General features: G+C 36.1%; 4 protein-coding genes across 11 annotated transcripts; 2 read left to right on the top strand and 2 right to left on the bottom strand.

Moving 5' to 3' along the window:
- The first annotated feature begins 812 nt into the window (after nucleotides 1–812).
- LOC138310600 (voltage-dependent L-type calcium channel subunit beta-1-like) lies at nucleotides 813–70021 on the top strand. Of its 8 annotated transcripts, none has more exons than XM_069251868.1 (12): nucleotides 813–1093; nucleotides 6507–6584; nucleotides 49288–49404; nucleotides 51590–51712; nucleotides 52007–52146; nucleotides 56154–56254; nucleotides 56717–56838; nucleotides 58612–58751; nucleotides 59528–59628; nucleotides 60338–60489; nucleotides 62319–62414; nucleotides 64494–70021. In XM_069251868.1, exons 1-12 carry the CDS (start codon nucleotides 1037–1039, stop codon nucleotides 65064–65066), a joined length of 1800 nt encoding a protein of 599 aa, XP_069107969.1. In that variant the 5' UTR covers nucleotides 813–1036; the 3' UTR covers nucleotides 65067–70021. The 8 variants fall into 8 exon arrangements, with proteins under 8 accessions (XP_069107969.1, XP_069107976.1, XP_069107975.1 ...); XM_069251874.1 differs by lacking the exons at nucleotides 813–1093; nucleotides 6507–6584 and adding exons at nucleotides 16751–16786; nucleotides 42316–42330; XM_069251875.1 differs by lacking the exons at nucleotides 813–1093; nucleotides 6507–6584 and adding an exon at nucleotides 16658–16786.
- A 954-nt stretch (nucleotides 70022–70975) lies between these two features.
- On the bottom strand, nucleotides 70976–80922 carry LOC138310466 (angio-associated migratory cell protein-like). The gene is made up of 11 exons (XM_069251695.1): nucleotides 80704–80922; nucleotides 79050–79172; nucleotides 78369–78488; nucleotides 77763–77902; nucleotides 76942–77086; nucleotides 76589–76672; nucleotides 76328–76443; nucleotides 75899–75972; nucleotides 74695–74785; nucleotides 71736–71890; nucleotides 70976–71333 (listed from the first exon to the last, which is right to left on the bottom strand). Exons 1-11 carry the CDS (start codon nucleotides 80822–80824, stop codon nucleotides 71258–71260), a joined length of 1245 nt encoding a protein of 414 aa, XP_069107796.1. The 5' UTR covers nucleotides 80825–80922; the 3' UTR covers nucleotides 70976–71257.
- On the top strand, nucleotides 80885–86139 carry LOC138310467 (elongation factor Ts, mitochondrial-like). Its single transcript, XM_069251696.1, has 6 exons — nucleotides 80885–81028; nucleotides 82190–82350; nucleotides 82709–82837; nucleotides 83505–83615; nucleotides 84117–84288; nucleotides 84995–86139. The coding sequence occupies exons 1-6, from the start codon at nucleotides 81019–81021 to the stop codon at nucleotides 85450–85452; spliced, it is 1041 nt and encodes a 346-aa protein (XP_069107797.1). The 5' UTR covers nucleotides 80885–81018; the 3' UTR covers nucleotides 85453–86139.
- Nucleotides 86140–91660: 5521 nt separating this feature from the next.
- LOC138310359 (guanylate kinase-like) lies at nucleotides 91661–104570 on the bottom strand. The gene is made up of 8 exons (XM_069251551.1): nucleotides 104430–104570; nucleotides 103210–103359; nucleotides 100654–100695; nucleotides 100321–100417; nucleotides 99069–99207; nucleotides 98404–98488; nucleotides 97686–97771; nucleotides 91661–95960 (listed from the first exon to the last, which is right to left on the bottom strand). The coding sequence occupies exons 1-8, from the start codon at nucleotides 104485–104487 to the stop codon at nucleotides 95931–95933; spliced, it is 687 nt and encodes a 228-aa protein (XP_069107652.1). The 5' UTR covers nucleotides 104488–104570; the 3' UTR covers nucleotides 91661–95930.
- Nucleotides 104571–118623: the final 14053 nt, after the last annotated feature.

Genomic DNA, 118623 nt, shown 5'->3' with positions numbered 1-118623 from the left:
ATAGTAGCCCGGGTACGTATATTCGTTCTAGGTAACTACCAGAGGACAGTATTCATGACCGTTTTCCCAATTTTAAGATAGAATCCTGGGCAAAAGAGGAAAACTATATAGAGTCAGAATCTTAGATAGCATGGTATCTATATTTTATTTCACCTGGTAAATTTTGTTGGCGGTGATACATGTATCTAAAAATAATAAAGAGTAATTTGTACACCATGAATTAAACTAAAAGTCTGTTTTAAAAATGGGAGAATTAAATGGTACAAACTAGCCTATGTGTCGAATACAATTTTAATTAATTAAGTTGTAAGCTAATAAATTGTTTTTTTTTTCTATAACGTTATACGTTTCTCAGATAATGCTTTCTCCTTTTTTGATTTTCCAGTTCGGTTTTGAGTGAATTTTAATTTATTGTAATCATTTCCGAATGATCGCAGATCTACACAAACATTTCCTAACTATCTTAAAATTTCTACCGTAAAGTTGGAACTTAACCAAATATTATTTCCTATTCGATTTTTTTTCGCACTGAAATTACCTTCGACATGCAATAATACCTCGACCAATCAGAAGTCCCGTAACATTTGTGCTTCATGTCGTCACGGCATCTCATGTAGGTTTGGGAAACGAAAGGGATTTTAAAAATGTTGGTACATTTTAACTTCATACAAGTTAAAAAAGTTTGGAGTATGTTAAACAAAATAATTAAATTTAAAATCCACATAAATATTCAATAATATACCCGGTAATTATGGCGGAAATCATTCAAATGAGAAAGCGGATATTGATTTTTTTATTTTCGGAATCGAGGCTTGGAGTCCCTTTCGTGCCCCGTCGAGATACCTTCATCCTGTTATGATATTCATTCATTTGAGATTCTCGTGAGGCAGAGGAGTTTGTTGTGTTCGTCTGGTGTCGTGCTAAACAAAAGGTTGACACCTGGGAAGGAGGATGACTCTGCGTTCTTGTTAAATGGACACAAACACATTCGTATGGCGCTGATTGGTGAAAAGCCCCGAGGAGCGGTGATGATGCTATGGCTGATCTCCCATCGCATTTTTCAGAGTTAACCGATATGCCGCCTGTTTCGCAGGTAAAACATAATGGGACATTTGTTTACGTTTATTTTGATGGATTTAACATATTATATACCCAAATGTATCCCCATATTTCCGGAACATACGCTTATTTCCATTGCTGTATCTCGGATGCTGACATTTGACAATCTGAGGGGCGCCGGTGGGGTCACTTGTCGGTTATCTAAAAATATGTTTGTTTATATTATTTTTGTTTTCGTTATACGTTTTAAGCATAGCTAACACCCGACTGATTTGAAGAAATATATCGTAATAATTTTATAACGTTATGTGGAATTGTAGGCACTGTCACTAACTTAAAATATTATGCCTATGTTTGTAATATAATGTGCTGGTCTGAATTAATATTTTGCAAGACATCATTGAGAATGCACGTCTGATTTAGATGCAAGTTTAAAGGATAATGAGCCATCTGGTTAGCACTAATGATATATTATCAAGTAACATACAAGCTTCGGCATCATATTTTAGTTTTATAATTGAAGAATTGGACCTGCGTATTGCATAATCATCTGCTGTACTCACTCTAACAATACGTAGCAGAGTTAACTGATATCTCCTGGCAATTATTGTTTACCCAACAAATTCCATATATGGGCAATGTAAGCCAATTCAGTGATAGAAAATATAAAATTTTACCATTGAATGCAATATTAACTAACTTTGGTGTATTGTAAAAAAATATGTAAGAGTACATGATGTTTACTAGTGATTTTCTAGCTGATTATCGAAAAACAATCGAAAATCGGTTGACTTAAGTGAAAATATTATAAGCGCTCGGTTGTGATTTCGCAAGCTCGATTAATCAAAATAAATGCATTTTAAACTGAACACAATGTAGGTTTGAAGAGTAATGTTGCATTTCATGTGTTCACATAGCCTGCAAGCTTTTGTTGTGTACAGGAACTGTGATCTCAATCTTACAGGCAATTGGAAGGTACACAATGCTATGGGTTTCATTTCGAATCCAGGCTTAAATATCAAAAGATCAGAGAAGACACATTTTCATTTGAAACTAAAATATATATAAATTATTGAATTAAAACACTTTTGAGAATGTGAAATTTTTTTTTAACTTTTTCCGGTGAAAGATACGAAACTTCGATTTATGAAACCATTAAAACAAAATGGTTGACACGGATGGTCTGGGTGACTATCCACAGAATCCAATTATTCAATTAATTGTTCAAACACATCAATTGTAATTTTTTACTTCCGATTCCCATCACTAATGTTTACCAATAATATAGAACTTCATAATCGGCTACCAGCCAGATCAACTGGTGCAATAGTGTCTGTAGATCCTGGGTTTGCACCAGGGCGGCTACATTTTCTCCTTTCCTGTTACAAATTTGGCGCCCAACTAAAATACCAACAGTGATGGTATATAAGGGTCTTTGAGGGCAGAAACTTTGAAAAAGGAGAGAGGAGTGTGCCAGGCCCATGCAGCTCGATACAAGAGTTTCCAGATCTATACAAACCGACGTGGGTAACGTACAATTTACTGGCGTTTGGTCCCAATATCCGGTGAATATGACGCCATCATTTGACGCGATTTTCGTGAAGTTTTGAACACCGAAAAATGTGACTAATCAGCGGTAAACCGTAGTTTATCCACATTGTTTTGATTCATCGAAACTGTCATATTGGTAGAGCTTCTAGTTTTATCGTATCAAATATATTCATAAAACAAGTCACATAAATGCTTCCCCATCCATTCATCAAAGCATGCGCAGTATGGGACAGGGTTGACAGAGCGGGACTGAACGAATAAATGGTAACTGCCCTATTTAAATTTTTGTCTCTGCAAGTCTTTTATTGTAAACGGTGAGAATATGTAACGTCCAGACTAGGGTTCGAACCCAGGACCCTCCTAATACTAGTCAGAAGCTTTAGAGCTACCAACATTCGAGTTTCTTATGTGGTCATATGTGACTTCAAACTGATAAGCAGGAATATGAAGATAGGAAATACTATGTGGACTTAAAGACAGAATGAAGAACTTTGACCAGAAGGACAGAATGAAGAACTTTGACCAGAAGGACAGAATGAAGAACTTTGACCAGAAGAATAATTTTAGGTCAGCTTTAAAGAAAGTATATATATGGCTGCAGTTATTATACTAATTAGCTAGGCATCAAAGACAGAAGAAAGTGGAACTAGGAGACAAACACTTTGGAAAAGGACTGAATGAGAAAGTGATATAAGTCCTCGTCAGTATTTGTCTTCATGTCTTTCCTTGCTACATCTAAACTTATTTTTAGCAAGGAATCTGGTTTTGCCTGGTGTCTGTGCAATGTTGATGTATACCTCAGATTATTTATCCAGCGTACAATGGAGTATATGTTATACAGTGTGGAGGAAAGGATGTGTTTGGACCGACAGGTGCTGTAGTACAGAGAAATATTAGACATTGTTATAGTGCTAGTTTATATGATACTGGCATTTAAGTTACTGAGATAAAGAAAAAAAATCCAAAGATATTAGCTGCATGCATTGGTCTCCAAATACAGCGAAACATATCTAAACTGATCATGATACAGGGTTCAAGCTCATGGATAGAACTAAATTCTGAAACAAAATGGTAAACACATGATCACTTAAAGACAAATTGTGGCAATTTATAATACTTATTTGGTAAATGTTACTTGATGCGAGACTGAATGGACTTTGTAAATGACAACACACATTGCAAAGACAAATATATGGAAGATGTTTCTTGAAGTAAGACTTAAGGAATCAGCAGAGAGTACAGAGACAAATACAGAACTGAAACAAAGCAGATATTGTGGCATCCTGTACATGTTAATCCAAATAAAAATTAAATGAATCATTATCAAAACAGTCAACATTTTCTTTCTATGTCTCGAGACATTTTGGAGAATTCACAAAACACTCCTAAAGTCTACTTGATGCCATAATATAGGTAATGGTATTAGAATCATTGATGATTATGATGCAATGATATACATATTATACAGTTGTTTCTGATATTAGCTGTATGTCGTATATAAAATGCCCTAAAAGTTATATGTCGCGAAAAAAAATGCCCTTTTTTTCCCAGTGCCCTGCCCTTTTCAAATCCTAGCTGGAACAGTACACTGCTGCATGGATATTATAGTTTATACATATCTAATATATATGTACACATATATATACTGGGGTGGTATAATACATGTGCTTTATCCTCTATCTATATAGCTAGTTGTATATCTTCTTGTCAGCAGCCAAGTACGAATCTAGATATCTATAACCTGTTTTAAAGATGAATAAGATTAGTACTGTGATTAAAAAAAGATGCTCCACCACTGACAAAGCATAAACAATACCCATCATTTGAACAATAACTGATGTTTTATGTCTAGTTATAGTGTTTATGTCCATTTTGTCCTGGAAATAAAAAATAATGTCATTTTCAAACTAAAATTGGAACGATATATATAAATGGTCAGAAATTCTTATTTTATGAATTATTTTGCATATATGTTTGTGTGGAAATTTATTTTTAATTTTGTGGAAGCATAACTGTATGAATTATTAATGATGTACATATTATTAATAATGTACATATTACCACTTATCGGCTGATGATCTATTATAAAGCTTATAGTCTTTAGATACTTTTTGTAACTTGTATTAAAATGTGTACATATCTCCCCTCATAAAAGATCCGGTTTCCACACCCAGTTTAATATCATTTCATATCCTTTTTACCGTATTCGACCCAATAAGCGCCCATGTTCCTATAAGCGCCCATCCCCCTTTTTGAGGCCTCAAATTCAATTGCCCAGGCATAAATAAGGACCAAAACTACACTCAACAATATAGATTTGCAATAATTTCGTCTTATTAGCACCTTTTCATATTTTTTAAATTTTTTAAGCGCCCAGGGCGCTTATTGGGTCGAAGACGGTATATCTTTTTCTTTGCAGTTGATGATATAATCCATATGCAATGTAAGAGTTGTTTCCCTTCAGAAAGACTTGTTTCTTGTTTCAGCACCAGTCTGAACGGAATCACTACTTGTATGCAATCTTTGTTCATGTCAAGATGATCATCCTCAGCAATAATTAATACAAGGTCTTTAAAATCATACAAATGTCAGTAATTACTCATATCTTCAAACAGAAAGGTCCATTGATTGTGATCAGAACTTGATACCAATTACCTTGATATTTTTCTTAGTGTGCATTAGACACATGTAATGCAGAATACATCTGACAGCAGGTAACAGCTGTTTTAGATTATTATTGATGTATGCGTCATTATAGAAAATACATTTTATGATTGATTTAGAAGTGAAACTAATTATAGCAAAATGACTATTTATAAACTTAAAATTTTTTATGCTTTTGGTTTTATTTTGAGCTTGAGGTTCAGCTCTTCAGCGCTGAATACTCTCACAGGGTACTGCCTGAATTTGGAATTCAGAATTTTTGGGAAATTATTATAATTAGGATATCAATCACAAGATCTAGGGCTCATGATCAGGTTTTTAATTAATCAATAAAGAAATGTAGAACTTTTATGATTGATATTATTTAACCTTAAAAACTTTTGAAAATGTTAATTTATGACTTGTTGTGAGTTTTATCTTACTTTTAAGTTATAATTTTAGGGAATCGGTTGATGTTTACAAGTATTAAAATCTTACACTTTAAATTGGTACCTTAAATTTTAATCCTGTATATATATTTTCATTGTCTGATCAGTTTTTCTGCTGATCCCCCATGCATACAGAGTCTTGTGTATGTATTCCGCCTTTGCATATTACAAAATTAACTCCCTTGTGGGTACGTATCGATTGTTAATAATGTTACATTATTATTTTGTAAGTGCAGTTCACATTGGTTTCATGGAAATCAAAAGTATGATATTACGCTTGAAAACACATGCATGGGTGTCACAATCTATCAATACCTACTCGCAAGGGAAGATAACTCTTTATTATAGGCAAAAACAGAATAATTACTGTTATAAAAACATGTGCATATATATTGATGCCCGAACCACCTGGATTGTAAACTTTCTAAACTGCATGGTTCTGTTTATTAAGTTTTGGCAATATTACATATGTAATCAAATTCGTTTTCTGATATTTCCTGTCGGATTGTGAGTGTTCCGGACTATCAGCATTTGGATTATCACCAACTGCTAATTAAAAAACTTAGCCCATTCTATACAGCCAATTATCTTCAGGCCTTGATATCTTGAAACAAAATTAACAACTTAAGTCAAAACTTTAGTTATTTCTATTATGTAATCTATGTTAATACTTTAAACTTAAGTTCTTTTTTCACTTAAGTTTGCTTCGGAAAACTGTGTCCTGGTCACAAGTGATTTAGATCTGCCTATGCAGATAAAGATGATTTTTATTTGTTTGCTGAAAAATCAAATATTTGTTTTTAGGGTAAAGGAAAAAAGAAGGGGAAAATCAAACGCTCTGATGGCAGCTTTTCCGACAGTTCTAATAGCTTCATAAGACAGGTAAGTCCCTATTTACCACCTACCTCTATAACAGATCCAGATTATAAAATTACACAGTCAATTTGTCATTTTTACCATTTTCAGGACAGACATGTTGTAAGATTTGACTGTTTGACACGATAAGTATGTTTAATATGAAGTGCCCCTGATGGAGACCCTACTGTTAACCAACTGATAGTTAGCATGTGTGATTGCATTTCGCATATTTCGCAAGTGATTAGAATTTTCAAGAATAAATCGCTGTGAAGGTGTCTCAGCTTTTGAAACTGTATTCTGTATTTGCATATTACAGAGTTATCTGTCCTTGTGGGTTGGTATTGATTGTTTTATGATGTTGTTTTTTTTGCAAGCGTAACATCATTTTCTCGGAGAAAACAATATGAATTTTGCCCAGAAAGTAATAACGTCACAATAATGGATACCTATCGGCAAGGGAGCTAACTCTGTATATGCAAAGACGGAATAGTATAAAATTAAATTGTTGTGAAGAAGTCATTATAGGTCTGCATGAAATGGATTTGCCATGAAAATAAAAATAAGCTAGTTGGTCATTAAGGTAGGTATACACAGGCACGGCTTGAAGAAAAGTCGTCATTTTAGTGGAAAAGCCTTGAAACAAATGGATAAGTCGTCATATAACTGGAAAATCCCCTCTCAGTATCTCTGATATGATGGATAAGAAGGAGTCTCTTTAATGAAGCCCGAAGGCTGGAGGGTTCAAATTGCACTATGTCAAGCTATAGGTGGGTAACACTGACGTTAAAAGACTAAAAATATACAACCAATCTTGGTAGCTGACCCTAGCTAGCCCGTGCTTGACCCTGGTCCTATAAAAAGTCTACCCGAAACATGCCACACACTTTTTTTTTGTAAAGGTAGGTATACAGTACAGGGGCGACAGGGAGAAAAGCAGTCATTTTAGAGGAAAAGCCTTTAAATAAATGGACAAGTGGTCATATAACTGAAAAATTGTAATTTTCATGACTTTTCCATTAAAAATATTACTTATTTTCTTATTTTATGACTTTGGACTTCACAGTGAAAGCTTATATGGACATATAACAATAATGAAGTCGTTGCGTTTGGCCCTAGGTGGAACACTGACGTAATTTGCATGATAGAATTAGCAGCAATTACTAAATTAATTTACCCCTAAATACACATTTTCATTCTTCCAACTATACAGCATGAATATATAGTTCATCATAAAATTTCAGGTGCAAGCAAGTAAAAGGTTTTATTTTATATCTATTTTGCACAGGTAAGTGACATCAAACTGCAGCTAATTCTTTGAATGGCTTTAATTTGCTTTTCAGAATCAGGAAGTCAACATACCCTTTATCCTAGTGTTATTGGCCTTAATTTGCTATTTTTGTCTGCTATAATAAGTATATATATTTATAATGATATTTATAAAATCAAATTATAACAGGTTTTTTTCCGTCTCATACAATGTTAACATTTAACAAATATAACATGTACTGCGTACATGGGTGTGTGTGGTTATTTTTATGTATAAAGAAAAAGCAGGAAAAGAAGATTTTGAAAAAAAGTCCATGAAATGTTGTGTCCACAAACAACATAAAATGGAAATAACACATACTGACAATTTGAGAAAAGAGAGAAGAAAAAAACCAGAAACAGACAAATTAGGTATGAATTTTACCCAAGTTCGTTCAGGCATTCTGAATGAGTATTTGTTTTTCATTCATCAAAGACACACCCAGTCCTATGATCATGATAATTGATATTGGTGAAGCAATATAGTCACATTAAACTGAACTAGTGGCATCAGAGCCACTATATGCCACATACAGAGCCTTGTTAAAACATTTGTAATATTAGCCAATTCATACTTTTTACAACCTGTCTTTAAAGAATTAACATCAAGGGATGAAGAAAAAAAAGCATTGCTTCACTGTAGTCTTGCTTGAATGGACTTGATGCACAGCTCAAAATGCATTGAGAATGACCAATCTATTGAATTCCACAGCAAGATGCCTTGCCGTTCTTTAGTAGAAGTGGTATTTTACCAGAATTGATATGGTATAATACACATGATTTTGATACAGTTTCTAACAGTTGATATTATTGAATATTATCTCTGATGCAGTATGTATTGCTCATCATGCACTGCAAATTGGAATGGAAGCAAAACCGCAGCGTTTCCCCAGGGTAGTTAACAACAGTTAGTAGTGGTGGCAGTGGTATGGATGTCTGTGAATATAGGGAGATCTGGTCGTTATAAACAAAGCTAGTACAGGTCTGACTACAGGGGGCAGTGTTTCCTCAGGGGTAGTTAGTTAGGGTTGGTGGTGGTCACAATATGGATGTCTGTGGGTAGGGATTCTGGTCGTTACAAACAAAGCTAGTACATGTCTAACTACCTAGTACAGGTCTGACTACAGGGGGCAGTGTTTCCTCAGGGGTAGTTAGTTAGGGTTGGTGGTGGTCACAATATGGATGTCTGTGGGTAGGGATTCTGGTCGTTATAAACAAAGCTAGTACAGGTCTGACTACAGGGGGCAGTGTTTCCTCAGGGGTAGTTACCGTAGTTAGGGTTGGTGGTGGTCACAATATGGATGTCTGTGGGTAGGGATTCTGGTTATTACAAACAAAGCTAGTACATGTCTAACTACAGGGTGCCGCTTTGTCAGGGTAGTTAGTAAGGTTGATGGTGGCCACAATATGGAGATTCTGATCGTAATAAACAAAGTTGGTACAGGTCTGACTTCAGGGGGCAGTGTTTCGTCAGGGTATCTATAGTTAGTAAGGTTGATGGTGGTCACAATATGGATGTCTGTGGATATAGGGAGATTCTGGTCGTTATAAACAAAGCTAGTACAGGTTATACTACAGGGTGCAGTGTTTCCTCAGGATATTTCACTAAGTAGGGTTGATGGTGTCTACAATGCAGTGATAGAGATTCCAGTATAGTTATAGATAAAGCTATAGTACAGGTCTGACTACAGGGTGCAGTGTTTCCACATGTACAGGATATTTAACTTAGTAGGGTTGATGGTGTCTACTGTGCAGTGATAGAGATTCCAGTATAGTTATAAATAAAGCTAGTACAGGTCTGACTATGAAGGTGCACCAAGTGGTGTGAAATGACATTGGTTTCTGTACAATGTGTGTTTAACATTAGTATGTGGTATATGGTCCCAGATAATTGACGAATAACTTGTACATGTATGTATAGCATTATGAAGTACTTTGGGTTTGGTTTTGCGCATTATGACATGTGTGTTGTATAGATGTATTTCCTCCCCTCTCTCACAAAAAATGGCAGTAAAGGAAAAACAGATATGTAAACATGCAGTTGAACCTGGTTTTCTCGTAAAGATTTGTTACTGTGAATTAAATATGAACTTATTTTTTGCAGCTGATAAAAATTGGCGAAAATTGAAAAGAAATTATTTGTAAACCACAAAATAGAATTGCTGTGAACATGTAATAGGCATGAAAAATGTAAAATTTTCGAAAGTCATTGCATCAGTAAGATGGTTTACATACAGTCAAACCTCGATGATTCAAACTTCGATGAATCAAATTTCTCGCTGTATCGAACTTTTTGTCTGGTCCCAAATTTCTTCACTATATAACATTACTAACTAACCCATGTATGAGTTGAAGTTTTATCAATCGAAGTTCACGATGTATCGAACTTTTTTCATGGACCATTTGTTATAGAATCATAGGTAAGTGACACTCGATGATTCGAAAAAAAAATTCCCTGTACAGATCATGATCAGGTGTTTGCCGATACCCCGCGGCATGCTGTCACACCTAGCTGTCTCGCAACGGCCTTTCGCCGGACAATAGGGATTATGACAGCTTGTGTTGCTTGATATCATAATATCACTGATCAGGCCGATACTCAGTGCTTTGTTTTTACAAGCCGCGTTATTAAATCATTAGTACGGCAAAGATACAGTAAGACGTTTTTGATGTTCGCCGCCGCCATTGGTTTGTAGAATTAACGGAACTGTAAATAGCTATAGCGAGCCGCATTATTAGTTACTCATACACAAAACTGTTACATTGCAAAACTTTGGCATAAACACTGGTGCAAATCGATCATTCTAAATCGAAGTATTTTATAGGTGTTGTAGCGCTTTCGGTTCAGGCTCCTTTTTAGTTTCGTTCTTACAACATGTTTTCATTTTTATATTCATTCCGCAATATTAACCATCGCTTAAATAGTCACCAAACGAACACATGTACATGGGTTAGGCCTAGTACATGTAAGTCTTGTTTATAATATGCATATGTATATAATGCTAACGAATAACGATAGCAATACATGTAATTAATTGCATACTTCGTTTTTATTTTGTTTTGCTTGTGGTAAATACAATGATTATAAAGTTTACGTAACGGAGACGACATGTACACAACTACCACAGTTGGTCATGGTAAAAAACATAGGTCTAATTTCAACCATGAATAATTCGAAGTCTCCATGTTTCGAAGTTTTTCCGATGGTCCCTTAAACTTCGATACATCGAGGTTTGACTGTATATCGGTATAATATAGTAAAACATAATGAACCTCCAGAAAATTACTTCTTTATAACCATAGTGATCATAAATTGTTTAACACCAGTGATTTTTCTCCTTATATAACTGGGGTCGGTAAACGACCCCATTTACCGACCCCATTTCCAATGCCAACCCCCCCCCTATTTTTTCCCAATTACGATGAAAGATTCCCTAATCAAATCTCTGAAAAACAAACAAAACTGAAAAGCTCTCCCCTCTTTGTTTTAATCTAAAACAAATTACTCTGAAACTGTAGTTATGGCCGTCACCTTTTGATAAAATGAAACAGTTTATATATAATTACTGTTTTACAATTTCTAATTACTTATTATACCATGTTCAGAAATGGGTAACTTTTTTCCAACACTGCTCTTTTTACGATTAAAAATTCCAGATTTGTTGCAAAAATTTTTTTCCCAAAATACCCTGAAAAATTACTGAACACACATTATAATCACCTTATATGAACATTGTTGGGGAATGAAAAGTACTATGTTTAACCACAGACGTTGTAAGCATGATTGTTAATTATAATTATGTTTTACTGTAATGCAAAGGTACCGTTTGATTAAAAATTGTTGATTTTTAGTTGATGAAGGAATCAAAAGATTGGATATGTAATTTATCCAAGACAGTTAACACAATTATAATCAATTTACTAAGTAAATATTAATCATTTAATTTAGTGTAAGCTAGATGTGAGCCATTGGGCTGTTCTGTTTAATATCTGTATCTTAAACTCAGCAATACATATACTGTTGTTAAAGTGGACAGTTGGAAAGACAAAATCGAAATGAGAAAGGTTTTATGGGAATAAAAAGTGAAGAAGTTGCATTGATTTTGGTAGGAGGTTTTGACAGACTGCCAGCCTTGATTAGCACATACTGCTCCATATATCCTGGCCGTCCAAACTCTGGCATTGAATCAAACATTGTACAGTAGGACAGACACATTAGGACAGACACATGTCCTCTCAGGGTACAACAGGACAGACACATGTCATCTTCGGATACAACAGGACGGACACATGCATCTCAGGGTACACTCCTCTCAGGGTACAACAGGACAGACACATGTCATCTCAGGGTACAACAGGACAGACACATGTCATCTCAGGGTACAACAGGACAGACACATGTCATCTCGGGGTACAACAGGACAGACACATGTCATCTCAGGGTACAACAGGACAGACACATGTCATCTCAGGGTACAACAGGACAGACACATGTCATCTCAGGGTACAACAGGACAGACACATGTCATCTCGGGGTACAACAGGACAGACACATGTCATCTCAGGGTACAACAGGACAGACACATGTCATCTCAGGGTACAACAGGACAGACACATGTCATCTCAGGGTACAACAGGACAGACACATGTCATCTCAGGGTACAACAGGACAGACACATGTCATCTCAGGGTACAACAGGACAGACACATGTCATCTCAGGGTACAACAGGACAGAGATGTGTCATCTCAGGGTACAACAGAAAATTGCTTGTTTGAGCCAGAACATTGAACATGGCCATCAGTGTTATTAGGACTATCGCATTTGGCAGTTTTCTGATTAAATGGCCAATTATTGTTTTTTTTAATGTTTTTATGGAAGATGTCACTCTTTTAATATATACCAGTGTTCCAAAGTTGATGATGTAAATGATAATTTGTTGTTTAAGTGACCCCAGATGTTATTGAAGGTTTTTCCATTTTCACGGTTCTTCTCTTGATATTCATGGGAGGTGTTATACATTAATGTAATGATATACAGTACAGATGGACAGTTTGTGTTTATCGCGGACAACTTTAACACATACTTTTCTCTGTGGTAAATCAGCAATAATTGGTTTTTATACGACTTCGCACATCTTAGTATTAAGACAAAGAAATAACTTACGTACATGGACATCGTATTGTCATTAGTTTTGGTAATCATTCAAATGTCCCCTTCATCTTTGGTACTTAGGTACATCATTTGGTGCATAATGTCTGTCTGCTAGTAGCTAGGTGCTTATAATGTAATGATTCTGAAACTGATCAAAATTCAAAATGTCCAATCATTAGACCGAATTTGATTTTGAAGCTGATCAAAATTCAAAATGTCCAATCATTGGACCAAATTTGATTTTGAAGCTGATCAAAATTCAAAATGTCCAATCATTAGACCAAATTTGATTTTGAAGCTGATCAAAATTCAAAATGTCCAATCATTGGACTGAATTTGATTTTGAAGCTGATCAAAATTCAAAATGTCCAATCATTAGACCAAATTTGATTTTGAAGCTGATCAAAATTCAAAACGTCCAATCATTAGACCAAGTTTTTCTGTTATTGATAACAACAGATACTGATCATGCATTGAATTCTTAATATGATCTATCCATGCTTGAGATGAGACTTACTGACAATCTGCAGGAGTAATTAACTTGGCCATACTGGGGAAGTCTTGACCGTTGACCATTGTGTTGGCTGACCGTTTGTTTAGCACAAATACCATATTGTCTGAAGAAGTCTGACCACTGTCCAGAAAGTTCTTGGCCACATAAACATTATTTTGCTTTTGGTCATTGTCCTATGCTGAAGGTCCTGTGCCCAATCTGACTGTAGTTACCTGGTTTTTGACCGTTGACTAAGACTGGAATGCTTGGACTGTTAATGACACTACCTCAGCTATCCTAATGGCTAAGTTGTATGTGGTGGCCTCTCTGGACAAATGCAAGACCCTGTCCTAGGACAGAATCTGTCTGCCCTCGGCCTCCTTGGCTGTGGTGTGTATGGTAGAGTCCCTGGACTGACACAAACCTTGTCCTAGGACAGAATCTGTCCTGCCTCTGCAGTCATCCTTGGCTGTGTTAACTGTTGTGTATGGTAGCGATATAGCTTTGTGGTGTATCAGAGATACTAATTATAAGTTATCTTTCTGGGGACATGTGTTTATTATTACATTGACATATATTTACTGTGTATAATGTTCCTCCCTATGTATATCACTATTGGGTCTTGGTTCTGGCTCAAACACCAATTCTTATATATATATTCTTGTTTATGTAACTTATACAATGTAACTGGTTATTTTGTAGGTAAGAAAATCCCAATTTTGACTTATTTCAAGAATAATTTTTGATTTGGAGAAATGTTATAACCATACTATTTTATGGAAGATCAGGTATTCGTAATTTCAATCAATAATGTTCGTTGAAATTCCAAAAATATTATCTCGGTAAATGTTATTAGCTTTTAATTAACTTATTAGTTTCAATCTGGGTCTTTGGACACAATGATTGACCGACTACTCCTCCTAAACTACTGGAAGGATTTTAAGAAAATCTGTTGTTAACCAACCTAAATTCTATATTAGAAGAAGATACATTCATGATCACCTTTTCTAGAGTTATTCCCCTTTCTGAGGGAAATTAGCAGGAGCTCAAAGGTTGGAGTATGAACTGGCCTTCTGGACACCAGTTCTAGTTTTCTTTGCCCTTCACTTAAGGAGAAAAAGGCAAAAGATCCAGATTCATTGGGCATACTACTAGTAGTTCATATTAATGTCAATATTGGTGACAAACTTAACTTTAACAATGTCGTTTAAGTTATGTTTAACAAATATTTTTGTCTAACTAAGTCTTCATTAGGTACTACAATAGGTATATGTAAGTATCTGTAGCTGTCTAAAACTGACCACTTCCACACCCTCGTCGGGTCTGCTGCCAAATTTCCTGCGTTACTGGGTAGCATATGTACCAGTCAGACATTTTTATGTTACTCTTTGGTATATAGAAATTCTGACCTACAATAATTTTTTCTCTGACGTTGTGTCTTCAACCTAAATAAATATATGTATTTTACCAAGCACATTTTTCCGTTTATAGTACATGAAACAAATACTATACAACCAAACTGGGACTCAAATAGTACAAGACAATTTGATTTGCAGTTTGAGTTCAGCAACACAATTTGTTTAATTGCCATTTTAATGCTATGAGTATATAGCATCTCTAAATGCTGACCTGTTAACTTTTTGTTTGGCATTTTCCCAGAGCATAATTGTTTCGTTTCTAGCATATACAGTTCCCTCACCTATATAAAGACGGCCCCTTGGTTGTCGTCAAACATCTCCTACATAGAAACGGCTAATTCCGTTACAAATCCACCCAAGGGAGATAATTAACTTTCTCTGTGGGTCAGCAATTCCACATACAAGGGTAATGAATACATATGTTACCATAAAAATGTTGAATATATTTAATTTTACCATCCATTTGCAGGATAAGTGATGGCATATACTTCATCCAATTGGGCAGGTATAACTTTATGACAGGTGGGCATTGGGTCATAAACCTGCTAGTCCATAGGTTATGCAGTATTTCCGTTTATTAATTAAGGAAGGAAAGCCAACATTTACGACTGCATCAGGCTCGTCAGCTCATTGTTAGGTTCTGTTTGCGCCAATTGTTCTCCTTCCATGTGTTTCGTTGTCATCATGTACGGTACGTTTATTTTTCCGTGACATTTATGTTCAGTGTAAACAAACATTTTGTGATTTATTTCGTGATTGGCTGTCAAGTCCTGGAATTTTTATTGAACTAAAAAAACAAAATGTCTTAGTCACTCGATTGTGTTGTAACTTCCTGTACAACAAAATAAAGTGTATTTTTGTGCTCTGCCTGGATATAAGCTTCAGAGTCGCTAAGATAAACTCTACAGGAGATTTTGTAACTTCTAGTACAACACAATATAGTGCACTTTTTTTGTGCTCCGCCTGGATACAAGCTTAGAGTCATTGAGGTTTTCAACTTCTAGTACAACACAATATAGTGTACTTTTTTTGTGCTCCGCCTGGATACAAGCTTAGAGTCATTGAGGTTTTCAACTTCTAGTACAACACAATATAGTGTACTTTTTTTGTGCTCCGCCTGGATATAAGCTCAGATTCGCTGAGATTTTTAACTTCAAGTACAACAAAATACAGTGATTTTTTTCCCCCGTGAAATGTCTTATTTAGTGTCCTTTTAGAACCACCTGGATACATAATACTCAAACTGTACATATTGAAATAACTGTATCCGATATTGTAACTGCTTATGTCCATGTATACCTTAACTCACGTTTTGTGTAATATGTCAGCCAATATGCTTAAAGCTTACTTACATCAAAGTGCTTGTTCAGGATTGAACTTTGTCATGAGTCTGTCTCCATAAGTTTGATTCAGATTGGTCAGTGTACAAGGAATTTCTATACCTTTGGTGAGTTACACATGGAGAAAACTACACTGGTCAATGAGTGACCAAACTTATATATATATATATATAGCCTGCAGTGAATAAGTATAAAGAAGAATAAAAGTCTATATAGAGCGATAGTAATAGGATGAAGCTTTCTTTGCTTCAGTGGTTTTTGTGGGCGGTACTTGCTTAGCAGCGATTTTGAGATCTTAACAGAGGAGTGATCACTTCAAACTATTTATATAACTAGTACTGGATGTTGATGTTTATTTTCAAAAGCGAACAAGGCGAACAAGTCGGAGTAAATTGGCAGTATTGTGAACAGCTGTACTCATTACGTGAACTTACTTTACGGAGTTAGTCAATAAACTTTCACCATTCTCAGCCCAGAGCAGCAGAAGTTCCTCCTGATGAAGCATCAGGCTAAACAGGTAAGGGTATAGATATACGGGACTGGAAAACTCTGTAGCTATATGCCATTTGTGGAAATTTCTTAAGGTATGAAAGTTTATAAACTGTTAGTATCTTTCTGTTAATTAAAAATTAAGTATTTATTGATTATATCTTCCGTGGAAAATCAGACATAAAATAACTGTTCGTATTTTTCTGTGAAAATTTTGAAAATAAAGTATGAACTGAAGTAACTTTTTCATTAATCTTCTGTGGAAATTTCTGAAAACCAAGTATTAAAGGAACATTTTTATAGATATATTATTATTTTTAAAACATTAAAAATTAACATCATGTACATGTGGAAGTGGTTGGAGCCAAGAATAGATGTCACTAATGATAAACACTGATCATTTGATTTACCATTGACTGGGAATAGGAATATTATTATATACAAAAATCCATATTAAGTCTTACCCTAAACCTGGAATGTCATATACCCTGGCTGTTAAACATATGCTCTTCTGGGCATGAATAACATTTACCTGTGGTATCATAATATACTTATCACAAGATATGTGATGATATAGTAAATACGTACAGAATATTCAAATTATCAATTAAGTTGCTTGATGACTTTTGTCTCATTCAACATGTGTAATTAAGATCCTTATAAGTTTCAATCTAGGGGGAGAGAATCTAGTATTAGAATTCACTGTATAAATTCTTATGAAAAACTAAGTGTATGTTTATACAAAATCATAGATTTCACCTTGTTACTGTTATTAGTTTTTAGATTGGTGTTGGGTGGGTGGAATTGAACATCTAAAAGTGGAATTGGAGTAAAGTAATTTACCCCTTATTCAGATGAGCCCCACAGCATATAATAAATCAGATGTGGAAGTTAGAACATGTAAATTACAAAAAATATTTATACGAGACTCTTCCAATTTACAAAGAAATATCTGTTCATGTACACTTAAAAAGTATATTAAATATATCCTAAATTACATACAAATGAAATCATAAAGGAACCTTTTTCTGTCACATTATGTCTTCTGCTTGGACATATTTATGGATCAAAGCGACTTTAGGGGTGTCAGATCTGAAAATGTAAAAGACTTTAAAAACCAACCATTAATGCTTTTGAATTTATATGAAGGAATGCCTTTGCATATGTTTTGAAGTTTCTATTGAGTTGTTATTTAGAGAAATAAATAATAACATATTTTAAACTATTTTTGGTAACATTTCATACATCAGAGAGACGTACTGAACAGTAAAATTTTATTAACTGAACATAGACCTGTTTTAAAAACTTATTTTGCTCTAAAATTTACATAAATGCGTCTAAAGCCTTTTAAGTGCTTTAACTTTTCAAATAAGTTTTCTCCATAAATTTCTGTATTCTTATTATGAAAAAGCTAGGTTTGTTGAAAGCAGTATACATCTTTCATCGGTCACATGAATTGGAATTCAGTAAAATCAGAGACGTGGAAAAAGGTATATTTGTTGGTAAAATAGCTTGTTTTTAACAAAGTAAGCAGTGTTGTTGCATTAATGTAGCTTACAGTGAATGTAGATAAATATGTGGGTTTTTTTTATGTGCAATTATATCAAAAGATATATCATACCTGATAATTCTAAAATGCTTAAATTATTTATCACTCTAATAATGGGCCGCAAAATGATCTGACAGTCTTGAGAAATTCTGCCTAATATGTCAGACGACCCACTTATAAGTCTCGATCATCTTATTGAGGTATCAAAGTACCTACTTTCACTTTCTAAATATAGCTTAACACTTATTCCCTCGACCTCAGGAGTTTGGTTTGTTTATTTTTACGTCCTATTAACAGCCAGGGTCATGTAAGGACGTGCCAGGTTTGTTGGTGGAGGAAAGCCGGAGTACCTGGAGAAAAACCACCGACCAGCGGTCAGTACCTGGCAACTGCCCCACATGGGATTCGAACCCGCATCCCAGAGGTAGAGGGCTTGTGGTAATATGTCGGGACATCTTAACCACTCGGCCACCGCGGCCCCTCGACCTCAGGAGGGATGCCCTTGACCTTAGGAGGGATACTATCTTTGACCTTGCTATGATCTAGCTTTCCATTTTATAATGGAAACCTTATTTTCACTTTACTTATTTTAATTTAAGATTTTTTGATAACTTTTATAATGCTTTCCTATGGGGAATTTTAAATTGAAATTCGATCCTTACAGTTCAGAGTTCATGTTGATGAAACTGGGCCCTTGTCATATATGTATTTTGCAAACAGAACCAATTTATGTTTTACAAGTTTGCTTTTTCTGTCACAAAGCTGAAGACTTGGTTCGATTCACATTAAAGGTGTCATTTTTACTTCATCACTCAATCATATGACTCTAAGGAATGTTTTTCCCTCCTGCTATGGTCATATGGAGTAAAAATGTTCCTTTTTTTCCCCATCAGTCTAACATGATTAGATGTCTATAATAAGCTATGGGTTATTGACCTTACTATGGCCATATAGTATATTTTGTGTTTTTCCCCCCATCAGTCTATCTGATGAACAACCAGAAGGCATATGTGCAGACACAATCTGCAGTAATTACCTTGATTAATGCTATTAGTTAATGATATCTAACATTACTTATGTATGACAGGGGTTGGTGTAGATTCAGGGAGACAACAAACCGACAGTCTGTTATTGTGTAGACTAGTTGGGATTCTCTATACTCTTACCTATAAACATGTGGCATCAATTATACCACAAGTAATGTTGTACACCGGTATATGTAACACTCTGTACATAGGACACAAACTGATGATGGGACACCAACTTATATTGTGTCGATTATCGTACCACTGAAATATTGGTGATTTCATATTTCGTTGTCCGGGCCAGACAAGCTGTATTTGAAATATCCCTTAAAATATTTCGCTTTGGAGAGAAGATATTTGATTGGTGCATATATATATGTTTTTTGGTGATCTGGAATATATCTGCCGTATTTGCTAATTCTGCATTGCTCTCCCAGCGGGAGAATTAAGTGTGTTGGTATATTTTATACAAGTGTTGGATCTGCCTATTGTTTACGGTGTGTACATGTGTGTGATGCTGGCGGAATAGTCGCCCGCCCCACCGTAACTGTCCTGTCCCGAGCTGCTGTAGGTGAACTGTTGGCATCTGGCCCTACCAATTAGTGAAGCATTAATTTGAGCCAACCTAAACAGTCTCAATGTGGGACTATGTCATTAGTTCAGGCATGGCGAACAGCAAGAAGCCAGGCAAGAAGTCCAAGCTCAAGAATTTTAAGACGGACTTAGTATTTGTAAGTGTTGTTTCTCAGTTACATTTTGTATGAAAAAACTTTTTAAGTTAAGAATTTTTTTTCACTTTTTGTAATTTTTTTAGGTGATAAATATGACTTTGTACATGGTAATGCCCAGGCATTGTTCAATAGGTACTGATACAAACTGATGTATATTTATAGCAGTTCGGGATCGAGGTCCATACCTGTCACGCTGTGAGCTGTGTATTATCAGTTTGTCTGTCATATGTGCACACCATCATTCTGTTTTTATCCCTTTGGGCGATTCTAGAGCCCATTTTTGATGAACCCATATATTTACCATATTGAATGATACATTTTTCCAGAAGTTCAGACTTTCAACTTTAAACCTGAACATTTCTTTATCAGTTTAATTTTCTATGTATCATAACAATAAAATTACTACCTGTCACAAGTCAAAAAAAGCAACATGAAAAAACAGTTTTGACAGTATTAGATTATTAATCTTTTTCATTTAAGTATTATCTTGTTAAATGTTATATAAGACTTCAAATGTATGAAAAATTCAGTCATGGTTTAAAATTTCACTGTTATTTACAATGATCAAGTATTTATGGTATCTAAGCTAATTAATTAAGCATTAATGATATCAAAGAAACACTAATGGCAACTTAGCAACATATATAATTTCAGATGTAACAAATATTTATATATAATACTCGCTCAGTGTCAACTTAGAATGTCAGAGTGACTTAATCAACTAGTCAGATGTTCTTCAGACATTTATCTGTCTTTGCATATTACAGAGTAATTTCCCTTATGGGAATGTATCTTTTATGAAGTCATTGTTTTGTGAGCGAGATTCACGTTTTTTCCTCTGAAAAATAGGATGTTGCACTTGTAAACACATGACATCACAATCCATAACGTGTAACCTGCTAGAGCTGATAACTCATATCAGTTTGTCTGTAGAAAAAAGTTTGTTCATACTCCTACACTACAATTTCAGTGATGTAGATATGCATAAAGGCTTTTGGTCAGTTGAATTTTTTTAGTTGCCATGACTAGGTTAATAATATGTATGCGTTTTGTAGAAAAAAAAAATGTCCAAGCAACTCCTCCTTAACTATTGGCAAATGGCAAAAATGGCACTTGGACACATGGATCAGGTAATGCCAAGTATTTTGTCGTCTATACAACAGTGGGGACGAGACTGCACATTTTCTGTTGTTTGTATACGACAACGGTTGGAAAGAGTTAAAATGGAATAGGTTATCACCCTTAGCTTACACCTGGTGCCCTCTACCAGTGAATTTTGTAATAATTAACTTTACTGCTAGGTCTCAAACTACTGCAGAAAGCTAACTTTATTTTGGTTTTTGTCCGTTTAACAGCCAGAATTTAAAAAATGTGCTAGGTTTAGGAGGTTGATCATAAGGAAAGCCAGAGTATTTAAAGAAAAACCACCGACCTGAAGTCATTACCTATAAATAATTAGGGCAGCACAAGTCTGTTTACAACTTTGTTTAGGTAAGAATGCTCCCTGCTGTACTTCATCTTATGGGGGATTTTATGTTTAAAGCGAGTGAGTGTACAGATAATGACTAATATACTGAAGCCATCAATGCCTATAGAACATATGACCCAAATTTTCCTCTTGGTACAGTACTGCACCCAAAATATGTGTAATATTGATACACAGGTTAGCCTATCCCAAACCTTTACTACCCATGAGACACATGTGGTTCAGTCCTGTTTCATGTAGAGGAGATTCCATTTACTGGTAGAAGGGGGACATTAACAGATGGAACCATAACATGTGGAATTCATTCATAGTGGCTCATCTTCTGTAAGGAATGTACTGACTGTTCACAGCCTGGGGCAGTAACTACAACAATTACTGTGTATTGATAGCCTGGGACAGTAACTCAACACAATGTGTGATCACAGCCTGGGACAGTATGTGTGATCACAGCCTGGGACAGTAACTACTACATAATACTCGCTCAATACTGTGTATTGATAGCCTGGGACAGTAATGGGACAGTAATTCAGCAGAATGTGTGATCACAGCCTGGGACAGTAGCTCAACAGAATGTGTGATCACAGCCTGGGACAGTATGTGTGATCACAGCCTGGGACAGTAACTCAGCAGAATGTGTGATCACAGGCTGGGACAGTATGTGTGATCACAGCCTGGGACAGTAACTCATCAGAATGTGTGATCACAGCCTGGGACAGTAACTCATCAGAATGTGTGATCACAGCCTGGGACAGTAACTCATCAGAATGTGTGATCACAGCCTGGGACAGTATGTTGATCACAGCTGGACAGTTAGAATGTTGATCACAGCCTGGGACAGTAGCTCAACAGAATGTGTGATCACAGCCTGGGACAGTACTCAGTAGAATGTGTGATCACAGCCTGGGACAGTAACTCAGCAGAATGTGTGATCACAGCCTGGAACAGTAGCTACAACAGAATGTGTGATCACAGGCTGGGACAGTATGTGTGATCACAGCCTGGGACAGTAGCTCAACAGAATGTGTGATCACAGCCTGGGACAGTAACTGTCCTACAGAATGTGTGATCACAGCCTGGACAGTATCACAGAATGTGTGATCACAGGCTGGGACAGTAACTGTCTACAGAATGTGTGATCACAGCCTGGGAACAGTAACTCAGCAGAATGTGTGATCACAGCTGGGACAGTAGCTACAACATAATGTGTGATCACAGCCTGGGACAGTAGCTCATCAGAATGTGTGATCACAGGCTGGGACAGTAACTCAGCAGAATGTGTGATTACAGCCTGGGACAGTTGCTACAACATAATGTGTGATCACAGTTTTGGACAGTAGCTTAGCAGAATATGTAATCACAGCTATGGACAGTTACTGTCCTACAGAATGTGTGATCACAGCCTGTAACAGTAACTGTCCTACAGAATGTGTGATCACAGCCCAGGACAGTAACTGTCCTACAGAATGTGAAATCACAGCCATGGACAGTAACTGTCATACCGAATGTGTAATCACAGCCCTGGGACAGTAACTGTCCTACAGAATGATATGTGTGACCACAGCCTGGGACAGTAGCTACAACAGAATGTGTGATCACAGCCTGGGACAGTAGCTACAACAGAATGTGTGATCACAGCCTGGGACAGTAACTGTCCTACAGAATGATATGTGTGATCACAGCATGGGATAGTAGCTATCCTACAGAATGTGTAATCACAGCCTGGGACAGTAACTGTCCGACAGAATGTATGATCACAGCAGGAGACAGTAACAGTCCTACAGTATGTGTCATCACATCCCAGAACAGTAACTGTCCTACAGAATTTGTGATCACAGCCTGGGACAGTAACTATCCAACAGGATGTATGATAACAGCCTGGGACAGTAACTGTCCTACAGAATGTATGATAACAGCCTGGGGCAATAACTGTCCTTCAGAATGTGTGTTCACAGCCCTGGACAGTAACTGTCCTACAGAATGTGTGATCACAGCCTGGGACAGTAACTGTTCTACAGAATGTGTGATCACAGCCTGTAACAGTAACTGTCCTACAGAATGTGTGATCACAGCCTAGGACAGTAACTGTCCTACAGAATGTGTGATCACAGCCTGGGACAGTAACTGTCCTACAGAATGTGTGATCACAGCCTGGGACAGTAACTGTCCTACAGAATGTGTGATCAATGCCTGGGATAGTAACTGTCCTACAGAATGTGTGATCACAGCCTGTAACAGTAACTGTCCTACAGAATGTGTGATCACAGCCATGGACAGTAACTGTCCTACAGAATGTGTGATCACAGCCTGGGACAGTAACTGTCCTACAGAATGTGTGATCACAGCCTGGGACAGTAACTGTCCTACAGAATGTGTGATCACAGCCTGGGACAGTAACAGTCCTACAGAATGTGTGATCACTGCCAGGGACAGTAACTGTCCTACAGAATGTGTGATCACAGCCTGGGACAGTAACTGTCCTACAGAATGTATGATCACAGCCTGGGACAGTAACTGTCCTACAGAATGTGTGATCACAGCCTGGGACAGTAACTGTCCTTCAGAATGTATGATAACAGCCCACTGGAACAGTAACTGTCCTTCGGAATGTGTGATCACAGCCTGGGACAGTAACTGTCCTACAGAATGTGTGATCACAGCCTGGGACAGTAACTGTCCTACAGAATGTGTGATCACAGCCTGGGACAGTAACTGTCCTACAGAATGTGTGATCACAGCCTGGGACAGTAACTGTCCTACAGAATGTGTGATCACAGCCTGGGACAGTAACTGTCCTACAGAATGTGTGATCACAGCCTGGGACAGTAACTGTCCTACAGAATGTGTGATCACAGCCTGGGACAGTAACTGTCCTACAGAATGTGTGATCACAGCCTGGGACAGTAACTGTCCTACAGAATGTGTGATCACAGCCTGGGACAGTAACTGTCCTACAGAATGTGTGATCACAGCCTGGGACAGTAACTGTCCTACAGAATGTGTGATCACAGCCATGGACAGTAACTGTCATACCGAATGTGTGATCAATGCCTTGGGACAGTAAACTGTCCTACAGAATGTGTGATCACAGCCTGGGACAGTAACTGTCCTACAGAATGTGTGATCACAGCCTGGGACAGTAACAGTCCTACAGAATGTGTGATCACAGCCTGGGACAGTAACTGTCCTACAGAATGTATGATCACAACAGGAGACAGTAACAGTCCTACAGTATGTGTCATCACATCCCAGAACAGTAACTGTCCTTCGGAATGTGTGATCACAGCCTGGGACAGAAACTGTCCTATAGAATGTGTTATCACAGCCTGGGACAGGAACTGTGTTACAGAATGTGTGATCACAGCCTGGGACAGTAACTGTCCTATATAATGTGTCATCACAGCCTGGAACAGTAACTGTCCTGCAGAATGTGTGATCACAGCCTGGAACAGGAACAGTCCTACATAATGTGTAATCACAGCCTGGGACAGTAACTGTCCTACAGAATGTGTGATCACAGCCTGGGACAGTAACTGTCCTATATAATGTGTGATCACAGCCTGGAACAGTAACTGTCCTGCAGAATGTGTGATCACAGCCTGGAACAGGAACAGTCCTACAGAATGTGTAATCACAGCCTGGGACAGTAGCTGTCCTACAGAATGTGTGATCACAGCCTGGGACATTAACTGTCCTACAGAATGTGTAATCACAGCCTGGGACAGTAACAATTTTACAGAATGTGTGATCACAGCCTGGGACAGTAACTGTCCTATATAATGTGTGATCACAGCCAGGATAGTAACTGTCCTACAGAATGTGTGATCACAGCCTGGGACATTAACAGTCCTACAGAATGTATGATAACAGCTTAAGGCAGTAACTGTCCTTCAGAATGTTTGATCACAGCCTGGGATAGTAACTGTCTTACAGAATGTGTGATCACAGCCAGGGACAGTAACTGTCCTACAGAATGTGTGATCACAGCCTGGGACAGTAACAATCTTACAGAATATGTGATCATAGCCCAGGATAGTAACAGTCCTACAGAATGTGTGATCATAGCCCGGGACAGAATGTGTGATCACATCCCGGGAGTAGTTTTGTCTAAATTGCTGTAAGATGCCAGGGCCAGAATCCGATAGTGTCATTTAGTAGTTGTCATTATTGTTACAATTATCAGTATAAGTAAGATGGTAGCAGTAGAACAGCAATTCTAGGAGCCATGGCAACCTCCCATGCACTGGTTGGTATATATTAAACATTACAAATAATATCTTTTGGATAGTTTGATGAACAGGCCAATTGAACCTTTAGTTGTTAATGTTAGACTTTTTGTATAACAATCAATTTCTACCAAATACTGAATGAAAATCCTTCACAAGGAAGAGAGCTTGTGAAAACAGCAGTCACTTATATCTGCTGGTCTAGATCTCTGACAGAGGAAGGGAGACAACTGCATGCCTTTATCCTGCTGTTCAGTTTGATATGCTTGGTGATGGTAAAATCAATACTTCTGGACTAGGTGGTGTATGTGTGTCAAAGATGGCCGACCTGAGAGAGGAGAAACAGGTTGTGTGTGTGTATGTGTGTGTACATGTGGACTGTATACATGTGCATAAACCTGTGTTTACACATGTGTATTGGGGTGGGCCAGTCAATTGATTACATTGTTTCAAGAGAACTAGAAATTCATTGCAGTCTTATTGAGATACCAACACGAAATATGTGCATATGTGAAGTATATATGCACTACAGTTTTGTATACATATATATTACTGACGGAGACTGGGCTTCATATTTCCATACAAAAAGTACAGTGATTGTGATTGCATCTATGGCAGTTATAGAATGATACGGCATTAGACCGGGGGATATCCTTGTCCACAGACGGTCTGGGCCAATACCAGCATGATGACAATAATTGTCTCGAACACAAGTCTAAATCTGGCTATGAATACAAAACAGTCCCAGGTTTCAAGTCACAGACTTGGGTCGGACATTCAGTCACAGATACTGTTCGATCAGATTGAGGTACTACATATTTAAGTGCTCTGAGCCAAATTTCCAGTTATTTTTTATATGTACCCCTATCAAAAAACATCTTCTTTAAGATTCAGCTGTTTTAAGACATGAATTAAATAACATAAAACATGAAAACTTTGTTGTTTTCTTACCAATTTCTTTTGCAAATTGATGTATGACTTACTTTGTAGAATAATTTTATGAAAGGCTAGTCCAAATTTGTTTCTATTAAGTGCCTCCTGATTTGCTTCGATTTAATACAGTATGTAGATAGATTATCTCATCTGAATTACAGCTTCGGATTCAACAAACCAGAAAGTAGATATAGAAAACCTAAGATTGGACTTTTTTTCAACGACAATCTTCAGAAGAAAACAAAAAAGCTATTTTAACTACTGCTGCATATTTTCATGTAGATTTAAACACGCATAAAAACACCCACAAAGTTTACAAATATGAATAATGATATTTACAAATAAGAATGAAAAATAAATAATCATATTGCAGTGCAGCTCTTATTTATATTTTAGATATTACTTGCATGTTTCTAGCACATTAGATAGCATCAGTGCTTTTCATAACATTTATTAATTGTGACACAGGTGCTTGATTAATTATCTATAACCTAATTAGCTGATCATAAGTAATTATAAAGAGGATTTATCAAATGCAAAATTATCCCAGAAACAATTTAGGCATTATCTTTGTACAAATGGTTCGCACAGTCAATCATGATCAAGTGAAAGACTCAAACCTACTTTTAGCAACAATAAAAAATATTTTGCTCTAAATTTGTTCATTACAGATATGCAAAGCTGCAGTCCATTTTTGTGAGTTTTCACACATGTTCTACATCTACTAATTGACAAGCCCGGGCTGTTTCATACATAATTCATACATTATTCACACAGCCAATATACATACAGGAAACTGAGCAGTTGGCTACACGACAGTGGGACTGTATTATAGGTTGTGCATATGAGGAGTATAGCTGCTGTTGTAGGCTCATTTCTCATTCAGTAGTAGTCTGTAGATCTTGTAATAAAAGCCAAAATACATTTACGATGTGATGACAGATTGCCCTCTCTGGGGCCCCCTGATCAATACATGGTTTATATTGTATTATTAAGAGTAGATTACAGTTATTGTAATTATGATATAAATCTGGCAGCGTGACCAGCCACGTGACTGCTCCATTTGATTGATGGAAAGAGTTGTAAACTACAATGACATAGATTTAAAAATATAGTATACGGTTATACCTTTGGTGACCTTCACCGGAAAATATCTTGGTAACAATATAAAAAATGTTCAGAGACTCACAAAATATTTTGTCATATTATATTATATGTAGTATCTTTTGTGTATTATATCCATATGATATTATTATCTTATTTGTGAGGTCCAGTTTAAGTGATGATAAATCATTTTCGTGAGGTCTTTTTCCAACAACTATCAAATGTTGTATTTGTGTGGCCTGCAATAAGCTGGTGTCATACAATATGAATATACACAGGTATCACAAAGTGTTAGCGGGGCAGCGTCAGAGTGAAATTGGGGCCGGGTGCGCGCCATGTCAGTGGTGCTGAGCGGCACCAGTGGTGATGTCGATGGTGTTCGCGGCATTGGTGGTGTTGGACCTGTGTCGGTAGTGTTCAGGAGCTACAGTGTTGGTGTTGAAGCCATACCGTCAGTGTTTAAATAGGTACTGGTGGCATCGGTGTTGGGGATGTCGGCTTTGAAATTCGTCACAAACTCCGAGTTCCAGTCCTATTAAAAATAAAACTTTATGTCTACTTTGTTACCAAAAGTGCTTACATCGGATTATTTTCCATATCCAAAGGTCAATGTCACTATTATTGAAAATAAAAAAGTAGTATTGATCGCAGCAATAAAAATTTCATCGGGTTATCATTTTCGTTCATTCTTTGGATTGCTTTGTGAGGTCATGATGGTCAAAGGTTGATGTCACAGTGACTAAAGATTTGTTTCTGCGGAATAACCAAAATTACATGAGACACGTCCCATTTGGAGTTCTTGTTGAAAATCTTCACTCTTGAAGACACACCAGCCCATTGTCACCATTGAGGGTAAAGTTGGGGCGAACGTACGTCCAGTTTCAGCTGTTAAAGACAGAAAACAAACAGGGACCCTCCAAAATTTAGACATACAGCTGGATCTACCTAATTATTATCTGCTTATAGTTACTGATGATCAACCCTGCCGTGTCCAATCCTTCGTAATCAAAGAAAATTGACAATTTCCGAAGAATTGCTGGTTCCTCATGAATATACATGGTCAAGTTATGACAATTAGTATCGTACATAATCAAATATAATATGTATATATATCATATTAACAGTCAGGGTCATGTAAGGACGTGCCAGGTTTGTTGGGTGGAGGAAAGCCGGAGTACCCGGAGAAAAACCACCGACCAGCGGTCAGTACCTGGCAACTGCCCCACTTGGGATTCGAACCCGCATCCCAGAGGTGGAGGGCTTGTGGTAATATGTCGGGACATCTTAACCACTCGGCCACCGCAATTAGTATCGTACATAATCAAATATAATATGTATATATATCATATTATATAACGATTAATGGACAGATGTCTCTGTAAGCCGATGATGTCAGAAGTATGATCAAATAATTAATGATTCATTATGTATAAATATGCCATACACTCGTCATCCCCTGTGTACAGTAAACCAATGTATTCTCCCAGCAACATAATTTTTGGGGGGGGGCTTTTTCATGCCCAAACTCTTTTTCCGGGTGACAAAAATTTCAAAATTTTAATTTTATGGATCTATTTTACACATTCTAGAGACTTGGTGATGTGAACAATTTTCGCGATTTCAGCTCCACCGTAAAATTCTGTATTTTTGTACATGTTCACATTTAAATGGTACATCCAGGTGTCTGTTATTTAGTCCATAGCCTTGTTTTGTTTATGTTTCCTATAGAACTAAATTCTGCCTGCTCCCTTCATGTTCACACCAGAGAATGGTATGAATAATTCACTGACTTTGTGTTGCAATGCAAAGCATGCAGCCCTTTCAAGTCTGGTGACAATTACCATATACAGTAGGCTGAACACAGGGAAACTATATAATATATAACAGTTTAAATTTGTAACCACGGCAATACCTACGAATATAACAGTCTACATATGTGACACAGTTTACATATGTATCCAACCTACATGTTATACATATCCTACACATGTTACAAAATACACATATATAACACGGTCTATATATCTAAAGAGCCTTTCTCTAGTTATAATTCATCATAATTTTTAATTTTAATAATTAATTATGCTAATTTTTACATAATTAATGCAGTCTAAGGTATACAGTCTAATTAATGTAAAGTGCTGGAATTTGGGGTCAGTGCTGGAAAAGTGCTTGAATTTTGGGTCAGTGCTGGAAAAGTGCTGAAATTTTTCTTTAAATCCTTGAAAAGTGCTGGAATTGAAACTTCATGCTTCCAGAACACTGACAAAAGCTCTGTTGTCAATCAATTTATCATAATTTCAGTAATTACTTGGGATGACTTTGTTGTTTGATAAGATTGTGTAATTGAATCTAATTACTCTGATAAAATTGTACTAACAAATTACTTGCAAATTGCAAAAAAAGGCATGTTTTCTGAAAATTCTGATTTCGAGTCCAATGTAGATGAAAAAAAGTAGTGCTTGAAAATCTAGAAAAAGTGCTTGAAAAGTGCTGGAATTTTGGTTTGAAAATCTGTAACGAACCATGAGTCTAACGTATACAGTCTAATTAATGTAGCACAGTACATGTATAGTAATCTACTTAAACAGCTAGTTTACATATAATATGCAGATTGTGTTTTCCATTATGTGATATGTAGACTAGTCTATTATGTAATATGTAGACTGATTATTTATGTAAATATGAATATTTGTCTATTATGTAATTAATATGAATATTTGTCTATTATGTAATATGAATATTTGTCTAGTATTAAATATGTAGACTTGTCTATTATGTAATATGTAGACTACTCTGTTATTCAATTTGTAGACTAGTCTTATTAGCTAAAATATAGACCTGTCCATTATGTAATATATAGACCTGTCCATTTTGTAATATGTAGACTAGTCTCATTAGCTAATATATAGACTTGTCTATTATGTAATATGTAGACTTGTCTAATGTAATATGTAGACTTGTCTTATTATGTAATATATAGACTTGTTAGTATTCAACATGTAGACTTGTCTATTATGTAATATGTAGACTTGTCTAATGTAATATGTAGATGACTTGTCTTATTATGTAATATATAGACTTGTCTAGTATTCAACATGTAGACTTGTCTATTATGTAATATGTAGACTTGTCTAATGTAATATGTAGACTTGTCTATTATGTAATATGTAGACTTGTCTAATGTAATATGTAGACTTGTCTAATGTAATATGTAGACTTGTCTAATGTAATATGTAGACTTGTCTAATGTAATATATAGACTTGTCTAATGTAATATGTAGACTTGTCTTATTATGTAATATATAGACTTGTCTAGTATTCAACATGTAGACTTGTCTAATGTAATATGTAGACTTGTCTAATGTAATATGTAGACTTGTCTTATTATGTAATATATAGACTTGTCTAGTATTCAACATGTAGACTTGTCTATTATGTAATATGTAGACTTGTCTAATGTAATATATAAACTTGTCTTATTATGTAATATATAGACTTGTCTTATTATGTAATATATAGACTTGTCTATTATGTTATATGTAGACTTGTCTATTATGTAACATGTAGACTTGTCTAATGTAATATGTAGACTTGTCTATTATGTAATATGTAGACTTGTCTAGTATTCAATATGTAGACTTGTCTAATGTAATATGTAGACTTGTCTAATGTAATATGTAGACTTGTCTAATGTAATATGTAGACTTGTCTAATGTAATATGTAGACTTGTCTAATGTAATATGTAGATTTGTCTATTATGCAACATGTAGACTTGTCTATTATGTAATATGTAGACTTGTCTATTATGTAATATGTAGATTTGTCTATTGTGTAATATGTAGACTGTACAGACTGTTATGTAAGGTTTAACAGAGCTGTTGGGGTGAGCCAGCACACTCTACCAGGCTGCTTGGTATTGATTTGTGTGGAATCCCACACACAATATATGTATTACATGGTGGGGAGCCAACACTTGCAGGCTCTCAAGCAGGCTGTGTTCACTGACTGGCACATAGGCTTTCCAACATGGAGACACAGACACACCTTCTAAAGCTACAACACCAACCCAACACGGATGTCTTTGTGGTGGAGTTGGTCTACCTTTGAACAGTCCAAGACAGATGCAAGCAGATTCTTCTTTTCCTCCGCGTAGTTTGACAACATCTCTGTGCTTTAGTTTGCAGGCATCATCAAAATGGAGCTACGCCCAGTGGCATCGAACGGTAGTGTTGTCACATTCCTAACATGTGGCTTATTGGAGTAATAGGCTGCACAAACTACACGATTCCATTGGACAGATGAGACAAAAATGTCACCAAAATAATGCTGAATTTCCTCTGATACAAACACCTTCCTGTAGGAATTTTTATCTGTAAATGAAGAACTGCAGCACATAATTGGTGTCTACGGTCGGCCTAGTGTTTCCAATTTCTCTGCCTCAGAGATGATAACTCGTGACAACACCGACTAGATATGTAATAATCGCAATGCAGTTTGGATGTGCGACGGTCTGAAGCTATCTTGTCGTATGTGACGGTCGAATGAAACCGTACAATATGGAGAGAGTACAATTCCATTGCTCCCACAATTAACATTTAAATCTACCTGTCTGAGTATATTGACAGTTATCTATAATAGCCTGCTGAAGGGGATGTCTTCTGTAGAATTACCTAGCTTTCCGGTTCATCAAAAATGTTACAATGATACTGTTTAGGGCATTTTAGTCAGCCAGGATTATTTCCGTATACTCTGGATCCGCTTGAGTGATTTTCAATTGTCAGAGAGTGACAACAGCACAAGGTTATTTACCTGGTGAAGGTCTCTATACATTTAAATAGAACTGTATAAATGACTGGTGTATATTGTCTCCATATATAACCCTGTGTGTCGGTACAAAAGACGTCAAGTCATATTCGATGTTTATTTGGAATGATATAGATATATTCATGCAAACCGTAAGTATTTTAGTGTTGGCAAAACATACAGGGACATCATGGTGTAAGATTCACCTTGGCTAGGGGCAGACGATGTCTGGGATAATAATGTAAAAGGCATCTTAAATTGACGATATACAAGGTGTATTTCATTATGTAGGCATTACACTTGACCTGTAGATTGGATAAACTATTTCTAATGTCTCAAAGATTTCTTCTATTCTACAGAACATTTTGTGGTCGTTTAATTTTCACTTCAACCATCAGAAAACACCTATTATATAACAGCTCCCACCATAAATTCACAGTGTATGGTGGAGTTCTACCGTCATGTGACCGTCACCAAGGGACATAACCAGAATGTTGTGAGATGCCAATATAATCGAATAAGTTCATTCAGCTGGATACTGTACAACTGCCATTTGTTAGTGAACTTAATAATTAATAAAGCTTACGTGTAGAGTTTATTCATCGGATGAGTTAATGGAAAACAGTTGACTGAATGTCTGACTCAGACTTTTCCTCTCATTTACACCCGGAGAGAGAGAGCCTTAATATCCTGTGATGCTTACATCGGAGATGATCTCTGAGACATAGATACTGAGTCTCATTGAATTGTATTTTCAATTTCTGGATTATATATCTTAACCTGCGTCTCTTGATGTCAAGCAGGTGTTTTAATACAAGGACAATCTTATAATTAAGCTTATCCTGAACTTAACAAATCATATATTTAACAAGTGCTACCTGGAGCTTGAGTTTTAATACAAGGGCTTGAGGCACTATCTGGAGCTTAAGTGCTTGTGACACTACTGGAAAACTGAGCTTTAAACAAGGGTTTGTCGGCCTACTTGACAACTGAGCCTAACAAGTGCTTGTTGTTCTAATTGATTGACAATTGAGCGCAATAAAGCTTGTGGCCCTACTTCATCATTGAGTCTAACAAGTGCTTGTTGCTCTACCTGACAACTGAGCCTAAGACTTGTGACATAGTCTGCTGAAGCTGCCGGATCTTTGAGAAGTAGCACTGGTGTGTTAGATGTAGTGAGATGGGTAGATTCCGATGTGTCGTCACCCCGGCCAGTGTTCTGTATAGTGTATGATGTCCAAGCACAGAGGATGGGACGACTTCGCAAAGTTCTATCAGGTCTCAGTGATATAGACTCTTTAGTGGTAATTGCTCTTTTTGTCACCAATCTGTTGTACGTACTGCAGTGTACACACCACATTAGTACAGGCGATCAGGTTGTGCTCTGAAATATGGGCAAAAGTTTCCACTTTCGCAAAAAGACACAACACAAATATACTGCAGCCTCGAACCAAAACATACAAATATTCACACACAATGCACATACTGCATACAGGCGAGGGTGTCCCTAAATGATGACCCTGATGACTGTTAATAGGATGTTAGACCAAGCCAGGAGAAATGATATTTTCGTGTGTCAACAGGTTAATTTTCGTGGTTCACTCATTCCAATATTTCTTGATATTGTTGTTCTTAGATTTGTCAATCAATTTCTTAATATTTCGCTGGTAGGTAAATTCTCTAATTTCAGTGAAAATAGCAAAATAACTGAAAGAATCCACAGGCAAAATTTAACAGTTATACAGATGGCAATTGTCTTTGGGTTGTGAGCACCACAACTTCCTCTTCTTTGAACTTGGAGCTTTTAAAACATAAAATAAGTTTATGAATGAACAGTCCACTATAGTCAATATTGCAGCATGAAATCTGTTATATTGTTTGATCTCCTGCTCAGTACATATTTTCCCTTGCCTATGATGAATGCACAAGTATTGAAAATGAAAACAAGTCCTATGGTGTTTTCAAATAGAGAAAATGAGACAATACCATTCTTTTTAGATATTTTACTTTTAAAGAATTGTGTTGAATTTAATTGTTACGCTTTGTTAAAAGAAGTTTTAGTTTAAACAATTGTTCATTGTTAAAAGAGGTCTGGACCTGGTTTCTTAAAACAAGCTTTAAGTAAAAAAAAATTCATAGAATTTACATAATGAGAAAATTATAACTTAAGTCTGCACTTCTATTTCCTGAAATCGAAGCTTAATTCAATACATAATATAGAGTGTTGTGTTAGGAAAGAATTGATGGTACATTTACCCAACTGATGTGATAGTAGTCTGTATGTATATGAGTCTGCTAGTCAAGACATATAGAAGAATAATTAATCCATTTCAGATAGGTTTTGACTAAACTAAAATCTTCAAACTTTGCCTAGAACATGTACACGATGAGTGATCCTCAGTGGTATCAGAATGTCTTTTTGTCTTGCAGCTGAACATGATTTTGCTAGAGCTGCAAAATTTTGAAGCAAAATTATTGAAAAAAAATGTTGAACAATCCAAAATCGATGCCGTAGTAAATATAGATATATTTTTATGAGTACATTTTTTCACACAAACAGCCTAAAACTGTTGTTGATATGATCATTTCTGAGCTGTTCTATAGTAATATTATACCTGGTATGTGATATTCTCACTTGGTCATATCAGTTCATGTATGGATATAGGTTTTGTGAAGATTTAATGAATGCCCAAAAAGACAAATTTCCACTCTATAATATAATCTAATGGCCAGAGCAAAACAGGTCGTTATTGCCATGACGTCTTTGTATTTATATGTTGATTTGTGTTGAAATTGGTTATTTTGGATCCTAGAATATTTAACTTATTAAACAGGTGGTCTTTATAAAGAGGTGGTCCCTAAAACTGGTGGTCTTTATAAAGAGGTGGTCCCTAAAACTGGTGGTCTTTATAAAGAGGTGGTCCCTAAAACTGGTGGTCTTTATAAAGAGGTGGTCCCTAAAACTGGTGGTCTTTATAAAGAGATGGTCCCTAAAACTGGTGGTCTTTATACAGAGGTGGTCTCTAAAACAGGTGGTCTTTATAAAGAAGTGGTCTCTAAAACTGGTGGTCTTTATACAAAGGTGGTTTTTATACAGATATGGTCTTTATACAGAGGTAGTCTTTATACAGAGGTGGTCTTTATACAGATGTGGTCTTTATACAGAGGTGATCCTTAAAACAGGTGGTCTGTATGAAGAGGTGGTTTTTATACAGAGATGGTCTGTATAAAGAGGTGGTCTTTATAAAGAGGTGGTCTCTAAAACAGGTGGTCTTTATAAAGAGGTGGTCTTTATACAGAGGTGGTCTCTAAAACAGGTTTTCTGTATACTGTATATATTATAAATATAATTTCTGATTTTTCAAAATTCCTTGTACACAAAAATGCATGTGCCTTTCATTTCCTTACCATGAAATCTCATAATGGACTGGTCTAGTCTTTGATTTAGAATAGTCTACATATGTCTTCAGGGATGAATGAGTTAACAAAATTGGGAAAAAGAAATCTTTCGCCCCTGAAATTACATAATGGACTGGTCTACTCTTTGATTTAGATTAGTCTACATGTGTCTTCAGAGATGAATGAGTAAATGACTGACCGCTGTTCCAGGCCCAACACCTGGATAGGATATGTATTAATATACATTTTGAAAATAAAAGGTTGATGCCTTGGATGTTGAGATGTGCAATAACAGTTGAAATGTTTCAAGTTAAATCATACTATATGGCAGCTGTAACCTATTTGATGGTCTCAAAACTTTAATTTGAAAAGCAGCTTCAATCAATGGTTTTTCAGCAAACTTCTTAATGAATTGATCAATAAGGAATCTCCACATTCCATATTAAAGTAATTCTATAAGGGGTCACCAGTTTGATGATCAGTCCTTGCCTCCTTATGTTTTCCTCAGCAGCTTCGTATTTTCTTTAACCACAGCTGTTAATAGGATGTAAAAGAATAGCAAACAAATCAACTCCAATTTAGTACTTGTGAGGTCTCCAGGTGGTACTACCTGTGTGTGGCCCTAATTTAGCACCTGTCTATATCCCCAATTAAGCACATGTGTGTCCCCAGAATTAAGCACCTGTCTGTGTCCCTTTAGCACATGTGTGTCCCCAAAATTAAGCACCTGCCTATATGTCCCTTCAGCACATGCGTGTCCCCTGAATTCCCAAATGAAGCAACCTGTATGTGTCTCAGATTAAGCAAATGTGTCTTTCATATGTCTACCCCAATTATCTCTTGTGTCTGTCCTCAACTTAAGGTAGCACTTGTATGTGTCACAAATTAAGCACATGTGTCTTTCATCTGTCTGCCTGAATTAAGCAACGGTGTCTGCCCAGCTGAGCACCTGTATGTGTCTCAAATTAAGCATATGTGTCTTTCATCTGTCTGCCTGAATTAAGCACATAGGTGTCTGCCCAGCTGAGCATCTGTATATGTCTCAAATTAAGCACATGTGTCTTTCATCTGTCTGCCTCAATTAAGCACCGGTGTCTGCCCAGCTGAGCACCTGTGAACACATGTAGTTGAAACAGGAAGTAACTGAACTGATATAAACCAAGCTAGCTGTGCAGTTCTAACTTTTTGGTGTAATTCACTAGGCCTTATTGATTTCTGGAAAATAATTAGAAATATATGAGTGTTGTCCCTGGGCACGTGTACAGTATTGATCTGAGCCAGCATAGCTTGCTAGTCCTGATGTTTAGCTGGCAGCCCAGTTAACTCGGCCTTCCACACAGCTCCCTCTGTCAGCACTGCAGATCCATATTCTGTATGGTGTTACACTAGGCAGTCACCACGGCCATGTTGGATCTGCTGTCTACCGCATAGATCTCCGTCCTCGGTGATGTCTGCTGTCTAGATCTGAGTCGTCTGTGATCTTTACAACAGTCTCTCCTTCTCCCGTGGAAATACAAAGCTGTGAGGACAGATTGTGTTTGGATTGTGTTTGGATTGCCTGCGTTTTGGTCTAGTTTCAGGGGAGTGTGTACTGGATTTGGGTTGGATTGACCCACCGTGTGTTTCACTATAGTCTGTTATGTTTCTGTGTATACAGCAAGCAGACAGCAGCCTAAAGCTATAGGATCATCACCTGAAGACGCCTGTAGACTCTGTGGTCAACTCAATGTTGTCTTACTGACTCTAATACTATACCAGAGATTTACACTTAAGTGTCAGAAAACACTGGGCAGCTGATTTGTCTAACTGGACAAAATCAAAGACACTGGTGAAGTCACTTTGGCCTTGCTTGGTCAGTTTTGGCTTTATCATAGCTAATTACTGGATATAAGGTGATATCTGATGCCCCAGGGTGTTAGATAGAGTCAGAGATTTCCTCAGAGATTTTGAGGAATATCTCGGGAGGGCTCTACCTGTTAGTTATTAACACTGATAAACCTTCGGGCTGTACTTAGTAGTACATGTAGACTGCTTAGTGTAGTTATAGCTTGAAATGAAGGAAACGTCAAGAACGTTTTAACCACATAAATAGGTAAAGTTTTGGTTGAATCGCTTCACAAATTGGTAAAGTCTCGGTCAAAGGATTGCTTCACAAATAGGTAAAATCTCGGTGGGTTTGCTGAATCAGCAGTGTTAATCTGTGCTGGGCGAGACAGCAGATTTGTAAACAGTGAGGATCGTGTCAGCCTGCTAACGGTGAAGCGTTGCAACTGAATGTCAACTAATGGACAATTGATTTTTACCTGGACACGAGTGTGAATGTCTGTGGGTTCATGACATATTGCAAAATCACCATTGGAATGTTAACTGCCTGTGAAAAGCATTAGAAAAGCACTCGATATTAATTATCAGCATTGTGGAAGGGTCTGATTCGAGATTGTCTATTTCCTGTAATTTCGATTTTAGGTTAGATTTACAAAAAACAGAAGAAGAAAAAGAAGACCATTAAAAAACAGACAGTTCTGTAAAACTTAAGTGTCAGATAAATGAACTGAATGATCAAGATCTGATACTTGAGTGTGTTCAAAGTTTACTGAGACATTTTAGAGAAGTAGTGTTTTCTGTCGTGTAACAACGTTTAGATGAGGTGTTGCTAGGGTGTAGAGGGTTTGGAGCGGGACTCATGTGTATACTATGGTAGCTGTGAAGATACAGTCACAGGACCAATACAATCTACTCGACAGCTCTTCATCTATTTCATTGGTAAGTTCTTCTTCTCTGATTTGAGGTATTCTACATCTGTATATTAGAGTTATCTGCCCTTGCGGGTAGGTATCGATTACGACATCATGTGTTTATGAGCATAACATCATTCATTCATGAGGACATGAGGTGAATTTTGCTCACAAACTAATGATGTCACGATGGATACCTAAGGCAAGGGAGATTACTCTATAATATGCAAAGACGGAATGAATAAGGATTGAGATAAGTTCAGTATGACAATCAGATTATGCATTAAGTTAGCCATTTACTCTGAAATATATTGTGACTGTGGCTTGACATTTATATAGAAACGTAATTGCAGAAATTGGTTCTATCATGTATAAGATCAAATATAAAAATTTAATTGTATTTGAACATTTAGTTTAAAGACCCTTTACCTTAGCAAAACAGAAATTAAAAGTTTCTTAAAAACAACAATGCTATGCGAAAATGTATATCAATTGCCTAAGAGGATGTAATAAAGCTGACCAAATGCAAGATTCCCTGCGTAAAGTATTAACAGTGAAGATTCATTTTGCTGTTTTGTCGCACAGTGATAATCAAACGACACGCGGTAATTAGAACGATGGCAGGAAACATAAAACGACGGGCGTTATGAAATTTAGCTTTTAATTTATTTAAATTAAATTGTTAGAAAGGTGATGGTAAGTGTACTTATAACGGTTAATTAATAATGTAATTATGACTCTTAAAAATTATCAATTTCATTTTACATTCCCAATTTAAAAATTAAAAGCCGTTTCGGAAAGGTAGTGGGCCTTTAATGGATATAAGTGTGTTGCTCGTTATATGTAAAGGGAGATAATCAACTGTCAAGGGAGACAATCCATTTTGAAGGAGGTGATTTAATTATTAGAGGAGATATATCACTGCATGTCATAATCTTTTAGATGATATCATCCAATAATTGGTCGATGTTAATCCTCATACAGAATTTTAATGATTCCACAGCCAGATTTTATTGACCAGAAAGAAAAATTTATTTCCTAAATGAAAACAAATTTGCTTTATTGAGTAGCAGATTTGGGAATAACTATTAATGCTATATGTTATTGAATCAATGACTGTTCTGTAAGTGGAGCTCCTGTTTATCATAGCTAGCTGATGGAGCTGTGTCAACAGATATACGCTATAGAACAAGTTGACTGGAAATCTCAAACAATATTTACAGACAACCACACCTCTGATATATAGATTTCTCTCAGTATGGTAAAATTAACTGCCAGGCTGTGTTTTACCACGCCTCGATCGTGCTCGCACATGCACTTGTAACCTATAATTCAATGTCGGAGCATTCACAATGCATGTACCCAGTGTGGTTTGATTGACAACTAGCTTATGCTAGGTTTACACTATGTTCCCGGCGGCCACGGCAGCCCCGTTTCGGGCCGTGGACAAAACGTGATAGACAAACGTGAGCGGTCGTGATTACCGTGGATGCCGTGCCAGATTTTTAAACTGTCAAAAAATTTGCCACGGCAGTCACGGTACAGATGGTAAACGCCACAGGATGTCATAAAACGGGATTGACGTAACAAAACGTAACAATGCGTGCGAGGCCGTAACAAAACTTCCAGACGGTCCGTGGTGGAACGGGCAGCAAGCACGTTTTCCGGAATCTAACGGTGATTTCAAGTTTTGTGACGTTCTGTTGCGTTTTTTTCCATGTTTTATCATGGTTGATGCAGATTGGCTGCACGTTTTGTGCCGTTTTGTTCAAGGTTTGTCAAGGTTTTGAGGGCAAGCCAAGGTGGATGATAACCGTTTCGATACGTTCTGTCAAGGCACATCACGGCTTGTAGCGATTGAAAGCCCGACATGATACGGCATGTTACGTCTTATTACGGTCTTACGTTGCAACCAATATCTGATAAAGTATCATTGCCTGGCCTGGTACATATTTGCTACTTCATGGATTATTTGTATTATTAAATAGAAATAGTCATTATCAAACACATTAAAACCATCAAATTATACAAAAGCTATTTTTGCATAAGACAGATTAAGTGATTAACCATTACAGAAAAAATTGGCGTAAAAACACTTGGCTATAATAATTATATATTCATACCAAATATAATTTGTAATTAAAATATGTTTGAAATGACATTTTCGGCAATAAATATTGTTTCATTTGCTTCAAAAAAAAATCCCGGTATCAGACTTTCATCCCTAGTAAGCCTTGGCGGACCATGAAAAACGTATCGTAGCTTGATCAAAAAGTGTAAAACGTGGCAGACCTCATCAGATCGTAACAGGCCTAGTGAGAACGTAGTGGTATTCTTGATAGACCGTGCTAAAGCCGTAGTGTACCTTTAACCTCCCGGAACAGCACTTTCCCGTATATCCACGGTCCATGACGTAATCCATAAAAGACGGTGGCAAAACTTCACAAGACCTAGCTCAACTTGAATACAGAGACAAAAATAGCCAAAACTCCACGGAGCACCACATTTCGGGCAAACGGGGCTACCGTGATCGCTGGGAACATAGTGTTAACCTAGCATAACCGTCTATTTTTCAAATATATTTATTCTGGTTATAGAAATGACTTAGAACTGCATATAGATGTATGAAATCGCCAAAAATAAAAAGAATTTCTTATAATGAGCTCTGGCTTATTTGATCCTCCTTCAGCAAAACCTGGTATGTCAATAATAAATGTACATGAATTTGATATAAGTAGGCTAGTGGTTTTTTCTCAGGGAACTTTGGCTTTCTTAATCTGGCAGAACCTGGTTTGTCCTTAATAACTGTACATGAATTTGATATAATTAGGATAGCGGTTTTTCTCAGGAGACTCTGGTTTTCCTCCTCTACCAATTCATGGTTTGTCCATGCCTTGTCCATGCCTTGTACTGCATGTTCAAGAATGTGATATAATTAAGATGAAGCTGAGTTGTGATAGATTGTGTCTGAGCTGTGTCACATCCCCCAAGTGCTAAGTATCTAGACAATGGCAGCTTATACTGATAATCAGGTCAAGTATGGATCGTCAGAGTTATGTCAGACTTTGTGTGGGATTCAATGTAACTGGAATGGCTAAGTGATACATAGAGTGATCTGTAGTGATAATTTGGCTGTAATTCTGCTATAAAGGGCACCTCTATATAAAGGACACCTATCTATAAAGGACAGATCCATCAACCCCATTTGGTGCATAAAGGGCACCTGTCTATAAAGGACATTTTTGCTGTGTTCCTTGGTGTCCTTTATAGACAGGTTTTGACTGTTTGAATCCTTAGATATAAACAGATAAAATTTAAAGTCTAATAGCTCATGATCAGTGTTTATTCTATTTGTGGCTCCATGTTTTCACTTCCACCTTTACATTTTAGGAATAACTTTATTTAAGCATTAATTATACAGTACTAGAATGGCTTTTGTCTAAATATATAATGCCTGATTTCTTTCTCCCAATTCAGAAGATTTAAAAACGCAAGTTATTCATATCTAATATAAGATGTTTTTTGTCAAACATATAAATGCTTTATTTCTTTTCTCCCAATTCAGAAGAAACCTTTAAAAGTAAGTTGATTGCTAATGATTTTGATATCTTTCACATAATAATTAACAAATAGCACCATTACAAAGTTTTTAACTCATCACTAACTGTGAGTGCATGGCATGCGCTCAGTTCACCGGCAGGACCTGTGGTAAAGTATCCTTCCAGAAGTCGTTAATTGTTAATATATCAAAGACATTTTAGTTGATGGTTCAATGAGCTCTCTGTTGGCCCAGGAGACTGGTTGTCTTCCTGTGGTACTCTGACTTCCCCCTCATCCAGAATCTGTCCATATTGTAACTTAGTTTACCCCAGTCCTAAATTCTGGTACTGTCTAAAAACCCACAAGATTAGTATTGAATGAAATACAAATTTACATATATATGTTCTCACTCTGTCCGTCATTTTCAAAGTCTTAATGTATTAATCAGTATCTTCTGAATTAGAAGTAATACAACCAAATATTGAGCAATATTTTACAAGATTTCTCATTAAGCTGAAGCAGCATCAAGTTGATTTTTAATTTGGATAATTCCAATGTGAGACCTGTAGCAGTGCAATTCTCCAGGGTTATAAAGGTCGTAAACAAATGTCAGCCCCCGCACTTGTACTGCAACACCAGGGAATGTGCCGCTGATGGAGTCTGTTGTGTAGATTCTCAGTCCCACAGGGATCTTCTGTCTAGTTATGTCACATTGTTAGGCAAAGATTGTGAACTTGTGACGTAATGGACAGTAATGGATGTGAAATGTTAAGTGTGAGAAGGATTATAGGAGTAGACAGTGTGAGGATGGTAGATTCCATCATATTGGTTCTGTCTTTATTGCTATATCTGAGCTTAATAGCTTAATTATAACCAGGGCTCAGGATCGCCCCACAAGACAATAGATGTTAACATGTCTTTTTGTAATTTGGTGGATGTGGTGTATAATGTGTCCTGTCAGATCACATACTGATTCCTAGCCCGATTTCATATCGAGAGAAATAGTCAAACCTGCTATGATTAGGGCACCTCTGTATAGAGGACTCCTGTCTATAAAGGACACCTGTACATAAAGGACCTCTATAAAAGGACACCTCTGTATAAAGGATACCTGTCTATAAAGGACACTTGTATAAAGGACCTCTATAAAGGTACACCTCTGTATAAAGGATACCTGTCTATAAAGGACCTCTATAAAAGTACACCTCTGTATAAAGGATACCTGTATGTCTATAAAGGACATACTCATAAACCTTATTTGGAACAATTTACAAGAATATTTACCATTACATAAAGATTGTCTCTGTATACTGGACACCTGTCTATAAAGGACATTTTTGTTGTGTCCCTTTTGATTGAACAGGTATTTAGGTCTTTCATGTTAATTCATTCTTTTGTTTGGTATCTTTCCTCATTCCATCCCCTCAAGTATGAGCGATTGGGGCATTGTATTGTCACTAGATCAGAAATGTTGTCAATTCAATACTTCTAGGACTTTATTTGTAAATGACAAATCATATCTGACCATCAAATAGTAATGCTTTGCCTGCTTCTTTACATGCCAATGTATATTATTTATGTTACTTTTCTATTACTGCTTATTGATAAACAGCATATCTATTTAAGCACTGGGTATATTTCAATCATACTTCCCTATAATTTCATAATGTACTGTTCCAGCCTTAGAATCAGCATAGTTCATACTTGTATTTAGGGGTGTTGGTGATGACTACCATTATATATCTATAGTATCCTGTGTCATGCACTTGACTCATTCATTCACTGTGTGTCTATTGATTTGTGTAACACACTTCCTATACAGTATTGTATAAGACTGTTTCTGATCCAATAAACACACCGGGCCGGCGCTGGTTTCATATATGCCGTATTCAACCCAATAAGCACTCTTTGGGAGATAACCAAGATGTGGCTGGCTTTATGTTTCAGTGACATATGATTGTATTTGGTCGGGAGTGATGTCTGATGTCCTGGACAGTTTGCTACAGTGACATAGCATTATGATTGTATTTGGTCGGGAGTGATGTCTGAAGTCCTGGAACTGTTTGCTGCTAGTGACATAAGCATTATGATTTGTATTTGGTCAGGGAGTGATAGTCTGATGTCCTGGACAGTTTGCTGCAGTGACGTAGCATTATGATTGTATTTGGTCAGGAGTGATGTCTGATGTCCTGGACAGTTTGCTGCAGTGACATAGCATTATGATTGTATTTGGTCAGGAGTGATGTCTGAAGTCCTTGACAGTTTGCTGCAGTGACATAGCATTATGATTGTATTTGGTCGGGAGTGATGTCTGAAGTCCTGGACAGTTTGCTGCAGTGACGTAGCATGCTGCAGTGACGTAGCATTATGATTGTATTTGGTCAGGAGTGATGTCTGTTGTCCTTGACAGTTTGCTGCAGTGACGTAGCATTATGATTGTATTTGGTCGGGAGTGATGTCTGATATCCTGGATAGTTTGCTGCAGTGACATAGCATTATGATTGTATTTGGTCAGGAGTGATGTCTGAAGTCCTGGACAGTTTAATTGCTGCAGTGACATAGCATGCTGCAGTGACGTAGCATTATGATTGTATTTGGTCGGGAGTGATGTCTGATATCCTGGATAGTTTGCTGCAGTGACGTAGCATTATGACTGTATTTGGTCAGGAGAGATGTCTGAAGTCTTGGACAGTTTGCTGCAGTGACGTAGCATTATGATTGTATTTAATCAGGAGTGATGTCTGAAGTCCTGGACAGTTTGCTGCAGTGATGTAGCATTATGATTGTATTTGGTCGGGAGTGATGTCTGAAGTCCTAGACAGTTTGCTGCAGTGAAGTAGCATTATGATTGTATTTGGTCGGGAGTGATGTCTGATGTCCTGGACAGTTTGCTGCAGTGACATAGCATTATGATTGTATTTGGTCGGAGTGATGTCTGAAGTCCTGGACAGTTTGCTTGCAGTGACGTAGCATTATGATTGTATTTGGTCGGGAGTGATGTCTGAAGTCCTGGACAATTTGCTGCAGTGACGTAGCATTATGATTGTATTTGGTCGGAGTGATGTCTGAAGTCCTGGACAGTTTGCTGCAGTGACTAGCATTATGATTGTATTTTGGTCAGGAGTGATGTTCTGATATCCTTGACAGTTTGCTGCAGTGACTTAGCATTATGATTGTATTTGGTCAGGAGTGATGTCTGAAGTCCTGGACAGTTTGCTGCTGCAGGGACGTAGCATTATGATTGTATTTGGTCAGGACGTGAAGTCTGATAATCCTTGACAGTTTGCTGCAGTGACGTAGCATTATGATTGTATTTGGTCAGAAAGTGATGTCTGAAGTCCTTGACAGTTTGCTGCAGTGATGTAGCATTATGATTGTATTTGGTCAGGAGTCTGATTGTCTGAATTCCTGGACAGTTTGCTGCAGTGACATAGCATTATGATTGTATTTGGTCAGGGAGTGATGTCTGAAGTCCTTGACAGTTTGCTGCTCAGTGACATAGCATTATGATTGTATTTGGTCAGGAGTGATGTTCTGAATGTCCTGGGACAGTTTGCTTGCAGTGATGTAGCATTATGATTGTATTTGGTCAGGAGTGATGTCTGATGTCCTGGACAGTTTGCTGCAGTGACATAGCATTATGATTGTATTTGGTCGGGAGTGATGTCTGAAGTCCTGGACAGTTTGCTGCAGTGACATAGCATTATGATTGTATTTGGTCGGGAGTGATGTCTGATGTCCTGGACAGTTTGCTGCAGTGACATAGCATTATGATTGTATTTGGTCGGGAGTGATGTCTGAAGTCCTGGACAGTTTGCTGCAGTGACATAGCATTATGATTGTATTTGGTCAGGAGTGTGATGTCTGAAGTCCTTGACAGTTTGCTGCAGTGACGTAGCATTATGATTGTATTTGGTCAGGAGTGATGTCTGAAGTCCTTGACAGTTTGCTGCAGTGACGTAGCATTATGATTGTATTTGGTCGGGAGTGATGTCTGAAGTCCTGGACAGTTTGCTGCAGTGACGTAGCATTATGATTGTATTTGGTCGGGAGTGATGTCTGAAGTCCTGGACAGTTTGCTGCAGTGACGTAGCATTATGATTGTATTTGGTCTGGAGTAGCATAGTGATTGTCTGATGTCCCTTGACAGTTTGCTGCAGTGACATAGCATTATGATTGTATTTGGTCAGGAGTGATGTCTGATGTCCTTGACAGTTTGCTGCAGTGACGTAGCATTATGATTTTATTTGGTCAGGAGTGATGTCTGAAGTCCTTGACAGTTTGCTGCAGTGACGTAGCATTATGATTGTATTTGGTCAGGAGTGATGTCTGAATGTCCTTGACAGTTTGCTGCAGTGATGTAGCATTATGATTGTATTTGGTCAGGAGTGATGTCTGTTGTCCTTGACAGTTTGCTGCAGTGATGTAGCATTATGATTGTATTTGGTCAGGAGTGATGTCTGAAGTCCTGGACAGTTTGCTGCAGTGACATAGCATTATGATTGTATTTGGTCAGGAGTGATGTCTGAAGTCCTGGACAGTTTGCTGCAGTGACATAGCATTATGATTTGTATTTGTCTTGATTACGGCAGATGACTTCAACAGTATGCTTCAGTGACGTAGCATTATGATTGTATTTGGTCAGGAGTGATGTCTGAAGTCCTTGACAGTTTGCTGTAGTGACGTAGCATTATGATTGTATTTGGTCGGGTCTGATACCGATGACTTCAAACAGTAATGCTTCAGTGACGTAGCATTATGACTGTATTTGGTCAGGAGTGATGTCTGATGTCCTTGACAGTTGCTGCTGCAGTGACATAGCATTATGATTGTATTTGGTCGGGTCTGATACCCGATGACTTCAACAGTATGCTTCAGTGACGTAGCATTATGACTGTATTTGGTCAGGAGTGATGTCTGATGTCCTTGACAGTTTGCTGCAGTGACGTAGCATTATGATTGTATTTGGTCGGGTCTGATACCCGATGACTTCAACAGTATGCTGCAGTGACGTAGCATTATGACTGTATTTGGTCAGGAGTGATGTCTGAAGTCCTTGACAGTTTGCTGCAGTGACGTAGCATTATGAATTGTATTTGGGTCGGGTCTGATACCCGATGACTTCAACAGTATGCTTCAGTGACGTAGTTGCTGATTGGACAGTATGATGTCTGAGTCCTTGACAGTTTGCTGCAGTGACATAGCATTATAATTGTATTTGGTCGGGAGTGATGTCTGATGTCCTTGACAGTTTGCTGCAGTGACATAGCATTATGATGTATTTGGTCAGGAGTATGTGATGTCTGAAGTCCTTGACAGTTATGCTGCAGTGACTGTAGCATTATGATTGTATTTGGTCAGGAGTGATGTCTGATGTCCTGGACAGTTTGCTGCAGTGACGTAGCATTATGATTGTATTTGGTCTGGGAGTGATGTCTGAATTCTTGGACAGTTTGGCTGCAGTGACGTAGCATTATGGATTGTATTTGGTCAGGAGTACTAGTGATGTCTGATGTCCTTGACAGTTTGCTGCAGTGACGTAGCATTATGATTGTATTTGGTCCAGGAGTGATGTCTGAAGTCCTTGACAGTTATGCTTGCAGTGACGTAGCTTTATGATTGTATTTGGTCAGGAGTGTTGTCTGACAGTCCAGCTTGGACAGTTTGCTGCATCGTGACATTATGACTTCAACAGTATTGGGTCGGGAAGATACCGATGACTTCAATCATAGATAGACACTGGAGACAACATATGTAATGTACACTATCACAAGGAAGGACACAACATTAATGTAATACAACAATCTCTCACCACACTATGCACAACAATGAGGATCTCACACCGACACTATAATGCAATCATTAGATACAACACCACACTATCACAAGGAGACAAAACATTAATGTAATACAACATTCTCTCATGATCAAAACATATTATCAGGTGATCCAAGCAGAAAGGGTGCACTGCTATACTACAAATGTTTAACAGAAAACCAAAAGCCAGCAGATACCACATGCATGTAATTCACATACAGGGGAGACCTCTCTGAAAAGATCTTCAAAAACAAAATTAGAAACACAAATTAAATTATAAAAATTTTTTATATTGTTTTAAAATTGTGATCTTTAACTGCACTTTTAATTACACTTTTTGATCCTCATTCTACTACTAGGTAATGGTCGACACTGATTGCACCGTCCTATATGTACAGGCTATATACTCAAAATGGGATGATGTGTTGAACTTGTGTACAAATTTCTTTTTCATTAATAAACAAGTCTTTTGTTAAAACTTTAAATTAATGGGGAAAAAACCCCATAGTATTTTATAATCATTAAATGAATTTTAAATGGACTAAAATTTATATTATACATTACTAAAACAAAAACACACAATTTCAAAGTTCTTCCTAACTGATTTTAACTTTATCACTTGACTACTGTATGAAAGCCGATTATTTTGATGGCTCAAATTTTTTTTCGATTTTGACTTAAAACAGTAAAATCAAAGTTTGGTGGATCAAAACCTGCAATATGGCTGTAAGAGTATATATGATTTATTTATTATTTGTATAAAATTTTCATGACAGCTTTAAGTCAAGAAAAATTACCCAATGAAAATTATCGGCTATATGGTACTTCCTGCTTTGATTATAAATAAATGCCTCTTATAAAAGTCAAGAAGCCAAACTGTTAATTATATTAGATTTCCAGTGACAATTTAATATCTTAAGAAACCATTCTTATGATGACCTTGACCTTGACCTTATTCAGTACTGATAATGATGTAACTGCCCTCTGACCTTGACATTTGCGTCAGTACTTATGATGATGAAACTGACCTTGACCTTTTACCTCTTTATCCGTACTAATGATGATGAAACTGTCCTCTGACCTTGATCTTTTTATTTGTACTTATGACGATGAAACTGTCTTTTGTTCTCTACCTCTTTGTCAGTACTGTCCTCTGACCTTGAACTCTTTGTCGTTACAGGGATCAGGAGAATCCAATATAAGTCAGCCTTCCTCCGACATTTCTCTAGACGAGGAACGAGAAGCCCTGCGGCGGGAGACGGTGCGGCAGGCATTGGATCAGCTGGAAAAGGCACGGGTATGTCATAAGATCTAACTCATTATATATCATATTTGTTACATTTCTCATATTCTTGGTACATAAGTGCACTTGGCCCCCTTCTATGCTTTTGCAGTCCATTAAAAATGAATTCTTTAATCGATGACTACCTAAACCTCTTCATATCTGACAATACTCCTCTGACATCTCTCCAATCCTTTTATCTTTGCAACTTACCGTATTCACTGTAATAATTGCTCTTCCCCTATAAGCACCACACGTTCACACCTCAGCTCTTCTGATAGAGAAGTTGTTATATTTTACACACACACACCCTCCCTCCCGCCACCAAAGAGCATGGATTTAACAATGTTTTTACAGCTGTGTGAATCTTACAACATTGGAATTGTATTCCATATTACATGATTTTGCAAGTCTTGTACATGTAAATCATGCTGTAATAATGCATCTTAAAGGAATGAAGGTATACCGAATGCATTCGAGTGTACTGTGACAGAGTGATATGCCATGGGTACAGAAGGATTTGGAATATGGCTGACTTCTTCTGGAGGTTTTTCCTCCACACCTTAATTTGGTTATCTGATAGGGTCCAAATTTGTTATAATTTTTTAAGTGCCCTGGGCGGTTATTACGATTTGAAAATAAAATCTCGAAATGTACGCTAAAAACTGTTTACATTAAGAAACTTCTGTACAATGATATTCTTACCTGACCAAAATTTTGATTTCACCATTTCTCGGGTCATACCTCCGTAAATACATGGGTATGTACCTACACTGTATAAAGACACGGTCTGTCTGTGGGTCAGACCTCACTAAATACATGGGTATGTACCTACACTGTATAAAGACACGGTCTGTGGGTCAGACCTCACTAAATACATGGGTATGTACCTACACTGTATAAAGACACGGTCTGTGGGTCAGACCTCACTAAATACATGGGTATGTACCTACACTGTATAAAGACACAGTCTGTGGGTCAGACCTCACTAAATACATGGGTATGTACCTACACTGTATAAAGACACAGTCTGTGGGTCAGACTCACTAAATACATGGGTATGTACCTACACTGTATAAAGACACAGTCTGTGGGTCAGACCTCACTAAATACATGGGTAATGTACCTACACTGTATAAAGACACAGTCTGTGGGTCAGACCTCACTAAATACATGGGTATGTACCTACACTGTATAAAGACACAGTCTGTGGGTCAGACCTCACTAAATACATGGGTATGTACCTACACTGTATAAAAAGAAAGCCTGTGGGTCAGACCTCACTAAATACATGGGTCAGTACCTACACTGTATAAAGACACGTCTGTGGGTCATACCTCACTAACATACATGGGTATGTACCTACACTGTATAAAAAGAAAGCCTGTGGGTCAGACCTGGGCAGACGTTGTAACAGCTAGCAGTCATTACATTGCTTTTACTGCATTGATTTTATGTAAATTCACAAGACTCTGTTGTCATGGTTACAGGTAGTCATCGGCATATATGATATTTGATTAACATCATTGTTAGTTTTTTCAGTTGGGCTGATGCCAAAAACTTTAGAAGCAAACATTGTAGGCTTCAGGTGCTGGCTGTCTAAGCTACATAAGCACCTACCGTATCTGGTTTACACAAAACTATGTATTTACCTCAAATCACCAGAATCTTCCACAAGTCATGGCTGATATACGTTATACTGTAACAGTAAAACATGTTGATAGCGCTAAACTAACATTAAATTCATGATTATTATGTAGTAATTTCTGTTTTCCCTTAAATTCCTATAAGATGTTTGCAGTATCTGTATAATGAATTATGCTTTATGTAAGTGATTCTGTTGGGCCGCGGAGGTTTATTATAGCTGTGTTTTACTGATAATGCAGCATGCTGGGATTGACTGCTATATTAGATACCATGGTTACATGAATGACTGACCTTGACCTTTAGTCCAGGAGCCAGATAGGGTCCTCGATCGCACCCCCTCCTACACACACATGCATATCTACCGAAGCAATATGGCTTGCATAGTTCATGGAAACCATCTTGTACCATTTGATATAAGATGTTTCACTATAGATGTTTTCTTTGTCCTGCAGTCCAAACCAGTAACCATCACAGTTAATAGAAACCAATATGCAATTTGATATATATACGGTACACGAAGGTGTTGTACTAAAGGTGTTTTCTCTGTCCACAGTCCAAACCAGTGGCCTTCGCAGTTCGTACCAATGTGGCTTATAAGGGTTCCCAGGATATGGAATGCCCAGCCCATGGGCATGCTGTATCCTTCGGTGTCAAAGATTTTCTCCATATAAAGGAGGTAAGATACTACGTATAAACACAACCATGTGAGATTGATTAACAGCATTACTGTTTAATTTGACTTCTCAAATTCATTTTGTCAGAAAGACATTTTATTTATCCAGATTAGAAGAAAAAAATATATATAACAAGTATATTTTATGTAAAATTTCTGGTGTCAACATAAAAAATATAGAGTTTGGGTTATTTTGAACTTCAGAAGAAAATGTTTGTTCTTGGTTCAGTGGAGTCATTTTAAACAATGATTATTTACTCCGATAACTGTCCAGATAAACCTGATTGTTTGTTTCAGAAATTCAATAATGAATGGTGGATAGGGCGACAAGTGAAGGAAGGCTGTGATGTGGGTTTTATACCCAGCCCTGCCAAGCTGGAAAACCTGAAAGTACAGCCAGGGAGTAGTGGAGGCCGGCCTGCCAAGGTCTACTCAAAGTAAGTATTGAATAGGGATGAGGGGGGCACATAGAATAGGGATAAGGGGGCCAATAGATTCAAGTAAGTATTGAATAGGGATGAGGGGGCCAAAGAAAAGGGATGAGGGGGCCAAAAGTCTTAAAGTGAGTATTAATTAGGGATAAGGGGGCAACTAGAATAGGGATGAGGAGCCCATAGACTCCAAATGAGTAATGAATAGAGATGAGGGGGCCCAGAGAATAGGATGAGGGGCCCATAGAATAGAGATGAGGGGCCCATAGGATAGGGATGAGGGGCCCATAGAATAGAGATGAGGGGGCCCATAGAATAGAGATGAGGGGGCCCAGAGAATAGGGATGAGGGGCCCATAGAATAGGGATGAGGGGGCCCATAGAATAGGGATGAGGGGGCCCATAGCATAGGGATGAGGGGGCCCATAGAATAGAGATGAGGGGGCCCAGAGGATAGGGATGAGGGGGCCCATAGAATAGAGATGAGGGTCCATTAGAATAGAGATGAGGGGCCCATAGCATATAGATGAGGGGGCCCATAGAATAGAGATGAGGGCCCATAGAAAATTAGATGAGGGGGCCCATAGAATAGAGATGAGGGGGCCCAGATGATAGGGATGAGGGGCCCATAGTATAGAGATGAGGGGGCCCATAGAATAGAGATGAGGGGGCATAAACTCATAGGGGTCCAGCATAGACACCTTTAATGTGTGTGTGTGTGTGTGTGTGTGTGTGTGTGTGTGTGTGTGTGTGTGTGTGGAGGGGAGAGTGGCGTTTTTATTGTGAGCCATGTCCATCCTGTATTGTCCCTCTTTGATCTATTGTTTGATAATCATAAATTGATAGATTTTTGCATCCTCTGCCCCAGGACTGTAAGTTGCACTGTCACTTACTCTATCCCTGTGGGTCACATTTGCTGTGGTATCATGAATGATTCACCTCTCAAACCCTCTTCATTAGAGGCAGACATCTTGACAAATCAAAATTAAAATGTAACATGTATTTACTATAACTTTTCACGTGGCAGCATGTGATGAAGACCGTTTAGATTCTAATCATACGAGTAAGTGACAGTGTGACTTTCACCTGGGTCCAAGGATGAGATTTTTGCTGATGAATAGACAGTCTGAAACTATAAAAATTGATAGTGTGCAAAATTTCTATTAGGAACAGAAAAAAAAAGAAAAAAGACAAACAAACAAAAGGGAAAGTGAAAAATAAAATTCAAAAAATTAAATTATGTTAATTATACCAAAGGAAAAGTGAAAATGGTTTGATTTAATTTCCTTTTTTCTTTTCAGTTGTCACAATTCTTCTGAACAAATGATTATTACATCAAAAGAATTGTAAAGAATGGAAAGAAAGAAAAAAAGAAATTATTGTCAGATATGGTCTGCCTTTATATGGCCATTTTTTATGAAAATATATATACACAGTCGCCTATGAAAATTCAATGTCAATGTGTCAGTGCTTCAGTAAGCTCTGATGTTAAGCCATCCATAAACCCTAAATTCTCCTAAAATTAGATCTACATATATATAGATCTAATATTGGTTTCCATAGGACACTGGAGACTTTTTTGTTCAAATGAACCTACAGATTTGGATATATGGAAACATGTATACCTCATATGCTGGTAGAAGACTGTCATTATTGACAATCATGTAATACAAAGACTTCCAAAATAGTAAGGTTTTATCGCCGGATTGGTCGTTTATGGCCTGTACTGTGTTAAGTGGTTATAAGTCGTTACCTTATATAGCCACACTGTAGAATATGGTAGGCCGAGGTGTCAGTGCAAGCTATTTACGGCCAATTACATGACTGTTTGCGTCACTGGCATTTGACAGCAACGCAGGAAATTAAGTTAAGGTATCATGCCCAGAAAAGGCAATTCAATGAAGGTGGACACAGTGTTTTGTCACTGTAGAAGTGAACATCTGTACTGTACGATTACATAATGATGTGTCAAACACAAACAGCCAGAGATCTTGTGGCGGCCGACAATAGGACCTCTACAGGGGCATTACTAGACTAGAGTTTGATTTGATTGGATTAGCTAGAGTCATTTAAGAATGTGGCAGGTTAACGATGTGGAGGAAAGCTGGAGTTCCCAGACAAAAATCTGTGGCCAACAATCAGTACATGGCTACTACCCCTCATTGGATTACCATCATATGCCACGTTAAGTTTTTGGAGGAAAACCGTAGTACCTAGAGATAAATCTCAGACCAATGGTCAGTCAATGGCTACTACCCATATTGGATTACTATATTGGATTAGCTAGTCATTTAAGAATGTGGCAGGTTTAGGCAGTGGAGGAAAGCTGGAGTGCCCAGAGAAAAATCTCTGACCAATGATCAGTATATGACTACTACCCATCATTGGATTACTATCCTATGCCACGTCTAGGTGTTGGAGGAAAGCTGGAGTGCCCAGAGAAAAATCACTGACCAGCAGTCAGTACCTGGCAACGGCCCCACATGTATTACTGTCCTACAACAGCCAGTGTCATTTAAGAATGTGATAGGTTTAGGTGATGGAGGAAAGCTGGAGTACCCAGAGAAAAACCACCGACCAGCAATCAGTACATGGCAACTGCCCAATATGAGATTTGAACTCATAACCCAGACTCGAGGTGAACCATGTTTGTAGTAATATGTTTGGACATCTTATACTTACCTAGACCAACCACTGCAGTATTTCTTAACCATGACTGACCACTGCAGTCATTCTTAACCATGACCACTTGACCAATGCAGTCATTCTTTGTAAAATGTTCACTTTTTAAAACCTGTATTTCTATTCTTTATAGGTATAGCAGTCTCTATGATTATTCCTCCATCGCCGACAGAGCATAAATGATATTCATTATTTGAATGATAATTGGTGTTTAATCGTGTATATATATGCCTAATTAACACAAAAAATAACAAATAATAATTTATTTCGCCTTTGATGAAAACGCAAGAATTACTTCATTCCATATTAGATATAGTGCCACTGAATTTTTTCGGGATGCAATTAATTCTATTTTGTAATTTTAATATGAAGTAAAATAAGAAGCTCAAACTTTGCAATGGTGGTAATGGTGTGAAGTAAGTAACTTTAGTAACTAAAGAAAAATATTAAATCGTCTCTGCTCCTGTTTTTGATAGTGAAAAAATACCATTTGTTAGCAGTGGAGCATCTTTAACAATTCCATTCGGCCAAATATTCAGTCTGTCTCTCAAAGGAATCCCTGTAACTTTTATGCAATAAGTGTTCAAAGATTGTAAATGTGTGGTTAAACTATTGATAACACTGTGCTGTGTTTGGTCTGAAGAAGCATGACATTTTGATGCCCTGGAACGGTTCCAGCAATCTGGTTAAGCTTCAAGGATAGATTTGGACCTTAGCCATTTATATCCATTCCAGTAGTATTATGACAGTTTTCCTGCTCTCACTTTGAAATGGGTGTATATGCTTATACTGTATAGTTACTAATATTTGTAGGGGTTTTATTTTCACAAATGCCAAAAATTCACCCAAAGTTGCGAAATTAATACCATATAAAATTTTTTATTAAAAGCAAAGTTTTACATGATTTCAACACACCCTTTTACGTGAAGTGCACTTCAAAAGGCTAAAGAGTGCAGTTTTAGAGAGGTATCTGAGTTTTCATAGTTTAATAATGTAATGAAGAAAGAAATAATAGAAGCATAAGCAGATACGAGCCTGGGTAAGGTGATATTTTGTTTGTTTAAATATTTTAACATCCTATTAACAGCCAGGGTCATGGAAGGGCGATAAGGTTATATACTGTACATTTCTGTTGAAATGGGATTGAATTGCTCTTTATTTATCATAATTTTGTTTGTTTCAGTAACAGGGATGAAAATGTTCAGCCAATTGGCTGATTTAAGCCTTTTTGACTTTCAGAAAATAGGTTCCTGGTACCTGTAATTCCATATAATTTTCCCCAAAAAAAGAAATTTCAGCTTTTTTCATAATTTTTCATTTTCATCTCTGCAGTAAACCACCCTCATCTTCCAATATAGAGAGTTTGTTGGGGACAGGCGGCACCGGTACAAACCCCTCCTCTAACTCCCGTGGCTCTACACCTCCCACACCAGGTAAGGTCAAGGTCATATTTATATCAGGTAAGGTCAAGGTCACATCCATTCCGGATAAGGTCTAGGTCAAATCCACTCCAGGTAAAGTCAAGGTCATGTTATATTACCCTCACCAGATAAGGTTAAGGTCATATCCTCTCCAGGTAAGGTCAAGGTCATTTCCACTCAAGGTAAAGTCAAGGTTATATCCACTCCAGGTAAGGTCAAGGTCATATCCACTCGAGGTAAAGTCAAGGTCATATCCACTCCAGGTAATGTCAAGGTCATATCCACTCCAAGTAAAGTCAAGGTCATATCCTCTCCAGGTAATTGGTGGAAAATATACTGTCTTTTCTGTCTCATTCTGAGTCCTGATAATTATGTCTTACAGACATTTCTAGGTTAAGGATGATCAGAGTTTACTGTTCTTCAATAGTGAACATGACTGGGGTTTGTTTCTACTTGTAATGGTGTTGGTTGTAGATGTGGAGAATGGTATTGAAAGTACGATGGGTGAAGACAGTGACAGTGTCGGCAACTCTAAGATGGGCAAGAGCAGTGTCACACCTCCGTCAAAGGAAAAGAAAAAACCTTTCTTTAAAAAGGTAGGTGAATCATATATTCCTTAGGGGTGGGGGTTATACTGGAATCAGGCTGTCGGTCTGTCTGTTTGTCTGTAGACACAACTTTGTCTGGCTCCTCCTATTATACTCAGAGTTTGATAAAATTTTGTACACAGAGCCTTGACATAAAGGGGAGTTGAGTAAATCATATATGGTTCTGAAATGTTCTCTATTAATAGAGTTATTACCAAATTTGTGCATGGGGGTTATACTCGTCCACTCTGATAACAGTTTTAGTCACGCCTAGACAGATATTGAATGTCCAGAGAAGATACATTGGCCTATGATCAGTACCTGTTAATAGCCCCACAGGAGGTTTGAACTCGGACCTAGAGTTAAAGGATTAGAGGTCATTTGCCACAAGAAATCGACTGATGCAGTATATCGACTGAGTACAATATTGGTAACAAAGAGTCGTCACAGTCATATAAAAATTAAATGTTATTTTAGCATAAAGACAAAAGGACTTAAGTGAATATCAATCCCTAAGCTTCAGCAGTATTTTGTTTACAACTACAAAATTCAATGGAGATAATTTCTTTAGGTCGTGTCAGTGTGGCTGCAGGTCATATTTTCCTTCTAACAGATGCTTATAAACAGTGTGTTCCTGTGTTCCCCAGACAATTGTTTTATATTCTAGGTTACCTTCATACAGTAGTAACTACTGCCCTATATACTACTGTATAAGTACACAATGGCTTAGGTAGTTTTTATGGTCATCATGTGTTTAATATCTGCAACTTTTCCTACCCTTCAGCAGAAGTGGGATAGTCCCGATCAATGAAACAGGCAGTCCATGTTGTAATCCCAGGGGGGAGCTAATTGTTACTGTTGATGAGCCATTGTATATGCTAAAATATCCCTTTGAATACTTCTGTGGTCCAGGGGAGACAACTTAGTACAATTATATGTGTGTTATGGGACCTTGTGCTCTGATCCTATTGTTGTAAATGTATTGATATTTGATTGCATACGAATAATAAGCCTAACTATCAGTAATTTAGCTATTCCCACAGTGGTCTCGACAAAGCAAAATTAGTTTACATACTTGTTGATAATTTCCTTGTGATTGTATAGACACAATTAATTTATGTGGTAGATATGCAATCTTGGTTTTCACTTGGTGAACAGGCTCTTGTGTCAAAGGTTGATGATATCTTAGATGATATGATACAATGTTACCATTTCAGTCTGAGAATATCTGTCCTTATTTCTTTAGTTTCAAACTTGAGAGTATCCCGCCTTATTTTATCTTTTCAGTCTGGGAGTATCCCACCCTATGATTTTACCATTTCAGTCTGGGAGTATCCCACCCTATGATTTTACCATTTCAGTCTGGGAGTATCCCACCCTATGATTTTACCATTTCAGTCTGGGAGTATCCCACCCTATGATTTTACCATTTCAGTCTGAGAGTATCCCACCCTATGATTTTACCATTTCAGTCTGGGAGTATCCCACCCTATGATTTTACCATTTCAGTCTGAGAGTATCCCGCCCTATGATTTTACCATTTCAGTCTGGGAGTATCCCACCCTATGATTTTACCATTTCAGTCTGGGAGTATCCCACCCTATGATTTTACCATTTCAGTCTGGGAGTATCCCACCCTATGATTTTACCATTTCAGTCTGGAGTATCCCACCCTATGATTTACCATTTAGTATGTATCCCCCCATTTTTATCCATTTAGTCTAGTAGACATTTCAGTGAGTATCTCACTTGAGTATTCACCCTATGATTTTCTCATTTCAGTCTGAGAGTATCCCGCCCTATGAAGTAGTGCCTTCCATGAGACCTGTGGTGTTGATAGGGCCCTCACTAAAAGGATATGAAGTAACTGATATGATGCAGAAAGCTCTTTTTGACTTCCTCAAACACCGATTTGAAGGGAGGTAAGTCTGAATTACCTGGTTTTCTAGTCCGCTGAATGTATAAATGATTTTTGTGAGAGAAAAAAAGATAAATACTGAGAATTGGGATATATTGGTGTCAGGATATTTTGGCGTTTTTGTACCTAAATGTGGTGTTAAATTTTGGTGTGTTTTAATTTTGGCACTTTCATGCCAATCACAAAATATGCCAAAGAATGACCACATCTGAAATGTATCAATTTATGGCACTAAAGGTCAACTTCATTTTCCAAACAAAAATTTAAAGTTTATTGATAACAATTAAAGTGTTGGAATATCTATATTCAGGATTTAAGAAGATGTTACAATATCAAATAATTTCCTTGTTTGGTATATAAATCTAATGTTACAAGAATATGAGGTTGTACTTATGACTAAGGGGAGGTAATCCATCTCTTTAGCCCATTCTGTCTTGTTAGCATTTTATTCTTCTTTTATGTCCATTTAGAAGTTAGAGAAAATCATTGTAAAATAAATAAATAAGCCAAAGGTTTTGAGAAAAACCCGATGTATCTCGGTGGGAAAAAATAACAAAAAAACGTCAAACCATGACAATTTAGATTCAAACTTGGAAGTGTTAGGTGAAGAGCTTGAGGTGAAACGTCACTTATTTAATTTCTTGGCTACAGTGGCTCTCGTAGAATAAAATAAACACACTTAAAGGGGAAAAAATCCGACAAATCTGATAGTGTTTTCATTCATATTTATGTATTTTGATTGTCAGTACATGACTAACATACATGTTCTGTTTGTTTCAGAATTATAATTACACAGGTTGCTGCAGATATATCATTAGCTAAGCGCCACCCTTATAATAAGCCAGGCAACCGGATGCTCTCACCAAAAACTCCTGGTATCAGTAAGTAAATTGTAGCTTTTGTCGTCCAAATTGAATGTTTATCTCGGGACTATAAGAAAATATTTAGTCCTGTCCCTTGGAAATCAAATTGACACCATCTTCATTATTTTCACAGCAACTTAATTTTGCATACTAATATGAATATACCGCAGTCTCCCAAAACAAGCACCACACAATTCATACCGCATACATGGGAGGTCATCCTTACATGGCTCTGGCTGTTCATAGGACATATAAATTCAATAAATAAAACATATACCTAAGAACTTTTTTGTGGCATTTAATGTCATGAATTAAAGATAAAATACTTATCTGTATATAGTTCTTGTTGAATTTTTTTGCAACTACTTATTTTCACGAATTCTAATCGCCCGCTTAAATAAGTTGAGTTACAGTATACACATTCTTGAAAATCCCTACGTGGCCAGTAAGAGGTCATTTTCAGATGACCTCAACAACTACCATACATTGGGATTTCTTAAGCCCATCTCTCTCATACTTTTTCATCACATTTAAACTGTGAATGTTGACACAGTAAAACAAAGCAGTATGACCTTCACACTACTGCTACAGTAAAACATATAACAAATTCATGGTCACTTGAGCTTTGCTTGAGAATAGATATACAGAAATCAATCCGCCTGGAAGGTCTTCTGTTGTGAAGTTGATATATAATTATACAATATGATTTCTTTTCCGTGAACTACAGGTGAGGTGCAGTTTCAAATAGAGCGGATATTTGACCTGGCGCGGTCACTTCAACTGGTTGTGCTGGACTGCGACACTATAAACCATCCTTCTCAACTCACCAAGACGTCTCTAGCTCCTGTTATTGTTTATGTCAAAATTGCATCACCAAAGGTAATAATCCAGACAATGTCAAACCCTGATTTACCTCCTTCACCCCCTGAGGACACATTTAGACTCTTCTAAATCAAAGACTAGATCAGTCCATTATGAAAGTTCAGGGGTGAATGAGTGAAATTGAAAGTACTTCATATATTATATACTACAAATTAAGCAGTTTTGGCCCCTATATCCATCAACTTTTAAAATCAATTGTTTTATATTAAGTTATTGCATTTGAATCTTTTTATCTCTTTCATGTCTGATTCAGTTGAAACTCTGATTCCCATTGTAGCAATCCAAAATGTACATAAACTTAGCATATTTGAAACTTTGACAACTTGGGAACTACTCAGTCAATTTTTATGAAACATGGCAGCAATGTTAGGGGCCATGTAAAGATATGCAAACCTCGATGTATCGAAGTTCAAGGGACCGTTAGAAAAACTTCGAAACATCGAGACTTCGAATTATTCGTGGTTGAAATTAGACCGATGTTGTTTTTTTTACCATGACCAACTGTGGTAGTTGTGTACATGTCATCTCCGTTCCGTAAACTTTATAATCATTGTATTTACCACAAGCAAAACAAAATAAAAACGAAGTATGCAATTAATCACATGTATTGCTATCGTTAGCAATACATATGTATATTATAAACAAGACTTACGTGTACTAGGCCTAACCCATGTACAAGTGTTCGTTTGGTGACTATTTAAGCGATGGTTAATATTACGGAATGAATATAAAAACGAAAACACGTTGTAAAAACGAAACTAAAAAGGAGGAACCGAAAGCGCTACAACACCTACAAAATACTTCGATTTAGAATGATCGATTTGCTCCAGTATTTATGCCAAAGTTTTGCAATGTAACAGTTTTTAGTATGAGTTACTAATAATGTGGCTCGCTATTTACCGTTCCGTAAATATTCTACAAACTGCTACCAATGGCGAAGGCGAACATCAAAAACGACTAACTTTTTCTTTGCTGTACTGATGATTTAATAACGCAGCTTGTAAACACAAAGCACCGGGTATCGCCTGATCAGTGATATTTATTATCTTGATGATATCAAGCAAGCAACACAAGCTGTCATAATCCCTATTGTCCGGCGAAGGCGTCGCGAGACAGCTAGGTGTGACAGCATGCCGCGGGGTATCGGCGAACACCTGATCTGTACAGGTAAATTTTTATTCGAATTATCGAGTGTCAGTTACCTATGGTTCTATAACAAATGGCCCATTAAAAAAGTTTGATATGTCGAGAACTTCGATTCATAAAAACTTCGATTCATACATGGTTAGTTAGTAATGTTATATAGTGAAGAAATTCGGGACCAGAAAAAAAAAGTTCGATACAGCGAGGAATTTGATTCATCGGAGTTCGAATCATCGAGGTTTGACTGTATATGCAGGCAAATTTTTTTCCCTAAAAATTATAGTTATCAGGTTTTGTAAGTCGGCCATTAACTAATTTTTGTATGGGTCAATTTTGTCCAAACTTGGACAATTGTTGTCACACATGAATGCCTTTCATTTGACACATCACATGCTTCAGTTACCATGGAAATATATTTTTGGAGAGTACTAGTTAGCCATTGGCTTACAGTTTTAGTTCTTTTAGAAACAAAAGAGTGCAATCTTGAACAAATTTTAATATCTACTGAGAATAAAAATTAGTATGGTATTACTAAAAGTGAATCTCTGTGGAAATATATAGTTTGTTCAAGGATGTGCACTAAAAAACTGTGGGGGTGGATTTTGTGGCCAAAAGGACAAAAGCAAAAAGTAAATACTTTTAATATCTTGAATGATGTATTATTTTTTCTGAATCTGTTGTAGGTACTACAGCGATTAATCAAATCTCGAGGGAAGTCCCAGAGCCGGAATATGAATGTTCAGCTTGTGGCAGCAGATAAACTGAACCAGTGTAGCCAGGTACAGAAATAATGGTTCTAATATGTCAGTTTCGAGACCACAAAACGACATGGGTTAAGTACAATTGACCGTCAAATAATCTTGACCTTACAGTAATTGTGATGTTACAAATTTGCAGAAAAAGATAACTTTGCAATCACTAGAGGGTGGAACTAATTGATGGTCAATTGTACTTTACCCACATCATTTTAGGATCTGAAAACCCATGTATTGCTACAGTTAGATTAATTTATTTCTTTAGGTTTATTTTTCATGGTTTTCGTTTTTTGACCCAAAGTAATTGAAATATATCCCCTCAGAATTTGAGCAATTTAAAGGACATACATGTACATGAACATACACTACAAAACTTTTTTACAGTATAGTATTAGATTAGATAGAAAACCAGACATATTTTTATATCGATCATAATTATTACAAAACATTTCTTAAAGGAACAATTCATTGAGGCAAATTTGTTACATAACCACAAAGCAAAATATGACATAAATGTATTGTTCTACATTCCTTATGAAACATATGACAAGAAAGATTGACAAAAACAACAACATTGTTAAGTATTTTGATTGATATCATTGAAATTCCAAATCGTTGATCAATACGATTAAGCAGGTGCAACATGTAGGCTGTACCCACACCCGAGTCAAAGTCATGCTCGTTAAACAAATGCAATACATAACCGCTGAGTAGTTGATGAAATTATTTTTAGACAAGAGCATGCATCTTATAATGTTAACACAACTGTGAGAGCAATTTGAGTAGTTCTAGATAAAAAAAATCCTTACTACACAGACAAGGGTCAGGGTTCGACATACAAGGCTATGTGTAATGGCGATAGAACATTTCACATATATTTGACTGCAGTGGGCTTTTCTGCCATATCACAGTAAAACCAACTAATCTAATTTCCATTAGAACTGGTTTGTTTCCGAAATATGTGCAAGTTTTAATGTACTCTGAATTGTCCCTTTAGCAGTATAGTATTAGCTTAGTTAGATAGAAGATTAGATATTTTCAAATTGTTCAAATAATGTTTTTAATCATGCTCAATATAATTGGCTGTTTTATCCAAGGTGATACATGAAGCTTTAAAATTGCAGTCACAGTGACAATGCGAAAAACATAAACGCTGTGTATATGTCTGCCTACGAAATCAAATCCCATCGAAAGTGTAAAATTTTGTCTCCCACAAAAATTACCTGATTAAACCATAACAAACATATCATCATCAACTTATCCATTGTCTGTGTCAATTCTATTGGTTTGGTCAATTTTGAGACTGAATAGAAGATAGTTACATAAGTGAGAGGTTGCTATCTTGATCACTGAGTAGGTCTTTCTCAAGTTTAAATTGAAAATATACATGGCAATTCACTGAAATGTTTGGCCAAATACACAGCAATTCACTGAAATGTTTGGCCACAATTCACTGAAATGTTTGGCCACAATTCACTGAAATGTTTGGCCAAATACACAGCGATTCACTGAAATGTTTGGCCTAATACACAGCAATTCACTGAAATGTTTGGCCAAATACACAGCAATTCACTGAAATGTTTGGCCAAATACACAGCAATTCACTGAAATGTTTGGCCAAATACACAGCAATTCACTGAAATGTTTGGGCAAATACAAAGCAATTCACTGAAATGTTTTGCCAAATACACAGCAGTTCACTGAAATGTTTGGCCACAATTCACCGAAATGTTTGGCGAAATACACAGCAATTCACTGAAATGTTTGGCCAAATACACAGCAATTCACTGAAATGTTTGGCCAAATACACAGCAATTCACTGAAATGTTTGGCCAAATACAAGCAATTCACTGAAATGTTTGGCCAAATACACAGCAATTCACTGAAATGTTTGGCCAAATACAAAGTAATTCACTGAAATGTTTGGCCAAATACAAAGCAATTCACTGAGATGTTTGGCCTTATACAAAATTTATAAAATTCTCAAGACATTTGTGTATGTTTTATCTTTTTAAATATTTTGCATTTCTTTGCCTAAAATTCTGAATATCTCCTCTATGTATCTCCCATCGTATTGATAACCAATGCTAACAACTGTTGTAGGAAATGTTTGATGTTGTATTGGATGAGAACCAACTAGAGGATGCCTGTGAACATTTGGCTGAATATCTAGAAGGTTATTGGAGGGCAACTCATCCTCCGAACAACACGCCTCAGTCGCCACGGCAACACGGACAGGGTCCTCCATCGCCCAACCCACTGTCACGTCACAACACACTGCCGGCTCACATGACTAACAGGCCACACAGTATGGACCGCAGGGATTCGCCAGACCGACACCCACGTGGAGGTCATCATGATTCGTATGATCACGGTGGAGGGCGTGATAGACATTCTCACGATCATGGTGTCAGCCCGTCACATGACAAGCTTCATCATGATCATGATCACGGATCTGCTGACTATGATCGCGATAGTGGTTATGAAAAGGCTGATAGACGAAGGGACTATGTAGGTCACGGTGACCGGGAGACACGTGGTTATGATCACCGACGAGGAGATCATGGGTCTCGTCCATACGGTCGGGAACGTGACACAATAGACAGTAAATATGGCTCTACTCCTAGAAACTCCAGTTATCCACAACAAATTAAACAAGCCAGTATTGATATATAGTTCAAACAGGGGTCAATAGTTCACATGGGGTCAAGCACTGTCAGTGGGATTGCGTTCAGCCACTACTAACAAATTGTGTGTTATTTTTGTTTTGTTTTTTCTTTTCGATTTACATCCCTGAATGTAGTATAATTATGAAACGATAAAATCAATTACAAAATACTAGTGCAATTGGTGATGACGATGAAAACAATTTTGTGAATCATGACTTACAATCTTTGACCCCTACAACTTTTTTCAGTTGAAAGTTTTTGTTTTCTAAAGTTGTCCAAACATTAAGGGTTTAACTGATGGAAAGATGTGATGTATGTCGTATGGATCATCATCATTTGTGTGACTGAAAAAATGAAAATCAAATGTTTTTCTTCTTTCTTTTTTTTTTATGGCTGAGGATTGTCTAAAATGTAGAGATAAACCCTCATGTCATTTTAGCAATTTTTTAATCCAACTGGATTAATTGCTAACCTATTACTGCCTTTATCAAATTACCAAATATACTGAAAAGTTTAAAATGGATTCTTCTCTATCGACAATATTCCTTATTTTTGATAAACTAATGGAACAAAACTCTACCCATAGAAAGCATTAGTGAACTATTAATCATTGTAGGGAGCATGCGAGTTTGCCTTCTGAGACTTTGGGTTGTGTACTCTGTTTACCGTGCGGTCCCGTGCATCATTCCCTTTGTATCAATGATTACCTGTGTAAATGTGCTACACGATTGTTCATACATGATGATTGACCTCTGTTGTGAAATGGCTGAGCCATTGTGCTATTGCTCAACATGATTGTTTGTTTTATCTCCTCGACGACCCCCTACAAGAACCTCTTAAAGCATTTGTCTTCTCCGAACACCACCCAAAATTATTATTCTGTTGACTTTTTTTTATCAATCTTCATTATAATATTAAATACCGACTTTTAATACCCTTCAGAATTCACCTCTATCAACGCCATTCTTACCTTTTTATTCTCGTGAATTATTAGACCACTAAACTTCTACAAAAATGAGACAATCTCTGAAATTGTTACCTTAAACATTCTAGGAAACTGTTTTCTAGCCTCTCCAGAAATCTCATTGAAATGCCACTCAAAACCATTACTTTTTGTTTGATGAATGTATGAATCACTCGTGAAATCTCTCTCTCCTAGGGCAGTCGGCCGCGGATCTTGTTGCTCATCTTGTCTGTCTTTAAGGATTAATACATATTTCTTTTTGTCCTTCGTTTTCTTTGTAAGTTTCATACATCATATGAAGTCTAACTGTTTCTAAATTATTGAACCCAGTCAAATCGCTATGGGATTGAATTGGTTGTCTTTATAAATATTTGACCTTATTACCTGTATTCAAGTTACCTTACCCAATGGATTTGTAGACGGATTGAATAGTTTGTTTCTAGAATGTTTGACAAAGCATTGATCCTGATTGGACCGCTTTATTGTCTTCAAACGACTAAACCCATTAATAATCCTCCAAGTGTTCAACAGACACTAGAATCTTAAGATGTTTCACCTTACATCAGATTATTGTGTTTCGATTCCTAAGTTTGTCGTTGAAGAAGCATTCAACGGAAGCAATATAGTATGAATTATTTTCATGGTCAATTTTCATAATTTCATGCTGGCATCTGAAAGCATTATTTTTACTTATCAATTGGGCATTCATTGACTTCTAAGATGTTATTGTCATCATTATACAAGATGTAATATTTTATAAGACTATAACCCAATCATCTCGCCCAGAACAATAAAGATACAAATCAAACGTGTCCTTTGTACAGTGTTGTTACCACGGTAATGTGCCTCTCCAAGTCAGTCTTATCGACAGATCTATATTCTAGTTCATCACACGTTCATTTTAGCTCTTTATTCCCCTTTTTCGAAAAGAAAAACCCACTTCATTTTTTAGTGTTATTGTCACTTTATGATTTAGCCAGGATATTTCACAGAATTATTACTTGAATTTAGTGATTCTTGCATTTTAAAGGAATTGATTTGTTTCTATCATACAATGTCCATATTTTCATAAATGCTTAGTCATCAAGGTTAGCTTTATTGTCAAAAGCATTTAGTCAAAATGTCAAATGCAATTCCCAATATATCATCTATGAAAGCAAAACAGGGATAGTTTAAAATAGACTTTTTCTCTTTTTTCCACGTAAGGTTTTGCTTTGAAATTAGCAAATGTAAATATGTCGGTATGAATGTGAATGTGCAGTACTATATTTGGTATAAAGCTATCATCCTTGTTTTACCAATATGAACTGGTTTTGTTAAGTCTTATCATTATTAACTCATCCACCCCTCAATCCATTTGAACTCTTCTTATTCAAAGTTGGGAACAGTTCAATATGAAATTTCAGGTGTGAATAAGTTGACATTTCTTATCTTTTCAAACTTGCGCACAATAATAACCCTAACCCCCTCCTTTCCAATGAATGTTATTCGAAGACACTTTTTTCATGTTATGATTAAATATTAAATGAGAGAATCAAAAATAAGTTGCATGTTTGCTCTGTCCAATAGGTGTTACGCCTGTGTATTTACTTCAATGATATACATTCATTTTCTAGACATTCACAGATCTTGTCACCAATCAACACATTTAAACTTTCTCTAGACTAGACTAGCAACCATTTCTGAACACGAACATCTCAATGGAACGTGTCTTCCGTTACAATTTTTTTTATACGGGCAGCCATTTTGTGCAAGTTGTAGTTTCTGCCCAAAGACTTTAAAGTAAGGTAGTAAAACATACAATATTTGTATTTCTTATATTGGACCCAATATTGACATCACTAGGACAAAATTATACATAAATGTTCAGAATGTTTCTGCCTGTTACACTTGTTATGGAATACCCGCTGGCAGATAATTATCTCCTGTTCCAAGGGGGTTGAAAATGCTCACGACTCTGGGGAAAGAATCTGTGATCACAGGCTGTCTCCCAGGGGCAGATAATCGGTGGGAAATCTCTACACCCTAGGACAAAACAAGATCAGTGTCTCTTGTAGACACTTTGGTGTTTGTAAATAAGACTCATGTCCACATGGTACAAATAATTTGCAAACATGACTTCTGTACCCAGGGGTATAGGTATAGGGTTTAGCAAAATATTAAATAGCTTTGAACAATAAGGTATTAATGTTACAATTTATTACCCGGTCCTAAAAAATATATTTGATTTTTAATGTCTGAAAAGTTAAGATGTTCAGTCTTTTACATTTTATTTAACTTTTCTTCCTTTCATCCCACCAAACGTCAATGCAAGCCATTGTGTGAAAATCAACTAAATATGATCGTCCCTTGTCCAAGAGCACCGGTTTGGCTGATCCATTTCCATTTTGCTCATGAGTATTTATGAATATAATGTAGATCTTCCATACTAGCCTCAAGTGTGTCAGTTCGATAGTTATTATGATGTGAATATCAAGTCCTTGTATGGTGATATTTACTGTACAGCGACAGAATCTCGTACTGTTTACCGAGAAACAGAATCTCGTACTCTTTGGCGACACGTTTTAGATTGTGTCGGATACAAAGAGGGCACCTATTTACGCAATTGGTTCACCTTTTTGAGATTTAATGCTACACATATTTGTTTTACTGGGAAATGGATACACATATTTATTATCATGATTTGAGATTTTTGTGTTATTTTCTATGATGATATGTTGAGATGAGAAGAGATTTGTGATTTTTATTATAATAATAAAAAATCTGTTAGTCTTTCGCAAATGATATAGCTATTATACGGTATACACTGTTTCGGTGAGGTCACCAGCAGAAATACCAATCAGTGATCAGACATCGCTGTGTGTATTTGTTTCCTGTTATCTGGTGTTACATCTATTATATGGATAGTAAGTTGTCGTAAGGAAAGTTGTGAATGGATTCAGATTGTACATGCATGCACAAAACACTTGTATTGATATGTTATTATTTTGCATGTACGAACTTTTAGCAGGAACATGTTTTGTTTCAAATCAATTTCTTAATGAAAAAAAAATTTGCTGAATAACCATGTGTTTTAGAAAAATGTTAATAAGTATAATTGGTTGGATTTGAAATTTCACAGTTTACTGTCAATACAGGTTGTTGTTTTTTTAATTCATGGGAAAGATGCAAAATTTTGGTTGTGTAATTGAAATATTTTACAGTTGACTCGACCTTTGTTCAGAACACTGGATAATTCTAATGTGAAATTTCTGACATGTATCTTGAGTTTTTTTGACAACAGATATTTTGTATAGGGTGGGAATTAGCCCTTCACTAATCTCTTGGTCAGAGTGATGTTTCAGTCTATGTACAAATGAATGAGTGAAATAGACGACCTTTTGTTTAAATACTGTTCGCATGTGATAAATCTTGATTCTGCACCCTGTGTTTCATTTTGAATTTGAGAGCCCTCCATTAACACTGCCTTGCTGGTGGTTACCAAAACTTTGTTATAAGGACCAATCTTGGTCCCTTCCTCACCGACGTCATCGATTTCACACACAATTCCTGCTTAATGGCACCAGCCAGTCAGGAATAGATATCTTAAACCTCCCTGGTTGACTTTTGGTGTTGTACCATTACATGGTATGACCATTCAGAACGGATCAGTATACCATCTAACCGTTGAACCGAGGCAGTGCTATACCAAAATAACCATCAATAGTGATCCGTTCTGACTGGCCATGCCACTTCATGGGAGGCATCATGGTAGCCTCGTACAGCTGTCGATGACCGTTTCCTAGTAGCCAGACCATCATGTGTCCACTACTACCTAGTGGACAAGTGGACAGTGGTCACTCCTATCTATTATACAAATTATTCATAACTGTGTTGTTTTGACAGAGGTGAAATTATCTGTCATTTTTTTTCCACTTGTACAATTTTCACTATAATTACAATAATAATCTACCTTGTTGGATTTGTAAATAAAACGGATTTTTATCTCCATTCGGAAATTGTTGTTGGTTTTTATTTTGTACTAAGAGAATAATTTTATGTTCGACATCTTCACTGGAGTTACAAGGAATAACTATATAGCTGTGGTGTTCTATGAAGTGATATAATTTCTGATAAGTTAAAGTTGTATGGTCTATAACTTTTGCTCTTTTTGTCATAGTTAAAACTGTAAGTGTTACACATATTTTTCTCCGTCTGTCTGTGGTTTAAATTTTCTAATTTTACCACTTTTTATAAAGTTGCAGCACTGGAAGTATTTTTAATTATGCAAGTAAAAAATCTTTTCAACATGTACACGTGAAAAATAGGCTCGAAAGATGCCGAATCATTCTGAACTCTTCCAAACATTGTCGCAACAATCTCGAAGTAACCCGAGAGTTGTGATCCCAAGAGAAAATGTCAAAAATATTTCATAAGTAAAACATGTGGTCGACCTCAGCAGACTAGATCTACAAAGAAAATAATGCTCGCACATTACAATATTTGATACACACAATATTTTACGGCAATATGTGAATAAGATGTTTGAAATACTCGCTCTGTGGACATATACCAGCATGATTTGCTCATATTAGCCAGAAGGAAAACGTAAACCAACACATATGTGCTTACGCTAGTTACCTGGCTCACCACATGCAGATAGTTTCGAAAGTCAGTCACGTGATGCGATTCTTTCAGAATCATACAAAACACGAAGTCACTGAATATGGCGGTGATTGAAGGCGCCCTATTTTAAACCAGGAATATATGATCCTGAGATTTCGGCTCTCTTATAGGCTGACATATGGTTTTGGAGAACTAAATCATCAAGTTAACTGTCAATGTTCAAATATCAAATGTTTAAGTGACATATCGTTACAGTGAAATTAGCATGCAATATAACATTAGACGAAAACTCATTTCATTTCATGGGCGCGTAATGTGATATAGAGAATAAAATGTAAAACTTTGATTGTGTATAATATATAATTTATTGTATTTTAGATAGGTCTTCAAGTTTTAATACCTAGAATTACAACCACCATTTTTCAAATTGATGTATTAGGATTGCTGTGCTCAGAGATCTTGAAAGTCAATCTCTCAAGTTTAAAATCATTTAAAAGTTATACCGCGTAGTCATTATGATACTAAACTGATAATGATTTTGTATCAAAGTATTAACAACATTATTGAATTGTTCATCAATAAAATCACTTTCTGTGTTGACAAAATTTCCACAAAATTCCATGATAGCTTCATCGGTCAGGAGTGTGAAGGGAGAAAACTCTAGCAGTTTTGTCATCGGAAACAGTAACCAGGGTTTCTCCATCCCTGTAAAAACAAAGAAAAAATATTTCAAGGATGCTTGAAGGATGTTTTAGATGTAGGAGACTTTATCATCAACCATGTCACCATTCAAACAAGAATGATGTAAGAAACAAGTTCCAATAAACCTTCGGAACTTAAAAGTACAGTAATATGTGACCTCTTTGAGCTTGAATAAAGGTCGAAGTTATTAAATTTGGCAGTCACCCCTGGGATCTTTACGTTTAATTTCTAGTCTATTGACCAAACTCTGAGCAAAGTTTGTCTACATGGAAAGTTAACACTAAAAAAAATTTAATTTTGCACACAAATACATAAGTATTAGTTCCTGTTTCACAAATCTACTAAAGCTGATTTCATACTTTTTTTTTACTGATTCTTTATGAGTACTGAGTTGATTTGACTTACTTGGACAGATCAAAGTCCAGTATGGAATCTGTGTGGCCAGACCACTGATTTACAAACTGACCATTCCGGCCGTCCCACAGGCGCACCACTCCGTCAAGACATGCAGTATAAATAAGTGGTGCTGTGGGATCCCACTTTAATCTAACAACGCCAGCCTAAAATACACAATAAGTATAATCTGACATCAGCAGCCTAAAATGCACAATAAGTTTAATCTGACAACGCCAGCCTAAAATACACAATAAGTTTAATATGACAACACCAGCCTAAAATACACAATAAGTTTAATCTGACAACGCCAGCCTAAAATACACAATAAGTTTAATCTGACAACACCAGCCTAAAATACACAATAAGTTTAATCTGACAACGCCAGCCTAAAATACACAATAAGTTTAATCTGACAACACCAGCCTAAAATACACAATAAGTTTAATCTGACAACGCCAGCCTAAAATACACAATAAGTTTAATCTGACAACACAGCCTAAAATTAATCACGCAGCCTAAAATACACAATAAGTTTAATCTGACAACACGCAGCCTAAAACACACAATAAGTTTAATCTGACAACCAGCAGCCTAAAATACACAATAAGTTTAATCTGACAACACCAGCCTAAAATACACAATAAGTTTAATTGACAACACCAGCCTAAAATACACAATAAGTTTAATCTGACAACACCAGCCTAAAATACACAATAAGTTTAATCTGACAACACGCCTAAAATACACAATAAGTTTAATCTGACAAACCAGCCTAAAATACACAATAAGTTTAATCTGACAACACCAGCCTAAAATACACAATAAGTTTAATCTGACAACACCAGCCTAAAATACACAATAAGTTTAATCTGACAACACCAGCCTAAAATACACAATAAGTTTAATATGACAACACCAGCCTAAAATACACAATAAGTTTAATCTGACAACGCCAGCCTAAAATACACAATAAGTTTAATCTGACAACACCAGCCTAAAATACACAATAAGTTTAATCTGACAACACCAGCCTAAAATACACAATAAGTTTAATCTGACAACACCAGCCTAAAATACACAATAAGTTTAATCTGACAACACCAGCCTAAAATACACAATAAGTTTAATCTGACAACGCGCAGCTAAATCACACAGCTAAAATACACAATAAGTTTAATCTGACAACACTGGCCTAAAATACACAATAAGTTTAATCTGACAACACGCCTAAAAACACAATAAGTTTAATCTGACTAAAATACACAATAAGTTTAATCTGACAACACAGCCTAAAATACACAATAAGTTTAATCTGACAACACCAGCCTAAAATACACAATAAGTTTAATCTGACAACACCAGCCTAAAATACACAATAAGTTTAATCTGACAACACCAGCCTAAAATACACAATAAGTTTAATCTGACAACACCGGCCTAAAATACACAATAAGTTTAATCTGACAACACCAGCCTAAAATACACAATAAGTTTAATCTGACAACACCAGCCTAAAATACACAATAAGTTTAATCTGACAACACCAGCCTAAAATACACAATAAGTTTAATCTGACAACACCAGCCTAAAATACACAATAAGTTTAATCTGACAACACCAGCCTAAAATACACAATAAGTTTAATCTGACAACACCAGCCTAAAATACACAATAAGTTTAATCTGACAACACCAGCCTAAAATATACACAATGCCTAAAATACACAATAAGTTTAATCTGACAACGCCAGCCTAAAATACACAATAAGTTTAATCTGACAACGCCAGCCTAAAATACACAATAAGTTTAATCTGACAACGCCAGCCTAAAATACACAATAAGTTTAATCTGACAACACCAGCCTAAAATACACAATAAGTTTAATCTGACAACACCAGCCTAAAATACACAATAAGTTTAATCTGACAACCCAGTCTAAAATACACAATAAGTTTAATCTGACAACACCAGCCTAAAATACACAATAAGTTTAATCTGAAAATGCTGGCCTAAGATACACAATAAGTTTGATATGACAACACCGGCCTAAAATACACAATAAGTTTAATCTGACAATGCCAGTCTAAATAACAATAAGTAAATCTGACATCAGCAGCCTAAAATACACTAAGTTTAATCTGACAACACAGCCTAAAATTCACAATAAGTTTAATCTGACATCAGCAGCCTAAAATACACAATAAGTTTAATCTGAAAATGCTGGACTAAGATACACAATAAGTTTGATATGACAACACCAGCCTAAAAATACACAATAAGTTTAATCTGACAAGCAGCCTAAAATACACAATAAGTTTAATCTGAAAATGCTGGCCTAAATACACAATAAGTTTAATCTGACAACACTAAAATCTGACACGCGCCTAAAATACACAATAAGTTTAATCTGACAACTGGCCTAAATACACAATAAGTTTGATATGACTAAAATACACAATAAGTTTAATCTGACAACACCAGCCTAAAATACACAATAAGTTTAATCTGACAACACCAGCCTAAACAATAAGTTAATCTGACACACCAACACAATAAGTTTAATCTGACAACACCAGCCTAAAATACACATAAGTTTAATCTGACAACACCAGTAACTAAAACAACCAATAAGTTTAATCTGACAACACCGGCCTAAAATATACAATAAGTTGAATCTGAGAACACTGGCTTAAAATACACAGTAAGTTTAATCTAAGAAAGAACTCAATACACAATAAGAACACACGAAAGTTTGTATCAGTATTTCCAGAATAACTGCATGTGCAATCAGTGCCATGGAAACCATTCCGTCACAGTGACCCCAGGCTGTCAGAATCCTATCTCAGCGAAAGATAGCTTTTGTGTTACAGAGTTTGAGTTTTAATTCTTGTTCTTAAGAGTAAAGTTTCACAATGTCTAATGATTTACGCCCAATTAAACATGGTTATAAGAGAATAATTTGTCATACCTCGTGTTGGCATTTGCTTCGTATGATCTGTGTCGGCATATCCCATACAGACAAGGTCCCCTGTAGTGTACCAGTGGCAGCTAACATTTGTCTGAAACACAGTATCATATCATGTCAGTTGTCTGAAACACAGTGTCATATCATGGCAGTTGTCTGAAAAACAGTGTCATATCATGTCAGTTGTCTGAAACACAGTGTCATATCATGTCAGTAGTCTGAAACACATTGTCACATCATGTCAGTTGTCTGAAACACAGTGTCATATCATGTCAGTAGTCTGAAACACAGTGTCATATCATGTCAGTTGTCTGAAACACAGTGTCATATCATGTCAGTTGTCTGAATCGCAAACACAGTGTCACATCATGTCAGTTGTCTGAAACACAGAGTCATATCATATCAGTTGTCTGAAACACAGTGTCATATCATGTCAGTAGCCTGAAACACTGTATCATATCATGTCAGTTGTCTGAAACACAGTGTCATATCATGTCAGTTGTCTGAATCACAAACACAGTGTCATATCATGTCAGTTGTCTGAAACACATTGTCACATCATGTCAGTTGTCTGAAACACAGTGTCATATCATGGCAGTTGTCTGAAACACAGTGTCATATCTTGTCAGTAGTCTGAAACACAGTGTCATATCATGTCAGTAGTCTGAAACACAGTGTCATATCATGTCAGTAGTCTGAAACACAGTGTCATATCATGTCAGTTGTCTGAAACACAGTGTCATATCATGTCAGTTGTCTGAAACACAGTGTCATATCATGTCAGTTGTCTGAAACACAGTGTCATATCATGTCAGTTGTCTGAAACACAGTGTCATATCATGTCAGTTGTCTTAAACACAGTGTCATATCATGTCAGTTGTCTGAAACACAGTGTCATATCATGTCAGTTGTCTGAAACACAGTGTCATATCATGCCAGTTGTCTGAAACACAGTGTCATATCATGTCAGTAGTCTGAAACACAGTGTCATATCATGGCAGTTGTCTGAAACACAGTGTCATATCATGTCAGTAGTCTGAAACACAGTGTCACATCACGTCAGTTGTCTGAAACACAGTGTCATATCATATGAGTTAAGTCTGTGGAATAACTCAAATACAGTTAGACTACTTGTCTAGTTGAGAAGATAGTGTTAACAGATTCTATCTTGTTTGACTCAAAAGTGATTGTCCTGATATATACTTACTGTTTGCAAAACCCACAAGCCTCTACAGAGTTATCTCCCTCTTTTACGGACTCGCATTTAAATGTTGACAGAACCTGCAAGAAGAAAGGAATGGAAACTGGTAATTCTAAAATCTTCAAGTACTAAATTCCACAGACTCAGTATGGAATATTCCAATAAAACATATTCCCCATCTCAGAACTACAGGGTCAGTTTTGTAACCAAATTTATATATAAAGCAATAATACTTATCATGAACGACAAAATTAAGTGCATTTGATACAAGGATACTTTATAAAGAATATGATCAAAATTTATGGAATTTGTAAAGAACATGTTATGACCAGATAAATCACGACTGTCAGAACCTCACCAAACCAAAGGTCTACTCGAGCATGGATATCTAATTAAGCTACAAAATTATAGAAGATATCCTGGGTGTCCTCTTACCTTTCCTGTACTTGTGTTGATGACCTTGGCTGTGACATCAGTTGACCCCGTCATCACCATGGAGTTGTCATGGTGACAGTCCATACACACAACAGTAGATCTATGGCCATCTCGACCTGCATAAACAAATATGTAAGAATTCTATCAGATTCATATTAATCGTTCAATTATTACCAAATTGATAAGCTAAGAACTGTGAGTCACTGCAGCTAGATACGGGTGCTTTCAGAAATAACTCTGTCCATTACTGTCAAGATTTACCTGAAATTGTCTTCACTACATCAGCTGTTTTCATATCCCACACCATGATTGCACCATCATCATAACCAACACACAGGCGCTTTCCTGAAACATAAAGTTGTATACTAGGTATATCTTGTGAACACATAAGCACCATGATGTTAGCACAAATAAAACAATGACACCAAACACCGACTTAGAGGTGGAAGGCTAGTGGTGCTAAGTTGGAACACCTTAACCACTAACCCATCATGATCTACAGTTACAAGAAGCCTACTGCTAGCTGAAATTGATGACATTACTGGCCAGGGTACAATATAAGGATCTGTATGTTAATTATATCAGTTATATCTATCAGATGTTTGTAGCGTTACCATCTGGAAGAATCCGTCCAACACCCGCCGTACAGCCGTGTCCTTGAAATGTTTTACAGTCTCCGTCTGGAATTTTCCACATCCATACTTCTCCATCAACAGTTCCGGACAACAACACTGGAGCCAACGGATGCCACTGCAGCCACTGGAGAAAAAACCAAGGCATGAATGTATACTGGTAAACAATCACCATGGTAACTACACAATAGTGTGAATCTCTTAAAACTTTCACAGATATTGGATAGATTTGATTTCAATTTCTCTCTACACATTCTGTATGAATAGTACCCATAGTAGCTATTAGACTTAGACATATAGAGTTTCATAATTTGAGGTATATTACTCAGAGACAAATAGTTGTTAGCCAAACTTAAAACTCAACAATTGAAATTACTGATATCGACCACAATATCATGTACTCTGTTTATTCAAACTTTTACCATGAACTGACCATTACAAGATAAGAATGTACCACAAATTACACCAAACTGACAAAGCTGTATAAAGAAAAGTCTAATTCTAAATGGAATCTGCACGAAATGATTCATGATTCAACTTGTCTATAATGATGACTACTTTCTGAAACTAAAACCTCTTCATTCGGCCATTGTAAGTGAACCCTTACAAATCGAGGATGTGGCAATTGAAGATTTTATTTATCTAGTCTATTTTATCCTTCATTGTGAAGAGTAGGCAATGTCTAACTCATTTACCCCTGAATTTTCATAATGGACTGGTCTAGTGTTTGATTTGGAAGAGTTTAAATGCCTTTTCAGGGGTGAATGAGTTTACTCACTTCTATATGTCGGACCACAACTCACCTCTATATCGGAGCACTCAAATGACCAGACTTGAGACTTGGTTTCCACCTTCCAGACCTTGACCAGTCCACTGAGGTCAGCGGTGGCAGCATACATCCCGTTAAAACTGAAGCCTACTGATGTCACAGAGTCTTTGTGGCCTGTAAAAAAAACCAACATGAATATACCCACTAAGTCCTTTGTAAGCTTTCCAGTAATGTGGAAAGTACACAACTAAGGGAAGTAATCAGTCGAGATATATGTAAATCAAAACATCATAAGAAAAATTGTATATTTCTGATTTTGGTAGGTGTATGCGTCTTGTGTGAGCATGCAGAATAGAGTAGAGAACTGTGAGTGCCAGTTTAGATATAGCCAAACAAATACAACATGCATAATTATCTTATTAAATCATATTGTGGCATGTTGATGGCAATAAAATGTTATGTAATACACATGTAATGATATAAAACAAAACTTGTTTTTATGTTCGTGTTTATCACAAAACAACAAAAGCCTATACAACTATATATTTCATGTATTACTGAATTGTTTTCAGATACTTATATTTATGACTATGGTAAGTGTATAATTCAGACCTATGTCTGCTAATGTCAGAAATCTTACCTCCACATTCCATGATGCTTTCCCCATTTGTAACAGACCAAATATGACCTTTATCATCCTGGCCGCCCGTCACCACCATCTTTCCTTCGTGTGGATCAATATTCACACTGAATACAGCATCTACAATAGTTATATAGTAAATACATACATGTATTACAGTCCAACCTGTCTTAGTGACCACCTCTGTATAAAGACCATCTGCTTAATGTGACCACTTTCTAAGGGTCCCAAAAGACCATTTATAACAAAACTTGACCTCTGTATAAAGACCACCTGCTTAATAAGACCACTTTCTTATGGATTCAAATGGCCATTTATTACATAGTTTTACCTGTGTATAAACACCGCCTGCTTAATAAAACTTCTTTCTTATGGATCCAAATGGCCATTTATAACATAATTTTACCTGTGCATATATAGACCAATTGGTTATAGAGAACACTTTTCCCTGTCTATTAGGGGTCTTTATAGACAGGTTTGACAGTATACATGTCATGATTTTAATTGTTTTTTTTTATAGAGCCTCAAATCAATTTGGGTACAAAAAAAAATCATGCACTATTCTATGAGGTTTAAAATCATTCAGCTCACAGAAATTGAAGAGTTCTAAGGCAGGTTATGAATTGTCAGGGGTTATTAATAAATTATTATTACTAGAAATAAATCTATTTAATTTCATACCAGAATGACGGGAGAACACAACACTGGCATCATCTTTGACTTGATCACTTCTCATAGCTTCTGATTCCTCATCATACTCTTCGTCATCTTGTAGATCCATATCATTAACATCATGAGAAATATCTGAAAGTTTCAATACCAATAGTAGATGAATGTGTTCATGTAAGCTAACTGTCTACCGTATCTGTACATAGCTTGCTTGCCTAGTCAATGTTATGCTAGCATTTGAATGAGCTGGACTGACAAATTCTGATGGTATAAAGTTGATAGATAAAAATGCATCTGTGTGCAGATCACACAAAGCCTAGTTAAGAGTAAAACTACAAAAGTATTCATATAGCAGTCTGTAACATTAACTTTTTTCATTGCTTGTCATTTGGATTAGTACACCCCAAAATCTTACTAGTCCGACTATTTAATCACTAGTCCAAATTAAATATATAGCTGTTTAATCGCTTACAGAATGCACTAAAAAGTGTTGAAAATGCAATTGACCACTGCAGATATAGTATTTTAAAACAATTATAATTGGGCAGGAAGCCACAAGTCCAACCAGACTAATTCATTACAATTAGCACTAGTACGGCCATAAAATTACTAGTTGTGGGTATTGGACTCGTGCTTTAAGTCGGAGACAGATAAAGTGTTTGGCAGCGACTCATAACATCTACAACAGGTCAGCACTTACACAGTAGTCAGCAGTGTACTGTAAATTTACAGCTACATTATGATTGTCCATAATATATAGGCCAGTAACCATGTGTATGTACATGGGGTTGGTTAGTAACTAGTAATCCTGGTAATTTGTATATCAATTGTCAAGAAAACACAAAGTCAGGACCGAGCTGACATGAAATGGATTACTGTAATGTTACATTAATTGACACAAAATTTTGCAGTCCAGAAAATTTGAAATGGGGATGGTTTAGGCAGGGATTGAAGGTGCCTTGATTTATATTGAGAGCTCATGATCACCATACAACGTAGTTGTTGGGTGTCAACGGCAAATAATACATATAAGTATATAATGGTCATACTGTAAATTTAAAAAGGTGCGGGTTGGTGTGGTTTGTACATAGTGTTAAACCCGGGTTTGATTCCATGTTGGGGCACTCGACAGGAATGTATATTTTCCGTTCTTCTACATAGGCGCCCAATATAACAGGGAAAGAGTAGTGTGTCGCCAGCCAGGCTCGAACCCATGACCCAAAACTTACAGGTCCCTGCATGCTCTACCAACTGAGCTAGAAGCTATAGTAGGCAAATACATAAAACATCGCATTAAATTATTTACATTAAATGTAGATCTATGTCGTAAGGTTTTAAAATTATTTGTTGGTCGGAATCACTCTGTGCTATCATGGACATACACCTACATGATCAATTGTTGCCAGTCGACTATCTATTCATTTACATGTAATCATTTCTCTATATTTTTTTTTTACCCTGACCAATATTTACATTAAACTTGACAGAAATGTATATAATATTTTATCATTTCTATGAACAACATATTCATTTATACTGTCATTAAATTGTATGCGAATCTAATCTGTTGTCGTTTGTCGCCACTTTTCGTCACGTGCGGTCGTTAATAAGTACTAAGTTTGGTTGATTGCACGTTCGACAGAAATCTCCAACTGACTAGGCTTACCTCCATCTTCATCTCCCAGCTCGATTACTTCGACGACGTCATCGGGATCAAGAGAAAACTCATTCTCATTATTTTCATCTGAATTTGTAAGATCATCGACAGGTGAATTACCCTCTTCCATACTAAAAATATATTACACTCAGTAAAAAAAACAGTAGATCGTTCCAAGAGGATGACAGCAAAACGTGGTTTGCCTCGGTGTCAGCGAAACGCTTTCACCACATTACCTTTAATTCAAGCGCTGATATTACCACGATATTTGCATCAGAAACCGGAAGCACGTTTTTCATAACAAGTCCACCGGTCGGCAAAGTCATGATTAGAAGTAAGTATTAGTTAGTGTCTGTGAGTATGTATCTATGAGTCAAAATGATTTGTCTGAATGTTTTTGGAGATCAATGGCACATGGTGAATATGTTAGACATTGCATTTCATATGAAAACTATGTCATATTCTAAGCTTATTCCTATCTTTCAACTGTCAATGGCAATAGTACTGGGTACTGTACACCGGATATTGCTACTATCGATTGACATGATGATACTTTGACAGCTTTGAATCTAATCTATTTCAAAACTTATGTTGCCCACGTAGATCTAAACAGTCTTGAATCAGATCGATCGCCGTTGTCATTACAATTTGACTGAAGGCAATGCCTTAAAGGGCGCAGCCAGATGTTTCAGTAAAACATTAATTATACAATGTTAAAAAGTTCAATTTATGGAAATAACTGAGCCGACGTTCGACCGAATTTTCTGTTTATTTTTTATTCATATATTCACACTCTGTCCTTGTCCACAAACCGCCCATTTAAGAAGGAAATCCACATTTTATTTCCGTAACAGATATTCTGTTTTTGGTTAGCTGATTATATTGAAAGTGGTCTATCACTTGAAGCTTGCAAACAAAGAACTATAGCACTGATCATAAGCTTCTGCCGGATGAAGATTATGTTCGTCGGATCATAAAAGCGTTTGAACCGCTTAGTTATATAATAAACTGACTTCAAAGCATCGCATCACGCTGATGGGATTTTTTACAGTGGGTAAAACAATGGCGGCTGCAAACTGAAGCTGTCAGTGTTTTGGATTGAATTTGAAAAGATTGGGTTTTTTCATCTTATATTTTCGTGTATGTGTTACCTTAGAAGTGCTGCGCACTCTGTGCCCTATGGAGTATGGGCACGAAGGGCTGCACACTTATAATCTGACCAGGTGGGGTGATTTGTCTTTAGCAGCATGTTTCAGTGATAAAACACTTTAAAAAGGGCAACATTTCCACTTTACTAGAAGACACAACACGAATATACTGCAGTCTCCCAAAAAACGCACCTGCAATTCATATACGCAACACACTGCGTGTATGGGGCTTTTTAAATAATATTTTTAAAGTATAAATTAATAGTTGATTTTGTTCAGGTTTGGGTCTCCTAGTAACTCTCTAGTAAAGAGTTGTGTGTTTATTGAACCTTTCTCTGTGTTTCCAGATATTCTGAGGCCTTGCTTTAGCCAGTCCATCCTGGGCACCATTAGGAGCTATGCTACTGTTGTGGACAAAGCCAGTCTAAGTAAACTCAGGAAGAAAACTGGCATTGGATTCATGAACTGTCGTAAAGCACTGGAACAGTTTGACAATGATATTGACAAGGTACCAATTGAATATAATCATGACCCAATAAGCGTCCATGGGGCTTCAAAGATTCAAACAAATAATTGGGTGTTTAATGGAACCAAATTTGAATTTGTCTTTCATAAAGTATTGCACAAATTTAGTCAGCCATAAATTAGGTAATTTAAGTTTTTCATATTTTCAGTCTGCATGTAATGAGAGGTCAGAGAAATCAAGGCTTCAGGATGGATGAGTGGCTCATATAGGTTATTGAGTCGAGTACTGTATATTCACTTGTAGATATTATACCCCATTTGACTGCAAAATATACTAATTTAGGTATGAAGGTAAACATGTTTTGTCTTTTTATTTTTGGAATCATTTTTACTTGATACAGGCAGAAAAGTGGTTGCTGGAACAAGCACAAAAAGAAGGATGGGCAAAGGCTACAAAGTTACAAGGTCGTCCAATGTCACAGGGATTAATAGGTGTCATGTCTGACAATCAGAGGGCCACAGTGGTCGAGGTTAGTATAAAGTTTACAAAGTTACAAGGTCGTCCAATGTCACAGGGATTAATAGGTGTCATGTCAGACAATCAGAGGGCCACAGTGGTCGAGGTCAGTATAAGGTTACAAAGTTACAAGGTCGTCCAATGTCACTGGGGTTAATAGGCGTCATGTCCAATGTCAGACTGTGTTGACTGAGTGTTTAAGATGTCGTATATCTATTAGCAGCTTGCCTGAACTTCTACCTTTTGGTTAAGAATTCAAATTACTGACAGTGCTTTGATACAAAAATTATTGAAAATCAAATCAAAGTTCTGAAAGTTATATGAACATGATTCAATGAAAAATTAAAAATCAAATCAAAGTACTGAAAGTACTGAAACAAAAAATGATTAAAAATAAAATCTAAGTACTGTTCTATTGACTAAATATGTTAACTACAGAAAAAGTGTTGCCTTTGTCACAATATATCTCTTCACCCATGATTACAGCTGAGTATATTTATATTTTACTGGTGGTTTGTATAGTCTATGTTGTCTCCCCTTGATGGATATATATTGGTTAATGTTTAGCATGCTTTTCGACATAATCAGTATCAAGCTAATGATTAAAATATGAGTCAGTGGTAAAATTATCATATTGGATATCGTAGTTCAATAATGTTTCGTTTGATTTTTGTCTACAGATCAACTGTGAAACGGACTTTGTTGCCAAAAATGAAAATTTCCAGGGTCTAGTATCTCAAGTAACATCAGGATGTCACAGGTACTTCATGGCTGCCCCTTCCAGTACACAGGTAAGCTAGCTGGCTTTCATCACGATTTAAAGAGTTCCAGAACGTTCCAGGAACTGGGAACTTCTAGAAAGCGCTTAGCGGGAACCAACAAAGTAATTTAAATTAAACAGGTTTAATTAAGTTTAACTTAAATGAACTTTACATGTATTCTTCCAACCATGTCTGGAATAAATCTTGAAAGGATAACTCTTTGAAATGCTAAGACAAATGAACAGTCAATGTTGTGAATAATTAGGTAGAAGTTCGCCATTTTCAGATATGGTAGGCTTTTCATTGTCTTTTTGTCCATCGGACATTTTGACAGAATTGCTTATTATTGCTATCAAAGGATTTAATTAAAATAACAGGGTAACTTAACTGATATAGATTAGTGGTAAGCACCAAAAATCTTTGTAAAACAAATATCCTACATCAAAGGTAATTGAAGGACAGCCTGCCTCGTATGCATTATTGTAAAATAAAGAAAACTTCTAATAAATGACTTCCGTTTGTGTTTTGTAGGTATCATTTGCTAAAGACAAATTAGATGCTGTGGATATTGGTGACAACCAGAATGTGTCTGATTTGGTAGCGATGATGGTTGGAAAGGTCGGAGAGAATTTGTCCGCTCGTCGTGTCACACATGTAGGTGTGGAACCCAACTCTTACCTGGAGACCTATATTCATGCTACAGGTAATTAAATTGATGATGTGTTTTTCAATCAATCGCCTCTTCTAAGATTTATAGGTCAAAGGTCAAAACTTCTCTGCAGCAGAATTTTGTAGCTTTAGTTTAAAATCTTCCTAAAGTAACCCTATTCTCATTATATATAGGTGACAAGGACTTTTTTGAAATCTTCTCAAAGGTATTATAATATCAATGTTGAATTCCATTTCAAAATGGGCCCTTCAAAATAATGATTCTTTATCCAGTAGTAACGCAGTGGAACCTGGGTATATTGAAGTCCTCAGGGAATGGAAATTATCTTCAAAATGTCCAGATCTAAATATATACAAGAAGAAACACTTAAGATATGTGTGAACAGGGATTAAAACTAATTTGAAATTAAACAGTATTTCAATATACACGATTTCAAATTAAGTGGGTTACACTTTATTGGTAAATGGAAAACAAGTTTAACAATGCATATATACTGTAATTTCTAGACAATAAATTGAACCTGTGTAAAAGTTGCAAGGGGATTTTTTATGATTTTTTCAATTTTCGTACACACATAAGTCGCACTGGTAAATAAGTTACACTTAAAAGTTAGGCCCATGTAGAATAACTAAAACTGTCTGTAAACTTGTACTGTAAATAAATAACAAATAACACTCAAAATGATGTAAATATCTTGGGTACTCTGATATATATAGTAACATGTTTGGTGTTTTTTTAGGTGCGGACATTGAAGTTGATGGCTGTAGGATGGGGAAGTATGCAGTTTTACTTGATGTGAGTCAAGATGTGGATGGGTCAGAGGTTAACTCCATACAAACTGTTTCTAAACAACTGTGTCAACACATTCTAGGACTGAAACCAAGTGTTGTAGGTGACTTTGAAAATGACAAGCCTGTCAGTAACACGGATGAGAACAAGTCTCCGGCTGACAGTGATCAAACGTCAGACGAATCAGATACCAGTGATAGTGATGATAGTGGTAATGAAAGTGACAGTGACAGTGATGATGAAGAAAAGCCAGTGAAACTGGAGGAAACTAGACTCGTGTTCCAGGAATTCCTTTTTGATCCTGAAATGGTAGTAGGAGAATACTTAAAAGAAAATGGAGTCACTGTAAATAAGTTTGTACGAATTGAATGTGGAGAAGTTATACCAGAGAGGAGAACCAGTAGTTGAAGTGTAGCTTCCTAGGAAAATTGACCATTATTAGAGTAAAACACATCCAATTTTTCTTACATATTCTTTGATACAGTTGTCAATGATAATCAGGACGCTGATAGTCAAGAAAAACTCGTAATCCAGATGGAAATTTCAGGAAACAAATTTTAATTATTGTAATGTCCATGTCCTGGGTACCATAATTTCAGACTTTTTTTTTTTTCTCGTGTATGATTTTACATAGACATAGAGTAAAAAAAAAGTTGTCTTGAGAAAGTTTTATGGTGCTGGGCCCAGATTACTGCATGTACATACCATTACATATCTACATACTTTTTATACATCTTCAAAATCAACTTCTTATAAATTACATGTAAAAATTTCATGAAGAATTACTTGCACTGATGTCTTCAGTTAGAAATATTTAAGCGATTCTTGACCTCATTACATCTTATAATTAACTAGACTGCGTTTCTTAATGTGAAGTAGTATTTAAGATATAGAATTAACTGCAAAAATGACTTTTTTGTATTTTTTTTTTTAATTTTCATAGTCATGTACATTCTTTGTACAAGAAGTGTGGTGTTTGAAATAGAGATTAATGGGACATTGATAGAAAAGAGTTGTTAAATGAAATATGAAAGATTATATGTTTGACTAAATTAAAATGCATTTTCTGTATGCTGTAAAAAGACTTTTTGTTCTTCATTTCTATAAGTGGTAGTTCAACACTATCCCATGTAGTCACTGACAACATACATTTGTGTCTTGGATATATACATTGTAGCTTGTCTGACATCTAAATAGGTGAAAAGGGATTAATGTTTACAGTCGGCCTGGCCTCTAATTATAACTGAGGAGAGAAATCACCATTGTCTCCAAAATTGGTTGTTATACTCAAGTACTATTGCATGTGTGACAGAGAATTCTCTTACCCTAGATTGTCTCCCCTTAGGCTCTGCTGAGAGGTCGACAGAGTGATCTCCAACCTGGTGGTTAGTAGTCTGGATTGTCTCCCCTGATGCTCATCTGAGGATTCAACAGTGATCATTAACCTGTGTGTAAGTAGTCTAGGTTGTCTCCCCTTAAACTCTCCTGAATGTTTGGCAGTGATCATCAACCTGGTAGTTTGTAGTCTAGGTTGTCTCCCCTTAGGCTCTGTCGAGGGTTCAACAGTGATCATCAACCTGGTGTTAATTTGTATATGTTGTCTCCCCTTGGTCTCTGCTGAGGGTTCAACAATTGTCATCAACCTGGTGGTTAGGAGTGCAGGTTGCCTCCCTATAGTATCTGCTGAGGGTTCAACAGTTGTAATCAACCTAGGCCCAGTTTCATGAACATTCCTTAACTTTAAAGAATTTCTCAACTACTTTCCTATGGAGAATTTTTAGTTAAGGGATTCCTTAAATTTAAGGAATGTTCATGAAACTGAGCCCTGGTGGTTAGTTGTGTAGGTTATCTCCCCTAGGCTTTGTTGAGGGTTTAACAGAGATCATCAACCTGGTGGTTGATAGTCTAGGTTGTTTCCCCTTAGGCTCTGTCAAGGGTTCAACAGTTGTCATCAACCAGGTGGTTAGTAGTTTAGGTTGTCTCCCCTTAGTCTCTGCTGAGGGTTCAACAATTGTCATCAACCAGGTGGTTAGTAGTCTAGGTTGTCTCCCCTAAGTCTCTGTCAAGGGTTCAACAGTTGTCATCAACCAGGTGGTTTAGTAGTCTTGGTTGTCTCCCCTTAGTCTCTGCTGAGGGTTCAACAATTGTCATCAACCAGGTGGTTACTAGTCTAGGTTGTCTCCCCTTAGATTCTTTCAAGGGTTCAACAGTTGTAATCAACCAGGTGGGTTAATAGTAGTCTAGGTTGTCTCCCCTTGGTCTCTGCTGAGGGTTCAACAATTTGTCATCAACCTGGTGGTTAGGAGTGCAGGTTGTCTCCCTATAGTCTCTGCTGAGGGTTCAACAGTTGTAATCAACCTAGGCCCAGTTTCATGAACATTCCTTAACTTAAAGAATTTCTCAATACTTTCCTATGAGAATTTTTAGTTAAGGGATTCCTTAAATTTAAGGAATGTTCATGAAACTGAGCCCTGGTGGTTAGTAGTTTAGGTTATCTCCCTAGGCTTTGTTGAGGGTTTAACAGAGATCATCAACCTGGTGGTTGATAGTCTAATTGTTTCCCCTTAGGAATCTGTCAAGGGTTCAACAGTTGTCATCAACCAGGATGGTTAGTAGTGCAGGTTGTCTCCCCTTAGTCTCTGCTGAGGGTTCAACAATTGTCATCAACCAGGTGGTTAGTAGTCTAGGTTGTCTCCCCTAAGTCTCTGTCAAGGGTTCAACAGTTGTCATCAACCAGGTGGTTAGTAGTCTTGGTTGTCTCCCCTTAGTCTCTGCTGAGGGTTCAACAATTGTCATCAACCAGGTGGTTACTAGTCTAGGTTGTCTCCCCTTAGTCTCTGTGAGGGTTCAACAATTGTCATCAACCAGGTGGTTAGTAGTCTAGGTTGTCTCCCCTTAGGTCTCTGCTGAGGGTTCAACAGTTTTCATCAACCAGGTGGTTAGTAGTCTAGGTTGTCTCCTTATAGTCTCTGTCAAGGGTTCAACAGTTGTAATCAACCAGGTGGTTAGTAGTCTAGGTTGTCTCCCCTTGGTCTCTGCTGAGGATTCAACATTTGTAATCAACCAGGTGGTTAGTAGTCTAGGTTGTCTCCCCTTAGTCTCTGCTGAGGGTTCAACAATTGTCATCAACCAGGTGGTTAGTAGTCTAGGTTGTCTCCCCTTAGTCTCTGCTGAGGGTTCAACAATTGTCATCAACCAGATGGTTGGTAGTCTAGGTTGTCTCCCTGTAGTCTCTGCTGAGGGTTCAACAGTTGTCATCAACCTGGGCCCAGTATCATGAACATTTCTCAACTACTTTCCTATGAAGAATCTTAAGTTAAGGGATTCCTTAAATTTAAGGAATGTTCATGAAACTGAGCCCTGATGGTTAGTAGTGCAGGTTATCTCCCCTTAGGCTTTGTTGAGGGTTCAACAGTGATCATCAACCAGGTGGTTAGTAGTCTAGGTTGTCTCCCCTTAGTCTGCTGAGGGGTCAACAATTGTCTTCAACCAGGTGGTTAGTAGTCTAGGTTGTCTCCCCTTTGTCTCTATCAAGGGTTCAACATTTGCAATCAACCAGGTGGTTAGTAGTCTAGGTTGTCTCCCCTTAGTCTCTGCTGAGGGTTCAACAATTGTCATCAACCAGGTGGTTAGTAGTCTAGGTTGTCTCCCCTTAGTCTCTGCTGAGGGTTCAACAGTTTTCATCAACCAGGTGGTTAGTAGTCTAGGTTGTCTCCTTATAGTCTCTGTCAAGGGTTCAACAGTTGTAATCAACCAGGTGGTTAGTAGTCTAGGTTGTCTCCCCTAGTCTCTGCTGAGGGTTCAACAATTGTCATCAACCAGGTGGTTAGTAGTCTAGGTTGTCTCATAGTCTCTATCATGGGTTGTACAAAATTATCATCAACCGTATGGTTATTAACTTAGTAGCCTTAGGCTCTGTCGAACTGGTGGTTAGAAGTGTAGGTTGTCTCCTCTAAGGCTCTGTCAAGTGTCATCAACCTGTTGGTTTGTATTGTCTAGGTTGTCTCCCTTTAGACTCTGTCGAGAGTTCAACAGGGTGATCATCAACCTGGTGGTTAGTAATGCAGGTTGTCTCCCTATAGCCTCTGCTGAGGGTTCAACAGTTTTCATCAACCTGGTCCCAGTTTCATGAACATTTCTCAACTACTTTCCTATGAAGAATTTTAAGTTAAGGGATTCCTTAAATTTAAAGAATGTTCATGAAACTGAGCCCTGGTGGTTAGTAGTGCAGGTTATCTCCCCTTAGGCTTTGTTGATGGTTCAACAGTGATCATCAACCAGGTGGTTAGTAGTCTAGGTTGTCTCCCCTTAGTCTGCTGAGGGGTCAACAATTGTCATCAACCAGGTGGTTAGTAGTCTAAGTTGTCTCCCCTTAGTCTCTGTCAAGGGTTGTACAAAATTATCATCAACCGTATGGTTATTAACTTAGTAGTCTTAGGCTCTGTCGAACTGGTGGTTAGAAGTGTAGGTTGTCTTCCCTTAGGCTCTGTCAAGTGTCATCAACCTGTTGGTTTGTATTGTCTAGGTTGTCTCCCTTAAGACTCTGTCGAGAGTTCAACAGGGTGATCATCAACCTGGTGGTTGGTAGTCTAGGTTGTCTCCCCTTAGACTCTGTCGAGGGTTCAACAGGGTGATCATCAACTTAGTTGTTAGTAGTCTAGGTTGTCTCCCCTTAGGCTCAGCTGAGGTTTCATCAGAATGATAATCAACCTCATGGTTAGTAGTTCAGGTGGTCTCCCCTAAGTCCTGTTGTGGCATTGATAGAGGTTATAAACATGGTGATTGACATTCTTAATTGTTTTCCCTTAAATTCTATCTTCGGTTTAACAGTCACTGTTTTATTCTTGCAGGCTCTAGAAAGGTTTGACCGATACAAGTAGGGCTATCTCATCTTGGATGAAAGATTATACCTGGCTTCAGAGCAATTGATGTCCTTTGTGTATAATATGGCTGAAATATTAGGAACAAGTAAAACAATGAAAAATGAAAACTTGATTATATATTGATTATCATTTAATAAACAAGAAAAGTGTTCATATAGTGAATAACTACGATAGATTTAAACAGCTACAAAGGCATAATAAGCATCTTATAATCATGAACATATAAATTTTAGATCGTTATACAAATAAACTAAAAATAAAGAAGTCAAAAGCAAAACTAACTGTTAGTGATTGGCCCCAGTAGATTGGATCTATTAATTTGTCATTTCAACAAAAATGTTATCTCCGGTTAAAATGTTTTTGTGACACTATTAATAACCTTTTAAACTTATAATACATTGTACAAATTTGAGACTAAAATTTGATTGAGGATACATTTGTATATGGCTATATAATAAATTTCGTACCAGGTTACTAAAACCACATCATTTTGATGATTAAAATTTCGTATAATTTGTTAGCCATTTTGAATAGGTTCGTAAAAAGATAAGTTGGTCACATTGCCATAAAATGAGTAAATCAGTACAGTAAAACCTGATTAATCGATCACCTGTATATAAAAATAACCTTTCTTCATAGGACCACTTTTTAAGATACCAAAAATTTCTAAACAACTTGTCCTTCATATAAAGACAACTTAACTATTTGTTAAGACCATTTTTCTTTGTCCCTCAGTTGGTCATTATAGACTTCAAAATCTTGTTATTTGCTCAGATGTGTACATGGGATACAGTCTGGCAATCAGATGATTACCAATAAATAGAAAATTTAGTGATATATAAAAATGTACCTCAACAACAATACAATATAATAAACCACAGATGGTGACCAGGCACGAAAATTTTAATCAACAGTATAAAATATATATATACCGTATATATTATAGTATACTATAAGATATAAATAATGCTGGTTAAAACATTCATGCCAGGTCCCTGTGTAATAAACAATCTAAAGCCAGGACTATCAGTTTCTCCATAATGTATGTTAACAATATAAATATGTGCAGAGAAACTGAAGGGGAAATCTAAAAAAGGATGAAGTCCTTACTTGGGTATGGAACTTGTAAAATCTACGTGAATGGTTAACAATTTGTGCTGGATAAGTCAGCATCATTCTACACCTCATAAATAAGCTAAATATCCTGTCTGGTGGAACGAGGCATAAAAATAATTCTACTCAATAAAAAAAAAGAGTAAAATTTACTGTCCGATATGGAATGATTGAAGCATTCTATACCATTTGACCAGGTAAGATAAGACTCTTCCATATGTGGATATGAAGGATAGGGATATTCTACCCGAGGGCCACAAAATGTAGTAAAACCCGAGGCTTGCCGAGGGTTTTGCAACATTTTGTGATCCCGAGGGTAGAATATCCCTATCCTTCATATCCACATATGAAAGAGTATTTTTCTTCCATACCTTGACGCTTTATTGCAATTTTACATCTATAATATCCTGCCATTTTGAAATAAATTTAAAGAAAACCTCAACTGCAAGTCAATTTTCCATGCATGAAGAATAACGTGATATTTTCATCACAAATTGCGTTGTTTGCATCTTCTTTAACACAACCAGGCATGTTTGTGAAAAAAATTGCAAGGCTTTATTGCATTGGTAGCATAGACCAATTTTTTGTTTGTGAAAAAAATTGCAAAAAAAATTGGGCTTTATTGCATTGGTAGCATAGACCAGCCAGTATTACACCCATAGGTATGAAAAAAGAAAAGTATATATGGATCATGTCCTAGTGGAGCATAAATTACTCGGGCACAATTTTTCACACACATTTGAGGTTTCCAATTGTACATACAAAGAGTGTATACCCTGGTATGTTTGCTAAACACAGCTAGTGATTCAAATATTTTATGCATTGTCTTGCATGTAAGAGACATCGGTTTGATAAAGTTCATGTGTAAATAACATGTTGTAAAATTTTTACTTTTTTCCTCTTACAGTTAATGTAGCTCTAAAGATGGCGCACTTTTTGGCCTAGAAGTCTATAAATCTACATTATTGCAGCGAGCCAGACAATGTTTCATGTACTTAACAAATGTACAGATACACATGAAACATTCGTTGTGAAGAAACTCTTGCGAAATAACCATTACTTGAATAAATGGTCCTAAGACAAATATTATATTTTTACCCAAGAAATCATCTGAATGCTCTAAAAAACTAATAACATTTCAGGTCATACAGTTAACTTAGTCACCCCTAAAGACACATTTAGACTCTTCTAAATCAGAGACTAGATTTGTCCATTATAAAAATTCAGGGGTGAATAAATTAATAAATTTGTATATGTAACCAAGGAAGTAAATCTACGTCCTTGATGTAAAGTAAGAGGGAATATGTACCCGGAAATCAAAAATCGAACATGGGACCTTTTTCTTCTAAACAGATGATCTAAGCATTGGAGCGACGTGCACATGGCCAATATAGCATTTAACCCAGAACAGATTCACTAGATTTAAACATGCTATAAATATCTTTCATGGAGATGCACACCGAGTAAAAAAATACACATTTGAACAGATGACTACATACATACAGCAATAAGCAAGTAAATTTAAACCTAAAACTCCCATAAACAATGCATTAAATCACCTAACAAATTCAATTATTATTAAAATAGCATAAAATATTCTTGTGTTAAGTTTCTATCTTGGTTTGAAGCTTTAATATTCTGTCTTTGCATATAAGAGTTATCTGCCCTTGTGGGTTGGTATTGATTGTAACGTCATACTTAATAGAGAAAATGATGTGAATTTTGCTCATAAAATAATGATGTCGCCATCGATACCTACCAGCAAGGGAGGTAACTCGGTAAAGACGGAATAATTTTGTGGATAGTGTGGTTAGCTGATGAGCAATATAGTGACTACAAAATACAAATTTCGTTGTTTTTGTGGTTCCACAGCTTTGATGACAACACCGAAAGGTTTTACACAAAAAAAAAAAATTCATGATAAATAGTATTTAACAGTTAGTAGAATTCAACACACCGAGAATTAAGTCTACAATCTATCATTTTCAAAATCCTGAAAATCTCAAGTAATATTATAAAGAAACAGGAGGCTGTCACAAAAATACACAGAAACTTTTCTCTAATATGTTCATAAGACATCCCCCTTGTGGTATCAGCCCAATTATTGGACCCAGTTTCACGAATGTTCCTTAACTTAATGGAATTTTTTATGTATGATAGTAACTTAAAATTTTCCATAGGAAGGCACAACACATTTTAAGGAAGGCTCCTTAACTTAAGATCTTTTTCTTAACTTCTGTAATGCATTCCTATGGTGAATTTTAAGTTAAGGAATTCCTTAAAGTTAAGGAATGTTCATGAAACTGGACCGGGCACCCTATTGTCATACCATCAGAGAATAAAATATTCTGAAATGAAATGAAGGTATAGGACAAAGATACAGAGGAATTCTCTGAGGACAGAGACATTTTACCTAATACAATATCAAAATAGCGATATTTCAAACAAATAAAAAATCTTAAGAATCCTATGATTAATAAAATATTGCAATTTTCATGTAATCAATATTGTCATGTCACAACAGTTAGGTAAAATTACACACACAAAAAAAAAGAAGAGTTTGTCGATTGCGATAAAATAAGAATAACGCAAATTACTGAGTAAACGCAGAGAAATAATATTTTCTCATTAAATCTATACATGTTCATCCCTTTCAAAGCATATTGAGTACTTTTTCAAAACCATGAAGTTTTATTTCAATACAAAAAAAAATTTTAATTATATTGGTTTATACAAGAAACAGAATCTTTCACTTGACAATTTTTTTATCCCATATGTGATTTTAGTAAAAAATTAACTTGATGTAGCTTAGAAAAATATTTTAAAACATTTAAAAAACCATTAAACCTTCACTTGACAATATCGTCACCTCAATTCGGTTTTTAGTTAATTGACAACAGTTAGCTTCAGTTTTCAAATAGGAAAATAGATTATTCAATATCAGAATATATGTTTACTCATCCCCCCCCCTGAAATTTCATAATGGACTGTCTAGTCTTTGATTTAGAAAAGTCTAAATGTGTCTTCAGGGGTGTATGAGTTAACAATATTGGGGGAAAATAATTCATTCACCCCTGAAATCTCATAATGGACTGGTCTAGTCTTTGATTTAGAAGAGTCTAATTGTGTCTTCAGGGATGAATAAGTTAACTTTTAACTTTTCAGGTTTATAAAGAAGCACTTGTTCTTATATAAATTACTGCACTAAATTATAAATTTACACATAACTGATTTATACTACACAAACATACTATGTTCAACTAGATACAGTTAAAATTTAAATACAATGTAACAGTATAACTAACAATACATACCCATATATATATATATAGTATAATATAAATTCAAAAATGACCATCCTACTATACAATAACAAAGAGTAATTTCCAAATCATTCCCTGGGTGCATGAAAATGTCACATAGATTATTTATAGTTGTTTAATATAAATTCAAAAATGACCATCCTACTATACAACAACAAAAAGTAATTTCCAAATCAAATAAATTCAAAAATCACCCTCCTTTTAAAATTTTATAGGGACACCATACAGTGGTAACAAGAAGTAATGTCCAAATCATTCTCTAGGTGCATTTAAATTTCATATACACTCCAGTGGTTTAATTTCGAGAAGAAATTTTCGTGACCTCCTATTTGATAAAAATTCAGGAGGAGAAATCTTCGCACATTTATCAATATCTTACATAAAGGTTACTCATCTAAAACAATAATCACAAAATTATCTATTCATGAATAAGTGTAATAGGAAAGTTCTTGAAATTAAATACCCCCAATATATATATTGACATACAGTATCTTACTATCATGTATCTTCTTATACCGGTACTATTCTGTATATCCATATTACAGAGTTACCTGCCCTTGTGGGTAGGTATTGATTGTGACGTCACATGTTTGCAAGCATGACATCATACTTTTCCAAGAAAATAAGTGAATTGCACTCACAAAATAATGACGTCAGAATGGATACCTACCTACCAGGGAGCTAATTAGGTAATATGCAACAACAGAATAATGGGACTAATTCATGTACCATGTGATACCAGATAATGTTTGTGCAGGACAAGTATCTCCAGTAGTAATGGAACGTTATTCTTTGTAATCTTCCATCGAAATGACGTTAGAATGGGATATCATCTTTTGACGTCATTCCATCACCAATAGAAACAATAGTCCTGCACAAACGTTATCGGGTATCACTTGGTACATGAATGAGTCCCATTATTCATGGATATCTAAGAAAATGTGACTTTAGAATTATCGAGTAAAAGTTACCATACAGTTCGACAATGTTGAGTCAGACTCTTCCTCTTCAATTGCTGATATTCAAGATAAACAACAAATTTTGCTTCAACATTCCGGCAAATGAACACTGATGGCGATTTATAACTTTGAAAGATGAATTTGAAAATACATGTATTCTGTATTATGTATTCATAAATGCTACATTTTAATTTGTGTAGAGAATGTATGTCAAACTACCAGAACCATGACTCTAAAATCATTTTTTCATGGCATTTTTGTGATTGGATTTCTAAAGAGAGATTCCGTTGATTCAAAATAAGGCACACCCTTCCTGGTTGCCAAATAAATAATGAGGTATTGCAAACCAGCCCTGTATGATTGTGACCTTAATGTACATGTTTTCCTAAAACAATCAGTGAGCAATAATACACAACAAACAGTTGAATATAGATAAGGACTAATTAGCGTTCATCAAGCATTTTAGATGAATCCTTTGTACATGTACATTTGGTTTTTTTGTTTGTTTTTTTGTTTTGTTTTACAGTATAACACATTTTGTTATTTAATTCCTCATTAATATAAATAGATATTTATTTCATATATATAAATTCTAACAAGATGATTACTTATTTTCCCTCTTTCATCTTCTTTATATCCTGTAAATAAAACCAAATTTTTATAATTAAGAATTCAATTTTTGAGAAAAAAAAACACATTTATTTCAAGAAAGTCAAAACGTATCAAATGTCCTGTAACAAATATGAAGCCACAATGTATTAAGAAACAGTCTGCGGTGGCTGGCTTTTTTGTCCTGGCCCTAGTGTAAGAAATATCAATAAGACATGGGCTGCAGTGGCCGAGTGGTTAAGATGTCCAAACATATAACCACAAGTCCTCCACATCTGGGTCGATAGTTTAAATCCCAGTTACTAGATACAGACTTCTGGTTGGTGGTTTTTCTCCGGGTACTTCTGCTTTCCTCCCACCTCCCAATCCTAGCACATCCTTAAATGACCCTGGCAGTTAAAAGGATTTTAAACCAACAGAACCAAAATATTGTAATTAAAAGCCAGTTTTCTATTTAACACAGACAGGAAGACATGAGAGAATGTTGCTTCTAGGCTAAAGATACTGAAACAGTAAATGGTGTTTATGACTCATATATCTATGACATCATTATTGCTAAAGCATCATAATTATCAAGAAGTTCTAGGATTTCACATAGATTTTGTTAAGTTCTAGAGGGATTTCACATAGCTGGATTTTGTTAAGTTAGTTTAATGCTTTTGTAAGTTAGAGGATTTCAATAGCTGGATTTTGTTAAGTTCTAGAGGGATTTCACATAAGATCTGAAACAGTAAATGGTGTTTATGACGTCATAATATCTATGACATCATTATTGCTAAAGCATCATAATTATCAAGAAGTTCTAGAGGGATTTCACATAGCTGGATTTTGTTAAGTTTTAGAGGGATTTCACATAGCTGGATTTTGTTAAGTTCTAGAGGGATTTCACATAGCTGGATTTTGTTAAGTTCTAGAGGGATTTCACATAGCTGGATTTTGTTAAGTTCTAGAGGGATTTCACATAGCTGGATTTTGTTAAGTTCTAGAGGGATTTCACATAGCTGGATTTTGTTAAGTTCTAGAGGGATTTCACATAGCTGGATTTTGTTAAGTTCTACAGGGATTTCACATAGCTGGATTTTGTTAAGTTCTAGAGGGATTTCACATAGCTGGATTTTGTTAAGTTCTACAGGGATTTCACATAGCTGGATTTTGTTAAGTTCTACAGGGATTTCACATAGCTGGATTTTGTTAAGTTCTACAGGGATTTCACATAGCTGGATTTTGTTAAGTTCTAGAGGGATTTCACATAGCTGGATTTTGTTAAGTTCTAGAGAGGGATTTCACATAGCTGGATTTTGTTAAGTTCTAGAGGGATTTCACATAGCTGGATTTTGTTAAGTTCTACAGGGATTTCACATAGCTGGATTTTGTTAAGTTCTACAGGGATTTCACATAGCTGGATTTTGTTAAGTTCTACAGGGATTTCACATAGCTGGATTTTGTTAAGTTCTACAGGGATTTCACATAGCTGGATTTTGTTAAGTTCTAGAGGGATTTCACATAGCTGGATTTTGTTAAGTTCTAGAGGGATTTCACATAGCTGGATTTTGTTAAGTTCTAGTCTAAGAGGGATTTCAGATAGCTGGATTTTGTTAAGATATAGAGGGATTTCACATAGCTGGATTTTGTTTCCATGTACCTAAACATGGCCAAGAGACCAAACATTTGTAAAAGAAGAGAAATTTGTAATGTTTAAATCATATTTATTTTCTCCCTCTGGAGAATGATTGTTTGAAAATAGAGATACTCACGTCAGCTACCACCAACTTTAATCTACTGTAGGCTTCATCTAAATCATCGTTTACTATTATGTGATCATATGCTCCGTCCTCATTGGCTAAAACAAAAATGAAACAACAGTGAACATATTTGTTTGCACTAACAGCTTTTTAACTAAAATTATGAATTTCGATCAAATTAATGTCAATGATGAATTATTGTAATAGATCATTATTTTTTATTTACATACAGAAATGCAATATGCATTTTTAACACATAGGTGGTAAAAAAGCCTCAATATTACTATAATTACATTCACTTGCCTTCTACTATATAAACTAAGACAAAGTGAAGTTTATGGGGGAATAACTGGAATAATTGTGTGTGCTGCTGGGATCTTCAGACAAAATACAGTAAAGATGGCGTGGTTTTATTAGTTTAATGTCCTATTATAACAGCCAGTGTTATGTAAGGACGTACCAAGTATGGGAGAAAAAGAATCTTACATGGGTCTGTGAAGTGGACAGAGATATCTCAACCCGAGTGAAAGATTTTGGCCGTCAACCCTCGGCAAGCCTCGGGTTGACCTGCCAAAATCTTTCACTCGGGTTGAGATATCCCTGTCCACTTCACAGACCCATGTAAGATTCTATTAGTCTAATTATATTAGAGAGATAACACGATGAAGGATTTTCCAATCTCTATATGTCTAGTTTACTTTCCACTGTTCTTCAAATTGTCAATACTAACCATAATCAAGGGCCTCTTGCGCTGAATCGAGTCGTCGTTTAAGACTGTCATCTGATTCTGTCCCCCGTCCAACTAATCTCTCCTTCTGTAAACAAGAATATGACTATATGAAAACCAGGCAATTTTGGAGATAAGATAATATACAGTCCAATTTTTATTAAGAGACCATCCTAGGGAAATTGAAAAGTGGTCTCTTGCTAGAGAGTAGACTCTTAATAGAATAACTCACACTGATCAGAATTGAGATGACCGCGGTTTTGATATTGATGTCTTTCACAATGATTTTATATGTGTTCTAACTTCTAGAATAAATTGAAATATAATGAAGTTAGAAAGTGTCATTTTGTTATTGTTTTAATTCATTTTAACTCAATTATATTTTGAATTGATATCAAAGTCTGTGATATAAATTAAAGATCGATGTGTACATTTGGAACACCTATAATTATTACGTTTGTTTATGGCAAAATGGCGGAATTGGGGTCATTTTTTTTTAACTTTTCTGGTCACCGAATGCAGATTGCGGCAGCCACAGGGAAGAAAAAAAAAAAAAATTTTCAAAGCATGTGTATATTTTTAGCTGTTGACATCTGACCCATTTAGCGACTATCACATGGCATAATTTGAATTTTCAAACAAAGTTTTGACAGATAAAAAATCATTACCAGAACTTCCATGTTAGGAGGCTGTACAAAAACATATCTAGCAGCCAGGTCTGTTTTCTTGATACTCTTTACACCATTGATTTCCACGTCAAGAAAACAAATCCTCCCTGTACTCTGAATGGATTTCACTGACTGCTTGCTATAAACAAAATTGATCACAAAAATTAAGTACTTTTCAAATATATTTTTTTTTCAGGTTTTTTTTTTTTCAATTTCTCTTTCATTGGGAGGGAGGATTGGTTAAGCATCCAATTAGCAGCCAGTTATTTAATGATGTGCCAGGGTTATTGGTGGAGGAAAGTCGGAGTACCCAGAGAAAAACCATCTACCCACATGATTCAAACTCACAACCCAGAGGTGGTGAACTTGTGGTAATAGGACATCTTAACCACTACCACACTGGCACAGTCCATAGAAACAGTAGCACAATCAAGTAACATAATAAGAGTCCAAGAAGGCCTGTTTCACATTCCTGTTTGTCTACGTCTATTCAAAGAAACAATAATCACAGTGATCATGTCAGCATATCGAACCGACCATCACTTCGTCCTAGAAACGTCCTTTTTTGGGGACGTGGATGTGGCGCAGTGGTAGAAGGTGCAGGTATGTTTGACTAGGTGATAGGGTGCCGTAGATCGTGAGTGAAAGGCCCGGATAGGGCACAAGTCAATAAATTGTCATGCTTTGTTAAATTGTGTTTCTTTGATATTTAATATTTACTAAACACAATGTATCATATGCAATATGTGTTGTAGATCCAAAGATTTAATTTGACAATTTCCGGAGAGTGATCATGTCAGCATATCGAACCTTTTTTGGGGATGTGGATATGTGGCGCAGTGGTAGAAGGTGCAGGTATGTTTGGCTAGGCGATTGGGTGCCTTAGATCGTAAGTTGGAGGCCCGGATAGGGCTCTAGTCAATAATAAAGTAAATAAATTTCATTTTTAACCATGTTTCACAGAATTTTTTTTAACTAGAACTGTTGCCAAAGTGAATGACTTATAACCATCGCTGCACAAATTTAGAAAATAACTCCATTAATAGCAGACATTGCAGAAACCTATATAATTTACTTAACTCCCCTTTATGTCAGGGTTCTATTTACCAAATTTTATCAAATTCTGTGGAGTCGTTTAGGAGGAGTTCACCGGACAAAGTTGTGTCTACAGACAGACAAACAGACATATAACCTTGTTCCAGTATACATCCCTCCCCCCACCTACGGGGGTATAATAAAGAAAAAAACCAACCTTGTTCCATAGCAGTTAGCTGAGAACTGAGCATGCTCCAGAAAGTCTCCGTTCTCGATCATTTCTGCAAATACCTCTTTTTCCACAAAGTGATAGTCTGAAAACAAAATCAACCTCAGTTATCATACATTATAATCTCAGTCATCATACATTATGATCTCAGCACTAAATTTTGTATAAAAGTATTTCTGGTGTTGGACCACAAAATTACATTAATCAATATCAGCGCTAATGAACCATAGTTTATAGTTTTCTACATTTGCGCTAAAATAAGTATATGTTTACATTTCATATGTATATTACACTGTCAAGAGTTTTTAAATTACAATGTACCTTTCCCATCCTCCTCTCCTGAACGGGGCTTTCGTGTTGTATCTGAAAAATTAAAAAGAAAAACGTTAACATATCAATGATGTTACAGAAATTTGATCCAGGTTCCAGGATCATGAAACAATCTTAGACTTAATTAATTTTAGACTTAGTCAATCAGAAATGATGTAACTTTTTGTAACGTCTTCTTTGATTGGTGTAAACTTAGACAGTTTTCCAAAAATTTCGACTTAAGATTGTTTTATGACTTATCCTGAGGCCAGATCATGATAAACAGTATTTAAATATCACAATCGCATTCATATCTACATGAAAGTCTAACTCACAAAATGATAATTTATCCCTGTATACCGGGTAGGTAGTTCATTACAATACTAACATACTGAAACACAAAAGGTCTATCGGACCTGCATCATTCATTTGGGTATCAGAGGATTTTAATATGGTCATATCCTGTTAACAGATATATGGTAAATCTCCGGTTAATTAGAACCGCTGGATAATTTGAACACACATTTTTTTCCGGAAAAACAATGATTTTTAACAAGTGATAGTTCGAACACTGACTTTTTATATTCAATCCTATTTCGGATAGTTGGAACACGTCAAATTATGTACGTAAAAAGATTTTTGTCGGCAAATGGGATCCCCAAAAATGATGACATATTTTTCATATTGCAACAACAATGTTTGGAATAAAGATTGTATAAATGATCATTATGATGACCATACAACAGATAAAGAATTAACATGATCATTCTAAGGCATCAATAAATTAATGCTGTTATATCATACACAAAACAGCAAGGCAAAATATTAATCTTAGGCCCCGACAATATAAATTTGAACTCGCTGTACCTGATGGAAATACATGGAAGAAATCGCCAATGTTTGTGAAGTCCAATCTAGATACAGATATCAGTTTAAGTTGTCATTAAAATATGCATTCAGTCTATCTTTAGTTAGCCAATCAAGGAGTTAAATTACCTGTAAACATGTGCCTCACGCTGGCTTGGACAGGCCAGTTACGAGGTGTCATAGCGAGCATCAAAAGCCAGCCGCTGGGTCACAGCAAGTGGGTGTGATTACATATATATTCAGCTACAGCCCAAACAATCCACTCGTTGGCAAATTAAACAATAGATATCATATGTAGCTTTTCATCAGCTTAAAACTAGTAACGTGTCCTATTTTAGAAGCAGAAAATATGTGCAATCTGGTTTTGGATAATCTGACAGTCACAGTGCGATTGTGACCTAATTTTTACGAACTGAATGTAAACAAATATTTTCATCAGCAGTTTCGTAAATGCAACCAGACTTTCTTTAACTAAAAAAAAAATTAATTAACAGTGGGGTGTTACGAATTATTACAAAGATCAAACTAGATTTTCTGTGGTTTGAATAAAGTCTCTATCTCATTTAGCGGGTCACGTCGATTTCTTCATTCTAGGCTGCGATCGAGAACGGTGCTGTTTTGGGGCCTTGTCTACGTGCGCACATATGCAAGCGGCATTCATTCCGCAATTAATTATAAATTCACAAATTAAATGCTTGTGTTTACAAGAAATTGAGGTTAATCAGCAATCTATATATGTTTCCTATAGAGTTTCTGCCTTACATTGCTTATGCCAGGTACATCGGTACTCAAAACTGATTTTTATCGATTTCAACTCAAATAGTTTGAACTCACGTTTTTTTCCTAAAGCTCAATTTCGGATAATTTGAATTGGTCCATCAATATTTATTTAATTTTGTTCGAACTAACTGAAGTTTTACCGTACTAGTATATCATTTCACAGATTTCCTTTCTCTCAAATGCAACATTAGAAGAATTAAAATATTTAATGAGAACAAAATAACTAAAATATCTATCACATCTGAAACATCAATCCATTTTACATTGCATTTAACTAATTCACCCCTGAAGACACATTTAGGCTCTTCTAAATCAAAGACTAAAATAGTCCACTGGCCCTTGTCTAATTTGTAGCCTTGTGCATTCCAGTGGTAGGATATTTTTACAGTAATTAAAACCTGTATATTTATATCCAATTTTTGTCCTTTTTTCCCTTTTTTCTCTCTTTCCCCTGATGTTAATTGTTTATATATTAGTTTATATACTTATTTTCCATAAAGGACTCACTTAAATATTTTTAGACAGCATATTTAATCCTCCTAAGCTACCATCTCTCTTCATATCCTTATCCCCCTTTTCCTCCTTCCCCCCCTTTCTCATTCTTCTTTTATTTTCTTTTCTTACCCCCCACTCATCCCCTTTTCTTACCCCCCACTCATCCCCTTTTCAATAATAATAATAAAGAACGCTGTAATTTCCAGTGTATGAGAGGAAAATGAAAGAGTGGAGAAAAAGTGGAGTAGTTTACATGTAAATGTGGCAAATGTAGTTTTTGTTGAACCACTGTTTAGAAAAAAAAAATTAAAGAAAACCTATATAATCTGGATACTGGCCTGTATGACACCCGGTTTAGACAAGTTAGGATGTACATTTATTTCTCAGTACTTTTTGTTATGGTAAATTGTCTTTTTTCGTACTTACGTGATACACTAAAGGCGAAACAATCTGGAAATTCCTTAAACAGTAGTCCGAGCAGGGTGCTTTTTCCACTTCCCGAAGGACCACTTATAACAATGGGCTGGTAACTGGGTGTACTAGTAGCCATTGTCTTCAACTTCCAGGATAAAAAGGCTACAGAAAAAAAAATTGGAAAAAAAAGGTTAATGAAGCCATACTCTCACATTTAGTAAATCTGCACAAACATGCTGTATTTTAAGGACATGTTTATGTATTTTTGAAAGAGTCTGCATACACATGTTCATATTATTTAAATTATAAGAAATATCATTTTAATTTCCATGTCCCCACTCCTGAATTCTTTTCATTTTTCACCTCTGAAAAATGTCTTGAAACAAAAAAAAAATCACAAATGAATCCCCTCTATATACTGTTTGCACTCCTACAGATCAACCCTGACATAATCCTCACTATTTACGGAGTCAGGAAAATACACAGAAAACCAATACTGTCTAAAAAGAATGTGCATGCAGGAACAAGAAAATCAATATTTAAACTTTGATATTCTTAATTTGATATACAAATGTACTACTATAATACTATATATATACGTGATACACTGTACTTACCCGATACTGTCGGTAAACAGGTCTAATGTTTCGAACGTTACATAAAATATAGATCATCGGCGCCATACATGTACATTTAAACCCAATCAATAGATTAACATAATCAATATATTGGCCTAAACATGAATGTGCCAATCAGGAGCTATCATCTGCAGCTGTTTCCATGCAAACGAAAATCCGTTGCTACAGGAAACTGATCACACTGCGATACAGGATCGATGAATATAAGACTAGTTATGTGTACCTGTAAGAACTAGGACTGATATTGATTTACTAGAATATGATGTACAAATGATGCTCTCGCCGGCAAGTGATCAACGCTGACAGTGTCCCACTGTGTATTACGTAACATGAACCGTCGCTTATTCGGGTCAATACACAAAAAATGCCTTTTACATAAACACGAACTTTTAACTATCCAGATTTATGGCTGCATGATAATTGAAATGAACAGAGAAAAAAAAAAACGTGTGACGAAGGCACGAACAGACGAAGCTTACTGTAAAATCATGACAAATACATATGGATTCCTGATTCAAGCTAATGACAAACAATGCAAGTTTGCCGTTTTAGAAAATATCGATGACTGGATCTAGAAAATATCGATCTACTTACGCTGGAGGCGGGGGAGGAGGCGACACACTTTAAAACTTCTGAACAAACTAACGCTCATCGGCTTGTTTTGTTGTGCGTGTGGATATGGTCATGGTCAATTCAACGCTTAAAGGTAAACTGCCTGATTCAAACGTTTTATGTACGCATTTGAAGTGATAACTAAATAAAATATTTACATTATTTCTCCGGAATTCTTGCGTTTGGACAGTCGTGGCCGTTTTCGTTTATTCGGAAAATGTGGCAAATGTAGTTTTTGTTGAACCACTGTTTAGAAAAAGAATTTAAAGAAAACCTATATAATCTGGATACTGGCCTGTATGACACCCGGTTTAGACAAGTTATATTAGGATGTACATTTATTTCTCAGTACTTTTTGTTATGGTAAATTGTCTTTTTTCGTACTTACGTGATACACTAAAGGCGAAACAATCTGGAAATTCCTTAAACAGTAGTCCGAGCAGGGTGCTTTTTCCACTTCCCGAAGGACCACTTATAACAATGGGCTGGTAACTGGGTGTACTAGTAGCCATTGTCTTCAACTTCCAGGATAAAAAGGCTACAGAAAAAAAAATTGGAAAAAAGGTTAATGAAGCCATACTCTCACATTTAGTAAATCTGCACAAACATGCTGTATTTTAAGGACATGTTTATGTATTTTTGAAAGAGTCTGCATACACATGTTCATATTATTTAAATTATAAGAAATATCATTTTAATTTCCATGTCCCCACTCCTGAATTCTTTTCATTTTTCACCTCTGAAAAATGTCTTGAAACAAAAAAAAAATCACAAATGAATCCCCTCTATATACTGTTTGCACTCCTACAGATCAACCCTGACATAATCCTCACTATTTACGGAGTCAGGAAAATACACAGAAAACCAATACTGTCTAAAAAGAATGTGCATGCAGGAACAAGAAAATCAATATTTAAACTTTGATATTCTTAATTTGATATACAAATGTACTACTATAATACTATATATATACGTGATACACTGTACTTACCCGATACTGTCGGTAAACAGGTCTAATGTTTCGAACGTTACATAAAATATAGATCATCGGCGCCATACATGTACATTTAAACCCAATCAATAGATTAACATAATCAATATATTGGCCTAAACATGAATGTGCCAATCAGGAGCTATCATCTGCAGCTGTTTCCATGCAAACGAAAATCCGTTGCTACAGGAAACTGATCACACTGCGATACAGGATCGATGAATATAAGACTAGTTATGTGTACCTGTAAGAACTAGGACTGATATTGATTTACTAGAATATGATGTACAAATGATGCTCTCGCCGGCAAGTGATCAACGCTGACAGTGTCCCACTGTGTATTACGTAACATGAACCGTCGCATATTCGGGTCAATACACAAAAAATGCCTTTTACATAAACACGAACTTTTAACTATCAGATTTATGGCTGCAATATAATTGAAATGAACAGAAAAAAAACGTGTGACGAAGGCACGAACATACGAAGCTTACTGTAAAATCATGACAAATACATATGGATTCCTGATTCAAGCTAATGACAAACAATGCAAGTTTGCCGTTTTAGAAAATATCGATGACTGGATCTAGAAAATATCGATCTACTTACGCTGGAGGCGGGGGAGGAGGCGACACACTTTAAAACTTCTGAACAAACTAACGCTCATCGGCTTGTTTTGTTGTGCGTGTGGATATGGTCATGGTCAATTCAACGCTTAAAGGTAAACTGCCTGATTCAAACGTTTTATGTACGCATTTGAAGTGATAACTAAATAAAATATTTACATTATTTCTCCGGAATTCTTGCGTTTGGACAGTCTTGGCCGTTTTCGTTTATTCGGAACAACCGGTTCGACCGTTGGTTAAAGTCATTATTTCAAGTATAAATCCTGACGGACCTGTAGTTTTTGATACAGACCTGTGAGGGCTTTTTAAAATGGCTTAATCGTTTAATTAAATCGCACACACCCCTTGTTGATAACAAAATAATTTGTTCGTTTATTCACTTTTTTTTTCTTTCATTACTGAGTAAGCCACTTTTTCATTCTTTTTTTCATTTTCTTTATTCTTTGATTCATCCATCTGTCCTCTACATATAATTGGCAAAGAAAATGAAGATCAATTGATAATTTTATGTTTGAACAACATTAAGTTTAGAATCGATATCTGATCCAAAGATTGTGGATATATTGGCCTATATTTACTTTGTCGAAGAATACCCTTGGGTGAAATTGATCCTAGTTATTTATTTATAACCGCATTAATTCACTGTCAACCTATTGATTTTAAAGTGTCACCACAGTTTTTCCCTGTGTAATTTTTTTTACAAATTCACTTATATTTTCCTTCTATATTTACGTAAGACATTGAATTAAATTCAATTAACCCGAAAATGTAAAATTGGTAAAAGACTTGGTCCAAAATGGATCCCTGCGGGACTCCAGAAGACATACACATACTTTGTACATATACATGTATATCTATACATACACATAGGCATATATCTGCTATTCAGATTGCATTTATATTTCGTATAATTGCAATCTATAACAAATTACAGTCCTTTTATTGTTAAAAATGCATTGCATATATGAGTGTATATATATAATTCCTATTATTTGACGATGTGAGCTATTTATGGATTCGCTCGTGTGTTGATACCATCCTAAATATCGTAATAATATAAAGATAAGGCCATACTTAATATATGCTTGGACTAAAAAAAAATACACAGCGAAATCAAACGCGTGTTGCGTGTACATGTACATGTAATTTATGAATCGAAATCTTTACTGTAGAAATCCATTGTGGCATATTTCTGCCATCGAGTTGCCGACTAATTAAGGCATTATGTCGACATCATATCGGAAGATGTCGACATAAACAGAGGAATATGTCGACTTACCACATGTACATGCCCAAATAGTGATTCAAAGATAATTATGTAGAAAGTCGGTAACTCGGCGATTAATCGTGTTTACAAATGTATGCTCGGGTGTGACATCGACTTGTCAGTTATTGATGTCTAAATTTAAACTAAAAGATTTCCACATATGATCTTGAAAGTGGAAATCAAAGGCCACTCTTTCATGACACACTATGTATATGCAGCAAGGCAACATACAGCAGAGATCGAAGTTGATTTTGTTAATTCAGGTTTTTATTTATTTGATTTTTAAAATTAAAGATTGTGATCCTGCACATCCCGGCCATGCAGCTGAAGAATGCGTGTACGTAGCTGTTAGTCCGAGCTGAGGAAGTTAGAGTGCAAATGCGTGTACGTAGCTGTTAGTCCGAGCTGAGGAAGTTAGAGTGCAAAAGGGCTCTACTTTGTACAACGAATTTCCATCCTCTTGGCCATAATCATTTGATTTATATATATAACCGTGGGTTGAAAATTCGTTTAAAAGCTGTGTGTGTGTGTTTTATGGATTAGCATTCGTACCAAGTCCATGTGGTACATACCGTACTATACTATAATAAAAGAATTAATGAAAAATGAAAAATGCAAACAACGATTTTTTATGTTTTATTTTCTTGCGAATCACGAAAAATACAAGTTACGTAATTTAAAAGCCATAAAGATCTCAGTACAGGTACACAATACACATTGGGAAACAAGCTTTACTCTCGATACACTTATATATAAAGGCACAACGAATTTTTGTTACGGTCTTAATGGCCAGATTAAACCTTTGAGCTAAAAATCCTCTCGGGACACGGCTTTAGCTCCGAACTCGGGATATATCTGCATTTATTTTTTGTAGTAAAAACGTAGTAAAAAAGTCACGTGCTTATACCTAATTCATGCCATTGGCCGGATTATACAATTGTATTATGGGTAACTAGTGATCACGTGATTGTGTGTTTACTTCCAAATATGGTGATAGTTTGCTTGCCATTTCTTCGGAAAAATTGGTTTATTTGAAAATATTTAGACTCCAATATGGTATCAATATTGCATCCATATCATTTTGACTTGCACATATGTACTATATTACTATAAATAATGAGCTGAAATGAGTTATAAAACTGCCATTTTCACGTTTTGTAAATAAATGATATAATGCGAATTGACAAATTCAATAGGTCTTACCGTCTAATCTAAGATCAGCGAAGATCGGCTACTCCCGGCTAAATTCGTAGAATTCTAAATTTATATTTATATATATTATTATATAATTACCGGCTCTAGGTTTCATAACAGATACATATAACACAGGGAAAAGAAGATCTTCGTCAAAAGGCCCTATTATATATACTAAATACCACGTCAGAGAAATCACTATACATGTATTTGGAAGTAAACACATACTGACATACTCATGTGATCACTAGTTACCCATAATACAATTCCATATTTATTTCGGCCAATGGCATGAATGAGGTATAAGCACGTGACTTGTTTTACTACGTTTGACTACAAAGAACGTGTTTTGTACCATTATGGTGAAAATCCCCCGCAGATCATGGTGTCATTTGAAATTGTTTTAAGCAATACTATCATATCATTGTTTTATTTCGAAATTCTTTCCAAACAAATGGTTAAGCTTCCGCGTAGCCCACTTAGCTTTTTGGGAATCTAATACACGTACATGTACACATACTAAGAAACGATGTGCATGCATGGGCTTATGTGCTCAATTGGGACCTACATATATATATTGATTCATTAACTCATTATGCTTCGGTAGGTTCCGTACGAAAATGCATAGATTCTACTGGTTATTAGTACAAAAAATCCTAAGAATCATACAAATTCCCATTTATTTTGTAGCATGATATGAAAAAGTTATTCTTTTTAATACCAGGAATAATTTTTAAAAAAAATGATAAAAAATAATTGAAATAAATGGAACAAAAATATTTGCAATAAATTAGATAATGCCATACCTATGATCTTAATACCACCTACCACACAAAATATATTTTTTGCTATAAAACTCACTGAGAACCACATTATTATATGAATAAATTACTGAAATGATTTTTTGAGATTTGTTTCAATTGAACTATATATATATTCATTTTATAATATTTTATAAATGATTGTGATACACTGCATTATACTTTATATGTGAAGGTTGAATGACAAGTCATATTTTAAATCATAAAAAACTGCATAATGTAACTATATATCCTCGTAAATCTGAGCTACTCTATTAAGAGACCACTTTTCAATTTCCCTTGAGTGGTCGCTTAAGACAGATTCGACTGTATATCATTTTGTTCGTCGGAAGCACATTTATGAGAATTATTTGCTCAATTTTCATAGCAAATGTAGCAGACAATGTAGCTACACAAGCGCATGGGGGCAGTAGACAGGTAAGTCAAATAGCCAGACTAAATTGAATTCCTTTGAATTCTAGTCTGTGGGCCTGGTGAGATGGAGCTGTATAGAGCACAACATCAGGGACGTCCTGCTCCAAGACGTCTTAGAAGGGAAACCACTTTCCAGTGTAAACAGTGGTGTGTTCCATTGTGTTTTGAACCTTGTTTGAATTATATCACACTAAGGCAGAGTTTGTGTTAGCTTACAGAAGGCTTAGAGTAGACTTTGATTGTGAAACATTGATAAATTGAAGATTACATGTTGTGCCAGATGTCAAAGTTCATGTATATACTTGACAATTACTTGAAACGTCATCTAATAAAGTTGTGTTGAAATTATAATTGACGTTGACCAGGAAATATACCAGTCGAAATTTTGGTTGAATAATGCATGGAAAGTGAATTATAATCTTAACTTTTCCACTTTGAGGAAAATCCTTCAAAACGGATTATCTCCCTTGGTTGAAATATTATGACAAACCATGTACATTTGCTATGAAATGAAGTTATTTTTTTTTCATTTCTTTTTAAATTCGAAAATGAATGCAGATTATTTATATTAATAAAATATGTGGATGAAAATAATTTGAAAAAAAAATAATATCAATACAAAATATTCATGATTGTAATTTTATTATTGTTGTTTTTGTACTTGCTGTAAAGTGAGAAAAACCATGTAGCGGAGAAAAAGTTTGTTAGAATTTGATTTGTTTACAAATGGATGATAGTTGAGAATGAGCAGAAGGCAATAAAGATATATATGTCTAATAGTCACCTGAATTCCAATATGAACAGTTATATAATAAATATGTCTCAGCCCTATGACTTGGCACATAAGTCAAAATCACTGATTTGAACACAGTTTGTATCCCTTCATCCCAGCATGCCATGGCCCAATATCATGTGCATGTATGAGGTTCTTGGTTATTAAGAAGATTGTTAATTGTTTACAACAGACACTGGATGATGCTGGCCAAAAGACAATTGCAATAGGTCACTTGCGACTTCACTCCCACAGGAGGAGATTAATTCAATACACAACCATTATATACTTTTTCTCATAAAATAATTACATATAATCCTTGTATACATCCACATCTATAGACAGTGGCGACGCTGACAGGAAATTACTGAATATGCAAAATGGCGTGCGAGCGACGTAGGGTCGAGATTTTTGGTGTTTGTGGGTTCGGGGGTTTCACCCGGAAAAAAACATTTTTATTTCGAATGGTTGAGATGAGTTTTACGATGTATTTTGATGATTTTGCGAGCGCCGAATGCGCGAGATTTTGGTGTTTGGGGGGTCCGGGGGTCTCCCCCGAGAAAAATATTACGATATAGAATGGCTGAGATGAGTTTTAAGATGTATTTTGAGGATTTTAAAGCGTTCTTAACGTGGTAATTAAATTGTCTTGCTAAGACATATAAACAAATTAATATTTTAAGAAACATTTTTGAAATAGTAGAATCACTTGATGGACATTTTTAGTCTAGTTCATATGTATTGAATTTTTATTATTAAAGGTTTTAACATTACGTGATTGAACATTTTAGGAAATGTGCCACAAAGCGGCAAAATTTTCTAAATTGAAGTACGAAAAATGTGCAGCGGAGGACTCTTTTTCTTCCTGCGCCCCTGCAGTTGCACATTAAATTTTCCTGAACTTAGTACCCACTACTGACTGATGTAAATCATGCCAATAAAAGATGGATCTTTTCTCTATTTCTGTAATTCTTTACCTTTTTCTTTCCTCTTGGAAACATGTTATAACACTGGAAAACTAAAAATGAAGTCTATATAGCAGTAATAAAAAAAACAAAGCCACCTGTCAGCCATGGTTTTTTTTCTGATTGGTCACCTAAGTTCGGATACAGAATGAAACAAAGACATACACTGTATGTATAAGCACCATATATTGGCCTATCAGGCCCATGAAATCAGTCAGTGATGAGGTATCAATTTAACCTTTTAATCTGACTCTAAAGTAAATTCGACCCTCTCCCATGGGGAAAATTCCGAGACTCCAGGGCCATGAAATTCACATTATTGGTAGAGGCCTTGAGAGTTGCAATCTATGAAGAGTATTTCTGACAAAAAAATATATAAATTATGCGTTAGGTCCTAGGTCCCAATTTACCAGGCGTGAAGCTGCCACTTAAGCACATAAGCCCGTGCATGCACATTGTTCTCCTTAGATGTGTACACATGTATTAGATTCCCCAAAAGCTAAGTCGGCTACGCGAAAACTTAACCATTTGTTTGGAAAGGATATGGAAAATAAACAATGATATGATAGTATTGCTTAACAATTTCAAATGGTGGAAATGAAACCACGATCCGTGGGGGATTTTCCCCATAATGATACAAAACACGCGTTCTTTGTAGTCAAACGTAGTGAAACAAGTCACGTGCTTATACCTCATTCATGCCATTGGCCGAAATAAATATGGAATTGTATTATGGGTAACTAGTGATCACATGAGTGTGTGTTTACTTCCAAATATAGTGATTTCTCTGACCTGGTATTTAGTATATATAATTTGGCCTTTTGACGAAGATCTTCTTTTCTCTGTGTTATATTATCTGTTCTGAAACCTAAAGAATGTAATTATATATATATAAATATAAATTTAGAATTCTACGAATTTAGACGGGAGCAGCCGATCTTCGCTGATCCTAGATTAGACGGTTAGACCTATTGAATTGGTTAATTATCATTATATCATTTATTTACAAAACGTGAAAATGGCAGTTTTATAACTCATTTCAGTTCATTATTTATAGTATAACAGTACATATGTGCAATTCAAAATGATATGCATGCAATATTAATACCATTTTGGAGTCTAAATATTTTCAAATAAACCAATTTTTCCGAAGAAATGGCAAGCAAACTATCACCATATTTGGAAGTAAACACAAAATCACGTGATCACTAGTTACCCATAATACAATTGTATATTCCGACCAATGGCATGAATGAGGTTATAAGCACGTGACTTGTTTTACTACGTGTGCCTTCAAAGAACGTGTGTTTTTACTACAAAAAAATAGATGCAGATGTATTCAGTTTGGAGTTTAAAACCGCGTCCCGGGAGGATTTTTAACCCAAAGCTGGAATCTGGCCATTAAGACCACAACAAAAATTCGTTGTGCCTTTATATACATGTAAGTGTATCGAGGGATGTAAATATTTATGTATCTATATATGGACAGGACAAGCTAACAAGTAAAGCTGGTTTCCCAATGTGTATTGTGTACCTGTACTGTGACCTTTATGGCTTTTAAATTACGTAACTGGTATTTTTCGTGATTCGCAAGAAAATAAAACATGAAAAAATCATTGTTTTGCATTTTTCATTCATTCATTTAATATAGTATATATTAATAAATAATTATGGCCAAGAGGATGGAAATGCACTCTAACTTCCTCAGCTCGGACTAACAGCTACACGTACACACAGGCTACATTTGCATGGCCGGGATGTGCAGGATCACAATTTTTAATTTTGAATTCAAATAAATAAAAACCTGATTTAACAAAACCAACGTCGATCTACACAGTGCGTCATGAAAGAGTGGCCTTTGATTTCCACTTTCAAGACCAGATGTCAACATCTTTTAGTTTAGATGTCGACATCAATACCTGACAAGTCGGTGTCACACCCGAGCACAAGCATAAACACGATTAATCGCCGAGTTACCGACTTTCTACATAATTATCTTGGAATCATTATTTGGGCATGTACATGTGGTAAGTCGACATATTCTTCTGTTTATGTTGACATCTTCCAATATGATGTCGACTTAATGCCTTAATTATGTCGACATCATTAAGTCATAAGTCAGCAACTCGATGGCAGAAATATACCACCATACCATTGCCAGCGGTCAATACCTGATAGATATATACATTGTATATCTAATCATACAGCATACAGATATATTTGATAAACAGACATATAGTTGCTATGACATTTTACGTCACCACCTTGATTTAAACTATGAGAATAGCTACTTGCAAGTGCACTGTCACCCTTTAAAACCACGACTTCTGCATATTAGCTGCAATATTGTAGCTCAAAAGACTTTTAAACAGAAAATGGTGTCGTCTTTAGAGCTACAATTGGTGCCTATTACTGCTTATGGAGCAAAGTAATGATTATGCAAACCGTTATAAAACATTACTTTGCATTTTATCGTACTTGTTTGATATCGCTTACCTAATAGGAAATAAAGCTGAACCACATAAAATATAAAACTCTCATCGAGAATATTTTTTTTTACATAATACACATGAAGGTAATCCACAAATTGTTAATTTGACGTCTTGTGAGCGGTACGGTAGATATTAAGAATGGTAGTTATGTTTGTTTTGGACAAAAATAATATGTAAATGCATGTATACGCATAAAATAATTGGAAACCTACAAAAAAGTATAGAAAACTGTGCCCGAGTGATTTTCGGAGGCAGCGCTCCACTACGACACATAGGGACCAATTCGTACCCGGCCGAAAGGTATAGTAGGCCGGGCACGTATATTCGTTCTATGTTTATATCAGACCGCAAAATACGTCGTATAGGATAAGAAAAAAATACGGCATGTCTGTTTAGGGTTACATTTAAAATCAAAGTAGGGTGGGTAGGCCGGGAGGATTTTTGTTGTGTTTTTTTTTTGGTGTTTTTCACTCTAAAATATTGGCCGGAGTCTGAGATCGAAATCCCGAGTTTTATTTTATTTAAAAATAGGGTCGGGGATAAAAAAAATTAGGGTCGGTCAAGTAACACTAAACAGGCATGTTATTATTAATTTTTTCCCCTTTATGTTGGTATCTGATTATGGTGATGATGCGCAGTCGAAAAATTCAAATAAACATCAGTTCACCAATTTAATACATATGTATACGGAGTAATATCAGATAAAAAAGTCTAATGCATTAAAGATGCTCAACCGCTGACAAATGGTATTTTTTCACTATAAAAACAGGAGCAGACGATTTAGTATTTTTCTTCAGTTACAAAAGTTACTTACTTTACACCATTACCACCATTGAAAAGTTTGAGCTCCTAATTTTACTTCAAGTTAAAAATATGAAAAATAATTAATTGCATCCCGAAAAAAATCCGTGACACTATATCCTATATGGTATGAAGTACTGATTGCGCATGCACCAAAGGCGAAATACATTATTTTATATTATTTTTTGTGTTAATTAGACATATATATACACGATTAAACACCAATTATTGTTCAAATGATTAACATCATTTATGCTCTGTCGACGGTGGAGCATCTTTAATTACTTGTTAACGTATCACATAGCGAAAAAATATACCAACCTTGTTTCAACAGAAGATACGTATAATTCAGTCCCACAACTGATGCTATAAATCGATAAATTCCATATTTATTGATGTTATACTGTAATGAATTCTATATTTGCTGATATTAAAATGTAATGAAATGTATCACCTCCTGTTGACGGATATCAATCAGCTATTCATCACTGTTCTCGAACTTTTAATTAATTGTCCGAGTTCTAGCTAGTATCTAGTCACGCCTCTGCTCACGCGCATTGTTAATTCTAAATCACGTGACCGTGTTTGTTTTAGGGTGTGTCTTGATATATTAAGACTGTCTTGACAATTTCACACTATATTTTGTCCATAGGGACCTGGCACGAATTTCTAACTAATAGTATATATACATGTATCATTTACATATCGATAGAATGGCGTTTTGCACGGCCATCCGCAATGTGATTTTTATTCAAAACCATCCTCGATACTCCAGGAGTTACTATCACTATCGTAATATTAACCTCTTGAGTATTTCATAGCAAATATGAAGACTCTGTGTGAGACAGCAGATGAGACAGATAGTTTGGTCATTTTTATATCAAAATAATCGAAAGGCGTTGACATAATCTACACCATCTTTAGAGGAAGACGCTGTCGACACGTGATTGGTCAATTTTTACTATGACCTATAATACAATGTAGCTACACCTGGAATAAAGAAGACGGTATTTCATTGCCTAAAAACTTTGTAACGTCTCTTTTGGTTGGCTTATACAATGGCCTAATGATTTCATAGAATGAATTCGGAATTTCACGATATTTGTTTCAGGTAAACAGAGGTATAACACACTTTTATTTTGTTGCAATTATCCACAACAAAGAAGTATTGAAGTTAATCCTTAATTGTAATGATGTGTGCGGTTCTAGTTCACTTCACTCTATATTTTCTTCCCAATTCTTTGTTCTTTTTTTTATTTCCTATCTTTCTCTCCCTCCTCTCTCTCTAAAAAAACCAATGTAATTATACTGATGAATGAAAGAATGGCAAAATAACAGATGTGCGTGGAAGTTAATTTTATATACATTCATATTTCATGATAAATCATAAATTATAATAAAAAAGGATGTTTGTAACTGTTTAAAGATGCTCCATCGCTGACAAATAATATTTTTCTCAATAAATGTCTTCAATTCAAGCACAAAACTGATTTACTTTACTTGGGAATTAAGGGAAATACCTGGACGTAGAACTTTACAGTTAACATTTCTATGTATGGTTTATAGGTTTATATTGTTTTTTTATAAACGTGCTCAATTCCCATGAATGTAAGGGTATGTCAATATGTATTATTCTATTATTGCCTGGCCCTTGTGATGTTGCACCACCTCGTTTATAAGTTGTACATGTACACACACATTCAGATAGTATGACATATAGATTAGCATTATCGAAATTTCTTTGGGGAAAACTTCCAAAATTAATTTTTTACATAATTTTTAATAACACCAAGGAAACTAGATAAATAAAAGAAGCCTTTTAAAGATGTTCGTATCTGTTCAAGACAATCTTGTTTAAAATATACCATTAATTATTTAACATTTGTTTGATTATCTATTATGAGCTGCTAAGGTTTATATGACGCAGAGATTTCCGATGAAATCATGTTCATCATTTTTTCGATAGTAAAACTTTCCTATTGTCTTCATTTCATCGACCTGCAGCTTTCGAACCCCCGAGGATCTCCCTCATCAGTTGTAACATATCTGTCATGGACCTTGGAATAGCAGATCGATCTACACATGTAAACAGTTTCATTATTCAATCACCCATGCATATTTTATTAAACTTGTTGTTTTCCCGAATTGTATTATTTTCCTTGGCTACTTTTTATCTATCGAATTCACCCTTGCCTGGCAGCCTCTATGTCCATATAATATGACATATTACGCAGATTATGTGACGTGAATTGTTAATAATTTCATTTGAGGCCAAGTATCATTAATTACTATTCACTGTGCCCTTAACCCGGTTTTCTAGCAGGACTTTAAAGTCTTTCGAGGTTTGTGCGTTCACACCCGATCCTGGCAAACCGATCCAGACAATACCAACCACATTCATCATCCCTGTTGTTGGTGGATATTGGTTTCTTTATTTTCACTGATCGAAATTTCACAAAATTTAGACTTATGTGTGATGTATAAACATTTATGTGTAATAATTCGTGCATATATCTCGTCTATACTTTTTTTTTTATTATTGAAACAGTTTATGATACACGTAAATTCAGATTTTGAGTTATAACTCTCCAAACTCCATACTGTACATAACATATATAAGTAATATAAGACTCTTTCATATGTGGATATGAAGGATAGAGATATTCTACCCGAGGGTCACAAAATGTTGTAAAACCCGAGGCTTGCCGAGGGTTTTGCAACATTTTGTGATCCCGAGGGTAGAATATTTTTATATGAAGGATAGAGATATTCTACCCGAGGGTCACAAAATGTTGTAAAACCCGAGGCTTGCCGAGGGTTTTGCAACATTTTGTGATCCCGAGGGTAGAATATTTTTATCCTTCATATCCACTTATGAAAGAGTATTTTTATACTTGAAAAATCACGTGATATTTTCAATAAAAATTCCGTTGTTTGCATCCTTTATAGTAAAACCAGTCAAGTTTGTGAAAAAAATGTTAAAATTTTACCGAGGAAATAGAAAATTTGTTGACGCCGTGACATCATGAGGCTTTATTGCATGGGTAGCCATGCAATACAGCCTCAGACGGCATGAGTGTATTGCCCTAGAGACGGATAAATTAGATTTATGTCATAGGTGTGGGAAAATGTATAATGATATATATACGCATATTGTATTACAGTGTGGATTTACGGAAGAGGTGCGAGATCGGTTACGGTGTGAGCTTTTAAGTATAGATGGAATCGGTTTTAACGTATACTTACATTCCCATTCAGACTTCCAATTATTTCATATACTTATAGGTGGTAGAATTATGTATGATTTGAACAGTATAGATATAATAGAATTTCGCCACGTTTCTGTCAGATATGTTTCAAAAATGTTAAATGATTTTTTCAAATAGTTATAAATCACGTCTAATTATGACTATTCTTACTACTTGTATGTGTAGTAAATTGATTGGGTTCATTGTGTATATAAATATACTGAAGTGTTAATTTTTCCCCCTGATTTTTATTATTATCATTATATTATTGTCTATCAATTATTTTGCACCACTATACTGCACTATAGATAGTACTAAATAGTTTTATGTACATCTACTCAACTAGTTGTCACATCACTTACATTATTCGTTGTACAGATTAAGCCATGTTGAATATTGTATTACATGTATGTTATTCTATTTATGTAATCTTCAAACTGGAGGAAATAAAGAGAATAATAATATGTACATCATTGTTTAATCCATTGGTGCCGCTATCGGTGGCGATAATTACAGGGGTTAGTAGTAGTAATCACTTGTGTCACAAAGGTATACAGGTATAATAGAGAAATCAGAGTTACCGGG

Source organism: Argopecten irradians, chromosome 16 (assembly GCF_041381155.1).
Source record: "Argopecten irradians isolate NY chromosome 16, Ai_NY, whole genome shotgun sequence".
Classification (NCBI taxonomy): domain Eukaryota; kingdom Metazoa; phylum Mollusca; class Bivalvia; order Pectinida; family Pectinidae; genus Argopecten; species Argopecten irradians.
This window is presented reverse-complemented; position numbering and strand designations above follow the sequence as displayed.

Coding starts and splice junctions, on each gene's coding strand:
- LOC138310600 (XM_069251868.1), top strand. CDS start 1,037: ATGGCTGATCTCCCATCGCATTTTTCAGAGTTAACCGATATGCCGCCT. Junction 51,713..52,006: donor ATTTTCTCCATATAAAGGAG/GTAAGATACTAC, acceptor TGTTTGTTTCAG/AAATTCAATAATGAATGGTG. Junction 56,255..56,716: donor CTCTACACCTCCCACACCAG/GTAAGGTCAAGG, acceptor TGTTGGTTGTAG/ATGTGGAGAATGGTATTGAA.
- LOC138310466 (XM_069251695.1), bottom strand. CDS start 80,824: ATGGAAGAGGGTAATTCACCTGTCGATGATCTTACAAATTCAGATGAA. Junction 79,173..80,703: donor GCTGGGAGATGAAGATGGAG/GTAAGCCTAGTC, acceptor TGAAACTTTCAG/ATATTTCTCATGATGTTAAT. Junction 77,903..78,368: donor AAGCATCATGGAATGTGGAG/GTAAGATTTCTG, acceptor TTTTTTTTACAG/GCCACAAAGACTCTGTGACA.
- LOC138310467 (XM_069251696.1), top strand. Junction 82,351..82,708: donor TTGACAATGATATTGACAAG/GTACCAATTGAA, acceptor TACTTGATACAG/GCAGAAAAGTGGTTGCTGGA. Junction 83,616..84,116: donor CTGCCCCTTCCAGTACACAG/GTAAGCTAGCTG, acceptor TGTGTTTTGTAG/GTATCATTTGCTAAAGACAA.
- LOC138310359 (XM_069251551.1), bottom strand. CDS start 104,487: ATGAGCGTTAGTTTGTTCAGAAGTTTTAAAGTGTGTCGCCTCCTCCCC. Junction 103,360..104,429: donor CCTCCTCCCCCGCCTCCAGC/GTAAGTAGATCG, acceptor TTTTTTCTGTAG/CCTTTTTATCCTGGAAGTTG. Junction 97,772..98,403: donor GCAAGAGGCCCTTGATTATG/GTTAGTATTGAC, acceptor TTTTTGTTTTAG/CCAATGAGGACGGAGCATAT.